The following is a 128879-nucleotide window of genomic DNA, read 5'->3' on the forward strand; positions in this document are numbered from 1 at the left end:
TCTCTCTACTGCCCTCCCCACTATGTGGGACATGACTCCCAGGGGAATAAATCTCCCTGGCAACATGGGAAGTGACTCCCAAGAATGAGCCTGGACCTGCCTTGTGTGATTGAGAAAGACTTCTGGACCAAAAGGGGGAAGAGAAATGAAACAAAATAAAGTTTCAGTGGCTGAGAGATCTCAAATGGAGTCGAGAGGCCCTTCTGGAGGTAACTCTTATGCATTATATAGATATCTTTTTCAGTTTTCAGTTTATTAGTATACTCAGAAGGAAATATCCGAAACTATTGAACTGCAATCCAGTATCTTTGATTCTTGAAGGTGAACGTATAACTAGATAGCTTATACTGTGTGACCATGTGATTCTGAAAACCTTATGGCTCACACTCCCTTTACCCAACAAATGAGTCAGAAAATGGGAACAAAAAGTAAATGAATAATATGGGGGAGAGGGGTATGTAATGTTTTTGGGTGTTCTTATTACTTTTATTTCTATTTTTTTGGAGTAATGAAAGTATTCAAAAATTGATTGTGGTGAGGAATGTACAACTATATGATGATACTGTGAACAATTGTTTTACACTTTGGATGATTGTATGGTTTGTGAATATATTTCAGTAAAAAAGGAAAAAAAAAGAATAGGACTTTCCTGGGTAAATCTAGGACTAATCCAGACCTTCCATGGCCACTTGCCATGGGCATGGCCTCCCAAAGGAGCTCTGAAATGGACTGGTATGAGACTACCTCCAGGGATCCAGTTAACTGGTCAGCCTTCAGGAGTAGGTTGTTGGCCTGATTGGAGTAGGCTCCCAACAGAACCCACTTAGCACCTCGTGGCTGAGAGAGAGAGAGAGAGAAATGGAGTGTGTATGTGAGTGAATGTGTATATGCAAGTGAGAGGATGGGAAGGAGGGCAGAGGCAGAATGAAACCATACTCCCAGCCCTATAAATGAGCAGCTGGTTTGCGGCTAAACTCAGTGAACGCACACAGTGTCTGTGGATCCCTCCTTCGGATCAGAGGTCAGCAGAGCCAATGCTCTCGCCAGCAAATGCCAAAGCCCTGGGAGAAGGTCAGTGAATGTGCTCTTTTCTCCGACAGTGGAAGCTGACGCTGCCTCTGTTGGCATCCATCAAACATGAAGGCTCCTGACTCCCTCAACAACCACCTGTGTTCGGATCATACCACAGCTCTGAACACAGTGGTCATGGAGGGGATGTCACAGATCTTGACTCTGTTAACCTCTCCCTTACTCCATGTATCAGACTCTCTAGACATCTAGTTGTGTCTCTGCTGTCCCAACTCTCTTCCTTCACCTCCCCCCTTTGTAACTCCCCTCCATGTTTCCGTCAGGCTCTCAGTCTGCCCACCTGCCCTCCTGGCTCTGGCTGAGGTGCAGAGGGCTTGGATGTGACTCAGAGAGCCAGTCTAGTTTGCAGAGCCTCCCTCCAAGATAGGGGAGGGACACACAACCCAGAAAGTCACCCCCTCATTCCTATAATTTGGGGGATCAGTTTCCAAGAGCCTGCACTTTAGGTATGATTCCCCATCACCAGGGAGGCACGCCCAACCTCCCTGGTCAGTCCCTAAGTCTCTTTCATGTTTGGCTTTTCTTGTCCTCATTTTCATTCTGCCTCTAGTTTTAGGGTTCTTGGTATTTGTCTCTTGATGTGCTTCTCTATATAAACATATCATAATCTCATATTCTATTCCTGTTTCCCTCTATTTCAGTCACTCTAATTCTTTGGATTTAACATTTTTCTTTCTTTTTGGGGAGAAGAACTCTCCTTTTTCTTATAATTACTTTCTTTGCTTGCTTTTTGAACCTTCCTGTTTATGTTTCTATAGGTCAGTATTTTCTATTTATCTGGCATTTTTCTTTCTTTTTCCCTGACCAAAGGATGGCTGAAAAGAGACTTGAGGATGGTCTTCTCTTCGAGATTGTAACACTAACATGAGGTCCATAGTTTTTAAATGTTTCTGGAAGCCAAATTAAGAGAACAGGGGACTTAAATATATCTGCCTGTGATGTAAAGAACTTCCTAACAGTGAGAATCAGGGAACATTAGAATTGTTACAAAGAGTGGGTAAGACCCTCCTCTCTTTCCGGGTTTTTGCAAGGGCAATTTGGCTTACAAATGGAAAGCTAGCCAAGATCTTACAATATTCCTTCCATATGTGAGGTTCAAATACAGGGAAACAAATATATAAGAAACAAAAGACTAGTCTAATGCCTATAACTGAGGGTTTAATATGTCCATCTGCTAATCATATATTATTTCAGTTAATCCTCATTTATTAGGGGCAAAAACGGAGAGTCAACTGGCTAACTTCACTTTCTAGTAAGTGGTATTGCTAAGGTTCAATTCAGATGAGCCTGACTCCAAAATCCCTATGCTTCACCCAGTGTATCACTTGCTTCCTTAGAAAGTGAGATTAGGTCACAGGTGTGGTTTTTAAATTTCATAAATGTGTAACTGTTCACTTCTTAAAAACACTTATATCTTAGTACAGGACTCTCTGTGTTTCAGATTTTTTCTATTCTCTCGTTTCCTTCAAACTCCTTTTCTCTCTCTCCCTCTCTCTTATTATCTTGACCTTTTCTCTCTTTTTCCTTTTTCTCTAAGCTATTTACAATCAGTCAGAATTGTCAGGCATTTCAAAGGCCTGAAACAACAAAATATCACAGATTAACCAGTGTCACAGAGCACCTGAAGTTTCATCCAGTTCACTGATGTCCAAGCAGCTTTCCTTGATTACTATTATTCTCCCCAATTCCTTATTCTGCCATTTCTGAACATACATTGAGGCCCTGAATATCCAGAGGCAGACCATTATGGATCCCTTTGCATTTCATCTTCTCTCTCTTTCCATTAGCTTTCTGGCTATTTTTCTCTCTGTTTAAATCCCCATATTGAAGGTGACTAAGATAAGGGAAAGAAGCATCAACTCTAGTTTGGTTTCCTCAAAGTTTCTCTTATGGAATAGTAAATTCACTTTAGGGCTCAGGTGGAGAAAAGAAAAGGACAAGGAAAGGAAATTAAATCCTATGAGATACAGAGAAGCACAATATGGAGTTAGAACCTCAATAATAGAATAAGATTGATTTTTTAGCATTTCCACTAATTATTCTCATTAATGAAGAGCTGGAGAAAGGTCTTCCAGGAGAATATGTGACCTACATTTATCATTTGCACACCACAGGGATCTGGCATGCTGAGCCATGGCACATTTATAACACCTGGCCCTGGCCAGGCCATCATCAGGGGCTACAGGTAGATCAGGCATCCTCACTTTTGGGAATCTGGAGAAATTGAAGTGGATCCAGTAGCAAAGAAGTGGATGAAATAAAGTGAAGGCAGAAAAGACTGAGAGGGAATTGATGAGAGAACTTAGACTACTTCTCCAATTTATCTCAGTTTGATAAATCACTGTTGGAAGACAATTATTATTGACAATGAACTGTGAGTGGCAATGAGTCTACCAAGTGTTGAGCTTGTGAAAGGAAAGGAAAATGGGAAAGAACTAAAAACAGAAAAGAAGGAGAATGAGTAGGCCTAAAGAACCACTTTTGAATTGTAGGGTGTGTAAGACATTGGAATGGGTTGTTATGTTGTAACAGAGTGGTCAACAGAGGTCCATGGGCACACACACTAAGGATTAATTATCCTCCCTTAATAGTATTTTATATCTATCCTCAGCATGTCTGACCAAGCATGGGACAACATGCTTTTGTCTCTACAACCTCATTAGGTAATACCTGGCAAAAGTTTTTTAACTGTTGCTTCCAATGTTATTCCTAAATTCCTTCTAAGTTCATGTAGATGTGTTAGTGGAAACTGGGGATTTCCAAACTTAATTCTCAAATGTTTTAATTTCCTTCTGAGTAATATGTAAACCAGAAGAGACAACCATTCCTAATTAACTGCAATGAATTTATATCATTTATTTTGTACATTTGATTTCAGAATTCTTGAGTATTGACAATTATGGAATTGGTGCCTCCCATCTGTCCTTTTGTAGCCAAATTTGGTAATAGGAATGCTTATTTATGTTTCTTCATGAAGACTGAAGGGAAAAAAATCATTCTTTTTATCAAAAACTGTTTTTCATCCTTGAGTCTGCCCTTTATGCCACAATAATGATATATCCACTGATAATTCATTGCTAAAAGAAAATCTACTTCGTCCCTCTTAAAATTTCCCCCAAAGTTAAGGTATAATTTCAACCTTACACCTAAATTGAAAGACTTTCTGATCTAAGCTCTTTTCCCTGGGAGTGACCTGTATTTTTTGTTTGTTTGCTTGTTTTTCTTTTAAGAAGATGTCTTATTCTAAAAACAATACCTGAATCTGTCTGTCATCAACAGATTTTTTTTACTCCACCTGACTTTTTTACTTTTTGTGCAGTTTTTTCCTATTTTATTTTATTACTCAGTAATTCCTGAGATCACCCTGCATTTAAGTGAAACCCTATCAGAGTGCTTAACCATGTTATATTATATGTTATTTGGTCAACATCACTGCCCTTAACTGTACCGTGCATCCTCTAGGACACAGAATCTATAGCACTTAATAAAGCTTAGGAAATGCATTTCTGATAATGAATTAAGTTTCTAAAAGAATTCAGGCATTCTGAGGATTAAGAAACATTTAAAAATGCAAATAACCTAATTAATGTTTTTCATTACTCCAGTGACCTAAAAAGGGAAGAGTAAATTAAAATGTATTGTGCACCTTCTCTATTGAAGATACTCTTCCATATGATTTACATGCATGGGCATATTTTTGGTTGATGAATAAATTTCATCTTAAACTTTACAACAACCTGATAGGGCAAATATGTATTTCTTCATTTTACAATGGAGAAACAGGATTATACAGGTTGACTTCTAAACTTTATAAAACTGGAAACAATAAATAATATAGAAAATTGAGATTCAGATGGTCATTTATTCCACTCTTCTTTCAACAAATATATCTTGAACAACTGCTTCATGCTAGACAGTGTGCCAGAAAACAGTGAGGTAAAATTACTATATGTAAGGAGCTCACAATCTTGTGGGAATGACATTATAGCACATAATAAGTGTTTTCTCTACTAAAGGCAGGAACAAATGTAACCTTCAGCTGGGGTGAAGTGGGCAGGAGTTACTGAAGGCTTCACTATGGATATGAGAGTTGAGGTTGATCTTGCAGAAGCTGGAATTTGTCAAATGGAGAACTCATGTGGGGGGTGAATTCTGGAAAAAGGAAATAGCATATGCAAAGACTGGAAGGCCTAGAAGACTATTGAGATATTCCAAAAAGGTAATTAGTAACTGGGGTATAGAGTGGCTGTGGAAAAGTAGGGGAAGATAAAGCATACTTACTAGCATTTAATGGCCATTTAATAAGAAAGTTAGAGAGGGGTAAGTGAAAGATGTCTTCCAGTTTTCTGACTTGGGGGAGAAAGAACCATGAGTCCTCCTAGAAATTCTAAACCAGATCTCACATACTGAAACTTTCATGGAAAATTCTCAAAAACCTACAGAGCAGGAAATTAAACAGCATGGTCTCTTATTTGATGTTTATAGGCCCTTGTGGGCAGGAAGTTGCTCCAGTTATCATTTCTTCTTGTCATGACCTTGGGAAATGGAAAATAGCTGGTGACCATGGAAGTTCTTCACAGGATGTACTTTTTTAAGTGCCCTGAGCTCCATTTTTAGTGCTCTTTTCTTCTGCCAACTCCACTCCCTTCTAAACACCAATAAAAAATATCATTATTCTCTCTAGGTAATATCTGGTTACTCTTACAGCCATAAGCACTGCCTCCAGGGTAAATCAGAACCTGTGCCATTTACTGAATTTAAAACCATACCTATGCTATTTAATTACTCTTACTATTGTACCTTTCTCCCCACCTCCACTCAGTTCTCTATGTTCTTAGGTCAATTGATTCTTTTAATTGTGGTGGCAAGAATGGAGTATAGGTCTGGGAGAAAAACAAAACATTGTAGCTCTTAGGCCACTAAATGGCCCAAGAAAAAGAGCCATCCATGTGGTCCACTCCACCCATGAGAGCCAAGGACCCTCCTACAGAACAGTTAGGAACCAAAGCCCCAGCTACTGATAAATACCCAGGACTTCATCTTTTAGTCCTCTGGGGGAAAGCTGTGGTCTCAAGAGCCATTGGCAGCTGAACTGGGTAACTATCCATAAGAGACACTTTTAGGAAATTTTAAGGAATAATGGTAAAACAATCAATTCAGTAAGATAAAAGGGAGCTTTGATTTTAGTATAAAGAAGAGCTGTCTAAAGAACCTTAGTGCTCAAATCTCTAAAACAGGTTTGAACCCTTAGTGGATTCCAGCTGCCTTTGAAATATGATTAAATTGTGGACTCACCAAGAAAAATGCTCTCACCAACGCAACATTGACTAAAACATTTCAGACATCCATGGATACCCTGAAAAATATCAGATCTCTGAGGTCCATGAACCCCAAGTTAAGCATTCCTACCCCCTAAAGTTTTTCCACCCAGAAAATGATGCTTTTCTGCTTTAAGGTCATGAAACAATGTATCAAATCTAAAAAAGTAAAGAATTGAAGTATACAGAAGAGAAACCAGGTTTTAAGTTGTGTAGGATTTGAAATCACTAGGGGCACTTTTTATTTAAAGCAGATCTGCAAGATGAAAGCCAAGCCTCAGAGTTTGAAACTTTTACAAGAAAAATCTACATGATATACACAAGCCTGGCAACTTCCTTTACAATGTAGGTGAACTAATTCCATTCCTTTAACAAACACTTTCTATAGATAAAATGAACAATATAGGGTTTTATAGCTAGAAGAGCAAGGGAAACACTGTGGCTACCTGTGGAATAAATCCAGTGGTATCTTGTTGCTCTTCCGTAAACATGACAACAAGCAGAGTCCTATATTTTCATGAGACATTTTCCCAGCACTCTAGCTTACGCTAGCACACTTTGTTTGCTGTGCTCCTGTGCTCATGGAACATAGACATCTCTACCTTAACTGACAAGCATGGTAATTGGAGTATTCAAAATATGTGTATTAGCAGGAGATTGTCCTCCCAGCATGTGCCAGATATTATTGAGACTCATAGATGCTTTTAAATATAACCAAAACTCTCTCATATTTCTTTTTTTTAATTTTATTTCCATATGGTATATGTAATAATATTCCTAGTAAGAAGTGGTTGGGGTCTTTGAGGAGTTCCACTAAATAACAACCACTCTTCCCAACTGGTTCTCAGCCAACTGAGAAAGAAGACAAGCATCTGCAGGTGCAGGGCAAAATATCAATTTTATCGCTAAGCAAGCAAACATTCAAGCAACTGAAAGTCCTAACATGAAGCACAGAGTTGGACAGACTTACTCCCCAGTCACTGGCAGCAAGGAACAACCAGAGTCTCTGCAAAGAAGGGCAGGGCCTTCCACTGAAGAAAGCCACTCACTCCCAAGAAGAAGGAGACAGGAAAGGGATAGACCTTCCACGTTCAATGTCTCCTTCTAAAATCACCAGTCAGGTAGGACACTCCCCTCCCCTGAGGTGAAGTGAATGAAGGAGAGAAGAGAGATCAGGAGCTCTACAATATTAGAATTTTAGAATTTTCTTCCCATGGAAGGAAACATCAGGAATAGAGAAGCATTCCCTACCCTACCCTATCCCAACAGCATCCAGCATTTTAAATATGCTTGTCCCTTCAGGGTTAAATATTAGCAGCAAATGAAGACAGTCCTGCTTCGCCTTAACGTGGCTGCACCTCAAACACAAATCACTGCTTTTTTGAGAGGTGCTTTCTCCTGCTGTTGGACAGTTTTGATTTTGCTTACAGATGGCTCTGAAATGGGCCAGAACAGTAGGCTAATTCAATCAATTCCGAGGCCACTTTGGCCCCAAGGGTGAAACCACATTCTTATTATTTTCAATTTGCCAAAATGTGTTCAGCCACATTGTCCAACAAAATTTACCTGAAGATGTCCAGTGAGATTAAATGACATCGTTAAGATACTTGAAGAATAAAATGCTTAAAGATATCATAATAAAAATAAAATGATCAAAATAATAAAATTGACAGTATCGTAGAGGTTCCCCAAGTCAAACAGAAATGCACTTCCCATTACCCAACTCCCAAGGTAAAATTCAACTCTAAGATTAAGTCCCCTTGCAAGTTAAAGGTCAAAGACATTAAGGCATTTACTCTCTTTACATAAGATAGTAAAGCCTAAAATGATTTCTTTGGTATTTCTCAATTTCTTTACTGCCCAGTATCTGACAGAGGGGTTCTCAGTGCCCAGGTTGGGTTGCAGTTCCTTCCATAGCTGCAGTCTCTCACTGGAATGGGAATAGTTTCTTCAGGGTCTCAGAATACACTTCAAAGCTCCAACTCTCACCAGCTTCACAATAAGGGCCCAAGGACACCCAAGATTACCACAGCCTTGGATCTACACCCACTGAAACCAGAAAAAAAAGACAATCCTAAAGGGGACAAAGGTTTCCTGGTTTTAGCCTCCCAGGAATGACATTTCAGTCTAGGCCAGTTGACTGGAATCACTGATCTGCAAGCTTAAAACTTAAGTAGGAGAAATATTCTAGCAAATCCTCTTAATTACCATTTTCCCCTTTGAGCTCCTTGTGTCTGCCATTGTATTGCCGAATTGAGTACTGGCTGCACACTCTCTTCTGGGTAGGCGAGTTCAGCTCTGTGTTATGGCAGCTGTTTCTATTGTTTCTTATTATATATTGTTTGAATCTAAGAAACAGGCCTCCTAAGGAAATTTTTCCTCTCATATGTTATTAGCCAACCCGAGACAACTTAAGACTGAGTGGTGGGTGGTGATTCTCAAACTTGCGGACCAGCAGTTAGAAAGGCTTCTAATTTTCAAGACAAGATGCTAGAGAATTCAATTAATTAGCACTAAGGTATGACACTCCAGAGAGCCTGAGACGCTCTACACATACAAAATGAAAAAAGAGAAGGCAGAATTAAAGATTAACAAATGAAATATGGGGTACATCAGGTTTCACACCTATATTATACCATGAAGTGTGATACACATGTAACTTAATAATATTATCTAAGTAGACAGACATCTGTAATGGTACAGCTTTCAAAGAAGTAATCAACCCAACTTCTCTTCCACAGTGGCCCACTGGGTCAGACCATGCTCCCTGCACCAGCTCATCCCCAAACACCATAGAATCTTCTCCTGGGTTTCCCACAGTGATTCAATGACAAACATCATTCCCATGCACAGCAACAGAATGAGGTAAGATGTGGTTTCCATGAGGTTGTCCCAATTAATTAGACAAATTCTCGACTGATTGACCCCTAATGTTAGCCACCAAGGAACTAGCTGTCAGGTATCACAGAATCTGTGTGACAATGAACAACAAGTAAAGACTCTCCTGTAGGTCCCAGTGTTTGCTTGGGTCAAACTTCAGTTTCTTCTTTGGAACTCCCAGGCTTATCTGTATTCTGGCTCAGTAACTTATTTTATCCAGACTCCGACTTCTATGCCCAGGCTTCCAGATGACCTGTTATATTAAGCTCTGCACTCTGCCCTTCTACGCTTTATCTGGGCCCCAGGAGGAGGAGTCCTATTTATAAATTCTATGGGGAGCATCCCAAAGTGGAGATGATAGGAATAGATGACTGCCTAGATGCTGCCCTGACTTTATCAAGAAACCAAACTGAAGAGAGAGTCCAGAGTTAAACAGGAAGGTCAGTAATAGGGTAAGTATTCCTAAGAGGAAGATGGAGAGTATGGGAGATTGGCAACATGAGGAAGAGAGTGTTCAACCAGAAACAGATTAATGGCAGAAGCCCATAACTAGAGATGAGAGAGGAAGGGGGTGATTAAAGAGTGAGCATCAGAATTAAGTGTAAGAGGAGTAAAAGACCAACAGATGAGATTGAATGAACAGAATGAACAGATGGGAGTGACAGAAGAGAAAATGAAAAGGACCTGGCAGGACCACAAGTTAAGAAGAAATGTACAACCATCTGTACGTCTCTGGAAGTGAGAGGGATCTGATACATTCTACCTTCAAAACAAGGAAAAACAGAAGAGAGATTTAACATGAACACAATGAAGAACTCCCTGAAAGCTAAGATAGCAAGATAAGAGCAGAAGGAAGATTCTGAATGCCTATTGTTGAAGATGGGAAAAGAGCAAGATTTAATCATGGAGGCAAAGAGACAGATTAAAGTTCTCTGAAGGGCCTGTTTTGGTTTGCTAAGGCTGCCAGAATGCAATATACCAGAAACGGGTTGGCTTTTTCAGTGGGCATTTATCAGGTTGCAAATTTCCAGTCCTAATGCCATGAAAATGTCCAAATTAAGGCATCACCTTCTCTGAGGAAAGGCCAATGACACGCAGGGTTCCTCAGTCACATGGGAAGGAACATGGCAAGTCTGCTGGTCTTTCTCATGGGTTCTGCTTTCAAAATGGCTTTCTCCTGGGGTGTTTTCTTTCTTAGCTTCTCTGGGTCCTTGCTTCTTTCTGCAGGGTGCTTCTGTCTAAGCTCTCTGTCTCCATGAGTGCTCCTAAAGGGCTCCAGTATAGGATTAAGACCCACCTTGAATTGGGTGGGTCACATCTCTATGGAAGCAATGTAATCAAAAGTTCCCACCTAAAATAACTCTGCATCCACAAGAATGGACTAAAAGAACATGGTGTTTTCTGGGGTACATAACAGCTACAAACCAGCACAGGTCCATTCCAGAAAGGTTGGCTCAGTGCCCTTTTCTCAGAGGAGTTGTTGGAGCCTTTCCATCCAATGGCACATAGGACTAAATTTCAACCCAAATAGGAAAGCAGACCCCTGTTAGAAAAGCAGGCAAGAGCCTACAGCCAGGCCCACCCCTAGAATGCAAGGGTGATTGATGCAGCTGCAGTCACAGCCAAGAGAGACTGGGAAGAGGTGGATGACAGGCTAGGCATGAGTGTCTCCAGAGATGTGCAAATCATTATCAACTGAGGGACAAACCTGAGAGTTAGAATGTTTTCATTTTTCCCAAAACTTCCACCCAGTCATCATTTTACATTAGGTACACAAAGACTGAGCATTTTTCCTTCTAAAAATTATACCTTCAAATATCTTTGAAGCACTTCCTGAATATGATCATCTATACACTGATAACACTATACCCTCTCCTCAAACTTTCCATTCCTCCATTCCTTAAACCATTCCTTAATTGGCATGGGTACGAGAACCTCAACGAAGTTAGATTTTTCACGTCTGAATGATTCACAGTTAGTACCTAATCCTTCAATATTAAAGGCTTGGGAGAAGAGGCAGTATTCAATTGAGGACTGATCAAATCAAAGGAAAGCAGAACCTTCACTTCCCTCATTTTTTTTTTCATTTTTATTGAGATTGTTCAGATACCATACAATTATCCAAAGATCCAAAGTGTACAATCACTTGCCCCTGGGTACCCTCATACAGCTGTGCATCCATCACACTTAATTTTTGTTCAATTTTTAGAAACTTTTCATTACTCCAGATAAGAAATAAAGTGAAAGATGAAAAAAGAAAAAAAGAAAAGGAAACTCTAAACCTCCCCTATCCCTAACCAACCCCCCTCAATTGTTGACTCCTAGTATTGATATAGTACGTTTGTTACTGTTTATGAAAAAATGTTGGAAAACTACTAACTGTAGTATATAGTTTGTAATAGATATATAGTTCTTCCCTATATGCCCCTCTATTATTAACTTCTAATTGTATTGTCATACATTTGTTCTGGTTCATGAAGTGATTTCTAGTATTTGTACAGTTGATCATGGACATTGCCCACCATAGGATTCAGTTTTATACAGTCCCATCTTTTGACCTCCAACTTTCCTTCTGGTGACATATATGACTCTGAGCTTCCCCTTTCCACCTCATTCACACACCATTCGGCGCTGTTAGTTATTCTCACATCTTGCTACCAACACCCCTGTTCATTTCCAAACATTTAAGTTCATCCTAATTGAACATTCTGCTCATACTAAGCAACAGCATCTACATTTCTTCCACAAGGCAGGAGGGAGAGTCAAAGAAGGTAGAGAGGCAAAAGAAAGAGGAAACAAAAAAAAAGACAGCTAGGAAGCAGCAAAAGGAAAAATAACCTCAAATCAAAGTAGAATAAAGAATCAGACAATACCACCAATGTCAAGTGTCTAACATGCCTCCCCTATACCCCCTCTTATCTACATTCACCTTGGTATATCACCTTTGTTACATTAAAGGAAGCATAATACAATGATTCTATTAGTTACAGTCTCGAGTTTATGCTAATTGCATCCCTCCCCCAATGCCTCCCCATTTTTAACACCTTGCAAGGTTGACATTTGCTTGTTCTCCCTCGTAAAAGAACATATTTGTACATTTTATCACATTTGCTGAATACTCTAGATTTCACCAAGTTACACAGTCCCAGTCTTTATCTTTCCTCCTTTCTTGTGGTGTCTCACATGCTCCCCATCTTTCTCTCTCAACCGTATTCATAGTTACCTTTGTTCAGTGTACTTACATTGTTGTGCTACCATCTCCCAAAACTGTGTTCCAAACCACACACTCCTGTCTTCTATCACCCTGTAGTGCTCCCTTTAGTATTTCCTGTAGGGCAGGTGTCTTGTTCACAAAGTCTCTCATTGTCTGTTTGTCAGAAAATATTTTGAGCTCTCCCTCATATTTGAAGGACAGCTTTGCTGGATATAGGATTCTTGGTTGATGGTTTTTCTCTTTCAGTATCTTAAATATATCACACCACTTCCTTCTTGCCTCCATGGTTTCTGCTGAGAGATCTGCACATAGTCTTATTAAGCTTCCTTTGTATGTAATGGATTGCTTTTCTCTTGCTGCTTTCAGGATTCTCTCTTTGTCTTTGACATTTGATAATCTGATTATTAAGTGTCTTGGCGTAGGCCTATTCATATCTCTTCTGTTTGGAGTACGCTGCACTTCTTGGATCTGTAATTTTATGTCTTTCATAAGAGATGGGAAATTTTCATTAATTATTTCCTCTATTATTGCTTCTGCTCCCTTTCCCTTCTCTTCTCCTTCTGGGACACCAATGATACGTACATTATTGTACTTTGTTTCATCCTTGAGTTCCTGGAGACGTTGCTCATATTTTTTCATTCTTTTCTCCATCTGCTCCTTTGCGTGTAGGCTTTCAGGTGTTTTGTTCTCCAGTTCCTAAGTGTTTTCTTCTGCCTCTTGAGATCTGCTGTTGTATGTTTCCATTGTGTCTTTCATTTCTTGTGTTGTGCCTTTCATTTCCATAGATTCTACTAGTAGGTTTTTTGAACTTTTGATTTCTGCCGTATACATGTCCAGTGCTTCCTTTACAGCCTCTATCTCTTTTGCAATATCTTCTCTAAACTTTTTGAATTGATTTAGCATTAGTTGTTTAAATTCCTGTATCTCAGTTGAAGTGTACGTTTGTTCCTTTGACTGGGCCATAACTTTGTTTTTCTTAGTGTAGGTTGTAATTTTCTGTTGTCTAAGCATGGTTTCCTTGGTTATCCAAATCAGGTTTTCCCAGACCAGAACAGGCTCAGGTCCCAGAGGGAAGAAATATTCAGTATCTGGTTTCCCTGCGGGTGTGTCTTAGAAAATTGCTCCACCCTTTGATGCCTCAGGTCACTGTGCTTTTCTGCCCAGTAGGTGATGCCTGTTAGCCTATAATTCTTGACTGGTGTGAGGAGGTGTGGCCGTGTTCCCCCAGGCTCTGGGGTCTGGTTCTGAATGGAAAGGGCCCCACCCCTTTCCTCCTAGAGAAGACAGACCCCTCAGGTGGAGGTCATTAGCATTTCAATGGTCTCGCTCTCTGCTTGTGCTGTCTCCACCCTTCCCAGAGTCACAGCCCTGGAAACTGAAAACGACTGGGGCTTTCTCCACTGAGCCAAAAAAGAAACAGATAGTCCCCTTCAGACCCAGTCCAAGGCAACCCTCCGGCTCTCCCAGGTCAGTCGTCACCCAAAGCCTCTGTCTGTTTTTTGGGGCTGTGTACCTGTAGTGAGCAGTTCACACTCGCTACTTAAAACCCCAGTTGGAGCTCAGCTGAGCTGTATTCGCTTGCTGGGAGAGAGCTTCTCTGTGGCACCACGAGGCTCCGCAGCTCGGGCTATGGGGGAGGGGGTCTCCCGACCTGGTTCCGCAGGTTTTACTTACAGATTTTATGCTGTGTTCTCAGGCATTCCTCCCAATTCAGGTTGGTGTATGATGAATGGATGGTCTCGTTTGTCCCCTGCAGTTATTCTGGATTATTTACTAGTTGTTTCTGGTTTTTTGTAGTTGTTCCAGGGGGACTACTTAGCTTCCACTCCTCTCTATACCGCCATCTTGCCCGAGTCCTCTCCCTCATTTTTGAAATTTGGAGTCTATATATACCTATGGTCTGTGGTATAAGAACTATTAAAGAAGGTATAAATAAAAGGAATAATATACCATTCTGGTGATTGGAAGACTCAATGTTGTCAACATCTTAATTTTCTTCAATTTGTTCTCTAATTTCAAAGGAATCTCAATAAAAATCCAGAAATTATTTTTAGGGAAGTTGATAAAGTTGATTCTAAAATTCCTACAGAAAAAGCAAACAGACCACCAAAAAAAAAAAAAAAAAAAAAAAAAAAAAAAAAAACCAGGTAGGACTTGTTAACTGAATATTACTTCCAGCCAAAAGCTTGTTTCCAAGATATGTTTCCAAGATGTACTTATTTTATGTTAAGCTTAGATTTATTATAAAGATGAAATATTTAAGACAGGGTGGTATCAGCACAAATACACAAAGGAAGAAAGCAGAGAGTCCAGATACTTACTCACACGTAAATGGACTCTTGATTTATAACTAAGGCAGAATTGTGCCAGTAAGGAAAGGATGACCTTTTCACCAAATGGTGTTGGACCCAGTGACCAGTCATATGGCGTACAGATGAAATTTGACTCCCTCCTGACACAATGAAGAGAAATTATTCCAGGTGTACTCCAATGTGAAAGGCAAAAATAACAAAGTTTTTTATTACTTTAGTGTAGGAAAAGCTTTCCTTAATAAAATAGACAAACACAACCACTAGTTTGGATGAACTGCACCAGATTAAAATTTTAAGCTTCTCTTAATCAAAAGACACCATTACAAGTGAAACCAAGATGGGAGAAGCTTTTTGCAATGTACGTCACCAACAAAGAGTTTATTTCCAAGATAGATTTATACTTATGTTTACATATATTTACACATTATTAAATATTTATAATAGTAAGTTGATAATATATTATAGTATTGTAACATAGCTATTAAGCATTTATATATAATGTATAAACATAATATATGTAAATATATATCAATTTGTACCAGTCGATGCCTTATGATTCTTCTATAGGGGCCTTCCAAATGCTCCAGACAGAATCTCTGTTTGCCACTAATACTTTCAGTACCATTGGATCTGACATATGATATGGCCCAAATGGCAAAGAAGCTTGCACAACAGCCTGGACTTTTTTCAGAGCCTCCTCTTGTTCCAGTGTCTACTCAAAACTAGCAGCTTTTCAGGTCACTTGATAAATTAAATGCACGTTTCTGCATGTGTGTTATTTCTTCTGCATGTGTGCTATTTTTAAATAAGAGAAGTACTGTGGTAGGCAGAATTCTAACATGACACCCCATGATCCCTGCTCCAGCATTTGAGTGCAGGTGAACCTGTGAATATGATGGCATATGGGCTCCCTTGATTAGGTTGCATTATTTGGCCAATGGAGATAGGACAGTCCCCTATATTCATAATTATTTTATGTAAGACTCCACTGCAGCAGACCAGAGAGAGATTGGAACTCAGAGAAAGGCATGCTCCTCCTGGCTTAGAAGAAAGCAAATGTGTGGACTGCCTATGGGGTCTACAGAGCAAGGAACTGCAGGCAGCCTCTAAGAGTTGAGAGCAGTCCCCTGCTGGTCTCTAGCAAGAAGATGGGAACCTCAGTTATACAGCCACAACAAAATGAATTCTGTGAACAAACAGTCTGCCTGGAGAAGGACCCCGAACCTCAGATAAGAATCACAGCTTGGGTAGACAACTTGATTTTAGTCTGGGGAGATCCTGAGCACAGGGCACAGCTAACTTATATCCAGACTCATGAACCACAGAAATTGTGAGATAATAAATTTGTGTTGTTTTCAGTCACTAAATTTGTGGTAATTTGTGATACACCTATAGAAAAATAATACAAGTTTAAAAAAATACTGAGTACTAGGGGAAAATGTATGCCATTGAATTTGATAACTTAAATGAGTGGGAAAAAACTAGAAAAATATAAATTTTCAAAAATTGGCTCAAGAAGAAACAGAAAACATGAACAGACCTATAAACATTATATTAAATCTTTCTATAAAGAAAGAGTCAGACTCATATGATTTTATACACAAATACTACCAAATAAACAAGGGAAAAATCCTAATTTTAGATATACTATAAAAAGAGGGAAACACCCCAACTTTTTTTATGATGATCTAGCATAATTCTGTTACAAAATCTGACAAAGACAAAATAAACCATCTCACTCATGAATATAGTTGCAAAAATCCTAAAGAAAACCCACAATGCCTTTCAAAGATAATACTCTATATCATAACCACATTGCATTTATTCCAGTAATTTAAGGCTGATTTTAGATTAGAAAACGAAACAATATAAATCACTAAATTAACAAACAAATAAGGAAAAATCACACAATCATCTAAGTTATAGGAAAGGCTTCCATTTTACTAAAAATTCACACCTGTTTATTCACACTTGAAAAAAAAAAAAGCCAAACAATTCTCAGTAGACCAGCAATAGAAAGGAACTTCCTCAAACTGTTAAAGTGATTATATACCAAAAACCCATAGCATACATCATCCTTTAGAGTGAAACATTCTAAGCATTATCTTTAAAGTCATAAACAAAGCCTAGGGTAACCATTATCCCTACTTCTATTCAAGAGTGTATTAAAAATCCTGCAGAGTACAATAAAGCAAGGGAAAGAGATAAGAGGTGGAAGAACTGGAAATGAAAGAACAAAACTGTCTTTATTTACAAATAATTATTCTTGCCTTTACAGAAAACTTGAATCACAGATAATTGATTTTAATTAATAAGAGAATTTAAAATCAATATGTAAAAATAAAATTGCATTTCTATCCACCAGAAGATAGATTACAAAATGAAATTGTCACGCAATCATTTTAAATAGTTCCCCAAATATAAACTACATAAGAATAAATCTAATGAAAATGGTCACTTCTTTGTGGAGAAAATTATATAATTTATTGAGTGTCAATAGAGAAAAATCTCAATAAGGGAAAGAAATATACACTCACCTTATATAACAACTGTAAAGTTAATGATTCTTTACCCTAATTGGCTCTTGAAGTTATACTACTTTTGGGGCAACTGTTTGTGTGTAGAATTATTTTTTTCACCCCAAACCACAGCAAATAAATATACTACAAAAAGTGAGTTTTGTCAGTATATATCCGGAAGATATGCAAGCAAGGACGTGAACAGACATTTGTACAATTTTCTTAACATCATTATTCACAATGCCCAAAGTTGGAAACAACCCAAGTGTCCACCAACAGATGAATGGATTAACAAAATGTGGTATATATATATATATATGATGGAATATTATTCAGCAGTGAGAAGGAATGAAGTCTTGAAGCATGCAACAACATAGATAAACCTTCAAATCTTATCTTAAGTGAAATAACTCAGACACAACAGGAAAAATATAGTATCATCTCACTAATATGAACTAATTATAATATATAGATCATAGACATAAAACCTAGAATTCAGGTTACCAGATAGAGAATAAAGCTAGAGAATGAGGAGCTGTTGCTTAATATGTGTAGACATTTTAACTAGGTCAAACTTACAGTTTTGGAAATGGATAGAGGTGATGGTAGCACATTACTCTGACTGTAATTAACAGTGCTGAATTGTGGGTGAATATGGTAGATAGGGGAAGTTTAGAGTCATGTATGTCAGCAGAAGGATAGCTGGAGGTTAAAACAGGAGATTATATAACACATGATTCTTGTGATGGATGATGACTGTGATTACCTGTGCAAACATAGAAAAGTTCTTTCATGAAAGAGAACAAATGTGTGATACTATCACAAGTAGTTAATAATACAGGGGTATATGGGGGAAAATGCACCTATTGCAAATCATGAACTATAGTTACTGTCTTAATATTCTTTCGTCAACAGTAACAAATGTACCACATCAATACTAGGGGTCAATAATGAGCAGGGAGGGATAAGGAGTATGGAATGTTTTGGGTTTTCTTTTTTATTTTTATTTCTTTTTCTGGAATAATGAAAATACTCTAAAATTGATCATTGTGATGAATGCACAACTATGTGATGATACTGTGAGCCACTGATTGGATGGATTCTATGGTGTTTCAGTTTACTAAAGCTGCTGAAATGCAATATACCAGAAATGGATTGGCTTTTAACAATGAGGATTTAATAAGTCACAAGTTACAATTCTAAGGCCATGGAAATGTCCAAATTAAGACATCAAGATGATATCTTCTCTGAAGAAAGGCTGCTGGCATTTGGGGTTCCTGTGTCAGATAGCATGGCACATGGCTGGTGTCTGCTGGTCCTTCATCCCCAGGTTTTGTTGCTTTCAGCTTCTGATTCCAGTGGCTTTCTCTCTAAGCATCTGTGGGTTCCCTCTTAGTATCTTTGGGTATCTGCATTTTATCCTCATAAAGAGCTCCGTAGGATTAAGACATAACTTGAATGGGCTGGGTCACATCTCAATTGAAGCAACCTAACCAAAAGGTCCCACCCATAAAAGTTCTGCACCCACAAGATTGTATTAAAAGAACATGGCCTTTTCTGGAGTACCTAACAGCTCCAAACTACCGCAGATGATGTGTGAATATATCTCAGTAAAATCGTATTCTAAAACGTGTATTTCAACATTACAATGCGGGATAAAAAAAACATAAAACATTACTGGATATATTAGCTTTTAGTAAAAGAATACCATTTGCATTTGTACATCATGTTTGGATTGCACATCATATTTGGGTTGGAATTGTCAATAAAATGCTTTGGAACAAAGATTATAGGGAAATGAGTAAACCCATAAGCTTCCTACTTAGCATGTCAGTTAATGGTATAGAAATAGTTGCTTTTAAAGTGCTTGAAGAGTTTGCTTTTTCAGGGACTTTTGATTGGATATCTGAAGGATCATCAGACACCTTGTGCTGCAAAAGTTAATTTCCAGAACCTTAGCTTTTGGGTCTTATTATTCTAAAAGAGTGCTGTCCCCTTTAATTATTATTCTTGTTATTTTTGTGTGTGTGCTAATGAAGGTGTCAGGGATTGATTTAGGTGATGAATGTACAACTATGTAATGGTACTGTGAACAATCGAATGTATGATTTGTTTTGTATGACTACGAGGTATGTGAATATATCTCAATAAATGAAGATTAAAAAATAATAATAATAATAATAAATAAATAAATAAAAGAGTGCTGTCCCTCCACCTGAGTTATGTTTCAAGAATGACCCAATCCATTATATTACATTTGGTAAGTCTGGACTTGTAGACGATGGTGGAAGTATATAGTTGAGTAGAGAGAAAAGTCATCCAGAAATACTTACAATAAGTCAACATGCAATGATGTGTTTCACAGTTCTACAGAGCCAAGCATTCCAGGAGTAGAAAGAAGAGCTGTAATGGACTGAGGAAGTGAGAGAATTACTGACATTTTTTGAGTTATGTAGAACCCTAGTGGCAGATAATTCCATACTGGGAAGGAGATAATATAAAGGAACAGTTGGTGGATTAGGAGAAAGGAGGGTATTCCAGATTGGTGGAATAAAATTCTAATACCTGAAAGATGGAGGAAAGGGATAAAGGGGGAGAATCTAATAAAAAATGTAGGTTCCATTGGAGAGCAGTTTGTTCACCATCCTATCTCCAGGACATATATGATACCTGGTAGAGAGTGAATGTTCAGCCATTATTTATTGTTGTGTTGAACATAGTATGATGATATTTTTTTAAAAAGGTATAAATTAGAGGTACAAGAAGTAGTAACTAAGTCAGAGAAACCCAGAAAGGAAAATTAATTCAAACAAGATTGGGATATAGGTGGACACAGGGCCCCGTTATCTAACAAGTCATCTAATAAAAGCAATAGAACTTTCCTGAGGAAACCTGGGACTAATGTAGATCTTCCAGGGCCACTTGCCAAGGACATGGCCTCCCCAAGGAATGGACTAGTATGAGACTACCTCCAGGGTAGGTTGTTGGCCTTATTACAATAGGCTCCCAACAGTACCCAGTTAGAACCCTGTGGCTGCACAAAGGGGGAAGGGGGACAGGAGAGGGAGAGTATATGCATAAGTGTGTGCATACAGGTGAGAAGATGGGAAAGAGGGCAGAGGCAAAACGAGACCATACTCCCAGCCCTATAAATGAGGAGCCTGTTTGCAGCAAAACTCAGCAAACCCATGCAGGGTCTGTGGATCCCTCCTTCTGATTAGAGGTCAGCGGAGCCAATGCCCTCACCAGCAAATGCCAAAGCCCTGGGAGAAGGTCAGTGAATGTGCTCTTTTCTCTGGAGGTAGAAGCTGACACTGCCTCTGTTGGTATCCTTCAAAGATGAACACTCTCTGCCTTCTTCAACAACTACTTGCATTCAGATCACACCAGAGCTCTGAACACAGTGGTCATGGAGGGGATGTCACAGATCTTGACTCTGTTAACCTCTCCCTTGCTCCATTTATCAGACTCTCTAGACATCTAGTTGTGTCTCTGCTGTCCCGACTCTCTTCCTTCACCTTCCTCCTCTATAACTCCCCTCCGTGTTTCCATCAGGCTCTCTATCTGCCCACCTGCCCTCCTGGCTCTGGCTGAGGTGCAGAGGGTTTGGTTGTGACCGAGAGGGCCAGGATGGTTTGCAGAGCCTCCCTCCAAGACTTGGGGAGGGACACACAAGGCAGAAAGTCACTCTCATTCCTATAGCTTGGAGGGGTCAGTTTCCAAGTGCCTGTGATTTAGGTATGATTCCCAACCTACCCAGTCAGCCCTTAAGACTCTTCCATGTTTGGCTTTTCTTGTCCTCATTTTCATTCTGTCTCAGGTTTGGGGTCTCTTGGTATTTGTGTCTTGATGTACTTCTCTATATAGACATATCATAGTTTCACACTCTATTCCTGCCGCCCTCTATTTTAGTCATTCTAATTAATTCCTTAGCTTTAACATTTTTCTTTCTTATTTGGGAAGTAGGTATTTCCTTTTTGTTATGATTACTTCCTTATCTTTGTCTTTTGAAACTTCATCTTTACGTTTCTATAGGTATTTCTATTTATCTGGCATTTTTCTTTCTTATTCCAAGGCTAAACTATAGACGAAAAGTTGAAAAGTGACTTCAGGATGTTCTTCTCTTAAAGATTGTGACACAGAAGATGAGGTCCTTCTTTTTTTTTTAAATGTTTCCAGGAGCCAAATTAAGAGAAAAGGGGACTTAAATATATCAGGAACCGTCATCCAAATTAGAAGTAAAGAACTTCCTGACGGTGAGAAGCAGGGAATATTAGAATGATTACAAAGGGTAGACGAGACCCTCCCCTCTCTCTGGGATTTTCAAGGGCAGTTTGGCTTACAAGTGGAAAGCAAGCCAAGTACTTAAAATATTCCTTCCACATGTGAGTGCGAGTACAGGCAGAGGGATAAGAAACAAGAGACCAGTCTAATGTTTATTTACTGAGTATCTAATCTCTCCTGCTGCTAAACATACATTATTTCAGTTAATACTCATTTTACAGGACAAAAAATAGAGGGTCAGCTGGTCAACTTCACTTTATAATAAGTGGCATTGCTAAGGTTGAATTCAGGTGAGCCTGACGCCAAAGTCTCTGTGCTCCACCTAGTACTGCACTTGCTTCCTTATATGGTGAGATAAGGTTACAGGTGTGGTTTTTGAATGTCACTATAACTGCTCACTTCGTAAAATCACCTATATCTTAGTACAGGACCCTCTGTGTTTCAAATATTTTCTCATCTGCCTCTTGTGCAAACTCCTTTCTCTCTCATTATCTGGACCATTCTTTTCTTTTTTTCTCTAAGCTATTTAGAATCAACCCCAATTTTTCAGTCACTTTGAACGACAATATATCTCAGATTAACCAGTGTCACAGACACCTAAAGTTTAATCCAGTCCATGTTATCCAAGCAGCTTTCCTTGATAACTAAGTTATTCTCCCCAATTTCTTATTCACCCATCTCTGAACATACTCTGAGGCCTCAAATATCCAGAGGCAGACCATTACAGATCTTTTGCATTTCACCTTCTCTCTTTCCCTTAGCTTTCTGGGAAATATGTGTTTAAATCTCCATATTAAAGGTAATTATGATAAGGGAAAGGAGAAGCAACTCTAACTGGTTTCCTTGTAGCTTCTCTTATGGAATAGTAAATTCACTTTAGGGCTCAGGTGGAGAAAAGAAAGGGACAAGGGAAGGAAATCAAGTCCTATAAGACAGATGGAGGCACAATATGGAGTTACAACCTAGCAATAAGATAGATGTTATTTTTTGGTATTTCAAATCATTGTCGTGTTTCTCATTAATGAAGATCACTGAGAAAGGTCTTCCAGGGCAATATGTGACCTACATTTATCATTTGCACACCACAGGGATCTGGCATGCTGAGCCATGGCACATTTATAACACCTGGCCCTGGCCAGGCCATCATCCGTGGCTACAGATAGATCAGGCATCCTCACTTTTGGGAATCTGGAGAAATTGAAGTGGATCCAGTAGCAAAGAAGTGGATGAAACAAAGTGAAGGCAGAAAAGACTGAGAGGGAAATGATGAGAGAACTTAGACTACTTTTCCATTTATCTCCATTTGATAAATCTCCGTTGCAAGACAATTATTTTTGACAACGAACCATAAGCGGCAAAGGATCTAACTAGTTTTGATCTTGTTGAAGGACAGGGAAATGAAAATGAACTGAAAATAGAACAGAAGGAGAATGGGTAGGCCTAAAGAACCACTTTTGAATTGTAGGGTGTATAAGACATTGGAATGGGTTGTTATGTTGTAACAGAGTTGTCAATAGAGGTCCATGGGCACACACACTAAGGATTAATTATCCTCCCTTAAAAGTATTTTATATCTATCCTCAGGATGTCTGACCAAGCATGGGACAACATGCTTTTGTCTCTACAACCTCATTAGGTAATACCTGGCAAAAGTTTTTTAACTGTTGTCTTCCAATGTTATTCCTAAATTCCTTCTAAGTTTTCATGAAACCTAATTCTCAAATGTTTTAATTTCCTTTAAAATGCCATAATTCCAGGGCCTTCTGCATAATATGTAAACCAGAAGAGAAAACAACTATTCCTAAATAACCTCAAAATTTCTATCAATTTTTTTTGTGTATATTTGATTTCAGAATTCTTGAGTATTGGCAATTATGGAATTTGGTGCCTCCAGTTTGTCACTTTGTAGACAAATTTGGGAACAGGAATGTTTATGTTTCTTCTTAAAGACTAAAGGGAAAAAAATCATTCTTTTTATAAAAAACTGTTTTTCATTCTTGAGTCTGCCCTTTATGCCACAATAATTATATATCCACTGATAATTCATTGCTAAAAGAAAATCTGTTCATGGCTACTTCATGCCACTTAAGATCTCCCCCAGGTTTAGGTGTAATTTCAAGTTTGAACCAGACTGCACAGCTTTGTTTTGGTTTTTCTTTTAGGAAGATGCCTCACTCAAAAAACAATTTCTGAATCTGTCAACCATCAACAGATTTTTTTATTCCACCTGATTTTTTACTTTTGCACATTTTTTTCCTAAGTATTTTATTACTCCATTCCTCCTGAGATGTCCCTGCATCTTACTGACACCCTATCAGAGTGCTTAACCATATTGCATTATATTTTCTTTGGTAAACATCACTGCCCTCAACTTTACTGTGCACTCTGCTGGGATACAGAATCTACAACACTTAACAATGCTTGGGAAATGCATTTTTAATTGATGAATTCAGTTTTTAAAAGAACTCAGGCATTTTCAGGATTAAGAGATATTTAAAAATGAAAATATCTTAATAAATGTTCTCATTTATCCAGTGACCTAGAAAAAAGGAAGAGTAAGTTAAAATGTATTGAGTACCTTCTCTATTGCAGATATTCTTCCATATGATTTAAATGCATGGGCCTATTTTTGGTTGATGAATACATCTTAATCTTTACAATAACACTATGGGGCAAATATGTACTTCTTAATTTTACAAAGGAGTAACAGGATATAGAGGTTCACTTCTAAACTTGATGTAACTAGAAACATTCAATAATATAGAAAATTGAGATTCAGATGGTCATTTATTCCACTATTCTTTCACAAATATATCTTGAACAACTGCTACATGCTAGACAGTGTTCCAGGTAATAGGGATGTAAAATCTCTATACATAAGGAGCTCACAACCTTGCGGGAAAGACATTATAGCACATAGTAAGTGTTTTCTCTACTAAATGCAGGAACAAGCTCAACCTTCAGCTGGGGTGAAGTGGGCAGGAGTTACTTAAGGCTTCACTATGGATGTAAGAGTTGAGGGTGATCTCGAAGAAGCAGAAATTTGTCAGATGGAGAACTTATGTGGGGGGTGAATTCCAGAAAAAGAAAATAGCATATGCAAAGACTGGAAAGCCTAGAAGACTGTGAGGTGATCCAGAAAGGTAACTAGTAACTGGAGTATAGAGTGGCTGTGGAAAAGTAGGGGAAGATACAGCACACTGACTAGCACTTAATGGCCTTATAAAAAGGAAGTTAGAAAGAGGGGAGTGGAAGACGTCTTCCAGTTTTCTGACTTGGATGACTAAGGTTTGTTAATACCATTACCTAAGGAAGGAGGTTAGGAGAAAGAACCTTGAGTCCTCCTGGGGCACTGATAACTAGAGAAATTCTAAACCGGATCTCACATACTGAAACTTTCACCGGAATACACTCAAAAACCTACAGAGCAGGAAATTATACTCCACAGTTTGTTATTTTGATGTTCATAAGACTTCTAAGCAGGAAGTTCCTCCAGTTATCATTTCTTCTTGTGGTGACCTTGAAAAAAATGGAAAATAGCTGGTGACCATGGAAATTCTTCCCAGGATGTACTTCAAGTACCTTGAGCTCCATTTTTAGTGCTCTTTTCTTCTGCCAACTCCACTCCCTTCTAAACACCAATAAAAAATATCATTATTCTCTCTATGTAAGATCTAGGTACTCTTATGGCCAAAAGCACTGCCTCCAGGGTGAATCAAAACCTACGTCATTTTCTGAATTTAAAACTGTATCTTTACTATTTACTGTTGTACCCTCCTCCCCACCCCCACTCAGTTCTCTATGTTTTAGGTCAATTGATTCTTTTAATTGTAGTGGCAAGAATGGCGTATAGGTCTGGGAGAAAAGCGGAGCATTGTAGCTCTTAGGCCACTAAATGGCCCAAGGAAAAAAGCCATCCATGTGGTCCACTCCACCCATGAGAGCCAAGGACCCTCCTACAGAAGTTAGGAACCAAAGCCCCAGCTACTGATAAATACCGGGTACCACCTTTTAGTCCTCTGGGGGAAAGCTGTGGTCTCAAGAGGCTACTGCCAAAAAAAAAAAAAAAAAAAAAGAAAGAAAGATGGAAAGAAAAGGCTACTGGCAGCTGAATTGGGTCATCAAACTTCTCTCGCTCTCCATGTGACACACCTTGTGGAAATTTTAAGGTGTAATGATAAAACAAACAATTCAGTAAGTTGAAAGGGAGCTTTGATTTTAGTATAAAGAAGAGCTGTGGAAAGGACCTTAGTGCCATAAAATCTCTAAGGCAGATTTTAACCCTTTATGGAATTCAGCTGCCTTTGAAATATGATTAAATTGTGGGCTCACCAAGACAAATGGTTTCATCAACACATTACCTAGAGCATTTCAGACATCCATGGTCACTCTGCAAATATCAGATCTCTGAGGTCCATGAACCTGAAGTTAAACATTCCTTCCCCCTAAAGGTTTGCCACCCAGAAAATGATGCTTTTCTGCTTTAAGTTCATGAAACAATGTATTGAATCCAAAAAGTAAAGAATTGAAGTATACAGAAGAGAAACCAGGTTTTAATTTGTGTAGGATTTGAAATTACCAGGGGCACTTTTTACTTAAAGCAGATCTGCAAGATGAAAGCCAAGCCTCAGAGTCTGAAACTTTTACGAGAAAAATCTATATGATATACACAAGCCTGGCGACTTCCTTTACAATGTAGGTGAACTAATTCCATTCCTTTAACAAACACTTTCTATAGATAAAGTGAACAATATAGGGTTTTATAGCTAGGAGAGCAAGAGAAACACTGTGGCTACCTGTGGAATAAATCCAGTGGTATCTTGTTCCTCTTCTTTAAATATGACAAGCAGAATCCTATATTTTCATGAGACATTTTCCCAGCACTCTAGCTTACACTAGCACACTTTGTTCGCTGTGCTCCTGTGCTCATGGAACATAGACATCTCTACCTTAACTGACAAGCATGGTAATTGGAGTATTCAAAATATGTGTATTAGCAGGAGATTCTTCCCAGGATGTGCCAGATACTACTGAGACTTACAGATCCTTTTAAATATAACCAAAACTCTCTCCTATTTCTTTTTAAATTTTATTTCCATATAATATATGTAATAATATTCTTAGTAAGAAGTGGTTGGGGTCTTTGAGGAGTTCCACTAAATAACAACCACCCTTCCCAACTGGTTCTCAGCCAACTGAGAAAGAAGACAAGCATCTGCAGGTGCAGGGCAAAATATCAATTTTATTACTAAGAAAGCAGACAATCAAGCAACTGAATGTCCTAATGAAGCACAAAATTAGACAAGACTTATTCCCCAGTCACTGGCAACAAGGAACAACCAGAGTCTCTGCAAAGAAGGGCAGGGCCTTCCACTGAAGAAAGCCACTCACTCCCAAGAGGAAGGAGACAGGAAAAGGATAGACCTTCCAAGTTCAATGTCTCCTTCTAAAATCACCAGTCAGGTAGGACACTCCCCTCCCCTGAGGTGAAGTGAATGAAGGAGAGAAGAGAGGTCAGGAGCATTACAATATCAGAATTTTATAATTTCCTTCCCATGGAAGGAAACATCAGGAATAGAGAAGTGTTCCCTACCCTACCCCATTCCAACAGTATCCAGAATTTTATTCTCTTTACCCATTAAATCTGTGACTAACTAGGGGTTACTTATCCCCTTGGGGTTAAATATTGGCAATAAATCAGGAGATTCTTGCTTCACCCTTATGTGGCTTCTCCCCCAATACAAATCACAGTTTTTTTGAGAGGCTCTTTGACCTGTTGGACAGTTTTGATCGTGCTTGAAATGGCTCTGAAAAGGGTGAGAACAGTAGGCTAATTCAGTCAATTCTGAGGTCACTCAGGCCCCAAGGTCGAAGCCACATTCCCTATTCTTTCCTCTTTGCCAATATTGTCCAACAAAACTTACCTGAGGTTCTCCAGTGAGATTAAATGACATTGTTAAGATAGTCAAGTAATAAAATGCATAAAGATATTCTCATATTAAAAATAAAATGATCAAAGTAATAAAATTGACAGTATCATAGAGGTTCCCCAAGTCTGAACAGAAATGCCCATCCCATTACCAAATCCCCAAGGTGAAATTCAACTCTATGATTAAGACCTCTTGCAAGGTAAAGGTCAAAAACATTAAGGCATTTATTTTCTTTACTTAAGAAAGTAAAGCCTAAAAGGATTTCTTTGGTCTTTCGCAATTTCTTTACTGCCCAGTATCTGACAGAGGGGTTCTCAGTGCCCAGGTTGGGTTGCAGTTCCTTCCGCAGCTGCAGTCTCTCACTGGAATGGGAGTAGTTCCTTCAGGGCCTCAGAATACACTTCAAAGCTCCAACTCTCAGGAGCTTCACAAGGGCCCAAAAACACCCAAGATTATCACAGCCTTGGATCTACACCCACTGAAACCAAAAAACAAAGACAATCCTAAACCAGACAAAGGTTTCCTAGTTTTAGCCTCCCAGGAATGCTAGTTCAGCCTAGGCCAGTGGACTGGAATCACTGACCTATGCGCTTAAAACTTCAGTAGGAGAGATCTTCCAGCAAATCCTCTTAATTACCATTACCTATTTTAGCTCCCTGTGTCTGCCCCTGCATTGCCGACTTGTGTCTTCTAGGTTGGAGTATTCAACCCTGTGTCAAAGCAGCTGTTTCTATTGTTTCTTATTATAGATTGTTTGAACCTAAGAAACAGGCCTCCTAAGGAAATTTTTCCTCTCTTATGTAATAAGCCAATCCAAGACAATCTGAGACTGAGTGATGGGTGGTGATTCTCAAACCTGTGGGCCAACAGTTAGAAAAGCTTCTAATTTCCAAGACAAAATGCTAGAGAATTCAATTAATTAGCACTAAGACATGACACTCCAGAGAGCCTGAGAAGCTCAATACATATGAAAAATGAGAAGGCAGAATTAAAGGTTAACAAATCAAATATGGGATCATCAGGTTTCACACCTATATTACACTACAAAGTGTGATAGACATGTAACTTAATAACATTATCTAAGTAGACAGACATCTGTAATGGCAAAGCTTTCAGAAAAGGTAATCAACACAACTTCTCTTCCAGAGTGGCCCACTGGGTCAGACCATGCTCCCTGGACCAGCTCATCCTCAAACACCATTATCTTCTCTTGGGTTTCCCACAGTGATTCAATGACAAAAACCATACCTAGCCATGGCAACAGAATGAGGTAAGATGTGGTTTCCATGAGATTTTCCCACCTTAATTAGACAGATGCTTGCCTGGTTTACCTGTAATTGTATCCAACAAGACACTAGCTACAAGGTGTCATAGAATCTCTAGTACAATGAACAAGTAAAGGTTCTCTAGGTCCCAGTAATTGGTTGGATCAAACTTCATTTTCTTCTTGGGCTAGTCCTAGGCTTATCTGTTTTCTGGCTCACTGACTTATTTTATCCAGACTCTGACCTCTGGGCCCAGGCTTTGAGATGACCTCTTATATTAAGCACTGTGCTCTGCCCTTCTATGCTTTTCCTGCATCCCAAGAAGAGGACTCCTGGTTACAAATTGTAGGGGAGGCATTCAAACTGCAGATGATGGGAAAGGCTGGCTGACTGCCCAGACAGTGCCCCGACTTTATCAGGAAATCAAACCCAAGAGAGAACCCAGAGTTACACAGGAGTGGCATTAGCAGGGTAAGTATTCCTAAGAGGAAGTTGGAGAACATGAGAGATTGGAGATGTGAAGAATAGAGAGGTGGTCAACCAGAAGTAAAAGAATGGCAGAAGCCAATCACTAGAGATGAGACAGGAAGAATGTGAGAGAGTGAGCATTGGAAGAAAGTGGAGGAGGAGTAAAAGGACTTAGAATGGGGTTGAATACATGTATATATACAAAAGGGGGTGAGAGAAAGATGAAAAGTAGTCCACAGAACCACAAATTAAGAAAGTATGTACAGGAGCAAGATGGTGGCATAGAGAGGTATGGAATTTAGTTAGTCCTCTAGAGCAAATAGTAAATAACCAGGAACAACTAGTAAATAATCTGAACAACTGTTGGGAGACATCCGTGAATGGACACACATCGTACATCAGCCTGGAATGGGCTGAGGCAGTAGCACAGAATCATAAATAAAGCTCCGCAAACCTGAAGCTGGTGCCCCTCCCACCTCAGGCACGTCAGGCCAAGCTGAAACACTGCTGTGTGGAAAAAAGCAACAGGTTGGACACAGCTTTACAGAATGGCAGCGTTGGCATCATGGCAAGATCCGAAAGAGAGCTGGTTCTAACAAAGGAGGAAACTAGGAAGAAAATGGATGAGCTGCTGAAGGCAACATCACTCCGGAAGCCCAATGCAAATGGATTATCAGGTTTAAATCTACTTGAGGAGGCAACAGACACTGTGGATCCATCTGTAAGAAATGGATTGGTGACTGCTGTGCCCCCTTTGTGGGAAAAGCCTCTTTCGGGAAGCAGTGATTGTATGCCCAGCCCTTCTCTAGGAAGACCAACAAAGAGCACCTTGCAGGTTTCCCTTCAGAGTATCCCTTTGAACACACCTGATGATAAACAGCCTGAGATCCTGTACACCGAGCCCTCCCAACAGTCTGTCAGCAAGAAGCTCAGAACCAACAGCCAGAAAGCAGAACCCGTTCGCATGGGCCATTTCCAAAATCGCCACATCTTCCAGCAACAGCTTATTGAGAAGCAAAAGAAGAAACTTCAGGAACAGCAGTAAACAATTCTCAAGCTGAAGGAAAATCAGCAGCTGGCAGAGGCTTGCTGGGCAGCGGAGCATGCTGCAACAGTTACAGATGCCCAGAGACACCTGCTGTCAAATCCCAGAGAGGAGGAAGAACCAAAAATAACATGCCAGGTGCTTCTAAATTCACCTGCTGCTTCCCCTGGTACTGAAGGCAGTAGAAGTGACTCTGAAATTCTCTTCCTGGATCCAAAAGGAACCCAAAGCAGCTGATGGCACCCCATCCCATAGTGAAAGCCATGGAAGAGAGAGCAATTCAGTGAGCTGAATGTAGGCAGATCTTGGCAGAGAAGAAGAAAAAACAAGAAGAGGAGAAACTGGCCCAATTAAAGGCCCAAAAAGAGGAGCATCAGAAGAGGGAGTCAGAAGAAAAGGAGGCTCAGCTTGAAAGACAATGAGAAGAGAAGAGACTGAAGAAAATGAAAGAAGTAGAGAAGCAGAAGAGATAGAGAGGAACCAGCAGCTGGAAGCAGTAGCCAAAGAACATTATGAAAAGGTCTTGCTAAGAAAAAAAGGTCTAGAGCCTTGGAAGAGATTGAGAATGCAAAGCAAGCAAAACATCCAGGTGGCAGAGGAACACTACTCTTTGGCATTACAGAGGAAATGCTTGCTGACCTGGTTCCAGTATAGTCAGGAAAACCCAGCTAGAAAGATGGCCCAGGCTGATCAATTTTATTCCCAAATATTGCTTAGGAGAGTCTTCCGGAGCTGGCTACAGTACCTGACTGATCTAGAGGAAGAGGTAAGAAAATTTCACATACATTTTCTTCAGAAGAAGATTTTCAAGGCCTGGTTTAACATGGTCAGGGAGGCCAAGATTGATTCTCAGAGCAAGTCTGAGATTGCAGTGGAGCATAGTGACAGGAGGATTTGCTGGATCATGTTTAAGATGTGGAAGAAGTTTGCAAGAAAAAAAAAGAAAGAAAGAAAGAGGAAAGATTAAAAGAAGAAAGGAGTGAGCAACTCTGTAGGAAGGTAGCTGAAATTCTTCCAGACTTCCAGATGCTGGCACCACTGTGACTATTGTTTGTACCAGCCATTTGATACTCAGCCCACGTGTGAAACAAGCCTTTGGTATGCCAGTGGATACAAACTAGTGCAACATTGAAGAGGGGGCTCATGATTGGTGCACTGTGTATATATCCACCCACTCACATCCATACCTATATATATATATATACCTGATTTGCTTCCTATCAGATATTTCTAGGATCAAAGGAATTATTTTAGAAATTTCCTTCTTTTAAAGCCCCCTGGATTGCTACTCAGCAACTCACTAAAGCATTTATCACAATGGGATCATTCCAAAGAAACAGTCTAAACAGTCTAGAGCCCCACTGTTCAAATGCATCCTAGATTTAGTAGAATAAACTTTATGAAGGATGAGTGTTTGCCAGCTTGAGCATGGGAAGGAAACATGTTTTTTTTAATTCAATGAGTTGTTTTAAAAGTAGTAAATACTTAGAAAAGGAAGCAGAGGTCATCAGTCTCCTAAAACCTTAGTATCAGAGCCCGGCATCGTAACAGACCCTGTCCTCTCTGACCAGCCCTGTGTAGCAAGTTGGCGATGAATAGCAGCTTATCCTGATTTCAGAGAAACGGAGACATCAAAGATATTTTTCTTCAGTGGACCTTGATAAGCATGAAGCAATATTCCAAAAACCAATGACTCAGTCAAGGACAATCTAGCAACTCATTAAAATGTCTGCTGATGCTCCTGACTGCAATATCTAAATAACACACTGTCTTCTAATCCTCAGCTCAGTTTGATCTAGATATCAAAATATTTATCTTTAGTTCAAAATGTCTTAATCTTCACAGTGCTAAGACTATAAAAGACTGATAAAATGGTCCCTTCTGTGAATTGTCATAGAGAACCAGAAAAAAAATTCCCATTACAAAATACATGTCTATTACAACAAATTCAAGCAGTCCATAAATGCACAGAGTAAAATGAAAAAGTCCCTTCCAGCCCTGAGGTAATTATTATTTGTTGTGTTGAAATTTTGAGTTGGTAAAATAAATTTCTGTGATTGTTCAAGTGAGAAAAAAAAGGAACAGGTTACAGGGAAAGTAACTCAACCAAGGTCCAATTGTGGTTTTAATTAACAAATTTGGACTACTGAATACAAACTACAGGCATGTACAGAGCAGGAAGGGAAGCAGGTTCCTTCCAGCAGGGGGAGGCAGGGCTGATGGGGAAAAAAATACATAAAGAAATAAAAACAGAACTTTTGGAGATGGTTGAGCTCAGAATACTGGAAGACTGCTGTGTCCCAAGAAAAGGGGCACAGAGAATTGAATACCAACTCCAGTAGACCAACGAAACTGAGGGGCTGGGGGCTGGCTCTGAAAAGGGGCTTTTGATATTTTTCCATCTTTTTCTCTCATTCTAAGCAGCCCATTAGAGAAAGCCTCAGGCATTTTCAGTTGAGTGCTGACCCAGGCAAGGGCGGAGTTAACAGCGCCAGAAAGACGAAGGAGGAATTCAAGTGGAGAAGATAACTCCCTAGGGGGTGTATCTTCCCTAAGAAAAGGGGGGTGGGACCAGCTCAAGTGGCTGCCCTCTCTCAGAGAATTCAGACCCGAGGGCATGGGGGAAAACAAACAAACAAACCAGAAACAACTTAAGCTTGGCTTCTGACACCCTTGCCCCAGTCCCCAGGTCAGGGTCCACTGTGAATTAAGGGGACCACACCTCTTTACACCAGTGGGGAGCTGTGGGCTGACAAGTAACACCTGCTAGAGGAAAAGCACAGAGTCTAGAGGCTCAAGGGAAAGTCTGTCAATCTTCTAGGACTCACCCTCAGGGAAACCTAATACTGAATACAGCCTCCTCCTGAGACCTGAGCCCCTCTGGTTTGGGAAAAACTGATTGGGGAAATCAAGGAAACCAGATTCCTAGACAACAGAAAATGAAAGATCACACTAGGAAAAACAAAGATATGGCCCAGTCAAAGCAACAAACTCACACTTCAACTGAGATACAGGAATTGAAACAACTAATTATTAATTAAACAAATTTCCTAAATCAATTCAAAAATCAAATCAACAAGTTGAGGGAAGATATAGCAAAAAAGATGAAGGATATAATGAAGACATTGGGCAAACATAAGGAAGAAATTGGAAATTTGCAAAAAAAACTGGCAGAACTTATGGGAATGAAAGGCACAACACAAGAGATGAAGGACACAATGGAGACATACAGCAGCAAATTTGACGAGGCAGAAGAAAAGATTCATGAACTGGAGAACAGGACATCTGAAACCCTACACACAAAAGAACAGAGGGGGAAAACAATGGAAAAATATGAGTGATGTTTCAGGGAACTGAGTGACAACATGAAGCAAATGAATGTATACGTCATGGGTGTCCTGGAACAGGAAGAGATGGGAAAAGGAGCAGAGGCAATAATGGAGGAAATCGTCACTGAAAATTTCCCATCTCTTATGAAAGACATAAAATTACAGATCCAAGAAGTGCAGCAAACTCCAAACAGAATAGATCCAAATAGACTTACACCAAGACACTTAAGAATCAGATTATCAAATGTCAATGACAAAGAGAGAATTCTGGAAGCAGCAAGAGAAAAGCAATCCATCCCATACAAGGGAAGATCGATAAGACTATGTGCAGATTTCTCAGTAGAAACCATGGAGGCTAGAAGGCAGTGGTATTATATATTTAAGATACTGAAAGAGAAAAATCACCAGCCAAGAATTTTATATCAGGCAAAACTGTCCTTCAAATATGAGGGAGAGTTTAAAATATTCTCAGACAGACAGGCATTGAGAGAGTTTGTGAACAAGATACCTGTTCTACAGGAAATACTAGAGGGAGCACCACAGACAGATAGAAAAAGACAGGAAAGAGAGGTTGGGAGCACAATTTTGGAAGATGGTAGCAAAATAATGTAAGTACACTGAACAAAGATGACTGTATGGTTGAAAGAGAACAGTTAGGGACATGTAGGACACCAGAAAGAAAGAAAGAAGATAAAGACTGGGACTGTGTGACTTAGTGAAACCTAGAGCAATCAATTATTGTAATACAATGCACAAATATGTTTTTGCACGAGAGAGAACAAATGAATGTCAACTTTGCAAGGTGTTAAAAAGGGGGTGGTGTTGGGGGAAAATACAATCAATGCAAACTACAGTCTATAGTTAACAGTAACATTACAATATGCTTTCTTTAATTGTGACAAAGGCAATACACCAAATCTAAATGCCTATAAATGGGGACATAAGAGAGGGGTATGGGACTCTTGGCATTAGTGTTGTTGTCTGACCTTTTTATTGTATTTTCTTTTAATTTTACCTTTCCTTTTGTGGTTTTTCAGTTGCCATTTTTTTCTTTTTATTTTTCTTTTGTCTTTTTATCTTTTTTGTCTCTTCCTCTTTCTTTGTGGCTGTATTTTATCTAATTTTGACTTTTCCTTTTATCCTTTACATTATTCTTTTGTTTCAATTCTTTTTTTGAGTAATGAATATATGTAAGTGCTACTTGTGATGAATGTAAAACTATATGATACTGTAAACAATTGATTGTACAGTATAGATGATTGTATAGTATTTGCATATATCCCTATAAAATTGCAGGGAAAAAAATAAACAGAGGGACACAAGTGCTGGAGAGAATTTGAAGAGATTGATGTGTGTATTCATTGTTGGTGGGGAAGTAGAATGGTGTAGCCTATCTGGAGGACAGTGTGGTGAAATGGAGACAAAAATGAGATGAAGAATAGGGTGGAATGGAGGGCTGGAAAGATCTAAGTGTTCTCTTTTCCTTTTATTTTTATTTTGGAGTAAGGAAAAAGTTAAAAAATTTATTCTGGTGATGAACGCACAAATTTATGATGGTGCTGTGAATAATTGATTGCACACTGCGGGTGACTGCAGGGTGAGTGAATATATCTCAATAAAACAGTATTTTAAAACAAGTAAATGAACAATGGGAGAGAAGGGGTATGGGATGTTTTGGATATTCTTTTTATTTTAATTTTTATTTTATTTTTGGAGTAATGAAAATGTTCAGAGATTGATTGTGGCAATGAAAGCACAACTATATTACGATACTGTAAGCAACTGATTGAACACTTTGAATGATAGTATATTATGTGACTATATATCAATAAAATTCCATTTAAAAAAAAGAAGTAATGTACAACCTTTCCTAAGTTTCTGGAGGTGAGAGGGATCTGATACATTCTACCTCCAAAAAAAGGGTGAAAAGTACAAAAAGACTTAACATGAACATAACTCCTGAAAAGTTAAGATAGTGAGACAAGGGCAGAAGGAGGATTCTGAAAACTCATTGTCTGAAGATGGAAAAAGAACATGATTTAATCATGGAGACAAAGAGATTAAAGTTCTCTGAAGGTCCATTCCAGAAAGATTGACTTTGTGCCCTTTTCTCAGAGGGGTTGTTGGAGCCTACCCATCCCATGGCATGTAGCATTAAATTTCAACCTCAGGAGGAAAGCAGTCCCATGACAGAAAAGCAAGCAAGAACCTACAGCCAGGCCCACCTCTAGAATGCAAGGGTGATTGATGCAGCTGCAGCCACAGCCAAGAGAGACTGGGAAGAGGTGGATGACAGGCTAGGCATGAGTGTCTCCAGAGATGTGCAAATCATTCTCAACTGAGGGACAAACCTGAGAGTTAGAATGTTTTCATTTTTCCCAAAACTTCCACCCAGTCATATCATTTTACATTAGGTACACAAAGACTGAGCACTTTTTTTCTTCTAAAAAATATGCCTTCAAATATCTGTTAAGTGCTTCCTGAACATGATCATCTGTACACTGATACCACTATACCCCTCTCAAACCTTCCATTCCTACATTCCTTAAACCACTCCTTTTTTGGCATGGGTATGAGAACTCCAATGAAGTTAGATTTTTCACCTCTGAATGATTCACAGTTAGTGGCTAATCCTTCAATATTGAGGACCTGGGAGCATACTCAGTATTCACTTGAGTCCTAAGCAAATCTGAGTAAAGTAGAACCATCACTCCCCTCATTTTTGATATTTGGATACCATACATACATATGGTCTCTGATGACGCTGGCTTTTTCAATTCATCATAACAGAGCGAACTTTCATAGAGTACACTAACATTCCAAATCTTTTACAACTCATCCTTCCTGCTTAATTATTGCTGGGTTTCTGGAAATAAGTGAGTGCCTTACATTCTCCTAGAGCTATCTCACCTATGCTTCTCTTCCCCTCCCTCCTCCAGCAGGCCCCACAGGATGGGCCCACGGAATGGCAGCACAGTGACAGAGTTCATCCTCGTGGGCTTTGAACAGAGCTCCCCTTCCACTCAGGCACTGCTCTTTGCCCTCTTCCTATTCTTCTACAGCCTTGCCATGGCCATGAATGGCCTCATCATCTTCATCACCTGGACAGACCCCAGGCTCAACAGCCCCATGTACTTTTTCCTTGGCAACCTGTCCTTCCTGGATGTCTGCTTCATCACCACCACCATTCCCCAGATGCTCATCCACCTGGTGGTCAAGAACCACACCGTCTCCTTTGCCTCATGCGTGACCCAGACATATCTTGTCTTTGGTGTGGGTGTGGCCGAGTGCATCCTCTTGGCTTTTATGGCCTATGACCGTTATGTTGCTATCTGCCACCCACTTAACTATGCCCAGATCATGAGCCGCCAGATATGCATGAGGCTGGTGTGTACTGCCTGGTCTTTTGGGATGATTAATGGCATCTTTCTTGAATATATGTCATTCCGGAATCCCTTCTGCAAAGACAACCACATAGAAAACTTCTTCTGTGAGGCTCCCATAGTCATCGCCCTCTCCTGTGGGGACCCCTATTTCAGCATGAAGGCAATCTTTGCTGATGCCATTGTAGTGCTGCTCAGCCCCATGGTGCTCATTGTGGTCTCCTATGCCCGCATCCTGGCCTCCATCCTTGGTAGGGCCTCCTCCTCAGGCCGGGGGAAGACCTTCTCAACTTGCGCCTCCCACCTGACTGTGGTCATCTTTTTCTACACCTCAGCTATGTTCTCTTACATGAACCCCCGTAGCACACATGGGCCAGACAAGGACAAGCCTTTCTCCCTCCTCTACACCATCATCACCCCCATGTGCAACCCCATCATCTACAGTTTCCGCAACAAGGAAATGAAGGGAGCCATGGCGAGGGCCCTTGGGAGGACAGGCCTGGCCCAGGCAGAGGCTGTATAGCAGGAAAGCTCCTGAAGGGGCAGCTCCCTCCCCTGCGATGGTGACCATTCCCCTGGCCCCGACACATGGGTAACTCTCCAGTGCCTAAGGCTCCTGTAAATAGTATTCATGGATTCCTTTGTGCTAGCATCAGACCTGGGAGTTCCTTCTGATGTCTATGCTCATCTGTCTGAACTCCATTTCAGGAACTGTTGTTGTTGTTTTTGTTTTTGGACTTTCCTCAGGATAATTTTAGACTTTCCTGAGTTATTTTTCTCCAACTTCTCACAATATGTTCTTTTAAATAATTAGTGCACTTAACTCTATTTCATTTTATTTGTATAGTACTTTCACATGCTATTCCCCAGCCTGAGTTTTGCATCTATACTTCGAAATAAAACTTTTTTTCTCTTTGATCTTGCCATTTTAGTCTTTTTCTTTCTCTAATTCCACTCTCATTTCCTGCATCTGTCCTCTTCCATTCCATTCCTATATGAGAAAAAGCAGGTGAAGAAATGAGAAAAAGGAAATTAGGAGGAGGGTTAACATTAAGAACAGCCAGTCAGGGAAAAGAAGAAAAAGAAAAACTAAGGTTCAGCAGCCTGAATTCTATCTTCTTAGCCTCCACCAGCCTGTTCAGGAAAATTTACGGTGGCACTAACTTGCCAAAACTGCATTCAATAGGTTGTGGACCTTATTGTCTGTGCTTGTAGGTTGCCAGCAAGGGCAGCTAGAAGAAGCCAGTGTGTCACACCCTTCTCCCAACTCCTCCAGTTTCCTTAGAACCAATAGCATTGCCATGGCCATGAATGGCCTCATCATCTTTTGCCTATTATTTCCCTGGCAAGGCAAGTAGTAAGTGCTTCTCCCAAGCTTCTTGGACTACCAGTTTCCTTCCTTGTTATCCATACCCCAAATTAAGTTTCCTCTCCCCCACTGCCTTCCTTTCTCTCACCCACCTTTCATTTCATTCCATTCAATCCTATTCCACCTTACCACTCCTCTTAAATGGATCCATTCTAATCCTGTACTTTAAGAAACACTTCCTACTACCACCTCCACCACTGCAGAGGCCTTTATATTTGCAACTCTGTCCTCTCCGTCTTCCTCCGGCTTCTCTCCAGCTTCTCTCCTTAACCAAATGTAACATTCTTTGAGAGGGCATAACATTCTCAGCCGTTCTTTGTTTGAAAGTCTCCTCTTTCTCATGCCCCTTTTATAATAAGGAAAGGAAAGAAGATAGGCCTGTTCTTTATTCTCCAGTGCCCCTCGCACAGGATGAATACACCTTATTTGGAATCCCCTGAGAGAGATGCATTGCCCTTTCCAAATCCTGCACATTGCATACTACCTTTTGCAATAATGACATAAAGCAGTAACTTCACAAAGTTCTAATCTTGTGAGTAATATTTGGTAAATCTCTAGAAATCAGAAGACGTGAGAAGAGCTTTTTAGTTAACGGAGGAAGAAATGAGACACAACTAAAATGGGAAAGAAAAAACAAGTTCGGCTTTATTGGTAGAACCTAAAGGTTTCCATGGAGAACAAAAGAAATGCTTATCCTTCAGTCTAGGATCTCAGCTTCTTCTTTGGATTTGAAAATTCCTGTCTCAAAGAGCCTTTAAAAATAAAAAGAATTAGTACCACCAAATTGTACATTTTGAAAATGGTAAAAATGAGAAATTTTGACTTGCCTATATGTTACCAAAATTAAAAGGTTAAAAAGGAAAAAAACAGGAAGAAAAAAAAACAAGGAAGAAAGGAAAAGGAAAGGGCATTTCCTAAGTTTTCTGAAAAATAATTTCTTAGTAAGGCAAATGCTAAATCTCAAAGGAAAAAAATGCTGAAGTCATACAAGATCCCTTAAAATAACTGCCATGCCCTGCAGTTATAACTGTCTTCCCACAAATGAAGCTTGGTAAGAATTCCCATGGTGGGGGAGGAGGGCGGCAGGGAGCTGCTGCTTTCTACAGCCTGGTACTCATGTGCCATCCCAGTTGGGATGCTGTTAATTTTTTTCATATTCTTTGGTGTCCAGGACTATTATCTGAGATGATTTCAACTCTTCGTATTCTGCCTCATTCCCTCACTGCCTCTTGCCTCTCCAGCTTTAAAGTATTAAAAAGTTCTTCCAGTCCCCCATCTTCCAAACTCCACATCTAAAAGCTTGGCCTATGAGTCACACACCCCCTAACCTACCAAAATTGATGCAGCAGAAGGCCTGTGGATAGAATGTTTCCACATATTTCCTTTTTCACACCATTAAAAACAGACTGTAATTGATTAAGCAAATGTTTATCAAGGGCTTGATGTTTGCTTAGCACTGTAGAAAATAAAATTATAAACAAGACCCAGTCCTAGTTTTCAAGAAGCTCAAAGTCTAGTAGGGCAGATGTTGGGGATTGAATCATGTACCCCACAAAAGAAAAGTTTAAATCCTAATCTGTGCTCCTGTGGGTGTGAACCCATCTGTAAACAGGACCTCTGTAAGACATTAGTTAATGGGTGGACTCATTTGAAAATAGCATCTTCCAAGATCCTGTTTAGTACAAGCCAAATTGAATCAGGTAGGCCTTAGTCCGTATGACTGGAGGCCTTATAAAGAAAGGAAATTTAGATGCAGTCAGTAGAAAACAGAAATACTAGAAGCCAGAAGCAACTAGAGAGATGCCATGTGATGAAGGACTGCCATCACCAATCCCTACAACTCTCAGAGAAAGCCTGGCCTCGCAGACATCTTGATTTTGGACTACTAGCTTCAAACTGTGAACTAATAAATTCTTGTTTAAGGCACAATTGTGTGGTATCAGTCATAGCAGCACAGATAAACTAAGACAGTAGAAAAGAATTAGTAGTGGTAATACGAAGGGCAAGCATTAACTAAGAGGCCTAAACAAAGTACTTTAGGAGCACATGTAATAATAATAGTAATAATTATGATAGCTCTCATTTATTAAGCTTACTAAGAGGCTTACTTTAATCCCTCACAAAATACTTTGAGGTACTAGAATTACCCCCATTTTGAAATGCAAAGATTGAGGCTCAGAGAGATTAAGTAGTTTGCTCAAAAGCACGCAGTATTTACAGTGGTAACAGCCATGATTCTAACTCTAGCACACCAGCAACAAAGCCTCCAGACATATCCAATAAACGTCCGTAAGAACTGGGCAGGCTTTACACCTAGAAGGTGATATGAGAACTGAAGTTTGAAGAATAAGCAGGAAGTGTAAGGAAGAAAGATGTGGAGGTGGGCTGGAAGCGAGGGACAAGAAATACCAGAGAAGAGCGCCCCGTTACGTCGTTGGAATGGCGCGTTCAGCGCGGATGGCGGAGCGCTGAGTAAGGGCCGAGGAGGCTGGAAAAGCAGGCTGGGACCGCCGGCTGAGTGACCTGGGACCGCCGGCTGAGTGACCTGGAACTCCCTTCTCAAGGGCACGCACTTTCTCGATCTAGGCCAAGCTCTCAGGAGCCCCGGCAGCTAAGCTGGAACTGATGCCGGGGGCGCTCGCACGAGAGCCGCCACCACCGCAGCGTCTCCCTGTCGCAGCCTCTACGCTGATCCCTGTCCCCGGAAGGTATACGAGGAACCCTCAGGGTCCGGGAAAACCCACCAAAATACACAGACCAGAAGTCACCCTGAAAGTGCGCCTCCCTTCCCACTCCCCTCTCATTTCCTGGTCCAAAACCACCTGTCGCCGGAGGGCATGCAACCAGGCTCCAGTGTTACCAGGGACCGAAAATCCGGCAAGGGAACCCAGGATTTCTACCCCTGTTCCCAGCTCAACTCATCCACAAGCAGTGGCCCGGCTCGCACCTCCCACACCACTAAACCCAACGCCGACACCTCTCTTCCCGTCCGGCTTGGATCTGCACCCTCAAAGTACCCCTGAGGCTTTGGGGCCCCTGACGCAACAGGACTGAGAGGAATGAACGCGATCTGCGCGAAGTGCTCGCGGCCAATCAGCTTTTCCTCAGCCTCTCGGATCACCGCGAGAGCAACCAACCGAGCTCCTTCCTCGGTGCAGCTTGGGCCGGATTGCGGTAACACGGTGACGTCTGAGAAACAGTCTATTTTAGGAAACCAATGTGCCGGTAGCCACCGGCCCCCGCTGGAGATGCGAAGCTTGGGGCTGGGGATCTCCTCCCAACGGAGTGGAACTGTTGCATTGCCGCGCTCCATTGACGGGGGATGGAATGGGCGGAGCAAAGTCGGAGGCAGGCCTGAGTGGCGGTCTCTGCCAATGATCGACTCCCCAAACCGCCCAGCTGGTTCGCGGATCTATATCCTAGTTCTTTCCCTTTTAGCGAACTGCATAATTGTTGGGCTCCTTTCCCTCCTCTGAACAGCCGCAGCGTCCTTTGTGTTGCTGTACATCCCCTTTCCAGTTACCCACTCCAGAAGCCTTCCTTGAGCCCTCCCCCTTTCTGGGTTCACAGGACTTCCGAGTTCTCCTAACCTGTGATTCTCCTCTCCCTGTACTTTCTTGTTTTAGAATTACTTTTTTGTCTTCCTCATTAATCTGTGATTTATCTTTGTATCCTTAGCACAGTACCTGGCACATTTAGGAGGTGTTAAATAAATGTGTTGCATGAAGCTACTAAAGTCTTCTCTCACCTTGGCATAGACGGTTTAATATCCTCTTCTTTCTCCATTTTTCTCCATCTCCCTCCCGGCCCCAATCCGGGAAGTAGCTTCTCAGGGAAGTTAAATTAAAATTCCACCTCTCCATTCTGCTCTAGGCGCCTCATCACAGTATCTTGATCACCTCCACATATTACAGGTCCGTCTATTCAAATCTCTTCTGTTTGTTTTCACTGTCTCAGGGTCTTTTGGAAAGCATCTAGCAGGAGAGAAAGCCTGGAAGCAGAATGACCAGGGAGTCTCTCAGCATTTCCCAGAGACTATTGCTGCTGGGACTCTTTCCCTTGCTCTTATACCAGGTACTAGTTACCGACCTTGTCCCGGGACTAACTGAACTTAAAAAGCATCTTTAGAACACTTACTGTGTATCAGGCACTGCGCCATTATACTGGCGAGTCCTTCCGTAGGGGTGGACCACCACTGTTCCGGGTCTTCTACCCCTCTGCAGGACACTGATGGACCCTCCTCCAGATGAGAGGGGCAGCTGCTATGGCAAGAGTTAAGGAGGCTCGCAGTGCCCTCTCCAATTGAAGTCTTTATTTCTGCATTTGCATCTCTAATTCTGTTCCTGTTGGTATAACCTTGACAACAGGAGGACTTGCTGAGTGTTTGCATTTTCAAAAATAAATAAATAAAAATAAAAGCCAGACCTTATGTTCTAGAAGGATATTTTGTTTGGGTTTGTTTAGACAGGGCTTTCAGTGGGAGGAAAGGGAAAGGTAGGTAGGAGGGAAAGGCACTCCTCCCTTCTCTGGCCTATTGGGGGTTTCTAGTACTGGCTATAGTTCTTCTCCCTGTGAGTCCTGAACCAACTGAGAGACACAGGACTTAGAGGGGAACAAAATATCAGCTTTTTAGTTATAATGTATTGGTAAATGTGGCTTGGAGGTAAAGCCAGAGTGAACTTCTTAATTCTTCCCCTCAAGTTGAAGGCTTTGGGATGCATTGAGAGAGAACTGGATCTGAGATCGGATATATATCATCCAGTCACATGAAGCAAAGCAGCCCATCTAATACCCCTCTGGAGCACCAAGGCAATAAAATAAGGCCACATGTGTATGTTAAATATACTCAGTAGAAAAATTAGAATCACTGGATATCAAACTGTCATAACTCACCAATCACGTGGGCAGGAAACAATGAGAGATGGAAGGAAGGGCATGTGCTTTCTTCCCAAAACTTTGTATGTTATTTTCCTCATCTGTAAAGAGCAAGGCTGATAGTAGCAGTCCTCATCCTTCATTGAGCAACTGGGGCACATGCCCTGGGGACCTTAATCCTCTTTTCTTTTCTCTTAAAATTGTTTTCTAATTTCTATCTTTAGTGCTATCCCAAGGGGCCAATGAAAAATGCCAACATCTTGGGTAGTATCCTCACGGGTTGCCCTGGGTCCTGAACCTTCCTAAGGAAGGCCTGAATAGAAGGACCCACCTCTAAGGCTTGTTGAGGGAACTGAATTAATGCAAGCATAGTGCCCACTACAGTACAGAGTAAGCACTCAATAAATGTTGATCTTTTTTCTTTCTGAAAAGGCATACAATCCTATACCATGGGATGTGGCAGAAAAGTGGGGAAAGAGAGAAAGCCGTTCTCCACAAACTGACACCTTCCACTGCCTCCTACACATGCACCCAGTGCAAGGAAAGCATGTAGTATCAGCAGGAGAGTTAATCTATAGTTACATGGCAACCAGAATAATATTTCTAAAACCCAATATAATAATAATTACTTCCAGGCTTACCACCCTCCAAAGCCTCCTCATCACCTTACAGATGAAATACAACCAACTTTGTTTGGCATTCTGGTTTCTGGTCATTCACCCCAACAGCAAAACCCTAATTCAGTGCTGCAGCCATGCTTAACTTTTTAAATTCCCAAAATGCACAATACACTATCATTCCTGTGAGTCTTTGCACATACTGGCCTACCTCTCTGGTGGGATGCCCTTCTCCTCCTTCCCCTGCCTTTGCTACTCAGCTGAAAATGAAGCAGATGATAGTGGAACACTGATTATGTGCCAGTCACTGCGCTAAATACTCTTCATGGATTATACTAGTTCACATGGCATCTCTAGGAGTCTTCCCTTGACACCCTCCCTACTCTCCAAGTAGAATGAGCTACCATCTTATTTGTTCACTTAGCATCTAGTACTTTCTTCCACCATAGCACTTAATCCCTTGATCCATCATATTATAATTTTCTTATTTTTCTCCCTGTAAACGCGATATTCCATATTTGATTTGCCTTGGTGTAATAAGGAATGATGTGTTCCACTATTAACCCAGCTCACTGGAAGGTTTCACACTGATTCCGTCTGGTCCCATAGTCAGGGGCAGGGCTGTTCCTTACGCTCTCCTGAATGCATTGTCCCTCCTCCCTACTTCCTTCTGCAGCCCGTGGAGAATTTTAATCTAGTCCCTGGAAGCAGAGAAATTCATTCTGCAAACTTGCATCTTAATCCTCCTGCCTCTCACTTCATCCTGTCAAGTTGCTTCTGCCTATGGCCTTGGTCCCAGTGAGCGACTCATGTATAGATGGGATGGTGGGGCTTGGGGAAACACCAAGTACATGTGAAGGACTTCCAGGTGAGCAGAAGGGAAAAGCACATGGTTAATACTTCAAAATATTGTTTCACTACATTCTATTTTCTAGCAAAGTACATTTATACCTAGCACAGGGCTGACTCAATGAATAAAATATTCAATATTTGTTTCAAATTATAAGCATTTCCCCATGTTTCTGTGTAGTATTAAATAGTATTTAGTAGCTATATAATATTCTGTATAATGTTTGATCCATTCTGCAAGACATTTATGTTATTTCCAAGTTTTCATTTTTATAGTACTGCAGTGAATATCTTTGTGCATAAAGCTTTTCCTAACTTAGAGAGTGGAATTACTGGGCAATGTGTATAAATATTTACATAACCCATAACATTTCTATGGGGAAATGCTTTATAAGGTTTTTTTTTAAGTTAAAATGAATTTTTGGCATACAACCCATTTATAAGTTGGGAGCTTCCTGTCTTGTAGTAACCCAAGTAATATAGGTTGGACTTTGTTGCCAGGTGGGGAAATAGAAAGGGACACATAAAAGACATTATACCTGAGTAATTATTAAAATTACTGGTTATTAAAATAGTGACTAGAAATCTCACAGTTCAAGCCTAGGTGATTGAAAGGAATAGGGAGGGCAAGAGAGAGCAAAAAAGTACCATTAATAATAGGAATTTGGTTTTCACCAACCACTGCACACTTCTGGAACTGATTGTATTTTTGCATCTTACTTTTGTGCTGTTGTTGTTATTGCTGTAACATGTATTTATTAGTATTGTGTACAGACCCTGAACTATGTTGTTGTCTTTTCAGCCTCCATTTCCTGCCTTTTCAGTTCCATTTCAGGTACTCTTAGGTTTACATAGAGAAGGAAAGAGGGAAAGAGACCCATGAATCCAAAAGACTGAGACAGACTGTTTGGAAGGGACACTTTTGTGTTTGTTTCTGCTGCCTTACTGAACTTTTCCCTTGCTTTTTCCCTCCATTGTTTCCAGTTTCCTCTTCTAACCCATTCTTCTAGCTTGTTATTCTATGGACATAAGTCTGTTATCTCTTGCACTTTTTCTGTCCTCCCTCCGTGGTCTCTGGGGATGGTCCTAGGCCTTTCTGCTGGTGAAAGCGTGTGAGTACAGTACCACCCACTTGACACTTTCTGGGAATTAATCTTTCCATTTACATGAATTTTTCTAATATCTAAAATGGGATCCTTTAAACCTCAAATAACCAAAAAAAAAACACTTAATAAATAGATCTCTTACTAAAATATGTGACCCAGATCTAACCAAATGAGCTATTTTTAAGTAACTGACATGTGACAATGCAAATTCTTATCTTGTTGGTCAGGGTCAGAGAAGTTAAAGTTAGCTACTAGGGCTCTTCATTATGGAAGGTGGCCAAGAGGGCTTTGCAAGTTCCTACTCTTAGAGGAAAATATTTATTTAAGATGCATAAATAAACACTTTCTGCTTGAAGGTAGAAGTAAAACTAAGAAGACATCTCAAATTACCAATCTTTTATTCCTATCTTTTCCTTGGCCCAATCCCCAAAGCTGTCCCACTCTATCTACATCTCTATGACTTCCAAAACATGATGGGGAGAAAGCCCTCCAAAGAAAATGCACCATAAGCTCCCTTTGGTTTTTCTATGTGACTTCATTACACATAGCTACAATGTCACTGTGTTTCCAAACCACTGGGAGCTACAGAAACTACCCATCCAAGGACAGGGACACTATTTCCCACATGGGACAAGTACAGAGTATCCTTGAATGGTAACTGTGTTATTGCATCTCCCTTTATCTTATTATGCATAAAGATGATCTCTCTACATGAGTATTTTACATTCATCTTTTCAACACACACTTGAATCAGATTTGAACAGCTGTTGACCATCTACCTTAAGGAGAAAATAAAATACTCAAATTATCCTAATTTGAGTATTCCATTTGTTTCTTGGGGATATACTGATATAAGACCATTCTTCTTTATTGATGTAATGGAAACAGCATAACATTTGGAAAACTATATGATTTGGTGGAAAAAACATGAGCTTGGAGTTAAACAAAACTGGGTTTCATGTCATTCAGTGACTCATTAGCTGTGGTAGACATTTTGGAGAGTGCCTGCTAATGCCACACAGCCCATTCTCTAGAGAACCTTCTATTCTCCCACAGAAATGAATTGTAGATTTATATTCATGAAATATTTAAGTGAACAATTACATTCTTGGAATCTTTGAAAATGTCATTGCTGAAAAAAAGCCTTATTGATGATCATGTAGCCATTTGATATGTAAATCAGATGTCTTAAGGGACCTCCCATGTCTCTTAAAGATCTGATTAAAGTTAGCTCAAATTCCAATTCCCAAACCTGGAAATAAACAGCATTCCATCATTTAAAAATTTCAGATCCAATTAAAAATTGATCTTCTGTCTATTATGGTAAAAGTCACTATCAATTCCATTGATTCCAGATACACTTTTTGTTTTTCACATGTTAATGTCTCTGAAACAGGATGTGTTTTATAATCCATGGCAGTTTACAATTACTGTTGGCCTGCGAGCAGTTATGAAGTGGTTGTCATTGCCTACACATGCCTGAATATAGTAGTTATTCTAGGTTGACATGAGTGGAAATCTATAATACCTGATGTTTAAGTCAATCAACCATTTAAGGACCATTGAAGGAATGTTAGTCCTGGTTGTTGTCTGAACACCTTCCGTGAATATCTTCTGTTAAGATCAAAAAAGTGCCAGCATTTACTTGCAGAAGAGGTGTTGTAGTCTAGAAGAAATTTCCAAAGACAATAAGGGGGCACTCTTTTTAAGCAATATTGCTTTACAAACATTTTAAATGGCCCAGAGAGTAATACTGCACGGAAACATAGGGGATGGAGTCAAAAAGGGATTTAGAAGTGTCAGACTCAATGTGAAGAAATTATAAGACACTGTAATGACTTCCAATTATATTTGTATGCACAAATGTGATATAAAATAATTCTATTTCTAAATAAGAATAAAATTTTAAAATTTAGGTGATAACAAAGCATAGTGATAGTTTAATGGACGGTACTTTTTATTTCTTAAGGATACTTAAAAAAAATACCACACAATTGATGGTGCCCTTGAAGTCAAAAATTAAGGTAGATACTTCAGAAATTATAAAAATGAGAAAGCAGTTCCAGCTCTCAAGATACTTGTAATCTGGAAGGGAGAATAACACAAGCACAAAAAGATTAATAGAAGTAAGGCAAAATAGAGCAATTGTTCCAAAAAAGAGAAGCAAACCAAAAAATTTGGACATTTAAAAAAGGAAGAGATCTCATCATGAAAGGCTCCATAAAGGAGGTAGTATTTGAGAAGGGTCTTGAAGAACTAGTAGGATTGCAACCAGCAGAGACAGGATGGAGTAGGAAGAGTAAACAGAATGAACAATGAATCAGATGCAGGAAGATATGGGACATTTCTCGGGAAAGGTGAGAATCATATTTTGACTGTAGGGTTTGTTAATCTTTTTGGCTTTGCAGACCTCTAAGAACTTCACAAAAGTTATGAACCCTCTTCCTAGAAATAAAGGCACAAATTCATAATCACAAAAACTTTTGCATACTAATTTTAAGGATTGCCCATTCATAGGTAGCATAAGAAAGGGAAAAGTAATAATGAAGGAAGGGCAGCCTTACTGGACACCTCATAAGAAGCTGGTAAAGGTGACTAAGATGGCAGAAGTTCCTTTTCTGGAGGAAAAATATGTATCTCACTACATTTGGGGAAAAGACTAGGAGAAATGGAATCAAGGGCCAAGGGGCGACTCATCCAGAATGTTCATCAAGGGATTAACAAGCTAGGATAGCTTTGGGAATCATTTCCAGCTCTGACCTGGAGGATATGGCTTCAAACTGGTGAGATGCTGGCTAGAGAATGTAATAGGAAAATTAAGCACATGGGGAAAAAGTATGTCAGGGCCATTCTTGGGAGGACCTTGACTCCCCTCTCCCCTACCCACCAGATTCTATACTTAATTCAGGAAGTATTGGTGACATGATGCAGGTTTCTGAAGAGAACGAATGTTCCAAGCTCTGTTTTAGGGAGAGTAATCTTCCTAAACCAGGATTATAGATGTGGGAGAGCCTGAGGAGACCAGTTAGGAGTTTATTGCCATCGTTTTCGTATTCTTCACAAATGCATTCTATTTATTCAGTTTTTCCTCTCTCCCCATCATCTCACCATTTGGCAGTGAGCCAGGCCTTTGGTAGGCATTTGGTGGTGCTTGCTGAATTTAAAGCTGTAAATTCACATTGAAAGTCCTCTTGTAATGTTCCCATTGTTCACCAGGTGGCACCATTACAGCATTATTTACAGAGCACAAGTCCTACAAAGCACAATGTTTTCAAGCAGAAAGGCTGTTTTTCTGGGGAAATTCACCTTCTGGGAATAATACTCCTTTTGTCCTTCCACATCATTTCTTACTGTAGCAGAGTATCCTGGCCAAATGTCTATTCCTAAGAACACAGATGGGGAAAGATGCTTATGAAAACCTGCCTTTCCAAGGACTCAGGCAGTTTTCTATCTAGCGAGAAGTATAGACTTAAATATATTGAGGAAAGAATTGCTCTCAATGCTGGTAAAAGTTCCGGGTGATCTATTTCATTATACATATCAAGTAGACACCATTATTGGTGGCGGTATTACGATCATTTATACAACTGCTTGTTTAAATTGGAGGCCAATTTGCACTCACTTGGAAAAACAACTTTTTTACTAAGAGCAGATTTTAGTTGTATCAGACTCAAGTTGTAGCTTATTCTATGAATTTGCATGTGTTTTCATTTTGAGATTAAGAGCTAAACCGTTAGGCCGGTGAGAGATGGAAGGGCCAGAACCTGAAAGGGTGGCTCTGAGTAACTCTGAGATGCTAGGCACACAGAGTGTTGTGTTGGGCCCAGATGTAAAGTGCAGCAGGAAGCCATGAAAGGGGTCATCTTCTCACTTCCATATATCCACACTGCTCTGGCAAATTCCCAAAAGCTAGCAGACTTGGAAATAGTAGTAGACAGGGTTCTTAGCATAGAGTAGGCATCAATATTATTTGAATTGGTTGAATTGGTAGTTAGTAATCAGATTTATGTGAAGATTTCAATTTGATGTAGAAAATACTCAGGAGGCCCCACGAACCAAAAGTGCCAGGAGTACCAGATTCAGGCAGTGTCATTTCTTCTTTGGTATTTTTTTCAAGATAAAAATACCCATTACCTATAACCCGTATGGTCAGTTTATTTCAACAACATGGTTACATGGAACCTAGAATGGGGAATGAGTTATTATTCTGTACAGGTTAATATGATACCGCAATGCACCTCTGAGTACTTGGAGCAGAAAATAAAAAAGTATTTGCAAAGTCTCCTTGAGGGACTGGAAAAAATGTGGAAATACTAAATTTCCTCACCTTGGGGGAATTCCTGATACTCCTGCAAGCATTAGGGAATCCCAATTTAATAAGTCAAGCCCTTGATCTTGAGGTTTGCCCTTATGAAACTTATTCTTGTAACAAAGAAGCTAAGCCTACTTATAATTATACCTGAGTCACCCCCAGAGAACCTCTTTTGTTGCTCAGATGCGGCTTCTTTCTCTCAGCCAACTCTGCAAATAAACTCACTATACTCTCCCCTACATGGAACATGACTCCTAGGGGTGTAAGTCTCCCTGGCAACAAGGGAGAGGACTCCCAGGGATCATAGGATTGAGAATGCAGACTTGACCAAAAGGGGGAAAAGAAATGAAACAAAATAAAGTTTCAGTGACTGAGAGATCTTACTTGAGAGGTCAATCTGGAGGTTCTTCTTATGCTTTATGTAGATATTCCTTTTTAGTTTCTAGTGTATTAGTATAGCTAGAAGGAAATACCTGAATTTGCTGAATAGTAATCCAGTAGACTTGATTCTTGATGATAATTGTATAACTATATAGCTTTTATCATGTGACCATGTGATAGTGAAAACCTGGTGACTGACACTCCCTTTAACCAGAGTATGCGCAGATGAGCCATAAAATAATGACACACACATACATATATACTAATATATATAGTAGGGGGGAAGGGTTTGGGATGGTTTGGGGTGTTCTTTTTTTTATTTTTATATATTTTTTTTATTTTGGAGTAATGAAAAGTCTCAAAAATTGATTGTGGAGATGAATGCACAACTGTGTGATGATACTGTGTGCCACTGATTGTATACTTTGGATGCATTATATGGTATGTGAGTATATCTCAATAAAATTGCATTTAAAAAATGCCCATTACCCTTTAGCTCAGAGTCTTACTTTTTTGGGGGTTATATACCCTTTTAAGAATTAAATTAAAACAATGGAACTTCTCTAGAGAAATGTGCATACTTACAAGACTTTTGCATTCAATTTCAAGGAAGTGTGATTTCCTGATGTGCCAGGTTAGGAATTCCACTAACTCATCAGGAGCATTCCAGAGGATAAACATAAAACGAGTAGGGAACAGGGAAGAAGAAAGAGGTGGGAGACCAACCTGTGTTGGAGACCTGTGAGATGCTGTTGCAGTTCACTGAAGAAGGCCGAAAATTGCTTTCTCTGGGGAGATTTTTATCTATGTAAACTTGGAGAGAATAGCTAGAGAACTTTTAGGAAGCCCCTGGCTAAAGGTCTCATGCCACATAGGGCACAGGAAGGTGAACTGAAATGGAGTCAAGGGTTAAAGGGCTCATCTAGACCTTTCTGCAGAGATTAAAGGGCTAAGCTGCCCTTGGGATTCATGTGAGACTCCAAGAATCTCAGCTAGAGGGAATAGGGAAGAGGCACAAGGATGGAGCTCTGTCAAGAAATACTCCAGAAGCAGTTCTGAAAGGCCACCTTCTTGGTGCCATTATTGCATTATCCCTCACTAGACTCTGAAAAGCTTCACTAACAAAAACCCGAACCGCATTTTCTTATTCTAACCAAGATTAAAAGCCACTAAAGCAAAGGTTATTTCTTTTTCAGGACTTTTATACTCCAGTTTGGGGAAGTAATTTCCAAATAATAGAAGCAATGAGCAGTCGATCCAGGGCCCTTTAAGTCAGGCAAACCAGGGTTTAATTCCTACATCTGTCAAGTACTAGCTGTGTGACCTTGAACAAGAAACAGACTGCAAGACTTGGAAATAATAATACTGCCTACATTATAGGGTTGTTGGGAAATAAAATTGGCTCACAGTCAGTGCTGAATAAATGATCTCTTTCATTGTCATTATTAGCACTGAATGCTGGAACTATAACAGGGGCCTATCTCCCAGTACTCAAGGACACTTCCCCACTTATAGACACTTTAGCTGCCCTCTCTAGGGCTCCCAGAACACATTCCCCAACCACTGCGTAATTCAAGGCTTCCTCTGTTAATCCAGTGCGTACAGGGCTGGCCCCCCAAGACCTTTTTGGTCCATAGCTGCTTGAACATTTATGACCCAAAGGCCCGTGTTAATTGGGAATCTCACCATCTCTCTTTCCTTAAATCTATTCTGAAGAACAAGTGTACTTCAGATAAGGAACAATTATATAAAACGAGAACTTCAGGGTAGTTTTGTTTTCCCAGAGGAGCTGGTCACCATCCTACCCTGCCCAAAAGAACTGTAAGAAAACTAACATTCGCACAAGACTTCCTAGAGGTCTTACATATTTACCTCCCCAACAACTTTTTATTCCCATTTTATACATATAGAAACTAAGTCTTAAGTGATTGATTCAGTACTGGAACTAAGATTCAAGCCTAGATCTGACTCCAGTGCTTTTTCCACCTCCCCCAGCAACCAGCAAAACAAGTGCACACACAGGTATGCAGCCTCAGGAATTTCATTCCAGGACAGCCTCCAGAAATTTCCATTGCTCAAGGGAGCTGGCTAGAGCTGGTGTCAGTCTAAGCTCCCTGGGGAACCCCTTCGTGGCATTCTCCACTAGAGGCCTGTGGCAATTACTGTGGTTTCTCCTTTATATGTGTCACTACCTCCCAGCAATCCCAGGCAAACCCTCCCAAACAAAATCCCCTCCCTAGCCCTTCCATGAAACAGGTGTCACACCTGCCATTCCAGGACCCAGACTTGGAAATCATCTCCCAGGGACCAGTTACTTCACTGAAAAGACGTCTCTAACACATATGGAGTTCTGGTTACTAAAAACCCTGGTTAGTTTGGGAGTCGCAACAAATACGCCCTCTTCCCTTAGTCAAACTTGAGGTTAGGGTCCAGGACAGAAGGGAAAGCAGGCAAAGCTGTAGGTGTCGGTCCTGACCAGGGTGGGTCAATTCCTCAGAACTGGAGGTGAGGAGAGAAGAGGGAAGGCAGAGTCCCTGGCAGGACCCAGAAGCTTCATCCTGACATCCCCCTAGTACCAGTCAGCAAGAAGGGAGATGACACCTCTTTATTAAGGTTAACACCAAGGAAAGCATTGCTGAGGGAATACACAAAGGAGGGGGAAGGGCACAGAAATCACCACTTGAGGAGGGGGAGGGAGGAACATCAGTTAAGGATCCTCAGGACAGCCACATGCTCCATGCCCTGGCTGGGGTGGGAATAGGGAGCAGGAGAGGAAAGAAGGAAGCGCCATGATAACTTGAGACTCACAGTAGGTTCTGCAGTCCCCTGAACCTAATACCAAGCCACAAGCCCTGCCCTTCAGGGCTCACACACTACTACACAAGTGGACACACATAGCACACAAGACATCATGGAGGCAACAGCGAGAGGCAGCGGACATGGATATATTGGCTGGAAAAGGAACTAAAGTTAAGCAGGAGTAGCCAGAAGAGAGACCAGTGTTTGACTGCAGCCCCCAAGAGTCCCTCAAACGTCCCCTAAATCTGGGCTGTTGCTGAGCATCCTGAGTCTCTGCCTGTGAGCTGGGCTCTTTGTTCTCTAAGCCCCAGTGAGTGGAAAAGCAATCCCAGATGAAGTCAGTGACAAAGCAGGATCCGCTCGGCATGCAAAAATCCTAGAGCTTGAGCTATTATGTCTTCATGCACATTCATAGCCAGCTCCTCCCAGCCCAGGGGCCCTTGGAACCCCATTCACCCAGATTCCTAGGGCTGCAGCTCCCTCCTCAAGCTTCCTTTACCAATCAGCAGGCGCAGAGATCTGTGAGGGGGAGAGGCTTCTGAAGAGCACTGATTATCTTGGGTTTCAGTAGAAGGGTAAATTTCCTGTTTCCAGAACAGAATACCCCAATTCCTTAATTTCTAGGTAAATCTTTAGAGATTATTTGCCACAGTCCTAGATAAGTCCTTTTTCAGAATAGAAAAAGCAGAATTTTATTTACACAATTCAGGAGTTCTCCAGCTGGCTGGGGAGGGGGCAAGGGTAGGGTAGGGGATGGTTGGGAGTCCAGAGATGGGGGGCGCTTCTTCTCCCGGAACCTCACCTTTCCGCGGTTTGCAAAGTCTCGCTTGGTTTGGCAGAAAGAATTACTGATGCTCCCAAAGTCTTCACCCTACAAATCCTTCCTCAGGGGAGTCTCTCTCAGTCTGACCAACAAGAGCAGCCGTCGGAGTGAAGTATGCTGCACCGCGCCGTTCAATCCCCTCGCGTCATGCACCGGGAAACCCAAAGCCAGCCCGGGAAGGTAGTGCCACGCGGAGTCCCCTCACAGGGTGGCCTCGCCCTCCAACTGCAGCAGGGCAATGTCGGGCAGATCAAGGGGCTCCACAAGTGGCCCGTCCCCCACAAGGAGACCAGCACAGGGGCTCTTGGGGCGCTCACAGTGACTGGTGGGTGCGGCGGGACTGGGCACCTCCTTCTCCTCTTCGTCGTCGTCGCCCTCCTCGTCTTCGGGATCGCGACCCAGCAAGCTGCTGTCTCCAGTCCCAAGCGAAGGGATCCCCGGCTCTTGGGGGGCGCCCTGGAAGCTCCCCTTGCCGCCGACCACACCCAGGCCGCCCTGGCGAGGCGCGGTGGTCATAATCCGGCACATGGAGACGATGGCCCGTTGGTTGGCGCACACGTCGTCCGAGAGCACCTGGATATGCGAGGCCTGCTCGTCCAGGGCCCCCCGCATGGCCCTCACGTCCTCAAACAGGGCCTGCAGCTGGGCCTTCAGGTGTTCCATCAGTTCCTTCATGCCGCTGTTGTACTCCGCGGAGATCACGTCCCCCACGGCCGGCACGGTGGACACCTCCAGAGGCGCCGGCATGTCGCCGCCGTCCTTGGTCATGATCTCCAGCAGACCGTCCTCCATTGAGTGGCAGAAGCGGGCGGTCTCCGCCCGGCCTCCGAGTTGGGGAAGGCGTGGGGAGGGGGGAGGGGTCCCCGGAGGGGGCGGGAGGAGCCCAGGGAAGAGTAGGCTCCCGAGAAGGGCAAGGAGCCGACGTGAGGAGACAAGTCCCGGGCGGAGGGCGCGGGCAGGACTGGGAGAGGCAGGCAGAGGCGGCGGGACAAGGACCCGGAGAGGGTCCCAGGGCTCGCGTCTCTCGGGCTCTCCTCGGGGCGGAAGCTCCCTGCCCTACTTCGCCTCCTGGATTGCGCCCGTGTCGGCGCCACGAGCAGCGAGCGCCCGCCGGTTCCCTGGGTCACAGAGGCACTCGCCAGGGGCCCCGGGGCGAGGAAGAGGCCAGCAGCCGATCCAGCTCGGGACTCCCTCGCGCCATTAACGGGCAGCGCCCGCGAGTGCGGTTGGAGCGGCAGGGGCGGGTCTCCCAGAGGCAACGCGGATGCTCCCGTTTCCTAGGCGACGCACGACACGTAAATGACGTGTGTCGCCATGGCAACCAGGAAGTGGAGAAGAAAAAGGAGAGGATGGTTGGGAAGCTGCGGTGGGGCTCCCGAGTCTGAGCTAGCTGGTGGGACTGGAGGGGTGGAGACGCTGCAGTGGCCTCAGCTGAGTGTAGAAAGAGCATGTGGCTGCAATGTTCAGTAAGGAAGCAGGAGGGAGCAGTTTGCTGCATACACCCCAAGCCCCGGAGAGATTATCCCTCCCCCAGGTTGGGTATTAAGACACTGAACGCGACCGCCGCAGAAAGCTTCTCACTAGTCTGTATTCCTTGCTTAGAGGAATGGCGCTAGAGCCGAGTTCTACTTTTCTGTCCTCCAGCCGTCCGCAGGAAACCAGAGAGGGTAGAAAGACCTACGCTAATAATCTCAGACTTGAGTAGGTGCGCAGCAGCGCCCTGAGATAGACCCCGCCAGGTCTTAGCTGTGCAGGGGCGGGGGAGGGCACTACGAAGTTTTTGAAGGCAATCAGCCCACTTCTCTGTAGAAAGCACAAAGATGAGAGAGGGTGGGATTCCCTCTGTATGGGGACCCAATCGTTCCTATCTAGGTCACTGTGGGGTTTTCCAGGATGGTAAGGCAAAATACTTACGTTTTGAGAATGAAAGCTCCACAAGAGCGGAGGTTTTTGTTTTGTTTTGTTTTTCTTTTTGACCTCTCTTAATCCCCAGCACCTAAAGTAGTACCTGACACACAGTAAATCCGTGCTCAATAGATTCGTTGAATGAATACTTGGCAATAATCACCATGCCCCCCATTCCCTTGCTCAGAACTCTCACAAGTAGATTTTTGGCGACCTAAATTCAAGGTTTGGTTCTGCCAATATTAATTCAGAGACCTTGGCTAAATCAGTTTCCTGAATCTGTGGATTCCTGATCTATATTTTCCTGATCTGTGGATAATCTATAATATTATTTCTAACTCTGAATAGCACTGTATCGGCTCATAGGTGAAGGGTTATGTAAAGTGTGGAGGGATGATTGAGGGGATTGTGTGTGAAGGTAACTCCCCCTGCCCCCAGTGCCCATGACGGACATACACTGTGTCCCAACCTTTGTGACACTACTTGAAGGGGAGAGTGGGAGGAGAGGTGGAGGAAGAAAAATTGAATTTAATATGTTTACAGAAGACACCAGATTAGGAAGCAGTGAGCACCTGAGCAGAGCACACTAGTAAATAATGAATCTAGTAAGTCAGAGAACCAAAAATGAAGTTCATGAGAACAAATAAATGTGGGGAGGAGAAACAAACTGTATCAGTTCAAGATGGAGAAGCACTAACTATGGGTGAGTGTTTTGTGTACCCGTTGTTCAATGAGAGCAAATGTGTGGCCTTGGGGTTTCCCTGGTTGGGTACTCTAATGATGAAGAGGGGGGCTGGTGCAGAGAAACATATAGCACTAAGGAACTGTTTGGCCTTTGCCTGTCTTACTGGTATTAAATAAGTTGGAAATATCCTAAATGTCAAACAACACAATGTTTAAATAATCTAAAGCATTGCTATTATAGTAAAATAGTATGTAGTCATTAGAAATTTGATCCCCCCCAATATATGAACAAAAACCCACAGTATTTTCTTTTCTCAAACTAATGAATCAATCCTATTTGCTTTCTCCTCCCTCCCTCCCTCCTTTCCTCCTTTCCTCCCTCCCCTCCTTCCTTCCTTCCTTCCTTCCTGCCTGCCTGCCTGCCTGCCTGCCTTCTTTTCAGAAAGTTGAAGCACTCTCACCTTGGTTATCCCTGCTACCTCTCCCCACATGCTATTCCAAAAGCACTGGCTGAGGAGAGACCAGAAATGCTTTTCCTTGGATTCCCTAAGCACAGCTAAAGTGGGCTGGTATTTACAAAAAGATTTCACAAAAAAATTGTGGAATTAGAACGGAGACAACACAAAAAAACAACTGAACTCACACAGCATACGTTTCTGGTCATATTACAGCAAGCTTGTTTTCAGGGCTTATGGAATCAGCCTCCTGTTCATCCTTCCTAGGAGAGCTCTACTGTAGCCAGAAAAGGCTGGCATGACTTCCAGGATTTTTGCTTGCATCTGTTACTTCACATCTCTTGGCCTGCACTGCACATGGAGGATTTCATCTTGCCAGACCCCTCACCCTTCAGGTGGGTCCATGCCTTTTCCCTACAAGCAATGACCCTGTCCTCATTATAGGACCTCCTGTTTTAGCAGTCCCCTAACCCTGCATTAAATATAGCCTCCACAGATTAAGAGCTGGGTTATGTCATCATACAAGGCCTTTTGCCACTATTGTTGAGGATAGCATATATGTCAAGGCTTTCAGCATAAGATTACATCATGCTGTCCAGAGACACTGGCCATGAAGCCTGCTGAGAGTACAGAGGGGCCTGAGCCTAGAGGGAGGAAAAATTATTGGAGAAGCAAGAAAGGACATGGGAAACAGGTGTAGAGATCAAGGGGTGTGGCTGATCCAGTCAAGTTCCAGGTCAGACATTTGAGAGCCAAGGGTAGGTGGGAACTGGGAATGGACCAGTAGCAAGACTTGTAAATAAAGAGTGGAGATGATTGATGTGTCAGATATAAAACCAGATCTTTCAGGAATTTTGTGTGAAATGAGATGGGAAAATAAGAGCAAGGTCTAGTCTCCAAAAAAAGCAGAATGCAGCGTAGAGCCTCAGTCAGTTGGCTGGGTTACAGGACTGGGTTCTCTGGATGCCAGTGACCTAGGTTTGTTGAGTGGGTCCATTCCCAAACAAAAGGAAGCTGGATGGGCATCCTGGCCATCACACTAAAGTACTCAGAAGAATGTCACGTAGCGAGAGACAATAATCCCATTATGTTCCACTTCTGCTTCCTGCCTTTCTCCTATCTTTTGGGAGCCCCCTTAGCCTTTCCATCCCCTCATCCTAGTCTCATCAGCTCATGGTGGGAAGACACCCCCTACTGTATACATGTAGCTCTCCATCGAGTACACCCAGATCCAGCATCACATTCTCCCTGAAATTTTGCTTCTGAATAGTCTCTGCTGTTTATTCTGTCTGGCATCTAGTTTTTCTCAGTCTCTATTTTATATAGCCGGTGTATCTTTTGCACTATAAATACAACAGTCATGATGAAGATGCTTGCTTGACTAAGGTTAGAACAATGATCTAAAGCAAGATACAGTAGACTGCTGCACTTTAGGTCCCAGATCCCCAACAATAACTTCCCGAATGAAACTTTTAAGAAGCTGAAGTGTCTTGTGGCCCATCTCAGCATGGTATTGCATTTAAAAAAATACATCCAATAGCCAAAAATAATTAAGAAGCAATTTAGATTTTTATTAAAGTCTCTGGGAAAATTCTAAAGGGATTTATTTATATTCTCAGCACAGAGCAAGCCATCTTAAACTTTTCTTCCTTCCTTCTCTCTTTATTGCACACATGATAGCATAACTGTTACCACCAGTCTCTCTCCTTTCTCCCCAAACACCCCCAAGCTTTCTTACAAGCCTGGCCCTCCCTCTCTCACTCCTCTGCTTCTCTCGCTTCTTGGGTGTATTCTTTTTCTTTTCTGCAAGAAGAGACTCCTTGCCCTTCTAATGTAGATCAGTCCAAGTTTGTTTCAGTTCCTTTAATTCTATCCCACATTTCCCTGATCTGCACAAGTTCAAGGTGCCCCAGCTTTCAATGACAGTTGCCTCTTTAGAGGGACAGAGATATTGAGAGGCTGAGAATATTCGTATTATGGGTTTTTTTCTGTTACTTAGACTAGGTTTTCTCAGCACCAGAAGACAGTTTGCCTGGTGTTATGGCTAACCTGCTTTGTTCATCTCCTCCCCACTTGTACAGAGTAATTAACAGACATGGCATTTTTCAAGGACCCTGGGCCCTTGTGAGCCTCTGACTGGGGAGGGGCTCAACTATCCATATCCTCAAGAGATTTTAGTGACAGACATGGCCATGAGGTGAGCCACACATTCGCTCCTCGCTTATAGCCTGAGTTGGACTTCCATTTGCTTATTCGTGACCTTAAGCCATTTTCTGGGAATCTTTAAGTGCCCCCACCTTCTTTATCTTCCACTTTAACTTTACTCAGATCAAGAATTCCAAGGGCCATCCAATTTTTCATGCAGGCTGAATTTCCACTGAAAGTGATCCCTTATTCCAATTGAACCTGCTTTGCTGGTGTCCTTTCTCTTCTCTCTCCACTGCCCACTGCAACAGCTTCTCTTGTAGGAACACTTGCACAGACATTTTTTCCTCTTTTGGCACATGTTCAATCATTTATCTCATGCCACTCTCACATAACCAATTTCAGTCTAGGTGTTGCTGAGTAGTTGGCCATAGCCACAAAGCTGCTGATGATCTCCTGTGCACAGCCTCACCCTCTTTCTGTTCTCTCCGTATATCTTCTGTACCCAGGAAGCTGCCATTCTGGAAACAGCTCAGGGCATGGTTTGACCACAAGTTAGAATCCTTCTCAGGCACTGATAATGCTGCACCATCAGCAAACATTCACAGTTTCTCGTGCCATGGGTAATTTTGCTTGGCAAATTGCTTCTCCCTGAGTATCACTGCAGTTTAGAGGAAATTATGCCCACATATCTAGAGCAAGGTAGGGGCTGTGGCATTCACACAGACTTCCCTTCCATGGAAAGAAATTTTAGAAATTTCATGTCCCTCAATGCTGACTTATGCAAACCTCCAGGGCCACTTCTCACCTGTCATATCTTGAAGAAGCCTGTGGTAATCTACCATCATGGACAATACATAAAAAATTTTGTAGGTATTACTTTGTCCAATGTATCTAGTTATGTTCTGCCCACCCCTCTCCAAGGTCCTAAAATACTATCAAAGAGGTTTCTAGCACTTCTCTTTTGCTATGGGGTAGTATCCTACGGGCCAGAAAGGCACTGTCAGCAGCAGTTTAGCAGCTCTTCCAGGGTGCAGTCCGATTCTATCTCACAGAAGCATGTGGAGACTACACCAGTGCTCATGGTGGTATCATAGACAGGGTCCCCAAAATGTCATCCATGTCTTCCAAGTGCTGCAACAGTTCTGGGTCTTAAACAGAAGTGAGGAGAAGGATCATTTCCCTAACTTTTCACCCAGACCTTGAAGCACCTATTTTAAGAAGTCTTTCATGAAACCAGCGCCATCTTCTGTGCTCAACCACATGTTCACAGTTTATTGGCACAGTGCCTGTTTGTTTGTTTGTTTGTTTGTTCTCAAGACACCAGGATCCTGCGAGAAATCTTCCAATTGCCTCTCCTCTCGAAGGAAGCCCTACCTGATCTGCCTGGTCTGGTTCTTTCCACACTATTCCTAGCCACCTCTCTGACTCCAAGCCTTTCTTTCTGACTCCAGTCACACTGTGACCTCCTTGTGGTCCCTGCCTCTTCAGTCTGTGCACATGCTGCAACACTCCCTCCCGGAATGTGCACAACTCTCTTCCTCACTTCAGATCAAATATGGCCTTGTCGGAGAAGCCTTCTCTGACCGCCATCCTATATAAAATAGCAACTCCCACTCCCTTCACCCCAGAACTCTATAATCCCTTTTCTTGCTTTATTCTTTTCCACAGTAGTTATCAATATATGTTACACTATATTTTTACTTGTTCGTTTATTGTCTTTTGCTCTCAACTAGAAAGTAAGGTCTGGTAGGACTGGAGTTTCTTTTGTTCACTGCTATATCTCCACCACCTAGAATAGTGCCTGACACATGGTAGGTGCTCAATAAATATTTGCTGAATAGACAAATGAATGAAGGAATGAGTGAATGACTTCCAAATCCATGCCTAGAAAAGTAACATGTCCTTCCCTAAGGACATGTAGTCTGCAGAGACCCACTTCTGCCTTAACTTAAAGAGCGGTTTAGCTTCTTTGTTTTCAACTGTGTACTGTGGTGATCTATGGCTTGTATTCACACAATAAAATGGCCCATTTAGTGGTTTTTCTTGAACAAAGGAATACTTAATTTAAAGACACATGGAAGACTCTACCTCTTGCAGAACAGAAAAGTGCTTGCAACCTTGAAATGAGAGCTGCCCGTCATGTCCTCATTCTCCCCTCACCTAACTCTCCCCGTAACCACATATCCCACCACTCTCCCCATCAAGGTCTCAAAGATATTAGGGCCAAGGTTATTCAGAACTCAAGGTCAGCAGACTACATGTTCCTCCCTCCCCTTGGCCTTGTTTGAGGATGGGATGATGCCAACTGTATCCCCATACTGTGGGTCAAGGAAAACTCCTGATTTATGCTCTTGTTCTGCTGGAGACAGCCTCAAAGAAAGAACCCTGTTACTCTGTAAGATTGTCAGCTAACTGAGAGGGGTGATATGAATAGAGAGGATACTATTCTTTAAAGCTCCTGAACTTTTGCATACCTGAACTGGTAGACTGTAATAATTTAGGGTAATGTTAGCCCAGGATCCTTTTTACTATTAAAAAATTGAGGTCTGTCTGTTCTTTGCTTTTGCCCTTGCCTGCTTCTGTTATAAAAATCAAAAACAAACAACAGCAAAAAAACAAAAGCAAAAAAACTCTTGGAATTTATCAAATATCTAACAAATGATATAAGAGGTCAGTCTTTCCTGGGTAGTAAAACTAACTTAAATCTAAACATTACACGTGAGTCAGAAAAACAATGTTTATTCCAGGGATTGAGGTTAGTCTCTCAACAACCTAAGGAAGACCCTTTCAATAAGGCCTTGGTATTGTCCTCAGTGTTGTCTGGGTCTCTAAGAAGCAGAGGGCAACTTAATCTGAAGTTCAGTGTTGGTTGCCCAGATTGAAAGCATTAAACTGGGACTTGATCCTCCCCCAGAGGGTGATCCCGAGTCACTTAACCAATCTTCTATTCATCCTAGCCCATCCATCACCATATCACATACAAGCTTCCAGTTATTTCTTATATTATTAAAAACCAATTCCCTCTTACCATTAGAGACTTTTTGCTGCACAGCAGAATAATGAATACCATCTAAAACACCTCTGGGCATGATAGATAGTAAGCTACCCACAATTTCACATTATTAGAACATTGAAATTGCTGATATTTAAATTGTTAGGTGGACTGTGGGACATAAGGCCTCTCTGCTTTGTATTTGTGGATTTTTATTAGTGTTTGGGGGGAAATTGTTTTCATAGAAAAGAGTTATTATGGAGAGAGGTTCAAGGGAGAAATATAGAGATGATTCCAGGCTATAACTCGAGATCTCAGGTCTATTGAAAGAAAGGAGATCAACACCATTGTGAAAGAGAAGGAAAAACTAGAAAGTTCTCGGTGGATTTTTGACTTTAGGACAAACTCTAGCATAGAGGATAGTGAACAGGGCAAGAGGGCACCAAGGGTGAGAGGCAAAATGAGGCATTTAGGTAGGATTTCTAGACAGACTTCTCGGGAGTGATTGGATATGTGAGCAGGAGGAATCTGGACTCTCCTTCCCAGGAGACCTTGAAAACTGAAGGGAGTTTTACTTGTCTGAGCTTAGCTTAGGAAGAAATGGTTCTGTTACCCCTGGGGCCATCTCTGTGATATTCTGACAATCCTTTTAATCACAGATTAAAAGCTGAAAGAGTTCTGGAGTGTATGTTTTTCAAAATAGGAAGAATACTTCCCTATTCCATCTGCTCCTCCCCATTTCTGCAAATATGCATTCTCTCCTGCCTGGGAGATTGTAATAATGTCAATTATTCCTCTTCCAATCTTTCCTTTGCACCTTGCCTCCCTCTCTCCCCAACATCCACACCCCTCTCAGCAGCCAGAGAAAGCAACCTAAATTTCAGATTTGAACCTTTCCACACCCCAGCTTAAAATGCTCCCCTGGCTTTCCTGAGCCTCCAGCTCATTTTTTTCACCACTTTTCTGTCTCTAGTTACACAAAGGTGCTGTAGTTCCCATACACCCCATTCGCCGTTCCATGCCTCCATGCCTTTATTCTTGATGTTCTCTCTACATGGAATGCCTTTCCTGCCTTCTTTTTTTCTCTCCTTTTCTTTGGACATTTATTAATTGTGAAACAAAACACAAATACATAAAAATAAATGAACATATGTGCAGTTTGATACATTTATAAACATTAACCAGGTCAAGAAACAGAATATTGTAATCATCTTCCCCCCAACCACAAGTCTCATGCTTGATTTTCAGAGTAATAATTTCCTTGCTTTTCTTGATGGTTTATCACATATTCATACATCCTTAAATAATAGTGTGATTTTGCCTGTTTTTGAACTTTCTATGTATGGAATCACACCAAATTTAGTTTTTGTGTGTCTTGCCTGTTTTGCACATTATATTCATTAAAGCTGTCAATGTAGTTGACATACTTGTCGTTTGTTCATTTTTACAGCATTCCATTGCATGAATGTACTGCAGTGTATTTATCTGCATTCTACTGTAGCATTCAGTTGTTTTCATATTTTGGCTATTACTGGCAATGCGGCTATGGAACATTCTAGTACATGTCTCAGGGTGCATGTATGCATAAGTTTTACTAACATATATAGTAATTTTATAATTTTACTAAAATTATATATAAATTTTACTAACATGTATACCCTTGCTAAATCATAGCTTTCCTAGGGAATATCAAATTGTTTTCAAAAGTGGTTGTAATAATTTACATCCCACCAGCAGATTAGGAGTTCTCATTACTCCACATCATCTCCAATACTTGGTATTGTCACACATTTAAATTATTGATTTTAAATTGTTGATTTAATTATTCTCTGATGTATTCCCCAGTGTCTAGAATAGTGCCTGGCACATTAAATATTTGTAGAATAGATGAATGTTTCTTTTTTTCTTTTTTCTTTTTTTTGGATGAATGTTTCTTAATTTCCAAACACGGGAATTTGCTAGTTATCTTTTTGTTATTGAATAATAACTTAATTCCATTGTGGTAAAAAAAAAAAATACTTCCTGATAAATTTCAGCCTTTTGAAATTTGTTGAGACCTGCTTAATAGGCAAGTGTTTGGTTATAATAGTTATATTTATAATGAATGAAAATGTATTTTGTATTTGTTGGGGCAAAACTTAGATATATCTATTAGGGAAAATTTATAAAGTGTTGTTCAAATCTTCTAAGTGATTTTGCCTACTTGTTTTACAAATTACTAAGAAGGGATTACTATAATCTTCCACTGCTTATGAATCTGTTTATTTATCCTTGCAGTTCTTTATACATTATGAGACTAGGTTGTTCAATATAATTTAAAAATTTTAATTTTCGTATCTTCCTGGTGAATTGAAACTTTCTCATTAGGAGGTAATTCTCTTTATCACCAATAATGCTTCTTGCCTTAAAGTCAATTTTGTCTGATAATAATATAATTGCATCAGCTTTCTTTGTTGCATTCATTCCCTTACATTCAACCTCTGTATCCTTATGTTTTAGATGTATGTCTGATAGACAACATATAGTCAGATTTTGTTTTGTTTTGCTTTTTATCCATTTTGACAGTCTTGTTCTTTAACTAGAGCATTTATTTAGTCCATTTATAATTTAATAGTAATACAATTAATATTTGTATTTAAATATATGATGTTATTGTGTGGTTTTCTATTTGTTGTCTTGTTCTTAGCTTCTCTTTCTCTCTTTCTTGCCTTCTTTTAGAGTATATTTTATCTGGCTTCCCCTACCCCAGTAGTTTAAAGTTATAAATCCACTTTCAATTCTTTTAGTGGTTTACTTAGAAATTACAGCCTGGGAAATAAACTTATTGTAGTCTAAAATTAACATTTTTAACCCCACTCCTGGGAAATACAAGGACCTAAGAATACCCCTCCTGACTTCTATGTTATTGTTGTTGTCTATTTAAATTCTATCTTGTTTTTTCTAATCCCACAAGATGGTATTATCCTTATTCATGTAGATTTACTGGCATTTTTTCTTTCTCATTCCTCCTATGGTCTTAGTCTTTCATCTGGGTTCAGTTTCTCCCTTAAGCAAACTCCTTAGAAATGGCCTCCATCAGAGACTGCTAACGGCAAGCGCTCACAGTTATTCCCTGAAAGTGTCTTTATCTCCTCTCATATTTGAAAAATATTTTTGGCTGAAAATAAAATTCTAGTTTGGCAGTTATTTTTCTCCAAAACATTGACAATAACATTTCACTGTCTTTTAGCTTCTACTTTTCTTGTTGAGAAGCCAGCTCACAATCTAATTCATGCTCTTTGTTTTATTTCCCTCCATCTGCTATTGTTACTGTTAGAAAACATGGTCCTAAATAGTCAGGCCTGCCTAATCTCACATCAAACAGAGAAACAAGTCTCTTTGTTTTGGTGAGAAGGTAAGTTTATTGAAGATGCATCAACAAGGAACTGGAGGAGGAAAAAAAACTTTACAAGATCAATTCAGAGTGAGAAGAGTGGTTTGGGCTTTTATAATCCCAGACAGACAAAGAAATGGCCAGAATCCAGAAGAAAGCATAAGGGGAAAGAAATAGAAGAGAGAAAGCTGTTTTGTCACTCTCCTGTTATCTTGAAGTCCTCCCCTCATTCGGGCTCGTTTTTCAAGAAGGTACTGCTTATCAGACCATATGGTGATATCCTTCATATCCTCCTGCAGGCAGTGCTGAGAAAGTTCCTGGGAACAGAGAATAAGTTTCTGTTGCTGAGGTTAGAGCAACAGCAAGTTATTTTAACAAGGGCTTTTTATGCTTGAAATAACTCAAGGCTGCCTGAGTGAAGTGATCATAATAAACTTTTTTTAATTTTTATTTTTTGGCTACTGAAGATATACTAAGAATTTTCTAGCTAAAGAATTATATTGACTATTTTCCTACTTATCCATCTATCACTTTCAAGATTTTTCTCTTTGTTTTCTGAAGTTTCACTGTAATGTGTCTGGATATATAATTTCTTTTCATTTATCCTCCTTAGGTTTTAATGGACTTTGGAACCTGTAAACTGATTTCTTTCGTAAGTCCCAGCCCCATATTTAAATATTCAAATATTGAGTCTCACCATTTCTTTCACTTACCATGTTGGAACTCTGATCAAACATATAGTAAAAACTTGCTTACTCTATAGTCTGTATATCTCTATATTAAGAGACTATCCCACATCCCACTCCCATTCTTTCCTTCTTTTTCTTGTCTTTTTTTTTTTTTTTTTTTTTTAATTCCTTTTTGGTCACTCATGCCACATTCCGGATATTTTCTCTATTATTAAGACCTATCTTATAACTCATTAATTCTCATTTCAGCTGTGTCTATTATGCTATTAAACCTATCTGTTAAGTTTTAAATGTCAATTCTTGTTTTAGAAGTTCTAGTTATTTTTCAAACCTGAAAGTTACTCTTTATGATTTTCTGTTCACAGCAAGTATTTTATTTCTTTAGACGTGATAAGCATTGTTGTTTTTAGATGTGTTGTTTAATTTACAAATATTTGGAGGATTTTCCATATTTCTTTCTGTTATGATTTCATTAAGTCCATTGAAGTCAGAGAATACACTCTGTATTATTTCAGTCTTTTTAAGTTTATTGAGACTTGTCTTATGGCCAGGATATACTCTATTCTCATGAAAGTTCTGTGTTCATTTGAAAAGAATGTGTATTCTTCTGTTGTTGGGTGGAGTGTCCTATAAATGGCATTCAGGTCCAAGTTGGTTGATGATGTTATGTAAGTTTTCTATACACTTAATGCTCTTCCCTCTTCTTGTTCCATCAATTATTGAGACAGGAGTATTGAAATGTCCAACTCTATTTGTGAATATGTCTGTTTCTCCTTCTTATTAAGTTTTGCTTCCTGTATTTTGAAGCTTTTTTATTAGGTTCAGGATTGTTATATACTTTAATTGAGTTAATCCCTTTATCATTATGAAATGGCCCCTCTGTATCCTTGGAAATATATGTTGCTTGGAATTTACTTAGTCTGATATTAGTGTAGCCATTCAGCTTATTTTGGATTAGTGCTTGCATGGATATATCTTCTCCATCCTTTTACTTTTATTGTATCTGTGCCTTTAAACTTAAAGTGGTTTTCCTAAAGACAGCATATATTTGGATCTTAATTTTTTATCCAATTTGACAACCTCTCCCCTTTAATTGGGATGTTAGACCATTTACATTATTAGAATTAGTGATAAGATTACATTTCAATTTTTCATCTTTCTATTTTTTCTATTTGTCCCATCTTCTCTTTGTTTCTTTTTTCTTCTGTCCATTCCAATTTTTGGATTAATTAAGTTTTGTTAATGATTCCTTTTTACCTCCACTATTTGCTTATTAGCTCTACTTCCTTGCTTTGTTTTATTCTGTTTTTAATGATTGCTCTAGAACAGTGCTGTTCAATGGTGTTCTCTATGACTGTGGAAATGTTCTAAATCTGCATTGTCCAGTGTAGTAGTCACTAGCCATATATGGCTATTAGCATTTTTAATGTGGCTAGCACTTTTAATGACTGTGAAACTGAATTTTTAATTTTCTCGAATTTTAACTAACTTTTAATCATAATTTTTAATAGCCACATGTGGCTAGTAGCTACCAATTGGACATTGCTGTTTTCGAGTTTACAGTATACATTTCTAACTTATTACAGTCTTACAACCGTTTATTTCCATTTCCTCTCTTGTGTCCTTTGTGCTTTTCTTGTCACACATTTTACTTTGGCATATGCTAAAATCCAAGTGCATTTTTATTATCTGTGCTTTAAGTACTCATTTATCTTTTCAAGAGGTTAAAACATAAGAGAAATTTTTTTTTAATTTATCCACATATTTATCACCTCTCACACTGTTTATTCCCTTGTGTTTATCCAAATTTCTATCTGTTATCATTTTTCTTCTGTCTATGAACTTTCTGAACATGTCTTGTAGTGCAGGTCTGTGGTGATGTAGTTCATCAACATTTTTTTTCTTAATAGTCTTTATTTCACCTTTATTTATTTTTAATATATTTTTTTCTAGGAAAAGAATTCTGAGTTGACCTTACCTTCTTCTGGCTTGCATAGCTTTTACAAGAAGTCTGCTGTCATTATTCTCTGTGTTTCTATCAATCAGCGTTCGACAAACTTTTTCTGTAAAAGTCCAGATAGTAAATATATAGGGCTTTGCAAGCCATATGGTCCCTGTTGCAACTTTTGCAACTATTCAACCCTGTCATTGTGTCGCAGAGGCAGCCATAGGCAATACATAAATGGATGGACATAGATGTGTTCCAATAAAACTTTATTTACAAAAACAAGTGGTGTGCCAAATTTGAATCCCTGCCTTATATGTAATGTGTGTCTTTTTTGATCTGGTTGCTTTTAGAATTTGTCTTTATCCCTGGTTTTTTAGCATTTTGATTATGATATGTCTTGGTATAGTTTTCTTTATGTTTAATCAGCCCAGATTTCATTGCGCTTTCAAATTTGGAATCTTTTTGGTAATTATTTCTTTAAATATCCTTTCTGCCCACATGCTTCCAAAATTTTAATTACATTTATGTTAAACAGCTTGCACTGACACTCTGGTCTTTTTATCAGTCTTTTTTCTCTCTGTGCTTCATTTTGAACAATTTATATTTCTATGTCTCTAATATTTTCTTCTGCAGTCTCTAATCTGCTATCAATCCCTCCTGTTAACTTTTTGGGTTTTTATTTTTAAATTTTATAATTCTGATTTGATTTAAAATTAAAGTTTAATATTTGTATCCTATTATCAATGCATCACTTTTACACGCAGTGTTATTTAAACTAGATGCAGTTACAAAAAAAAAAAAAACCTGTTTTCTTAAAACAATATAATTCACTTCTTATAAAAGTGGCTTTCTATAAAAGATTTGGTTTAAGATAGTCATTGCTTTTATGCCACTGGATGAAATGCCTCTCTTCAGCCTTCATTGTCCACAAGCAATGAAGTTCAACAAGTTTTTAAAAGAATATTTTGCAACAAGTTCCTGAAGTTTCCCAAATCTTTCATACTTGTAAAATTCCTTCCAAATGCATTAAACAATGATACTATTTCTTGTCTTGTTAAAAGGAATCCATAACAGGGCCCATTTTCTGGCATAATAATTTCTCAGAAAATAAAGATCTTCAGAGCAGACACCAAACCCTAAATCTGAAGCTTTCTCCACAATTGGTGTTTAAAACAATCAACCTATTGCATAATTTTTGAAGTATTTCTAATTTGCAGCCTAAAGTATCCCTTTGGTTTGCTTGCTTTTTTTTTGTACTCAGCCCCCCCCCCCAAATAATTTTTATCAAAATGCAAAGGAAATTATTTGACTTTCTGAACTATTTCCAGAAGTAACTTCTTGTTTTCTCTATCTTGAACTTTATTTCCAGTGAATAGTTGAAAATTTGAGTGCTCAAAGAATGGTAGCACTTTAGATAAAGCCCTTAATTCTGTTAAGAAGAAAAAAATATAAGTTCTTAAGCCTTCTTGGACCTTCCCCTTCAGTCAAAATTCAATCAAACCACTGCTGAAGTTCTCTAATGTGTGCTTCCATTTCCCTTCCAACCAGGTTTCTTCTAGAGGTACTCAAATACACTCAAAACTACATTCATGCTTGCACGGAGTCCAGATTTAAGTCTGTAGCATGCTCTTTTTTTCTATGCAGAGACCTTCTAGCCAACATGGAAAGTGTTCTTTTCATTTTTCCCTTGACTAGAAGTGAAAGTATTTAAAAGTTTTTAAATTGTCTGTGATTTGAAACAGTTTTCTTCATAGATGACATTTGGTTATATTCCAAGCATCTGCCCCCTTGTAACCCATGTAACACTCAGGGTTGAGGAGCCACCTACGTAGTCAGCGGCAGGGGGAATCATGTCATCAGCTTCATGGAAGCTGTCTGAGGAACATCATGTCTGGTCCACAGAAGAACAGCTTTCTGGATTTCCTCCCTCAGGTTCATCCACAGCTCTAAATTGTTCAGATTGCGATTACAATCAGTGAGATTACTGGCTTCTTCAGAATGCTCATAGCTTGTAGATTTAATATAAATTTAACATTTTTAATTTATTTGATTTTACATTTTTATCAGTTCTTACACTGAAATCATTTGCTTTATCCTGCAATGTACATGAAATAGTTTCACAATACAGGTATTAGTACTAACAAAAAAACTACAGAATGAAGTTTTAGAGTTCTTTGCACTTTGTTTTGTCATTGGAACATATCCCACTAAGAAAGGACAAAATCCTGTGTTCAAAGTCCCTTAAAATTTTTCTTTGCAGTCATGTTACCTATATGATATACACTTAGGATTATTTGTTTCATTTATTTTTAATTTTAGGGGTTTGTTTTTTTCCTTTTGGATTTAACTTACTTTTTGAATATGTAGAATAATTACATGAGGTACACTCAGAAGAGCCTCCCTTCTATTCCTATCCCCTGATTCTAGTTCTGCCTCCTCATGCCCTATGGTAACCATTTTTATTAGTTTCTGGATTATCCTTCCAGTGCTTCCTTTTGCACAGAAGTGTACCACCTTACTTCACATAATATATCATTAAGAGCATTCCATAGTAACACATAGAAATCTTCCTCATTATGTTTATGTCTTCATAGTACTCCATTATGAAAATGTACACGGTTTATTCAACTGTTCCTCTGTTGATGGATATTTGAGGTGTTTCTAGTCTTTTGCCATTAAAAATAATGAATTATTAATGAATAGCCTTATGCATATATCATTTCAAATTTGTGCAGGTTTACTTTTAGGACTGTGAGTTAAAGGATAAATGCATCTATTTGTAATTTTTCTAGGTATTATCAAATTCCCCTCCTTAGAGCCTGTATCATTCTACACTTCGACCAGCAATATATCAGTATGTCTCTTTACCCAGGAATTTGACAACAACGTGAGCAGTCAATCTTTTGAAGTTTTGCCAACACCATTAGAAGTGTTATCTCAATGTAATGCAATGTGCTTTTATTTTTCAGTGAGTTGAGTTATGTTTTACTATTTTTAAGGACCACCTGCATGCATTTTTAAAAACTATTCATTTCTTGTGCCCATTTTTTTTACTGAGTTTGGGTCTTTTTGTTTTAAGAGATCTTTATATATTATGGACATAAACTTTTTTCCTGTAGTGTAAGTTGCACATATTTTGTCCAGTGAATCATTTGCTTTTGACTTTGCTTATGGTGTTTGGACCATGAAATTTTTAAAACTATACATGTAGCAGAATTTATCAGCCTTTCATTGATTCTGGATTTTGAGTCATAGTAATGCCACTACCCCCATGAGTAGATTACACAGAACTTGTTTTCTTCTAGAACTTATAAGATTTCAACTTTTGTTACATTTAGTTACCTGATTCACATGGAGCTTATCTTGGTGGCAGTATAAGCTATGGGTCCACTTTATTTTTTTTCCAAATGGTACCCAGTTGTCCCAACAGCATTTATTTAAAAGCCCGTTTTCTTCCGTTTCCTGCAAATTTTATCATATATTAAATTTCCTTATGTATTTGAATTTATGCATCGTGATCTTTCTCAAATGCTTTTTCCAGCATCTATAGAGACAATCAAATGAGTTTCTTAGACATAATAATATTATAAATTATATTAATGAATTTCCTAACATTGAGCCATCTTTGCATTCCTCAGATAATTTCCATTTGGTCATGATATTTCATGGTGTTTGATTCTGTTTGCTAATATTTTATTTAGTATTTTTGCATTGATATTCACAAATGAGCTTTTGGTCTGTAGTTTTCTCTTTTACATAATCTTCACCAGATTTTGGTTTCAATGTTATATTTATTTCATTTAAATTTTGAAATTGTCCTTTTTCTGTGCTTTGGAATAGAATTTGGATTATAATTTTTTAAAAATTCCCATGTGAAACCATCTTGGATACTTTTAGGGAGATTTTTTTAAAATATTCTACCCAGTATTTTTAGTTGCTTTCAGCAGGATGGCTGATCTCAGTAAGCTAGTCCATCATCTTTCTGGGGAAAGAATCTTTCACCTTTCTTTACTTGGTTTACTCCTACTAATCCTTCATGTCTTCGTTCACTGACCATTTCCTCTAACAAATCTTCTCTGAATCCCTCAAGTTGTGGTAATTGCCCCTCTTCTGGGCTCCCACTAGACACTTTTCATTCTCGCATAGCTACATTATATTGAAATAATCCATTAATGGGCTCATTATCCTCTATCAGCCAAAAGTTTCTTGAAGACAGGGATCATTTTTGAATTTACAGTGTCTAGTGCCAAACATAGTAACAGACAAATAAGAGAAGGCTTAATAAATATTTAATGAATTGATCTTTTATCAGACACCCACCCCCTAACACACACTCATACATGTTTCTTTTCCAGTTTCTACCTTTGTAAGTGGTTCCTCAATTCATCCAGGTTCTCACAGCAAAATCTAGGAGTCATTCATAACAACTGCACCCCCAATCTCCCGCTTATAATCAGTCACCAAGTCCTATCAATTCTAACATTAAATATTTCAAGTCTGCCCACTTCTCTCCCTTTCTATAGCCTCCACCCTAGTCCAAGCCCCATCATTTCTTGACTAGATTACTTACACTGCTGTTTTCCCAATTTAATCCTCACTTTTCCCCCTCTGTAATCCATTCTTCACCTGCAAGTCAAAGTAATCCTTTAAAAACACAGATGAGATCATGTTGCTTGCATAAAACCTGTCAATAACTTATGTTCTTTTGAGATAAAGCTCAAAGCCTTAGCATGTCCCCTAAGACCATGCCTGCTCTGTAGGCCCCCTACCTTTCCAATCTCAGCTTGTGCCCCTCTTCTTATTATACTGGCCTCTTTCTCTTCTTCCAACTTCCTAAGTTCTTTCCCTCTCAGGGTCTTTGAATACTTTGTTCCATTTTCCTGGAAGGCCTGCTCCCTCACATCTCCTCCCCGACTTTAATCTAGTTATTTCACTTATCTTTTATGCTCAGGGAAACTTCTTAACCTCTCACCCTGGATGAGGTCCTCTGCTGAGTGGTCATATCACCCTTTACTTAATATTTTAGTTTCCCAGCTGTTAAAACAAAGGCCATACAATGGGTTGGCTTAAAAAACAGGAATTTTTTGACTCATGGTTTTGAGACTAGGAGAAGCCCCATACTGAGGCATCAGCAAGGTGATGCTTTCTTCCCAAACACAGTGGCACTCCAGGGCTGGCTGCTGGCTATCCTTGGTCCTTGGCTTTTCTGTCACATGGCAATGCACATGGCAGCAGTGTCTCCTTCCTCTTCCAGGCTCCATTGACTTCCAGCTTTTGGCTATTCTCCATTAGCATCTTCCTTTCATTTACAATTTCCTTTATTATAAGAACTTCAGCCACATTGGATTAAGGCCCACCCTCGTTCAGTTTGGGCTCATCTTAACTAATAACATCTTCAAAGTTCCTGTTTACAAATGGGTTCACACCCACAGGACCAGGGGTAGGGACCTGAACATGCCTTTTGTGGAAGACATGATTCAGTCCCCAACACTTATCCTTTATAGAGACTTATCATTATTGTGATTATTTGTCTAATAATTGTCCTCCACACTAAACTATAATTTTCCTGGAGGCAGGAACTGTGTCAATTTTGTACTCAGCTGAATCTTCAACATATAATGCACAGCATGTAACAGGATTTAACAAGTATTTCTTGAATGAATGAATCAATCAATCAATCAAAAAATCAACTAATTGTTGAATTCTTGGGCAAGAAACCCAAAGGAGCAAATGCTCTATTTGCCCTCCAGAGGGAGACACACTCCTACTAGAAATAGCACAGATCTCCAGAAAGCAGAAAATTCTGAGATAAACCCTGATTTGCTTCTCAAGTCCCTGAAATTGATTCCAAGAAACTGATCATTTCTAATGGTAGGACTCTTTAAATCATCCTGGATCACCCAACAGTACCAGGCAGGTGGGCATTTCCTCGGTTCGTTTCCCTCCCTTGCACAGTGTTCAGATTTCTCCTGCTAGAGTTTGTATGTTTTATCGTTGTTTGCTAGGTAATTTAGTTGTAATTGCCTACATTTTCTGAAAAATTTTATCATTTGTGTGTAATTTAAATATTATCATTCACCTTATTTGAATTTTTACTGTAATTTGTTTTTATTTTTCAAAATCTCTCAGGCAGTCTTTCCCTATGAACACTCGAAACGTTTATTCTAATAGGGGAAAACATTGGTAGCCTGTAGGGCCAACAAATAATAAAATATTGATGAAAAGCTAATTTAAAACAAAACAGTAATTCATAAATTTCTCCAAGCCTTGGAGGAAGTTAAAAGGAGAAAGAAAAAGAGTCGAGTCTGAATACTGAGAGCATGTCTGTCCCTGAGCAGTTTCTGAAAGATGTCTTTGTTTAAATTTGATGACATGTCTTGGGAGATTATTCCCGCTACACATAAATGCTGCCCGCTCCCCTGTGGAACTCCTCTCTCTAGGACAAGGCTTAAGAATGTAAAAAGTTTCATGAAGCTTACATTATATATCCTCTGAACTGTCTTTTCCTTTTCCTTTGCTTCATTTCCAAAGCTTCCCCTTCATTTTTCCGTTTAAATTTGCCTCTGACCTCTTTTTCAGGATCGGGGACATTTCACTATTCCTGTGGTTGTTTGGTTCACTTTAATTCAATTCAGTTTGCATTTATCAGATACCTACTGTGAGTTTGGAACTGTGCTGTGGATTAGGAGGTGAGTGCAGTAAGTCTAAATCTCTGCTGTAGAGGTGCTTACAATGTAGCCGGGAGGACTAGACATTTGGTAACTTCCTCGAACAAACATAAAATGATGCAAAGATAACATAGGTAAAAACTAACATTTATACAGTTTACAAAACCAGTTTTCACAAATGTGATTTGAATTTTGTGAAAGCAATCCATTGTACACATCAGTAAGCAGAGACTTAGGTGATACAACTTGCTTAGACAGGTAAGTAACTAGAGCTGCTGTCAAACCTGGACCCCTGGTCTCTATGGTGTTTGCATGATATTATATTGTCTGTAAATATGAGGAGTATGCTAAGGTTATAACCTAAAAACTGAAGAAAGTCAAAGTAAAGCCAAATACACTATTAGATTAATAAAGGAAAGCTATTTTTGCCAAGTAGTCTGACACCTGGATCTTATATTTTGCATTCTATTCTGCTGATTTTCGTCTGATCCTGTTGCCTTCCTTTGCCCTTAGGGTACATCAAACTTTCCTGTGGTTTTTTTCTTTTTATTTGGTGATTAGAAATGAGCTTATTTGGAGGAGTGCCTTCTTCTTCCTAAAATCATCTTTCTCTAGGAAGGATATCTTTGCCATCAGCATTAGTCAGAAGACCCCAGAAAGAGAAGGATGAAATCTTTGAGAAGGAAATTAATTGAAGGTTTGTTCATTGGCAAGAAAACTCTTCCTGTTACCACTTAGAGAGGTTCCAAGACTGAATTCCTCTCCTCCAAGCACCCTGTAGCTCTAGAGGGTCACATTCGAAATCAGGAAAGCATTTAGAGCCAGCAAGTGAAGAAAGGAGTTTTTCACTTCAAAAAGGAGTTGCCCAAAAGCCTGTAGTTATTGGGTACTCACAAGACTCAAAAGGCAATACACCGGGAATGTAGAATGGTGCAACCACTCTGGAAGACAGTGTGGAGGTTCCTCAGGAAGCTAAACATAGATTTGCCATATGACCCAGCTATTCCATTGCTAGGTATATACTCAGAGGAACTGAAACTTAAGACACAAACAGACATTTGTAAACTGATGTTTATTGCAGCATTATTCACGATTGCCAAGAGATGGAAACAGCCCAAATGTCCATCAAAGGACGAGTGGATAAACAAACTGTGGTATATACACATGATGGAATATTATGCAGCTGTAAGAGAACAAAGACATGGATCACGTAATAATGTGGATGAACCTTGAGGACATTATGTTGAGTGAAGTTAGCCAGAAACAAAAGGACAGATTCTGTATGGTCTCACTAATATGAACAGACATTAATGAACAAACTTTGGGAGTTAAAAGCTGACAACACAGGCGACCAGGAGATAGAAAGAGGGCAGAGATCAGCCATTTGATGCTGAAGGACTACAGAATGTTTAGGATTGATTGCATAGATCCAGAAATAGATAGCATAATATTGTGTGATGGTGGCACAGTATTGTAAGTACACGGAACAAAGATGTCTGTGAGTAAAGCTGAAAGAGGTGGGATAGGAGAATGTATGGCACCAGAGGTAAAGATAGATGATAAAGACTGGGACTGTATAACGTGGCAAAAACTGGAGTGGCCAATGACTGTTACTAAATATACAAATATAAAAATGTTTTTGCATATGGGAAAGCAAATGAATGTCAACCATGTAGAGAGTTGAAAAAGGGATGGTATTCAGGAAAAAACATAATTAAAACAAACTGGAGTCTATGGTCAACAGTAACATTGTAATATACCTCCATTAAATGTAACAAAGGCAATACGCCAATGCTAAATGTATATGAGAGGGGGATATAGGGGAGGAATATGGGGTTCTTGGTAGTGGTGTTATTTCCTGTCCTTACTAGTATATTGTATTGTATGAAGTGTTATTTTTCTTTTTATCATTTTTTTCTTATTGCTAAAAAAAAAAACTTTTTTTCTTGTAGTAATCAATATGTTCAAGTGCTGATTGTGGTGATAAATGTACAATTTTATGATGATACCATGAACAACTGATTGTACAGTGTGGATAAATGTATGGTATGTGAATATAACTCTATAAAATTGTAGGAAAATATATATAGGAGGAAAAGTGTTGGAGAAAACATGGTGAGAGGGATGTACCTATCTACTGTTGATGAGCAGGTGGAATGGTGTAGCCTTTCTGAAGGTCAGTGTGGTTGTTCCACAAAAAGTTAAGTATGTGGGGACCAAAAGGTCCTGCAACCTCATTATGGTGTATGTCATTTGAAGATCTGAGAGCAGAGACATGAATGAACATTTGCAAACTGGTGTTCATGGAGGCAGTAATCATGATTTGCAAAGGGTGCAGATGACCTAAGGGTACATTGACTGAAGAATGGAATGGTGTACTGTGGTGTACGCATACAGTGGAACATTGAGCAACTACAAGAAGGAGTGAAGGTGTGAGACACACAACGAGGTGAATGGATCCTGTACACAGTATTTGAGTGACATACACCAGAAATAAAGGCAAACACTTTAATGCCTCACCAATATGGACTAACTACAATGTGTAAACTCAGAATTGAATCTTAGAACATAGCCTAACATGGACATAATAATTGTAATAGTCCCTAGATTGTAAGCTCTTACAGCAGTTAACTCTATCCCTGAATTGTAATGCCTATCTCTAAACTCTGAGATGCTGATCCCCTAGCATATAACCTGATTGGTCTCTGGAACAATGCATATCTCTGAGACACCTAAAACTCAGAGCTAGAGCTCGGCAGATATGAATTTCAGTATTAGTGCATACAGCCACTGTTAAAAAAAAAAAAAAAAAAAAAAAAAAAAAGCTGAAAAGGCAATACGCCCAGATCTGTGACCTGGGACACCTCCACAGCATCTATGCACAGAGACTGGGTACAACTATGTGTTGAATGGTGAGAGGAGCCGTCATTACAAGCAAACTACCATTATCAAATTCCCAGTTCAACTTTATGCCAAGGTCTGAAAATAGGAACACTAGTTGTACTGTCAATCAAGACAAGCTAATGAACACTTTTTGAGTGTAGAACTGGAAGCAGCAGAGGAAAGATGAGAAAATGATGATCTGAAAGTCTTATGGGGAAAACGGCAAATTAAAAAAAATAACTCATAGAATCACTTGAACGCAAGCAACAGAAATAGCCAACTAAAATACAGAGATGAAGTAGGAATGTTGATTGCATGATTCATGGGATGTGATCAACACACAACGTTAAGTTTTGGCTTTTAGTGTCTTTTAAAAATGTATTAGAAGGATGTAATCTTCCGCTGTCCCTACATGAAAAATTCGGCAGATTCCTGTCTTTTCTGTTGATTCTACATAATTGACAATTCTTTAAGGGACAGTCACTTTAAGTTTAAAAAAAATCAGTCTCCTTTTAGTAACCAGAATGTTTCCAGTCCCAGATGGTGATCAAATACTTCAGTCTTCATTCTAAGGTGCTTGTCTAAGACTTCTCCTCCTCCTCCCTCATGTAGGGCTGATAGCTGCAGGCCTTCAGTTTCCCCCTCAGCTTACCTCCTCCCCTACCAGCTAACTGCTTTTGATGCACTTGTGTCAAAGTAAGGAAACAGGACAGCTAAGGGAACAGGAGCTCTACACAACTGGTTCTGGCAGATGGCTAAAACTGATTCTTTTTCTTGTAAGGTGCTTTTAAAGGTTCTTTAGAGATTCCCGTCATCAGAGACCTTTCACTTGAGTCCCTTTGACCTAGGCAGATGCAGGTGGTCACATGCAACAACCTCTACAGGTTCTAGGATTTCTGCATTCATATCTGGCCACTGGATCCCTCCCACCTCTAAGCAGCCCTTTTGAATAAACCCAAGGCAACCCCATGCTGGCTGTCTTCCATGGGGTCCCCATCTGGTCCAGGAAAACATTCACATTCTTCATCCCTACTGAATCTGGGAGTGCAGCCAGATCCCAAGGCAGCCACCTCTACTACATGGCTCCAAGCCCTCTTAATTTATAAGGCAAGAGTCCGTGCAGTTCTCTGTGTTTTACAACTACAGTGAATGCATTACAAGGTCTTTGATAGCACTTAAGTCATTCTTTAGGATTGAGGAGAAGGAAGCAGAAGCAATTCTTCCTCTCCCCTCTGAGTAGGAGTGGCACAGACAAATTTTTTCCCAAAGAAACCTCTTTATGGAGCCTCCCTCTCTCCACTTTCTTGATTTCACTGTGAAGTAGAATTGTTCTTCACCATTGGCTTTGTACATAAAGACTTTGTTGCAGTCATCATCTTAATTGCAATTGACTATTGGTCAACCAATCCTGATGATAAGGGACTATGTCTCTCCATCTCTCTTTTCCCTGCACTGCTGACCATAGGGCTTGGATCAAGTAGATGATCAATAAATATTGAATAAATGAATTAATTAATGGATCTAAAACCCTGGTCCCACTCATGTCATAAAATAACTTGTATGGACAGCCTATTATATTATTTCCTGGCAGATTAATCATTCTGGCATTTAAAAGAAGCTTGTTTTCCAGAACTTACATGCCTTGACATTTAACAACCAAGAAATTTTGAGTGCTCCAAGACAACACAGGAAAAAAAATTCATCTTTTTTCAAAGAAGAAATGGATAAATGAACATGAAATGAAGAAATGAATAAATGAACATGGTATTTCAGATTTTTAGGAATCTCATATCAAGCCCTCTCAGAGAAGTTTCTCCCAAAGCTGTGGAAACTGGGTATTGTTTGAATGGTTTATTTCAAAAACCCAAAGCTGGACAAAACAAAAAAAAAAAAAACAAAAAATTATCTTTACAAAATTTGGCAAAATGTTAATGTATTAAATTAAGATACTGGATGTAAAGGAGTTCACCACACTAGTCTCTCTAGTTTCCTGTATGTTTGAACATTTTTATAATAAAAATAACATTAAGAAATCAAAGCTGGGAATCAGCACTGTCTGTACCCTGCTTTTAGGAAGGGTGCCAGAGGAAGCAAAAATGGAACAGAAACTATGTAGATCTTGCCAACTTATGATTAAACCTTTACAGGCCCCATTAATATAAAAGTATTATGGTTGTCAAAAGCTGTTCTTATTTAGACTCAAGAGGAAAATTATTGGAAGTAGGAATTTTTGTCTAGGAAATAGGTGGAATCAGAATTCATAGATCTAGAAGGATAGTTAAAGATCATCTCAGCCAATAACCTTGTTTTATATCTGAAAAAGCTGATGTCCAGAGAAATGAAATAACTAATCAATTTCAGAGTCAGGCCAAAACCCAGGTATTCTGCACTCTGGGCTCATGCTCTTTCCACCACCCCAGCTGGCATGTGATATTGGACAAGAGCTGCCAAGGCACGGAGCCTCAGAGGAAGGACGGATGCCACCCTTCAGGTGCAGTAGTTTCATTTGCTGGATCCTTTCATTCTGTGCTCTCTGCTGTGTGCAGGAGAGAACCTCATTTTGTTATGCAGTGGATTTCCAGAGAACAGTGGGCCCACTAAAGGTAGACTTAATAAAATGAAGGCCAGAGAGGCAGCCCCCAGCCCCTCAATAAGTCAGTTTTGTTAAGTTTGTACTCTACTTTGAGGGACCTGGGGGGTGGCGCCAAGCAAAGCATCACTTTACTGGATCTAGAGAGGAGACTAAGCAGGCTTGGCCCCATGGTATTACAGAATGGAATTTATTACACCTCTGTCTCTCACTCATAAATTCCCCAGCCAGGTAGAATCCAAGGAGGGTCAGGAGAGAATATGCCATTGGGCCATTGATGTGAGTCACCTAGTTCTAAATACAGGTACTACGGAAGTTTGAGAGGGAATGACTAAAATGGGGTTAGGTCTGGATGAGGCATATTTGTGACTTGATTTTCCCTGTGTTCTTCTCGTGGACAGCGAGGACTTGGGTTCTTGGAATGCACCATTTTGGATCATGTACTCAGGTACATGTAGTCGCTACGTTTGGGGATTTAATGTTCTTTAGCACCCTGACATAGATTTCTGGTTTAGAAGCAGTGGGTGCAGAATCAAACTATTTCCATTCACTGAACACAATTAGATGTCATAGAGTAGCTTGAGGGATGCAGAAGGGGGTCTCTAACCTCTACATAATCTTATTCAGGCACCTTCAAGCTGCCTTGAGGGAACCTGTAATTAAGTAAAAAACAATGCAGTTAATATGTAACTACAGCTTCAAGTCAACTCCCCAGGCCCCCTTCCAATCAGAGGACTGCCCCTATGCCTCTCTTACATAGAAATTCTGGGGCTGCCAATGACAAAAGCAGCTTTTAATCCAGAGTCTGAAAGAGATGGTTTGCAGGTTGAATGTTGCCTGCTTTAAAAAAAAAAATGATTTTAAAAAAATTGTACCCAGATTTGCAATTTGGGAGAATTCACATCTTTTAAAAAATTAGATCTCAGCTTCTTTTTAAAATTAGACAAGCTTACCATGGTGGGGTGGTGGGGGCTGAGGATGTAGGAGGAACACATTCTTGCATGGCAAAAATCCTTTCAGTTTAGAACTCAGAGGAAGCTTACTCCTCAAACAGGGCATGAGAGTCCCAGTTCATCACCCCCTGACTTATGTACATAAATCGTCTGGCCCTGTTTTAATCTCCAACTGGTTAAATTTTGTTGCTTAGAGCAAGCTTTGGGGAAAAGGTCTTGGGGCACTTTTGGTTAAACAGGCTGTTGGGTAGTTCACACATTGACAGTCTGCCTGTGTGGGCTGCTTTACTCTACATTCATTACCTTGTGCTGCTGGCTTTGAAATGTCTATGGTTTGCATATAAAGTACATCTTTCAGAGATGCCAGCATCTTTGTGGGTGGAAAAGATTATCGTCAGCATTTACATCTTTTTTCGCCCTCATACTTCGGATGGTTGGCTTTGTCTTTGGTTTAGCTCACTTTGAGGGAGGACAGACAATATTCAGGAGGGGGTTCCTAGGTGCATAGATTCATTCCAACATTATGAATAAATGCTGGAAGTCTTTTATATTTGCCAAAGACGACTACTTAATAACAGTTTAGTCCAGGAATCTCATACCCTGTTTGAAGAGTAAGCCTCCTCTGAGTTCCCAACTCAGTGCTATATTTGTCTTTGTCAGTGTGGGATGGGACGTGGAATAATCTGGGAATGAGGTTTCCGGGCCCGATTTCACGTGAAGACAGTGGGGAGGCAAAGGAGGGCATGGATGCTCCCACTGACGGCCTGGTCCATGCAGATGCCACCAGGGTCTGGGAGCTTTTTTCCCACCACAGGACACTGACCCGAGCCTCAAGAGCGTGGCAGAAAGCACCACATTGCGCCTGCGCGCAAAGCCCCAGCACCGGGCGAAAAAGTAACCCGTTAAATAGGCCTTGGTGGCACGAAGGATGCTTCGCGAATCTACGCAGGCGCGTACGACTTACAGCCACTGGTCCTTGCGCAGGCGCCCATCCTAGCCGGTCTTCAGTCCTGTAAACAGAAGGGACCCGCTGGCGATAACTTCTGCTTCCGGGTCACGCCTTGACAGCGGCTTTCACGACCCATCTCAGCCCCCGCGGTTCGGTGAGTCCATTCCTCGATGCGGGAAGGTCTGCAGCTAAATCCCCCGTCCTGGGGCACGACGGCCAGTAACGCTCCCTCCACCGCCCGCTCCAGCTCCTTGCGCCCTCGGGCTGTGAGCCTTCGTTCCGAGCCTTGGGGGATGGGCGGGGAAAGAGATTGAGCAGGGGTTGGTCGCCTCTGGGGTTCCTTGGCTTAGATTGCGCCACCCCTTTAAAGTACCGTCACCGGGAGACCTGCTGGAATTGCTGCGACCTTTTGGGAGCCTGTGCAGAAAATGACTCAACACGTCCTTCCTTTCGTGCCCTTGCCCTTCGTCCCTTAGCCTCGGGGAAGGGAAGGTGCCGCGAGCCTTTCCCTCAGCAGGTGTGGTGGGGCTAGGGGCACTTCTGGCTCAGCCGAGGGTCTCTCACACCCCCACCTCCCTTTCTCAACCCCGGGGAGGAAGCCGAGGCTTCCCTAGCACCAGTTGCCTCTCTTTGGCTTTGCTTTTCGCTTCGCAACAAAAACCCTTTGGAGTTTTCTCTCGATCTGTAGTAAAAGAAAATGAGGGGAAGAGAGAGCTTTCAGCCTCAGCCTAGGAGGGGCCTACTGGGGGTCAAACCGTGCATGGGCTGTGGGCGTGAGAGGTCGAGTTTAGTTTTCATCAATCCTTCCTAACAGTGAACGTTGTCAATCTGCCCCGGGGTTTCACTCTTCTATCTGGAGCTTCGAAGCAGCAACAGAGGACCATTGGTCATACTCTGAGTTAGCGGTCTCACCCAGGGATCCAAGAGCACCCTGAAAATGAATGCAAGGTTTAGTTTCATCCGTAACTGTTAAGAACCATCTCAATCCAAACATCCCCTTTAACTTCCTTGCCTTCTGCCTGTTGGAATCGCCGACTCAAACGCGCCTCGGCCCCCCACCCCACCCGCGCCCTCCACCTTTTCCTTGCTTCAAAGGAGTATAAAACACAGACCTTTGACTGAGGAATTTGCTGGTTGTTGAAGAGATGAAAACATATGCCAAATCTAAAATATCTAGACAATTACAGAGTTATATAAACAAGTATGTAAGCATACTCTTCATAAAGGGGGAAGAATGCCCATTTTGAATCGTTGATATAATGAATTGTTTATTTTTGACTTGCTTTCTATTAATTAGTACTGTGTATATTTTAAGCACATATAACTAGCTACTGATCAACAAAATAGAACCTATTACAATTTATAGTATATCATATAATGTATAAAAGAATGCTCCATCATAAAAAGCAAAAAATTACCTACTATGAAATAACCAAAATAATATTAAGATTTTTCTCTTAGTGATCATCATATGCATAATGTGTTTAATTATTGCATGCATTAATTTATTAGGATTCAGAGTAATAAGCTTTATATTGTTCAACAAATATTTATTGAGGACCTGCCAGGTGCTAGGTACTATTGGAAAAACAGTATCTTTACCCCAAAGGAGCTTGTAGTTTAATAAGTACAAGGATTCCTAAATAGTTACTTCTAGAGAACTGATATTGCACACAGTTTTCTCCACAGTTTTTGATATGTACTTTTTAATGGTAATGCTCTACCTTGTTTGCTGTAATATTAAATGTTCACCAATTAGCACCTCTTCTATGGCTAAAACTTTTATTATACTTGAATTGCATTATTTTCTTCTTCCATCCTAGAAGTCTGTCACATTGTGGTTTCAGTATATTTCTATTTCTCAGTTGTCATGAATGGCCAATTATTAAATATTTTTATTCAGTTTTCACTCAAATCTGTTTGCTTTCCTAAAATTTGAAAGTGTACACCATTGGTGTGAAGTTTGAATTAAAAAAAAAAAATTTATATAGAGGACTCCAGAGTAGTTGTCCTTTTTTTTGTTTTCTTCTTTAGAATATTTCTTCAAATGTTTTCTATTTTTTTCTTTGCTGAAGACATCTGAAGATATTTTGTAACTGCCTTGTCATTAGTAACATAGATGCATTTGTCCCCTACCTTTCTCTCTCTCTTCTCACATAGTCAACCAACCAATTTTTTATTAAACACCTACTTTTTGTGAGACTCTGTGCCTGGCCTCATATGGGAGAAAAGTATAAGACAAGGTCTTTGCCTTCCAATTGATTACAATTTAGACAGAGAATCAGTATGTACATAATAACTGTACTATAAGGTTAAATGTGTAATAAGTAGCCTAATGATGATATCGATAAATAAAGACCATAAAAGTTCAGAAGAGGAAAGGAATGTTTCATGGATAATTGGAAAAAAATGTTTCATGGAACCTTTGCCAGTCTGTTTGTAAACCATACAGAGCTCCATAGGAGTCTTAGGGCCTCTTGGGGAAATCTTGTGCTAGACTGCTAGGTTACAGGAGAAAACAGGTTCTGAGAGGGGAGAGCATTTGTGTCCAGATTTACCCAGCTCCCTAAGCAACTATTATAATCCATGTCTTTTTCCATATGATTATGAAAAAAATATTTATCACTGATCTTGAAATCTACTTTTAGTATTGGGAAGGCCTCAGAGAATTCCTAGCCATTAGGACAGGCATGCCCAGCCATATTGTGTGTGCCTAAAACTTCTTTGTTTCAGGCAGTTTGGAGCATGTGAACACACTCTGAGTCTTGATGAGTTCCAGCATGTGGTATATTATGCAGAGCATTCAGAGCAAATACTCTCTCTCAGAGCGCTTAATCCGAACAATCGCTGCCATTCGTTCCTTCCCACATGATAATGTAGAGGACCTCATCAGAGGGGTGAGTGTGCTGTTATTGTTATGAGAGTCCTTTGGGAGGTGAAGTGGGAAGATTTCTGGGGGATCCTAATAGATTATGGATTTGCAACTTTGACTCACCATAAGATCACAAGGAGTTATTATAATCTTTTTAAATGTGTTAATTAACTTGTTCATTAAAATACATCTTACCCTATGTTTTGCTTCCCCTCTCCCCTTCACTTTGTATATCTAACATTTTTCTTCATGAAACATTTTAGATGACCACTAGTTTAATTTTCTTTATAAAAACTCTGAATATGGTACATATGGGATCTTGTGAGCTAAGGGAGGAAGAAGGCAAGCAAAGCAGAGGTGATTTTCAATTCCTTATGAGCCTTTCTCCATACTAAGGTTATAATAATTACATTCAGAGATTTCATTTGCCTTCTCTCTTAACAGCTACTACTGCCAGTTCATCCCTAAAAGAAAAATCCATGGTAATTTGTGACTTAAGAAAACACTTTAACTATCCATTATCTATCCATTGTTATTCAGTAATTCTGTTATAACTAGTATCCTAGAAGGTCTTTGATACCCTATTCTGTATATTATTCCTGTTGAAGAGAAATTAGAGTAATTTTTTGATCACCTAATGTTCTTTTTAACATTAGGATCCTTATTTACAGCCTGGAGCTCTGCAACCGCTTCAGAGTTATGTAGTCTAACTAATAGTGTTAGCTGATTCTCACAAAAGTGGTTTCAGAAGACTCAGCAGGAGAAACTTTGTCACATTCTAATTCTAGCTTTACTGCTGAGTCATTCAGTGACTTGGGTCTGACTGTTATCTCCATCTCCTTGATCAGTTTTGGAATAGAAACAGCAGAGGGGCTAAGTGGCAGAGAGTGCTGATTACTAAAGGCTACTTTGAAAATGCTTATTTATAAACAGAAAGATAACATTAGTGATGGTCATCTGTTGAAGGGCAAAAAGAGCACACCCTCCTAATTCTCCTGGCCTCAAGCAGACAGACTAATTTAACTGATGTTTTCAGAGCCTGGTGGCCATAAAAAGTAGATTGCTGTTCCACCTTTCCTGCCTGATAAGGTTCCCACTGCTTTTATACATAGTAGGTCCTCAGTGATGTCCAGAATACCATTTGGCAGACTTCCTCATGGAGAAACCTAATAACATGATTTAAGAAATGGACATATGCTTTCATTCATCTTCAGTGTATTCCCTAGGTTTGGACATTGGCATTATACTTTTGTGTAATTTATAAAAATGGAAACTGGGAACCAGTGGTATGCTTTTGATATAGCCAGGGCTAGAACTCTCTTTCCCCCCAGGCACGGTTCTGAGTCCCATCCCGCTTGGTGAGGCAGAGCTGAGCACACTGATGGACATTTCCTTCCACCTGTAGGGAGCAGATGTGAACTGTACCCATGGCACACTGAAGCCCCTGCACTGTGCCTGTATGGTGTCAGATGCTGACTGTGTGGAGTTACTCCTGGAAAAAGGAGCTGAGGTAATGTTTTTAACACCTTCACATTAATGATTCACTCAGTCTTGAGCTTTACAGTTTCCTAGACTTACTCCCAGTCTCACCTTCTAGTTCATGGTAACACTGGGCATAACCAATATTAAAGCAAAACATAATGATAAATATATAAAATGATCTTAAGGATTTCATCCCTTGGCCTTTCTTCTCTTTAATTTAAGCTGGCAGTGGCTCCAGGAAGGAGTGTTTATCTCCCTTTTCCCTCCCAGCTCACCTTCTCAGGTTTGTTCATTCCCATTTAATCCTCTCATTGCCTGTGGACTGTGCAGACATTTTAAGTGCAGTGACTTCTCAACTCTGACTAAATTTAAACTGTTTGAGATGTACTAGCAGATGTGTACTTCTAATACCCCTGTCACCAGGAGATGAATATCATTAGGCAATCCTTCCTCAGGATTGGGCCACTGGTGCTATTTCTGCCCACTGTTTTCTGTTTTATTATATTTTGTTCCCATATTCTTTCTAATGTGAAAATCTCAAGATAAAAACATAGGTTAATTTTTGAGTGGATCCTTCTGGCATTAGCAATAAGTAGCATAGTAAAAGAAATAGCTAAAGAATAGATTTCATAGATTCAAATTCTAGCTCTGCCACTTATGTCTCGGTGACCTTAAACAAGTTACTTTAAAGAAAAAAAAATTTTTTTGCCTCAGTTTCCCCATCTGAAAAAATTGGGATGATACTAGTACTTTCAAAAGGTAATAAAAAGTGTTTTGAACACTGGCATGCAATTGCTAAGTAAGTGCTTGTTAAATAAATAAATTAGCAGTTTTGACTATTTGTGAGCAATCTTGAAAGTTCATTTTCTGAGAGACAGATTTGATTCATTCATGCCATGAAGCTGGTGTGCAGGCGCCAAACACAGTGGGCCATCAGCCTAAGGGAGCAGCCACCCAGCATCCTTATCTCCACACAGCTATGTTCTCTACTTGTCATTACCTATCCCATAACTTTTGTGATAAAAACTGGTACTTTGCTAGTGACGCTGAAATCAAAGCAATGATTAATGCCAATGATGAAAGTGAAAATATCCAGCAAAAAGACAGACTGTAGCCAAATAGAAGACCGCACTCATGTCTCAGTTTTGTTTTATTATACTTTATGGAGAAAGATTTATAAAGGTGGGGTTTGAAGTCTTTGATTTATAAAGGTAGGGTGTGAAGTCTTTGTAGCCTTCAAATATTGCAGGTAATACTGACTCTCAGCAAGCCAGCTGCTTCTCCAGCATTGGCAGATATCTCCAGGTTCTCTTGTGAACCCACAGCATATTCTTGAAAGGGACCGACTTAGCTTACAATTTGTTCTGTGTGGTTAAAGCACGCAGCAAAGCTATAAGGGCAGAGCTTTGGCATCATTATTTTTCAATCTGGTTGCCATTAGCCTCAAAATAAGTAAAACAGTCCCAAACCTCTACTTTGGCTCATATGTTCAAGCTGTTCTCCAATAAATGTCTTTCAGAGCAGCTACAAGGACTTAGATTTCATCTTTTCATTGTTTACCCCTTACTCCATGGTAGAGATTCTAATGAACGGTAAATAAGAAAAGAAGTGAATTTAGCAGTAAAAACCTAAATAATGCAGGTCAGCAAATCACAGGTAATGGAGTGTTTTGGTTGTTTGGGGACAGTTCTTTTCTGATTTGCTCCTAAGCTCCTGTCCTATCTCCACCTGGGAATTGTTTGTTGACACTCTTGGTTCAAAACATTACCTAGCAAAGGCGGTGAGTAAATACACACAAGCTTCTTTGCTGCCCCCGCATCTTCCTCTCAGTAGTCTGCTACTGTAATATAGTTCCTCCCTCTTTACAGGTGAATGCCCTGGATGGTTATAACCGAACAGCTCTCCACTATGCAGCTGAGAAAGATGAGGCTTGTGTGGAAGTCCTGCTGGAGTATGGTGCAAATCCCAATGCACTGGATGGCAACAGAGATACCCCACTTCATTGGGCAGCCTTTAAGAACAATGCTGAGTGTGTGCGGGCTCTCCTAGAGAGTGGGGCCTCTGTCAATGCCCTGGATTACAACAATGATACTCCACTCAGCTGGGCTGCCATGAAGGGAAATCTCGAAAGCGTCAGCATCCTTCTTGATTATGGTGCAGAGGTCAGGGTCATCAACCTAAAAGGCCAGACACCCATCTCCCGCCTGGTGGCTCTACTAGTCAGGGGACTTGGAACAGAGAAAGAGGACTCTTGCTTTGAGCTCCTCCACAGAGCTGTTGGACACTTTGAATTAAGGAAAAATGGCACCATGCCACGAGAGGTGGCCAGAGACCAGCAGCTGTGTGAAAAACTGACTGTTCTGTGCTCAGCCCCAGGAACTCTAAAAACACTGTCTCGCTATGCTGTTCGCCGTAGCCTGGGACTCCAGTATCTTCCAGATGCAGTGAAGGGCCTTCCACTGCCAGCTTCTTTGAAGGAATACCTGTTACTTGTAGAATAACATGGAGGAAATGTTTGCACCATCATACTGGCAACTCTGGGTGAGGTTTTTCCCTGCGGTACTGTCTCTTTGCCATGGAAAACAGGAAAAGCAGTTGTTTCTGTTGTGTGGTTTATAAATTTTGAGGCAACATGTCACAACTGTAACCTCCGTGGCACCTCCCCTCTCCAAACCAAAAAAAACAAACAAAAAGAATCCCTCACTTTTGTTTTCTGTGTAGTGCTTACTTAGCTTTATATACTGCACCCTACAAATGAGATTTCCCTCACCCTCCCCTTTAGGAAAGAGTCAACAGTGCAATTGAATTTCTATAGGAAGATGAAATGTATCTGAAGAATGTGTGTTTGGTTTTCCTTTTGGGACATGATGTATAACCCTCCAAAAGAAACCCCGTAGAGCACTTTAATTAGTCTGAAGAAATTTAAGAAAATCACAAATCCAGCTAACAATTGAGGCAGACGAAGATACTACAATCTTAAATGGTGTGCAGATTCAGAACTAGGCTGAGTGTCATGTCACAGGGCATTCAAAAGGGACTGACCCCCGTTCCCCATCAAAAGAGAAAGGCGTCTGCCTCTTCCATGGCTGTGCCTAACGGTTACAATAGTTCAGCAGTGTTGTTTCAGAAAGATTGTCTTGGCTGCTTTCCACAACGGTAGACGAGAGAGCAGGTTTTAAGCAGTCCTAAGAATTCCAGTTTTCTTCTAATGCAGTTCTCTTTTGCTTCCCAAAAGCTAGTTTGCTCTAATGGGTTTAGCAGGCATCTCCTACACCTTAGACTAAAGTATTTGCTCTAACAGAGGAGAAGTATGTATAAACTGGGCTGCCCTTTATCTCCTTCTCTATGGAATGCCCACTTTGTTAAGAGTTTATTTTTCTTTCAGTTGTTTTAAAAAATTTTGTTTTTTATTGATCTATACAGGACATTGTGTGTGTGGGGGGGGGGGACAAAGTTGGGGAGTAAGTAGGGGAAGAGGTAGATTAAAAGAGCTGCATTTGAGACAACCTACCTACCCAGAAAAGATGTTTTCATCACCAATGCTTAAGTCAACAATACTCTTCCTTTTCATGTTCCCAAACTAGATCAAGTTGTTATTGATCTTAGTGACCTATGTGCACATTTGAAGGACCTTTTTTTTTTAAAGCTGATGGGTAACTCCAAACAATATGGAATCTGCTGACACAGCTCATTTGAAAAAGGATGTCTGGTTTTGCCCTTTTGCTGTTGGTGTTTTTTGCCCACTTAAAAAGAAGAAATAAATAGTTCTAAAAACAAGGTTGGCAGTTTCTACTGTTCATCTTTTCCCCACTTTTTTCTAGGGTTTTTCCCCTGCTTCCTAGAAAAAAATTCTTCCTTTCCTACCTGGGTCTTCAATGTAACTTTCCATCCCAACCTCTCCTACTAGCAACAGTGATTCTGGGCATTGGTGGAGTGAATGGGAAAGTATGGGTAGGGTAATTTGAAAATGTTCCCCTTCCCTTATCTCCCCAATCCCACTTGTAATTACTGCTTTTATGTTCTCAACCCCAGCTACACATTAAATCACCAAAGGAGCATTTTAAAACTATTGATGCCAAGACTTCACCCCATACCAGTTGTTTCAGAATCTTTTGTGGTGGGCTGGAGGGAGGCTGGATGGGGGGATCAGTGGGTTTTTAAAGTTCTCCAGGTGCTTCTTATGCATAGCTGGGAATGAGAACCACTGCTTTAGTTCTCATTTATTAGAATAACCTATGGCACTTAGAAATACTAAGGCCTGGGCCCCACCTCCAGAGACTGACTTAATTGGTGTGAGTGGGCCTGGGCATCAGTAGTTTTTAAAACACCCCAGGAGATTCTAATATTCAGGCTAGGTTTGAGAACTGCTTTAGGTGCTATTTCATTTATCATCAGAGACACTTACTGTTCTGATGAGGAGAAGTATTTTGTCCATGTGGAAAAAGATGTTACCTGTTTTCTCAGTCACTTAATAATCATACATGTAGTTAGTGACTGAAAATTTCTACTTTATCCCCACTTAAGAGTTTAAACACAATTTCACGTGTTCCTTTTTTGTTTTGTTTTCTTTTTTTTTTATTGTCCTGCTCTGGGGAAATGGCATTTTCCATTCCAGGTTTTGCTTTTTTATGTATGTGATGTCTTTGCTATACACCCCCCACCCCCATCATATTATGATCATAAATTTCTTACTCTTTGCAAAGTGATATTTTTTTCTTTTGTGATTAGCTTTCTGTGCCAACAACCCTCCCCCCTTCATCATTTTCTCAAAGAAACGGCTCTAGGATTAAAGACAGGAAAGAGGACCTATAAATTAAAGCAGATAGCATTTAAAACGTTTTCTCCCAGATCCGAAGGAATGCCTGAATTTAATCCCTTTCACTCATTTTTATGGTCCTTACGATTTTTTTTGGATTTGATGTAGTATGGTAAAGAGGAAGAGTCCTGGGGAATAAGGATGGGTTTTAAAGTCAGAACTGAGTTTCAGTCCTAGCTTTGTAAAGACTAAGAACTAGGATACATTATTTAATCACACTGAACCTATGTCCTCTTCTCTGAAGTGGGCTGTTACCACCCTCCTCATAAGCTGTTGTGAGGATTCAATGATAACATGTATTATTAGTTTCTCTTTCCCTTAAAGAACCGTACAGAGGTATTAGCTGCTTTAATTCCAAACTCTTGACAGGAAGCCTTTCCGTACCTGATTTTAGGGATGGCAGTAATATTCTGGCCAGCCAGCAAAAATGGTATACCAGAGGTATTCCTCCATCCTTATAAAACCTTGAACCTCCTTCCTGCTTCATCAGGTAGGTGAGGAACCTGTGTAGGTTGGGACAAATACGTGTGTCTGTGCAGAGAGCCAGGATCTGGGTACTGAAGACTAATTTTAAACCTGGCTTTAAAACAGGACACCTGTCAATTTGGGGTAGAGTCTAGTCCCAGTCCCTAGGATCAAATGCATTACATGGGCACTTGGATAATGAGGAGGAAGAACAAATTGTTGTTAATAAAACAGAAGCTGCAGCTGATAAGAACTGGCATTTTCCCAAAGCAAGATGCCAACCAACCAACTAAACCACATCTGGGGCTGGGTGTCTATTTTCTAGGCTTTCAGAATGTATATTTCTACTCACAAAGGTTCTGTCAAATGGAGTCTGGCTTTCTTTCAGGAAGGAGTACAAGGCAGAAGTTGAGAAGGAAGAACTCTGGGTTGTCAGAGGACCTAAACCTGGGTAATGGGTATATGATCAAGAGGTGAAATATTGCTTTATGTTTAGGGGAGTCTGGAGAGTCCCCTTGGTTGCAGACAAGTGTTGTATGTTCTGGGACCCTGTGCAGACAGCCAAGAGATGCTGCAGAAAAATAATCCCAGAGGCAGAGAGAAACACAAAGAATGATCACATGGGCTGCATTAGCCCACATGTGCTGTCAGGGCATAGTCTGGTGCATGAGGCTGACAGCATCATATCCCACTTGTGAAAATGACAACCTAGGAGAACTAAACTTGTGCACAGTGACTAGTTGGCATTTATTAGTGTAGTTATAGCTTATCACTGTAGTAAACATAATAGAGGAACCAAGACTCTGTTATCACAAATAAAGAAATAAATAAAGCTATTTTCAGGAATATTCTAACCGAGTAACTGAAATCTACTAGTGGCACTAGAAGAGCTCAGTCTTGTGTGACTGATGAAGCTTGAGTAGAAGTCATGATAAATTCTACTTAAAAGGAGCTTCCACTCACTGGCCCCTTTCCCAATTCCCTGGCCAGAACTCATCATGGCTGTAGTTACAGAATGAAAGAAAACCTAATGAAAAATGAGCTAAAACACTGAGAATATGTGGATTTGACCAGGTAATCTGTTCCTCTCACTCCCAAGAGGTTTAAGCGGGAGCATCCCCAGACCGCTTTCGACTGATGTGCTCCAGGTGGGCATGATCTGAGGTGTCCAAGTCAATCTCATACTTGGCCAGGATTTTGAGGATGGGCCTCAGCTTCAGCCACCACTGTTCCTTGGGGATGCGGTGCCTACAGAAGAATGAGGTAACTGATGATATAATCTTTTATATCACCCCAATCAACAGTGAACAGGTTGGGAAGAGTACATCTTGACACTACAGTGAAGGAACCACACCAGTTAGGAGATGTACTCACTCAAAGTCCGTCTGATCCTTCAGCTCAGTCACTGGTTGAAAGACCAGAGCCCTCTTACGCATCCCCAGAACACAGGCTGAGTCCGGACTATTGGCAAAGATACGCCCTGCAATAGAGGGTGGTCAGTCACCTTCTATACTGGGGAACCAGCCTTTATGGAGGGGGCTCAGCCTCTCACCCCACCTACCATTACGGTAACTCTCTTTGATTTTCCCAGACATCCAGTTCATAGCCTTGGCTCCCATCTTAGTGGCAAAATTCCTGTCAAATGGAGTTGGGCTCCCACCCTGGAAAAAGAATCAAAAATTATAGAGGAAAGAGCTCTAATGAAGTGACAGAGATATCCAAATACACAGAAAAAAAAAACAGAAAGAACTGGTCCCAGATTTACAGCCAGAAACAGGAATCCAGAACTCTAACCATGAAAGGGTGAATTGACATGGTGCCAGAAAGCAAGGGGAGCTGGCCCAGCAGATGTGACCATTTGCCTGGTAGTAAGAGTAACTAATAGTTGAAGTAAAGGGATAATCAGTCCCACAATTCCCTCTCTTAGCTCTAGAGCTGCCAGATCCTGTTCATTCATTTTTAGTTTTACTGGTCACACAGACAGTTCCTGACTCTTTTCAGCCTCGCAGCATCTATCAGCAGAAGTATTCCTTGTGGCCCAATCTGGCTGCTCTTGGTAACACCTCAGAATAATATAAAACATCATCCAGATGTTCTCTGAACTAAGAGAACATAGTGGGGAAGTGGGAAGGAAGGAAAAGCAGAAAATAGTTAACACTTTATCCAATAATACTTCATTCCTGCAAGGGCTGCTAAGCTCATTTAAACTGAGATATTGGGAATTCATTTGCAAGTAGGGAAAAGTCAATGCTTAAGAGGCATCAGCTGGGGACATTTGGGATGGAGGAGGGCCTCATACCACTAGTACCATCTGTGACTGATGTCTACCTTGGGTGGAAGTTGAGTGTGAAACAGTAGAAAGAGATTCCTTTCTCCTTGAAACCCCAGTTTGTGGAGATGGAGCCCAATACCAGCAAGGTGCCTGTATTCATTCGACAGGTTTCTTATGAAAGGCAGCATGGTGCAGGGGAAAGAGCACTGGACTAGGCTCATTCTGGCTCAGACCCAAGCTTGATGAGTGGCCCTGAAAAATTTATTTCTTCTCTCTGGGCCTCATTTTCTTCATCTAAATCAGTGGTTCTCAACTGGAGATGACATTTTTAGTTGTCACACTGGAGAGGTCCTACTAGCATCTAGTGAGCAAAGTCCAAGAATGCTGCTAAACCATCCTACAATGCACGGAACAACTCTCCACAAGAATTATCCAGCCCAAAAATGTCAGTAGTGCTGAGACTGAGAAACTCTGCTTTAACTGAAGAGGATAGACCAGGATGAAGATGTTTTGATTCTACAGCTATAAGAGATTGCAGGCCCATTCTCCACGGCATTGATAGCCACCAGCAGACTGGAAAAGACCAGTGGGAACCTCAATGGCTATTCAGGGTTATGGCCATCTGATAAAGGGCCTGATTGGGGTATGTCTTCCCTACCTGTTGCATGTGGCCAAGCACATTCTTCCTGCTATCGAAGATGCCCTTACCCTCCTCAGAGTACAGGTTGAAAATGAAGTCAGTGGTATAGTTCTCATTGCACTTCTCATTCCTGCCAGGAGGAAACCAAAAGCCTGTGACTTCAGTCATCTCGCCATCTCTCCACCTCCCTCCTGCCTTTGTGAGCTCTGTTCTTCCATTTCTATCTCCTCTGGGGTCCAAGGGATAGGCCTCCCCACTCCCTTTGTATCTACAGAGTCCTGGGGTGTCCCAATCATAGATCCATTCTGTGGATTAGGGCCAAAGTCTGACTATCTTTTTTCTTCACTTAGGAACAAACAGTGGATAAGGTACCTTAATACCAAGCCCCTTTTCACAGTTGTTTTCATCTTTTGCACCAGATGGTCAACATTCGCCTGAAAATGAAACAGTAAACCCTAAGCCTAGCTGGGAGTAGATAAAGATGAACAAGTGCATAACTCTCTCTCCTTCCACACCAGGCCTTTCCAGGAGGGGAGAGGGATGTGGAAGAGAATTGTTTATAATCCTGGCCTCAACAGTGCCTAATCCCTTTCAGAAGTTCAGGGCAGACTGAAATTCGAACCAAGAGGTCACATGAGACAGGCACAACCTGAAGAGGGAGAGTCAGCAACAGCTGTAGAAACTGTTGGTTGTCAGTTTTCTCCCCCTAACCACTCCCCTCCAATCTCCCTTTCCAGGGGTTTCCATTTCCCTCAGAGGTCAGCCTGTTCACAGTGCCATCTTTAAATGGGTTGCTTGTATGTACAGCAGACGTTCATCTGGAAGGAACATGTTCCTTCTTTTGGACTTTGAATTGAGGGTGAAGGAGGAAGACTCCTACCCTCCATTCTGGGTGGCTGGATTCTTAAATAGGGATTTCCCTTGCAGCCTGCTGCCCCACTACTTTCTGGCTCCTTTTCTCCTCCAGTGAACTGGAATTTTAAAAAATAAGGCTTGGATGGTCTTTCTGTGAAATAGGAGTCAGAACCCCACCCCTGAGCCCCACTCCCTCAAAAATGGAATGAAGAGAGTCCAGCTTTGGAAGCAAGGGAAATCTGGTGGGGTGGCATGATGGTAGTGAAGATCACCAACTTTCTCAATTAGCTAACCCAACTACTGACTTAGGTATATAGAAAAGCTTTTTAGTTTTTCTAAACCTTTCTCGTCTGTAATACAAAAGATGACATAACATCTCTCTTGCATGTCTGTTGTGGAGATACAATGCAAAAATGCATGCAAAAGGATTAGCAGTATGCCATCTAGCTTGAAATGAATGCTCAAACAAGAGGTGCTGTGGTTGTTACGTAAGGTAACACAGGAGAATGCCTGACTGCTCTTTTTGTAGACTCCTAGTAGGACTCCATAGACCAATCAACTCAGCCCTCCTCTTGAGCTATGACATAGCTCAGGCCAGTGTGGGGAGAGTGTGGACAGACAGGGGCAGGGGCGAGCTAACCAACAAGCTCTGGGTAGTTTCTACCTGTAGGTCTCGGATGGTGAAGGGCTCTTCAAAAATGTAGGCAGCATCGGCCCCAGCTGCCAGTCCTGCCATGGTGGCCAGGTAACCACAGTAGCCGCCCATAGTCTCAATGATAAACACCCGACGCTTGGTGCCTGCTGCTGACTGCTTGATGCGATCACAGGTCTGCAAAGACGGTTGGTCATGGTTAGAAAGACAGGTCAAGGTTGGATTCTTATCATTTCGCTGGTCCTTGTCATTAACTCAACTCAGGAACTATATTCCCCCCAGGCTGGCTGGGCCCTAGACATCTTGCATTCAGAGCCAACAGGCATATTTTCCAACCACACTGTGGAACTTGTCCCTGGGAAGAAAGTTGTGTTTACCTTTTCTGTTGCTCAGAACAGGGAAATTAGGCTGTATGACCTCAGAAAGGTTAAAAAACAAACAAACAAAAATCTTTAAAGAATACTGATGTATTCCTAGGTTAAAGGACTCACAAGTTGAAGAGACTAAACACCATAGGTATGGTTAAGTAAAATCTGTATAAATGCCTGGGATTGAAGCATTACACATTTGCCACTTGGTTAGTACAAAAGAGTAGCTCTCTTTCCTTCTTGCTCCCAGGACCACACTCTGTCCTGGGATTATAATCCTGGTCAAAGGGGATGAAAAGTGGTGGTGGTGGGGAGAGGGGTGCTCTCACCGTGCAGATGGTATTGAGTGCTGTGTCAGCCCCAATGCTGAAGTCTGAGCCAGGGACGTTGTTGGAGACCGTAGCAGGAATGACCACAAATGGGATACAGAGTTCATCAAACTGCTTCCTGCCCTCCATCAGTTCTAGGCCCCCTGTGTAAGCCTGCGAAGAAAGCAGCAGGGACACTGAATGGAGAGAGAGGGAAGGTGGCGGGGAGAGGAAGAAATGGTGGGGAGCACTCACCTCAAAGCCCCCAATGATGACAAGGCCCTGAATGTTAAACTTAGTTATGTTGGCACTGATCTGCTCGAAGCTCTTCCTGGGTAGAGTCCTAGTTTGGGGGGACAGAAGCCAGATTTGGGGAAGAGACAGCAAAACTGAGGAAGAGAAAAGCTCAAGTCGGAAGGCACTTTGTTCATAATTTCTTGACTTGTGCCCACTTTCCTACCCCACCCTCTCACCCCCGTCCACAGGACAGACACACACACATAGGCGGCTTTAAATGGCCTGAGATGCTAAAAGATGTTTGGATGAGTATGTCTGCCCTCTCTGGGGCATCTGTGAGCTTGGGGGTGGAGGACACAGATGACAGTGGGTGGCAGAAACAAACCCTGATCTAATGAGTTGATGCCCATATTTCAAGAAACACTTTTATAGGGTGATGGGGAAGAGGCACTCCTGTAATGCCACTTACCTTTTAGTTCCAAGTTTAGAACCACCTTGCCCAGTCCAGCCCCCAACATAGCTCCAGCCAGCTTCCTCAACCTGCAGGGAAAGGTCACACCGGTCTGCCTCAGGGCTAAAGCACCAGGAGGTCTCTGTGGGACTGATGTCACTTCTTGAATTCTGCCCCCACCTCTTGATGCCCCTTGGTTGGAACACTGAACCTCAGGCATCTGCTTTTCTCCATCTCCTTCCATCCTTGTTGCTCATTCACAAATAATAAGCACATACTTAGGCCAGTGACTGTGCTAAGCATTGGAATAGAGCACTGAAGAAGATGCATTGTTTGCATTCAAAAGCTTCATCCCAGTGGCTTCTGCCTATTCCTACTGCCCTAAAATTAAATATCTACTATGCCCGGGCCCTGAGGAGAGGGAGGTAGTGAGGAACTGGGGAAGAAAAGAGAATGGACAGGTCACCCTGCTACACTTAACCTCCCCATGACTGCTCCTTGGTCCCAGAATATGTGCCCTCCTTCCTTTTTATTCCCCATACCTGACCCTTGGCTAGGCCCTCGAAGCCATCATGCACAACCAGCATTCGGTTGCCCTGGATGACGCCAATCCTCACAGTGGAGCGGACAGCAGCATTCATGCCTGCAGCTGGGGCACCCACATTCATCACAGCCACTGTACGTGAACCAGTCTGTAGGGAGGAAGCAGAGAGGGACAGGAGACCAGTAAGGAAAGCAGAATGCAGAGTCCCTTACTGTCCTGGGTCAAGGACATCTGCCTCTGACGATACACACCCTCTCCCAGGGGATGCCTGCACAGTTTGCTACCTCATAGTAGAAGCAACATTCTTTACTACAGATCAATAAATATTGCTGCTGTCCCTGATCCCAGAAATCATCATTATATAATGTAGAGACCTTCCAGAGAAATCGTTTCCAAAGTGTTATCCTTGGACTGCCTGTATCAGAATTCACCTGGGGGGCTTGTTAAACTTATTATTCCTGGCCCCTACCCCAGAGCTGAATCAGAATCTGCATGTTCAATAAGCAACTCAGATGACTCTGATATATACTAAATATTGAGAACCATACTCTAATGGAAGAGGTGGCTTAAATACACTTAGATGTGATTATTCCCAGAGGAAAAAAATGTATAAGCCCTCTTTCCCATTCTTTCCATGCTATTTTGCCTCACCAGCCCTGAAATGGACACAGGTCTTGGGTTAGAAACATCCATGAGAGACTAAGAACATGAGGCTGGTATCTAGGGTGGTTAAGAAAAAATTATCTTAGTAGGGTTAGGGACCCAGCATTGAAGATTGTAGTGGGGGCAAAGGATAGTTATATGGATTGGGGGTAGTACTTCATAAAGGAGATTGAGGGAGGGAGGGAGGGAACCAAAGGGAGAGGACAAGTTGCCATACCTTAGCCACTGGGGGTCGGACATGAGCTAGAAGCTTATATACTTCCCAGTTGTTCATGAAGCTCCTATAAAAAGTACAGAGAAAGGAGTCTTCAGGCCAGACCCCATGGCCAGGAGACATGGGGATACTGGTCTGAAGTTTTCCTCTCAGTGTCAATATCCATAGGTCAAACTTCTGAAGGCATAGCCGGGGCATAGCAGGGATTTGGGCAGGGACTACAAAAGGACACTAATTCATCAAACAAGCCCTAAGAACCCATCCACCATACACTGTGCTCAGCATCACAGGGGAATGACCCTTGCCTAGACAAACATAATCTAGCTAGGGTTCCCATAAAGCTGTAACAGAGAATAAAAGGCTGATGATCCCAGGGAAATCATTCCTAGGATGAACTGAGCTTTCTGGTCACTTTATAACTAACTTTAGGGGACAGAAACTGTTGCAGAAACAATCTGGAGAGGAAGAGGTAAAGGTTATATTTTGGGTCTGTAGCTGTATAGACTTTGGGCTTCATTCTGGCATCTGCTTTCTGTAGCAGGCGAGCTTTTCAGTCATCTCCTTACCGGCCTCTTAGCTTCAGGGCTTCATCAAATTTCTTCTCACTCATGGCCTTGGTCACATCTTTGGTCTGAGGAAGGAGCAGAGCAACAGTCACAACTCCAGAGCAGGAGATGCAGCTGGCTTTCCATCCCAAGGTCAGAATCTGCCTCTCTTTGGACTTGTGACTGGATCCCGCCCATCCTGCCCCCAGATTTCTATGTCCTCCAAACTTCCACAGAAGCATCTTTGTGTTTCCTTAATTTTCTGAATAACGAGCAGTGAAAGAAAACTGCTGACAATGCTATATTTGAATAATGGGCAGATTGGAGGAAGGCTCACAGTATTTTTCTTCATTCCACACCCAGGTTCCTAACTGCAAAGTAGTCTCTAAACTACTCAGAAAATGAAGAATATTCTACAGATAACCCAGTTAGGAAGAAAGACTGATTTCTAAAATGTGCTTCCAACCACTGATTTCTGCTCTGAGAGTCAATGCGGTAGCTTCTGGGCTCTTAGAAATACAGTTCCCACCAGGGCTGGAGCTTGCCTTGGATGTTGGATTTTGGGACTCCTGAGTCTCAGAGAAAAGCAGGGCAGGAGACGGCGAGCACTCACACCAGCCCTGAGAATCAGGCCAGACGCCCTGGCTCCCTGCCACAAGGTTTGCTCTGTCATATCAAAGGACTGATTCCTCTATAAAATAGCCACCATTTCCTGAGCACTCAAAATTTTCCAGGAACTGCATCAGACCCTTTATATATAGTCTCTCCAATCTTTATAATAGCCCTCAAGGTGACTGTTAGTAATCATTTTGGTTCAGAAAAACATGTTCAATGTAGGAATCATGGAGACACAAGCTACCTAACCAGACCTTAGTAATATTCCCCCACTTTTAATAAAGTTAGGAAGGCTATTGTATTTATCTTCCAAGTAAGACATGATAAGGGGGTTAAAACTGAGGGTTTGAGGTTGGATATTATGAGATATTGGGTCTCATTACTAGGAGGATGTAGAGTCTCCCATCTCCTTAAGGAACATTTTACGGACAAGAGAACTGAGATTTAGTTAGAGGTTACAGATCCTATGCAAAGCCCACTGTGTTCTTTCTCTATATATCTCTCACTATTCCATATTGCCTTTTCATCTGCTCCTGTCCCAGTGGCCTTAGAAGTTGGTCTCATGTCCCATGAGCTCCAGCTCAGAGGCTAGGGCTTGGGGCTTTAAGGAAGGGGGTTTGGGATCAGTACTTACCACTTGGACACACTCCATGAGGGGCAGTCGCACTGCCTGGTTACCCGAGAGGCTCACCACACAGGCTGGGGTGTCTGGGGTCCCTTCTAAAAGTGCCATCACTGCTTCCACACCCATCCTGCTGCCCTACAGAAGCCCAAGGAACAAATACAGCCTGGCTCAGACCTTCCCAACTTCACATGGCCTAGAAAGCCAGGGCATTTAAGGCCCTTTCCAAATCACAGGGTTGAGTTCCACATTTAAGGACAGCAGCCAAGAACTTACTGGGCTTTCTTCCCCACCCACATTTCATCTAAAGCTTGATGACACCTCCTCAGAACCCCAAGGATTCTGCTTGGTTCCAGAAAAACATATTCACTATAATTTAGGGGATTACTGTGACTTAGTAATATTCTCTTCTTATTGATAAAACAAGAAAAGATATTGCTTCTTTCTTCCAATGAAAACAGGATAAAAGAGTTCAAACTGAGTGTCTGAGGTTAGGTCTTAACAACGTCACTGATGCTCAGAGCTCTAAGATATTGGACCTCATTATTAAGGAATAGTATAGTTTCCATCATTTTACCAAAAGAAAAAAACTCTTGAATATAGGAATGGGTCAAGGATCAAAGCAGGGCAGAGGCTGGTGGAGGGGCAGCATAACCAGTTGACCTGTTAAAGTGCAGTCCTGCAGGGGGCAGACAGCAAGATGGAGAGTTCTAGGGCATGAGGGCCACAGAGGCCTATGACTTACCAGGATTCGGTCAAAAGCTGACGGCGTCCCACCCCGCTGCACATGCCCCAAGACAGTGACCCGGGTGTCATATCCCAGACGCTTTACCACCAGCTAAAGGGATCACGAGAGACAGAGAGAAGACAAACGCAGAGTCAAGGGGAGAAAAGACAAGCAGGGACTTAGATTAACCATGGATGGCTTAGCCTCTTTGCTTGTAATGATTCCTGGGTGGAAGAAAACCAGGAGGAGAGGATGTGCAGAAGAACTGTGGAGAAATACGATATTAGGAGGCTTAGAAATCACAGGGAATGGGGCTGGGGTAGGCTTGGGGTCTAAGGCCTCTGTGGTTTCATTCATACTAACATTCTTGATGTCTTCCGAGGTGATTGGTTTCCCATTCCTATCGATTGCACCCTCAGCCACAATGATGATGTTGAGACGAGAACCACGGGTCCTTGTCTGGTCAAGAACAAGGGAAAAATGGTCAGTAGAATGAAACTGATAAATGGGAAATGAATGATAAGGGGCACATGGTGAAAGGTTTTCTTAAGGGCAGAAAAAAGTGCCAGTACCTCAGTGAGCCGACGGCAAAGGTGTTCCTCCCAGTCATCATCTGGTGGACATTCAGGAATAAAAACCCAGTCGGCCCCACAGGAGAGAGAGGTAACAAGGGCCAGGTATCTGAGATGAGAGCCAGAAGCATCATGCTAGGAGCTAACCCTCCACAAAGAGCCTCACCCATATCTAACAAGTTCCTCTAGTCCCCATGGTTGGTGAAAGGTCTAGGGATCCACCATTTTGTTCTTGGGGTAGGATAAGAACACCAGGGCTTCGCCATGAGATTCTGGCCCTGAAAAGCACCTTCTATTCATCCTGCCTCAGTGGCTCCCAATCTCAGAGCACTGTCTGTTCTTTTACATCATGTGAGTGCCTGTGCATGTATATACCAGCACATGGACATATGAGAGGGAGGTGGAGTGGAAACAGGGAAAAGGGACAGCACCAAAAGGAGCATGGACACTGTCAGATCTGCTACCACCAAAAGATCTCTTTGGACTCTGGAAAGAGGAGAGGACTATTGCTGGGTCCGTGGAATAAATGAGTCAGGATAGGGTTCTTACCCACAGTGCCGGCCCATCACTTCTAACACAAATGTCCTCTGGTGGCTGCAAGAGATTGACAAAGGACTTACACAGTTCAAGTGTCCTTATGGTCAAGACCAAGCATCTAGGTCAATTAAGCTAGCCTGGGAAAACATAGCAGTAAAAGGTGTCCAGGGAGGGATGTAATCAAGCAGAGTAAGGAGAGAAAGGAAAAAAGGGAAGAGGAGAGGATTGGACTAAACTGGAATCCTCTAGGATTACCCTAGAATAAGCTGCTACCTTTCCATCCTTCCATCCTCCGACATTCCACACACCTTAAGCCCCCTTACCTCTGAGCAGTGGTTGTGATGGCATCTACAATCTCTATGATCCGGTGCAGGGCAGAGTCAGTGCCAATGGTCATATCGGTGCCACAGAAGTCATTGTCAATAGAGCCAACCAGGCCCACAATGTTCAGGTAGCTGGAATTCTTAACTTCCTCAGCTGTGATCTTACCTAATGATGGGAAGCAAACCAGAAGCCACTGAGTGAGGTACCTGGCATGCCTACAGAGCAGATTACTGAAGAGAGAAGAAACTGTAGCCCAGGTAAAAAGGAGGTCACAAGGGAGGGCAAAGAATGCCTATTTGTGTCTGGGTAGTATCTTTCTCCAAGGGGAGGTAAGGATTGTCTGTGTGTGTGTGTGTGTGTGTGTGTGCACTATGAATGCACACATGCATGCACCAATGAGCAATACTGATATGAACAATGCCTCACCCGCTTTCTGGAGTTCACTCAACAAGTCACTCCACTCAGAACGGAAGGTGTCAGCCCCAGTGAGGCTGCCATCACCCCCAATGACACACAGGTTGGTGATCCCGCGCTTCACCAGGTTGAGGGCAGCTTGGAGTCGTCCCTCTCGCTCGCGAAAGTCCTTGCACCGGGCACTTCCAATCACTGTGCCTCCCTTTGGGGAAGAGGTAGAAGTCAGTCCCAGATGACACAGCCAAATTTGAGCTCAACATGCTATGCCCCTATTCCAACACTGTAATGGGCTGACCTAACCATGTGGCTCCCTAGGAGCTTCCCCAACATCCTTAAGAGACATTTCTTCCTTCCAAAGGAAAGGGACATGATGCCAGCAGACACATCATGGGATCATTCCCACCTTCTGCTACACCGCTTAAAAGACTGCTAAGATCCAAACCATTTCACTGAAGGCTCTGTCATCAAAGTGATTATCCTTAAAGAGAACAAGGAAATATATACATATCTGTTGGCTTCCAGAATAATCTTCATCTTTCATATCTTCTTAGAAGTGTCAGAAAAAGTAGCAGTGACTTCAGTCTTTGGAAATTCTCCCCAGTGGCCTAGTATTATTGGACTGTGTCCAAATTATTACTAGGATTTCTTCCCAGTGTGCTTGGTAGTATTTTTTCCTTCTCAAACACACTGTGGTTTCTAATGATAACCAGGCACCACCAATTCTTTCCCCCTTTGCTCCTTGGGATCTATGGTCTTGTGAAAGGAGCCACAATATCCAGATATTCACAGAAAAACAGTTCTGGGAACAGAAAGCCTTAAATTCCAAGGGGCTTATAGAAACCCTTAAGAGAGGTAAGTATACTTGGGGTTTGCATAAGTCATCTAAGTTTCATCCATGAATTTGGGATATCCTGGCTCATTCTCGGAATATTTATGCCAGACACCATTGCCTATGCAGAGCCTTTACTAGGCATAAAAAAGCTGTGCACATTTCCTTCCATAGATTTTGGGGGGATTGAGGTGAAGAATGTGGATACAAATGCAGTTTGTAGATTTTTAAGTAAATCAGCAAGTGGGTATGTTTCTACTGGGCTGGCCCACAATGGACATATATTAGAAGGAGCCTAGAATGACTTGAAAGAAGTAGCAAAAAGGGCTGTTGGTATGGTCAGGATATTTTTAGGATTTTTGAAATGCTAAAAGGCTGCCTTCATTCATTCCTCCCCTAAATGGTCTGGTTTCAGGTCACCTCATCCCCATCACATGAAGGCTGGCTCTGATTCCAGTCTTCTGGTATGGTTATTTTCAGGGCTAGACCTTCCCCGTGACCCCAGAGTAGGACCTGCTTACATGCCAGTTCCTGAAGTCTTGTCTATGACCTTTCTATAAAGAGCAAACCGTCTTGGGCACCATCCTGTGATCACTCCTTCCAACTGCCCTCCCTACCCTGAAACCAGGGCTATGCTTTCAAATGCAAAAAGTAAAGGGCAAACATAGTTCCTTTCTTGTCACTGAATCCTTCACCGCAAACCACACGGTAGGGAATTTGGGAGATCATGAGTCTAAACCAGAATGGGGCAAAATAAGGACAGGATATAGGATAGGAGTTCTCTGGGACATACCAGCTGAAGCATCATCGAAACACTCTCCCAGGTGGCTTCCCTGATGTTATCTCCACCATCCACCAGGCCTTGATAACCCTGTGGGAACATTATACCCATTCAGCTTCTGCTAGGCTTCCCACCTTAACACCCATGATTAAGATGGGATCCTTGGAACCTTGTATTGGGCAATGGATTCTTAGATTTTATAGCAAAAGCATGAGCAACAAAATAAAAATTAAAAGACTTTTGTGCATCCAAGGACGTTATCAAGAAAGTGAAAAGACAACCCTACAGAATGGGAGAAAATATTTAGAACCCATAAATCTGATAAGGGTTTAATATCCAGAAATATAAAGAACTCCTACAAATCAACAACAACAAAAAAAAACAACTCAATTAAAAAATGAGTCAAACCCAGGGGAGTGAATATCCCTGGCAACGTGGAATATGACTCCTGGGGAGGAATGCAGACCCAGCATCGTGGGATGGAGAACATCTTCTTGACCAAAAGGAGGAAATGAAAGGAAATGAAATAAGCTTCAGTGGCAGAGAGATTCCAAAAGGAGCCAAGAGGTCACTCTGGTGGGCACTCTTACTCACAATATAGACAACCCTTTTTAGGTTCTAATGAATTGGGGGTAGCTGGCGGTAGATACCTGAAACTATCAAACTACAACGCAGAACCCATGAATCTTGAAGACGATTGTATAAAAATGTAGCTTATGAGGGGTGACAATGGGATTGGGAAAGCCATAAGGACCACACTCCCCTTTGTCTAGTTTACGGATGGATGAGTAGAAAAATGGGGGAAGGAAACAAACAAACAGACAAAGGCACCCAGTGTTCTTTTTTACTTTAATTGCTCTTTTTCACTTTAATTATTATTCTTGTTACTTTTGTGCGTGTGGTAATGAAGGTGTCAGGGATTGATTTTGGTGATGAATGTACAACTATGTAATGGTACTGTGAACAATCAAATGTACAATTTGTTTTGTATGACTGCATGGTATGTGAATATATCTCAATAAAATGAATATAAAAAAAAAATGAGTCAAGGACTTGAACAGACGTTTCTCCAAAGAAGATATATAAATGACCAGTAAGCATATGAAAATAAGCCCATGAAAAGATTTGATGCCCAACATGATTAGCAAATGCAAATCAAAACCACAATGACATACTACTTTATACCCACTAGAATGTCTATTATTTTAAAAAATGGAAAATACATGTTGGCAAGGATATAGAGGAACAGGAACCCTAACACATTGTTGGTGGTAATATAAAACGGTGGAGCCACTGTGGAAAACACTTCAGCGGTTCCTCAATAAGTTAAATATAGAATTATCATATGACCCAGCAATATACTTCTAGGTATATGCCCAAAAGAATTGAAAGCAGGGACTCATACAGAAATCTGTACACCAGTGTTCATAGCAGCATTACTTACAATAGCAAAAAGGTGGATGCATCTCAAGTGTCTATCAACAGATTAATGCATAAACAAAATGTGGTATATACCTACAGTGGAGTATTATTCACCTATAAAAAGGAACGAAGTTCTGATACATGCTACAACCTTAAAAACATCATGTGAGTGAAATAAGCCAGACACAATAGGACAAATATTGTATTAAATCACTTATGTGAAATAACTAGAATATGTAAATTCATAGAGACAGGGTAGAGGGGGTGGAGAGGGAGGGGGATGGGGACTTAATGCTTAATGGGTCCCAAGTTTCTTTTTGGGGTGATGGAAAAATTTTGGTAATGGATGCTGGTGTTAGTAGCACAACACTGTGAATGTAATTAATGCCAATGAACTGTATACCTGAAATGGTTAATATAGGAAATGGTATCTATATCTTACCACAATAAAAATTTTTTAAAAAAAAGATAGGATCTCTGGCAAGAGGTTCTCTGAGAATCAAGTCACGTTCTCCCATTATTGATTCCTGGATGTTTATGAGACCATCACTTTTTTTTTTTTCACTTAATATATCCTGTATGTATTTTCATTTCACCAAACATAAATCAAAATCCTCATTTTTAATGGTTGGAGAGTTATATTTATTTTTAAATTTAAAAAAAATTTTTTTTTTCTTTACAAACACTCCCCCTTCCCTTCTTCTTCCATTCTCCCCCTTGTCTGGTAACCTCTTACCTGCTATCTCTGCAAATTTGCTATTTTTAGTTATCTCCTGTAAGTGATAGCATACAATGTTTATCATTATGTGGCTTGTTTATTTCACTGAGCATAACGTTTTCAAGATTCTTCCATGTTGCAGCATGACTCCGAACTTCATTTTTTCTAAATATTGCCAAATAATATTCCAATGTGTGTATGTACCACATTTTGGTTATCCATTCATTTGCCGATGGACACTTGGGTTGTTTCCAGCTTTTTAGCTATTGTGAATGATGTTGCTATAAACATGTATGTACAAGTGTTTACAATCTGTTTTCATTTTCTTTGGGTTTAAACCTAGAAGTAGGATTGCCAGGTCAAATGGTATTTCTATATTTAAGTTTTTGATGCACTGTCATATTGCTTTCCACAGTGGCTGAACCATTTTATGTTCTTACCAACAATGTACTCGAGTTCTAATTTCTCTGCATTCTCCCCAACACTTATTCTGTTTTTTTTAATAATAGCCATCCTTATGGGTTTGATGTGGTATCTCATCGTGGTTGTGATTTGCATTTCCCTAATGGCTAATGAGATCATCACATTTAACACAGTCCAAGGAAGGAGATACTGATTCTTTTTCAATACCCTGTTACTAGTTTCTTCCGATCTTGATATTTAATCTCCCTTCTTAAATATTTAATTTTAATTCCTCTTATTTTTGGCTCATCCTATTTCTTCTAATAGATTTCCCAGGGGAACAAGATAACAGATGGTCCTGAGAACAACAGAGGAAAGAGAGAACAGGATATTAGAGGCACTAAAGAAGGGAGGGAGAGAAATGTGATGATAATATAAGAGAATAAAATTTGAGAAGAGAAACAGAGAGACTTTACAGAAAGAAGAGTGGGGAAAGCAAGAGAGGAAACTGAGAAAAAGGAGGCCAAAGAGGAGTTAGAAATTCAGAAAGTTAGACAAACTACAGAAATATAGTGACATTCTTTCTTTCTAGGGCTGTATTCCTGGATATACTAAATTTGCTGTCAAATACTAATCCATTTCACTTCCTCTGTTTTTGAGGAGATGGAGGGAAGACAGAGACTTATTTCTTCCTTTAAACTGAACAGGCAGCGTGAATACTGAGTTTGCAGGTCCCTAGGTCCCAGCATCATTATTGGAGCTCAGAGTGAGGAGGAATGACTCATGGAGATAAGAAGCCAAGGCAAATCACACAGTGAACTGGGAAGTAAGTAAGGGAAGAAAAAGTGTGTGTGGTTGGGGGTCGGGGGGGTGGTGGTGAGACTAGGCAGACAACAGAAAAAGAATGAAGAGGAGCAAAGTATAGAACCAACCTCATGGACAAAGAAGACACGGGCACCGGTAAAGATACCAACTCGAACCACAGCCCTGACAGCAGCATTCATTCCTGTAAAGAGGAGGGAAGAAGCCAGGGAGAAGTTACTCCTAAAAAAAGCAACCCTGGAATCTACAGAGGCCACATCCAGCTAAAGATACATGGCAGTACTTTGCTTAGGCTTTTCTCTGAATCTAGAATACTCCTCTTGTCCAAGTCTTCTGGCCTCCCCACCCTTAATTACTGTCCTTAACATTAAGGGAGCTCAAATCCAGCTGGATGCCCTGTCCAGCCCCCACCCCCAAACCCTGCTTTTCCTAAAACCTTTCCTTGCCAGGGGAATCTGGGGAATAATAATAACAAGAGCAATAAGCAAGCACTTTCTGGAATACTTATTGTGAGGTCAGATTCTGTGCTAAGTGCTTATTAAATATCATTTCCTTGAATCTTATCCATAACCCTGGAGTTTGCTTCCATTTTACAATTTTGGAAACTGAAGTTCAAAGAGGTCAAGGTCACAGAGCTAATACTCTTAGAAAGCTCACATTTGAATCCAAGTCTTAAAACGCCAAAGTCAACACTTCTTAACCTCCATGCTATACCCTCCTAATCCCAATGACTGCACTAAGTTTTTCCCTGCCTTTTGCATTGAATCTAGGCATCCAGTTTTGACACACTTTTCAAAACAATGACATGACTCTCTGCAGCTCAGTGCCTTGACCAGTCAGAAAGTCAGAATCTGTTCACAAGTATGTCCATTACTGGCTGGCAGATTCTCTCAGTATTCACGTGCGCGTGCACACACACACACACACAACTTTTTAGTGCATTTGAGTTGGTATAGGTTCCATTATGTGCCACATAGTTGAGTTTCTCTGACCCCCAGAAGAGGTTGTGACCAAGTGTCTAAGCAGAATCGGTAAGGACTCTCTTTTCCCACTGCCTTCTCCAGGCATTCACTCTATTAGTCAATAAATACGTGCTGATCTCCTCCTGTGGCCCTGTATATAAAATATGTATAAGGCACTTAAAAACTCACCTCCAAATTGAGGCACAATAAATTATGGCTGTAAATTGTTCTCCTTCTGCTTCCACTGGGAGAAAAAAATAGGACTAAAATAGAGAGGAGAGACTTTTCCCTTTTTCGCCCTGTCCTAGTTGCTGCTCAATGATAAGAAATTTGTGGAGAAGCTAACCTGTCACAACACACAGTAGGAGCTGTAAACAAAACATCTTAGTAGTAGAAGTAATGCTACGTATAATGTGCTAAGAATGCCTTCATTGGTAAAAAATGGGAGTTGTTCCTGAATGTCCTACTTTGTAATGTACAGAGGGGCTCATGGTGATGCTCAAGGAATCTTACAGCCATGATGGGTCAACTTCTTGTTTTAGCACCCACCCTCAAATATCCCAGTATATATTTTTGCTTAAATACATAATCTATTTGCACAGTCCTTGTGATGGTTAATTCCATGCGTAAACTTGGCTAGGTTATGGTGTCCAGTTGTTTGGTCAAGCACTGGCCTGCTTGTTATTGTGAAGGTATTTCCTAGAAGTGATTTGCATCTACAATCAGTTGATTGCATCTACAATCAACAAAGGAGCTTGTCCTCAGCAATGTAGATAATCTCCTCATCCAATCAGTTGGAAGCTTTAAAAGCCAGAACTAAGGGTATCAGAGATCAGAATTCCCCTGGGGAATTCAGATTAAGGACTTCAACACTACTTTTATCAGTTTCCAGTTTACAGCCTACTCTATGGAGTTGGGACCTGCCAGCCCCCGCTGTCATGTGAGCCAGTTTCCTCATCTTAAATCTCTTAATACATATATCCTGTTGATTGTTTCTCTGGAGAACTGTAATATAGTCCTTGACCTGCCTGAAGAAATACTACATACCAGCAAGCACTAGACTAAAGAAACCATCACAAAATATTGCATAATCCAAAGCTACCTGGAATGGGATGGAATCAACAAGACCAGATGTCTTTTTTTTTCTTGCAGGCTAACAAAGGTTGCTATCACTTGGCTGTAAGCTCCAAATTAAAATGAAGATCTACTCACTCACTGTACACATACTTACTGAACACCTGACATGTTCCTGGCACTATGCTAGGCATCAGGGATATTAAAATAAAGGGCTTGGTAATGGTCCTCAAGACGTGAGGAATTACAATATAATATACTGACCCCCATAAAGGAGATATGTACAAAGGGCAATGGGAACAAGGAGAAGGAACATCTAAGCCTGCCAGGAGGAAGTCAGGGAAGGTTATAGAGAAAAGACAGCATTTGTCCTGGGACTTACAGGACAATTTCCTTTTAAACATTTTTGCCAGGTAGACAATTTTGGGGAGAGAGTTCTAGGCAGTGGGAGTAGCACAGATACAGGCAAGGGTCAAGGAATAACCACAGGTGTATGCATACAATAAGGTGTATGTAAGAAGGAATGAAGCTGTGAGACACACAACTAGGTGAATAGATCTTGAGGACAGCATTTTGAGTGAAGTACGCCAGAAATGAAAAGACAAACATTGTAACACCTCACTAATATGGACTAACTATAAAGCATAAACTCTGAGAATTGAATTTAGAGCACAGCTTATCAGGGGAACACTTGTTTTAACGGTCCCTAGATTGTAAGCTCTTAAAGAGGTCACATCTATTCCTGAGTTGTAATGGTTATCTCTAAATTCTGAGATGCTGAGCTCTTTGAGTATAACCAGGTCGGTCTCTGGAACTTTGGGTATCTGTGCTGACACCTGAAACTCAGAGCTGGAGCTTGGCAGCTATTAATGTCAGTATTATCTCATATAGCAACTAACTAAAAAAGCTGAAAAAGAGTTCAAACTTCAATTAGAGATATGAATGAAGCAGATCTGGTTAAGACTAAAGCAAATCAGGCCAAAGGGTAAAGGATGATATCGACTTTGTTATAAAACTTCCACTTCTGTATGAGACCAAGGGAAGAGATGTTTTTTGAATGCAGGATTATATTTTCTGTAGCACACTAAATAATTTAACTTATATGGTCAGTTTATTCAAACACCATAATTACATTGAACTTCGAATAGGAAGTGAGATCTGGTAGGTTTGTACATGTTAGTGTGAAATCCCGATACATCCCAAAGTAATTTGGGTAGAGACTAAAAATGTATTTTCAGGGACCCCCTGAGGAACTGGGGAAAAATGCGGAAATGTTGGACTTCCCCACCTGGATTATTACTGATATTCTCATAAACACTGAGGGCTACCAATTTAGTTGGCCAAGCCCTCGATCTTGGGGCTTGCCCTTATGAAGCTTGTTACTGCAAAGGAGAGACTAAGCCTACCTAAATTGTGCCTAAGAGTCTTCCCAGAGAACTTCTTTGTTGTTCAGATGTGGGCTCTCTCTCTAAGCCCACTTGGCAAGTGAACTCACTATTGCTCCCCCCGCCCCCCACGTGGAACATGACACCCGGGGGTGTGAATCTCCCTGGAAATGTGAGACACGAATCCCAGGGATGAGCCTTGACCTGGCATCGTGAGATTGAGAAAGTCTTCTTGACCAAAAGGAGGAAGAGAAATGAAACAAAATACAGTTTCAATGACTGAGAGATTTCAAATGGAGTCGAGAGGTCACTCTGGAGGTTATTCTTATGCACTATTACAGATATTTCTTTTTTGTTTTTAGTGTATTGGAATAGCTACAAGGAAAAACCTGCAACTATTGAACTGCAACTCAGTAGCCTTGATTCTTGAAGATGATTGTATAACTATGTAGCTTACATAGTGTGACTGTGTAATTGTGAAAACCTTGTGGCTCATACTCCCTTTATCCAGTGTATGGAAAGATGAGTAGAAAAATGGGACAAAAATTAAATGAAAAATAGGGTGGGATGGGGGGGATGGAGTGCTTTGTGTATTCTTTTTTCCTCTTATTTTTATTCTTATTTTTTATTTTTTTTGGACTAAGGAAAACGCTGAAAAATTGATTGTGGTGATGAATGCACAACTATATGACAGTACTGTAAACAGGTGATTGTACGCTGTGGATGACTATATGGTATGCAAATGTATCTCGGTAAAACAGAATTTTTATGTGTGTGTGTGCGTGTGTGTGTATACACACAGAGAAAAAATTGCAGTGGATTTCACCCAAATTCTTTAGAAAAAGAACAGTGTCAGAACAAAAAGTTTCTCATATACATAAGGAAATAAATATGGTTTTTTTTGTACATAAAAAAAAAAAAACACAGGTAATTCAATATTATAAAGAATAAAATGTAAGACAGGACATGGTGAGCAATGAGGCTAGACAGGTAGCACATGATAAAGGGCCTAGTATGCCAAGTGAAGAAGGTTGGCTTTTATTCTGTAGGCCAGGGTTTGATTGGGATCTGAGATGACTGGTTTCAGGGAATGTGTGAACCTCGTGAAACCATATAAAAATTTCATGGGCATGCGCATTTCCCTTGGGAAAAGGTCTACGGCTTTCACTTGATCATAAAGGGGTCTGTGACCCAGGAAAAAAAATGCTGTAGACAATGGAGAATCTTTAAGAATTTTCAGAGTAGAAGAATGTGATGAATCTGCATATCAGAAAGATCACTATGGCAGAGGACAGATTGAAAGAAGTGACTTTAGGACCAGGAGGCTATCTGGAAGCCTAGACAAGAAAACACGAGGGCCTGGACCGGGAGAGTGGCATTTGGGATAAAACAGATATGAGACAGGAGACACTTGGGGGACAGAAGCAAAAAGACTTACATCTAACTGGCAAGATGATGATTAGATTTCAAGTTTTGGAAAGGAAGAAGGAAATCCCCCATGACTGACTTAGGCAAAGGGTAAAAATGTGGTGCCATTAACCAATCAAAGGCAGGTTTCAATTTAGGAAGGTAGGGGTGGGGCTGATATGTTCATATATGGACATGTTGAGTTTGAAGTTCTCATGAGACATTAGGAAGAGACTGTCTTGAGAGAATCTGTAGAATAGAAGGGAAAAGGGCAAGGACTAGAACCTTAAGGAAAACCAACATTGAAAGGACAGACAGGCAGAGGAAAAGGGGTTCCATGAAGGAAACTAATAGGGAGTAGCAAGAAAAGACATGAGGAGAACCAGAGCTTAACAGTATCTTGGAAGCCAAAAGGCGACAGTTTCAAAAAGTGGGAACAAAAATCTGAAAATCAGTGAAGGGAGGAGGCTTCTCAGAAGCTTCAGGAAAAGCCGACGTTTATGAAAATAACAAAGTCAGAGTCAGTGCAAAGCCACCAATGCTTCAGGAAAGATATGAATAAAGTCAACTCAATAAGATCAGAAGATATGAAACTATTGTTTGTTTGCTGGTTTTCCATCCTGACTCAAGGCCCATGGGATTCTCTAATGGATACCTGGAGTTCTGGAGAATGAATTTATAATCTTAGGAAATAAAGAAAAAACCTTCTTCTGAAATGTATAAGTTGGAACTTTGTTTCCTGCTCCCAAGCTGAGTAAATATGGGGGAAAAATAAAGTTAAGAAAAACAAGCTGCTCAAAAAGTTTTTTTAATATAAAACATAACAATAATAGAGTATATCCAAATCTGTTGGACATAAGAAAATCCCACCAGAAAAGATCCTTTCTCTTCCCTCCTCCCTTTGCTTTCTTCTTACCTCAACCCCACCAACCTCTAGAGATAAATTGGATTCTAAGAGTTTTACTAGAAACTCTTTACTAGAAATCAAGTTTCAGAACCCTTTAGTCTCCCACTAGCTATGTCTCGAACCCTCGGTTCCCTAGAAATCACAAGCTGGGATATGCTGATAGCTTATGCTAGGGAGTCCCAGTAATTCTTTGGGCTTTCCTGTCCAACCTCACTGGCTTAGTCTGGCCCCAAGCCAGTCCTGGCCAGGGTCTCCTTAGCTGTTTCATGTTGCCCTAAATAAACTGGTATGAGCAGCTGCTTGGCTTAATAGAGGCAAGACGAGGGATAAGATTACAGACATCATCCAGGGGGGTATTCTGGTACAGCCAGGATGGACTCTGGAGAACATCACAAGCACATAGTTTGGGGTGTCCAATTACACCTTGTCAGGAAGAGGCTTTGGGAAGAAGAACTATGGACGATGGGCCTCTATATGATTAGACAGAAAAAACTAATACATGACTTAGTCACTATTTTTTTTAAAGACAATGTTTGTAAGTTTCTTTCCATCTTAACTGAATTGTGAATAAGATTTTTAAAAATTAATGTGATTCCAAAGTGAGGAATAAATGTTTGTTAGAATAGCACTTTTTGATGGATATGCAATTGAAAATTATAAACCCTAGGAGAGGCAATCCAGACAGGTAATAGAATCTCTGTCTCTGCAAACCTTTAAAAATAGGACAAACATGCATTGGAATGAACTGCCTGTCTGGAGACAGGGGGCAAGACCAGATGACGAAGTCCTTTTCAACGGTAGAACATTTTAATTTCATAAGGCTAAATGTGGCATGTTTAGGGGGTTGAGGCGATTCCTGGGCTGAAAAGAGAATTAGGATTTGATATCTAATTAGTCCATCATCCCCGAGTCCTTGGCTTCTGAGCTCAGGATGTCTGGGATAAGTAGCTTTGTTGAGCCCAGGGAATGACTGAGCCCAATCTCATTAGCCCAGGTGATCCAGAGCCTCTAGGGAAAAAACATCTCTGTGTTCTCTCCCTGGGAGAACTAGGGCCCATCAAACTTCTCTCTAGTCAGGTCACTTCTGTGTTTGAGCTGCTCCTTCAGGTGGGCATTTTGAGTTCCCATTTTATCTCTTTGCCTCCTTGAATTTCATTCTCTACCACTCCTGGTCACCACTGACATGCTCCTATGATTTTATATGAATTCAAAAGTGGGATATTTCCCTGGGTATGCTCTGCCTCTCATAGAATCCCATAGGCTTGGCTCAACTGAGCCTCCAGAAATCAACATATCCATAATCTCTGCCTCCATGAAAGACAATCCTTCTCTTAAAGAAGGCAGAGGATAGACATCCTTAGGATAAGAGGGTCTCGTTACTCAGGATCAGAAGCTGGAAGGGCTTTGCTGCTCTTAGACCCAAGTTAAATCCTCTGCTTTTTTTCCTTCTTCTTCTTTTTTCCCTTTCTAAAGAGCTCTTCTCCCTTATCATTTCATAACCATGTTCCTCACTTGGATTTTTAGCAGGCTCTTCCTTCCCCTAATCTGACAGTCTAATTCCTAGGCAATCCCACAAGGTTTTAGGACCAATACTCATAGTGTTTATGCTGAGGAACTCAGTATTGGCATGGGATCCTTTCCAGGAGAGAAGAGAGAAGCTATAGGAGCTGGGTCAGCAATCTGTCTCACCTCAACGAGGGGTCAGCACTCCTGTTCTGGTCACTGTTCCTAATCTCAGCCCTCTGTGCCTAAGTTTCTTCATTCTAGCATTCTCCTATTCTGACACTTATCACAATTATAATTAAACAAGCATTAGTTTAAAAATATATTTACAATAAGAATTATCATAAGAACACGGACAGTATCTGACCTTTCCAATGATGAATCCGTAGTGCTCATCATCCTGCTTGGCACACAGTAGATGTTCAATAATTCACTTTTTAATTAACTAATAATACATTTATAGATTGATTACTATATACCAGACATTGATTTAAGCACTTTTCATGAATGAAGTGTTCAGTTTCTTGAAATCTATCTTCTCCATAAAGCATGACGTTTTCTCTGAGTAATCCAATAGGACCTCTCATTTTATTACATAAGTGGTTTCTACTAGGTTAATGCACACTTGATGAATTTATTTATGTGCCTTATAAAAGAATTCTAGTAACATATAGTATTTTTCCTCATTAAACCGAGAGTTCCCAAAGGAACAACAATTTCTTCAAAACATACATGACAGGGCTCTATACAATGTAGGTGCTGAGCACAATGTCTAGGAAAGCCAGGGGAGGGGACAGACTAGTGGAAATCTCTGTCTCTATTTTTCTCATTACTCTCTCCATGTTCTGGTATTCCTTTCACAGAAATCCTGCCCCTTTTCATCATATACATTAGAATATACAAGAAGAACAAAGGAGGAAAAAGGGGGAGAAAATCACACTTCAACTTTCCTATACACCTGATTATTCTGAACCCCAGGTTTCTTAGACTCAGTGGAGGGAAGGGCTCTCTCTGGTTTGCTTTCTGACCCCCTTCCTCCAATAGATCTGTACTGATGAACTGCTGCTGCTCCTGTTTGTTCAAGGGCTAAAGGAATGGAAAGGGAGGGAAGGCCACTGAAAACAGGGAACAAAGCAGAACTGTAGCTGGTAGAAGGAAAAGTGCTACACGACAGAGGTGCCAGACCCTGGTCACTGCAGGAACACTACAGATATCAGAGTTAATACCTGAAGATCTGGCTGGGGCCCATCAAATACCAATTCTGGATCCCCTCCCTTTCCCATCATTTGCAAAGTACTTGAAGTGAATCCACCTTCTGCCTTCTCAATGATTTTAGCTCTTTTGTCTCTTTCTTTCCAATGTTGCTCAAAACAAACAAACAAACACACACACACACACTCACACAAAACCACCACTCGTTTAGGTACCAGAGGACCAAAATGGCCCCAAATCTTCAGAGAAAACTGTTAAGTAGTTCTATGAAGAGTTGATTTGTTCTAAAAGTAGAACAAATATCCACATGCACTTAGAGTCTCAGACCTGACAGACTTTTAGGAAAGCCCGGGATTCTAGGTTGAACCTACTGGAAGAGAGTTCTGTCCTATAGGCTACAGGAGTCAAGAAATTTCCAGGAGACCTTCCAGCCTCTCCCAGCAGGCTTTCCTCCTTACCTTGGGCATCTCCACCAGAGGTTAACACGGCGATGGCTTTGCCGATCCCCAGGGTTTTGGCTGCATGGTGCTCTTCATGGGTCATGATCCACTCAAGAATTCAAGAGAATGGTCAGTGTCAGTTAAGAAACAACTAGATCAGGGTGCTACTAGCTTTTGAAATGGCTCTGTTAGACTGGCTACAGCCACCTGAGTCAGGCTCTCCCACTACACTGAGTCTGGGCTTTGCAGCCTGGGAGCTTTGTACTTCAGCCAGAGGCAAGGCACACCCCTGCAGAACGACAAGCTGAAATGTCACAGTAATCAAGCCCAAGACTGCGCAAGTCCTCACTAATCCCTCCCTGATTTCTCTCACCCCAACTGGAGTCTACCTAGAGAATAAGCTAAGGTCAGGAAGAAAGGTGGTTGAACAGAAACGAGAACGGAAGGAGGAAAGTTGTTAGCCTCAAGGATTCTTCTCTTTTAATGAAGGGAACTATTGTTGCAGAAGGTAGGAATCAGATGAGGTTTGGGACACTGACTGAAAACCAGCAAATGGAAGCAGAAAAGCAAGGGTAGCATGGGTTGTGGTTAAGATTAGGGTTGGGTGCTATGGAATTGAACTGCGGTTGGAACTTGGAGTTTGAGGTTATAAAGGTACATTAGAGCTTGGCCACATTAATGTAGTCAGACTCAGGAATAGTTAGGGTCTTTCTATGGCTCTTCCCAGCCCTCTTAGGCTCTCAGCCTCCAAAGCACGTCTTGATCCTCTGTCTTTAGGCCTTGCCCCTCATACTACATATTATCAAATGGAGAGAATAACACAAAATCACTGCCTTATATATACAGATATGTACAAATGACATGGGAACATAATATTTTTGCCATTAGGGCTTATTTCTCTCAAAAGAACACACAATACATGCTTTTGTATCCATAAATTACCAATGGAAACATCACTTTCCCAGTGGGCTAAAACCTGTTATTTTTAAATTTATCTGCTCCCTTACCCTCAGAACCAAAACAATCACCAAACACTATTATTCTCCCTTCTTTTTATCTTCTCCTATCCTTCTTTCCCACCCTCACTGCTTCTTTCCACCTGAATTACTTATCCAATAGCTATTGTAGTCTCTCTCCACTGTATTTCCCTTCTCCACTCTATCAGAGATACAAAATAACATGCCATGGGAGGGTCATAGACCTCTGAGACTTCAGTGGAAAGAGAATTCATATGAACAGGGGGTGATGACTTTAAGGACAGCTCCTGCTTTTGTCATACATGAGGTGAAATCAGAGTAGCTGCTTACAGGAACATAGGTCATATAAAATACAAATTCACATACATGCCAATAAAATACATGCAATGAGACACACATGAAGACATACACACGCAAACACACAAGGGGTTACAAAGAGACACAGATTCACAGACATAGTACATATAAACAGTGCTTGACATATAAAATCTAAGCTCCTTGGTTTGGCATACAAAACTTCCTCAATCTACCTCTTACCTATAGCTATAACCCTTGCTCCATTAATTATCTTCTCCATTGTTACCTGAACATTACTTTGCTCCTTCCCACTCTGTGCCTGGGCATACTGCATCCTTTGTCCAGAAGGCCACTCTGGCCCTTTCCACAGATCCAAATCCCATTCCATCATTCAAGACCAGTACTAGTGCACCCCTATTAAGCCTTCATTGCTTACCATGGGTCCAGGAGGGCTTCTTTTTGGAACCTCCCCAAACCATGTATACTCTGGAACTTTTCCGTGGCATTTTAATTGCTTCTTATGCATTGAAAAGAGGGTTGGACTAGATCAGAACTCAGCAAACTACACACATTTTTTTTGCAGGGTAGCAAGCTAAGAAATGTTTTTATGTTTTTAAAAGGTTGAAAAAATATTTTAAAAGCAATTATTTTGTGACGTATAGAGACTATATGAAATTTAAATTACAGTGTCCAAAAACTTTTAATGGAACACAACCACTCACATTCATTCATGAATTGTTTATGGCCGCTTTTGTGCTACCACAGCAGAGCAGAGTAATGCAACAGAGACTGTCTAGCCTGCAAAGACTAAGATATTTGCTATCTAGCCTTTTACAAAAAAAGTTTGCCAACCCCTGGACTAGGTGACTGCCAAATTCATATTCTCTAACTAGACTGAAAACTCCTTTAAGGGCAGGGACCATGTTCATTTTTTAAAACTCTCCCACAGCATATCAAAACCAATTGGCATCTATGTACACAACTGGAGCTCAATAAATACTTACTGAAAACATTAATGAACTGACCAACAACACAAAGTATACACAAACATAAGAATAAAATTTAAGTGTGCTTAGATACAGATACACCTCCATATTCTCTGTATTTTTAGTAAGTCATACAGATACTAACGGGACTTAAGAAATCATATGGTAACAAATGGCGGAAGGAATATAAGCACAGACAAACACACATGGTATGGACATTATCCTATTTAATTATAATATTATATAATGTCATCCAAATTTCTGCCTTTATTAAGAAATAAAGACTAAGTGGCTGGGGCAAATACAAAGGTAAAAATTTGGAAAGGAAAAATATAAGATATCTGAATATGCTCATCCCCTCTCCGCTGAGGTTTTTCTTCTCATTCACTCTCGGAGCTCATCAGGGGGTAGAAGCCCACAATGAGATCCTCCATCCCTGGAGGCTTTAGTGAGGAAAAGAATTTACAATAATAAAGGGAAGGTTAGGAAAGTGCAGACCTGTAGAAAACAGCTCGTGTTCTTTTCCTGCATCTCTAAGACAGTGCCAGAGGCACAGGGCACAAAAATACATGCAGATTCACATACAGGCATCCTTTATAGACTCCCAACGACAAACGTAGAAATAAACAGACACACATGTCAAAACTGATAGATAAAATCCCACACGTGTACGTAAACTGGGGGAGGGATAAACAGAGAGGCAGCATCACTGGTACACTGATTTGAATTGGGTGGGTGCCAGGGTAGGGGTCAGGGAGCCAAGGGCAATGGTGTCCAAGCACCACCCCATCCTAGATCCCCAGGAAATGGAGATGGGTGTAGCAAGCAGAGGGAGATTAGTCGAGGGGCTAGGATTCTTCACGACTGCCCTACCCATCCCCCTTCTCGGCTCTTGCTTTGAATGCCACAACACCTCTTTTTTCCTTCTGCTCCTTTCAATTCTCCCCACTGCCTCCTCTCGGCACTTTAAATTGCACCTCCCTCTCAGATATCCCCCTCGGTCTTTTACCCAAGGGCCCCACTTGCCTTTTAGTCTTGAGCTCTCCTCCGCAGCTCCCTTCTTGCAGACTGTCCTTGAGGGAAGGGGGAGGGAGCTTGGAGAACACGGGGAGGAGCCAGGTGGAGGCGACAGGGAGGGGGAAGGAGGACAGGCTTCCTAACCTCCACTAGCAGATGCTGACAAGTAGACTCCGCCTCCTCCCATTCTCCTTTCTCCTCCTCTTCCTCCTCCCCCTAAGAACACAGTTCGGATATGGCAGCAGCTCAGTGGGAGCCATCAGCTCCCTGGGAATCAGAAGTTATTTTAGTTGCTTCCCTTTGTTTCCAGCAGAGACAACTTTCTCCTAGCCCAGGGCTCCCTGAGACTCTCGGCATTCAAACATCTTCAACAACTGATACTAAAACCTCCTCCTCTGATCCTATCTATCGTCTCCCAACTCTATCACTCACGGAACATTTACTGGGAGTTTGTGTGTCAGGGTATTGTATTAGGTGCTGAGAGAGGAAAAGATAAATGAGATCGAATCTCTGCCTTTGAGGAGCATTGAACACTGGTATTTTCAAAGTAGTGACAACAAAAACTCCTTTTATATTTTTATCACCTTCCTCAGAGAAGATACAGAAAAGCTAGGGATAGGAGTACCAGGAGGCAAGACTACTGAAGTGAGAGCTCCTTTTCAAACCCACAGGAGGAAAGGCTACAAGATTCTGGTAGGGAACCGTATCTGTTGGGCTACACAACGAAGAAGATCCATGCTGAGGATATGGGTCAAGTGCTCTCAGAGCAAAAAGGTGCATCCTTTCCTCTGGTCTTCTCTTTTTCCCCGACTCCACCCATGCCTTTGCTTCAATGCCTCTTCACAGTTAACTCTGTTCTTGCTCTTTCCACAGCCCTTCCTCCTGCTTACTTTTGTTTCTGCCCCTGTACCTTCTGGCTGCAAACAGTAAAAACACAAGTGACTAGGAGATATATTTGGCTACACAAAATATTTGTGCTGTGAACAAGAGCATCAAGAAAGTGAAAAGGCAACTCACAGAACAGAATAGTTTGCAAATCATATATATGATAAGGGATTGGTATCCAGAATATATACAGACCTCTTGCAACTCAATAATGAAATGACAAATCACCCAATTTAAAAATGGGCAAATGATTTGTATGGACATTTCTCCAAAGAAGATATACAAATGTTCAAAGAGTTCAAAAAAATATGCTCAACATCATTAGCATTAGAGAAACGCAAATCAAAACCACAATAAGATACTACTTCACATCCACTAGGATAGCTATAATTTAGAAAGACAACAACAACAACAAAAGATAAGCATTGGCAATGATATAAACAAATCAGAACAGTCATACATTGCTGATGGGGATGTAAAATGGTGCAGCCACTTTGGAAAACAATTTGGGAATTCCTCAAAATTAAACATAGAGTTACCATATAACCTGGCAATTCATTCCTAGATATATCCCCAAGAAAAATGAAAACTTATGTCTACACAAAAACTTTGTACACAAACACTCATAGCAGCATTATTCATAATAGCTAAAACATAGAAACCACTCAAATGTCCATCAACCAATGAACAAACAAACAAAATGTTTTATATCCACACAACAGAATATTATGCAGCAATAAAAAGGAGTGAAGTACTGACACATGCTACAATGGATGAACTCTTATGCTAGGTGGAAGCGGCCATTCACAAAAGACCACATATTATATGATTCTCTTTATATGAAATGTCCAGAATAGGCAAATCTATAGAGACAGAAAGTAGATTAGTGGTTGCCTAGGGCTGGGGAAGAAAATGGATAGTAACTGCTGAAGGGTACAGGGTTTCTTTTTGGGCTGACAGAAATGTCCTAAACTTAGATTGGTCATACAACTCTATGAATATATTAAAACCCATTGAATTGTACCTTTTAAATGAGTGAATTTCATATGTAACATATCTCAGTGAAGATGTTAAAAAATTTGGAAAGGGAACAGTTGGAAAAGCTACCATATTTTGTGGGGTTTCTAATTCTAACACCAAAGCTGAAGGTTTAATTTTGAGAGGCAATCCACTCCTTCCCCCCACACCCACTGCCAACCCCTATTGTCTCCATTAAAAGCAGTGTTAATAAATAACTAAATTAATGAGTCTACCTTAATCAAAAGGCAAATAGATGTCACTCATTTACCCACACATATCCTTATCCCTGATCCCTTAGATCCTTTTGAGTCCATGGTTCAATCATCCCCAGGGGTTCTGGAAAATGGAATGGGCAGAAATAAAGGAAATATCACCACAAAGGGCATCTAGAGAATGTTCAGATCAGATGGAGAAGAGCCCGAGAAAAGGAAAATTTTCTCACAGGTAGTTAGGCCTTGCCTACAGTCATCTTACTGCAATCCTCCAAATTAAAGGTGTCATTTTCTAATAGTTAAACTAGTAAAAACCAATACAAAACAGAAATTAGCTAACTGAAGAAATAATTCATATCAAGATATGGCTGCGAAGGTCTTCCTGACAAGAATCTTGAGAAATGCTGATTTGTTTTTCATTCATTCATATTTTCATTGCCAGCTACTGTGCCAGGTATTGGGCTATATTAAGTTCTCATGGAGTTTATAATTTAGTGGGACTATCAAAAGTTTTTAGGAAGTTTACGTTTCATTGGGCCTGGAATATAACTGAACATAACAATAGCTCATTAATAACTGTAAGGTATCAAATTCTTATCACATGACAGTTAGTTGAGGGAAAATGTAGTAAAAAGAATTTGGTAGTGTTTATTCAGTACTCTTTAAAGGAAAGACACTATGGGACACAAATATTACAGCATTAGAGAGATGAATGTGATGGTGACATGGGTAGCTCCTTAAAAATGTATTGTCCTTCATTTTAATCCTAAACTCCGAGACCATACATTTCCCCTTTTCCTAATTTTCTGTTCAGCAAGCAAGTTTTTTTAATTTCAAAAATAATTTTCCAGGAATCTTAACACTAGGAAAGGGCACTCTAGCTAGCTATGTATCCTCTATCTTAGGACTCAAAATTTGGATGCATAATTTGTGGATGGACTAACGATGGAAGAAAATCTTTGAGATCTGGGCAGTTCTAGAATATATGGTAGATGTCCAATCTCCATCCTTCTAATGGGGAGGCTAAGAAGCATCCCTCAAGGCAGAGCCTTGGTAACATGAGGCCTTCAGGTGAACTCAGTAGGGAGACCGAGGAAGAGGTGATTAAAGGAGTCTAAACTTTGTCATTCAAGCTAGGATGCCTAAGGCAAGTGTCAGGAGTGAGGCGCATAGCTTGGCAGAGTTTGAGAACCAGGGATCAGAAGAGCAAAGCATCATGCTAGATAATCATGGTGCCAGCAAATTCTTGAGGCAGCCAGCCTAAGCCAGTAGCTGGATATGTACTCATTCCAAGATTATTTTCATAGCTGATCTGGTTTAATAGGGCTGGAAAAGGACATGTTGGACCCTTCCTCCAGAGAGGAGAAAGCTGAACAGTCCAGAGTTTGCACTGGAAAAGAACCTGGGGCTCTTTTTGATACTTCAAGAGGGAAGTAAGCTATGACTTATGGCCCTTCCAATGACTCAGATTTAGGAATCTGCCATGGTACTGCTGGAAATCTAGAACTTTGTGCAAAGCATACTCAGCTTTCTTAAGTCGGTGAGGTTGTTAGCTAGAATTAAGAATTTAGGATAGCTGAATTTGGCAGAGTAAGGAAAAAGGAATTGAACTTGTAAGAAGAGGGTCAGTTGGAGCCAGAATGCCATGGGGTTAAAGACCACCATTCCCCCTAGCTTCTATTACCTGTTGGTGGTCTTCCTATTTTCAGTGTATCAGGTAAACCTAATTAATATACACAGAGGAGAGCCACATGACACCTCCCCTTTATATATCATACTCCGATACCCAGTTTAAACGCATAATCTTTATACACTCAGTGCACAGGAAGGCATTTAGAAAGTTCTCTTAGGCTTCCTAGAGCTTACCAGGTATCAACCAGCTGAAGTTCAGATGAACTTTAAGAGCAGAAATTATAATTATTGTGAAAAAAAGGCATTCTGGGGAGAGAAGTACAGGGAGATATTTAAAGAGAATTCTGAAGTAGCTAGATAGGTGGTCCAATCAATTACAGCAGCTGAGTTATTCTAACATACCTGTCTGACCATTAGTCATGTAAGGAGTGGATAGGTAAATGAAGATGGGAAAGCTCTGAACAATGCCCTCGAAGCCAGGGTAAGACTAGATATTACTATCAGGTACTTGACCAAGGATCACCAGAGGCTGACTTAGATAGGGGAGCATTAAAGAAGATGATGTATGCCATATACAAGTCCATTCACTGGAAAGGTATCATGACTATGGGATGTGTACAGATCTACATTACGACCATTGCGAAGAGAAGATGAAGACGATGTTGATGATGCTAGTAGTTATGGTGTACCAGAACACTTAGGAATAAGAACCAGGTACAGCAGTCACCCAGGCATGACTCTAGCCCAGGAGAACAGAAATTGCATACTACAGGTGTCTTGTATTCATTCAACAAATATTGAGCACCTATTATGTGTTAGGCATTGTTCCAAGCGCAAGGGGATCCAGGACTGAAAAGAAAAACCTTGCCTGTCCTCATGGGGCTTACAACCTAGTAAGAAAATCAGATAAACAAATTAGTCAAGTAGCTTTAATTGTTATGAAGGAAAATAAATCAAGGCAAAGAAACAGAGTGACAGGGATATGGTCTTATGTAGGATGGACCAGAAAAGCCTCACCGAGGAAATAACATGTAAAAAGAGGGGAAAACATGCTAGGATCTGGAGGGATAGCATTTACAGGGGAAACAGCAAATGCAAAAACAAGAACAAATTGAGTGTGTCATATCAGAGGGCCACCAAGATTCTCTTTGGACTAGAATCAGAATTGTAAATGGGGCTGCAATGACTTGTTGATGTTGAAATTGTGAAACATTTGCAGCACTTGGATATGGCCTTCTCTCTGGGTTGAAACCAATTACCTATCTGGAACTCTAACTTCTATACAACTCTTGAATCTCATCAAGTCATTACTTGGTTAACATATTATTATCTGCTTTCCCCATGGTACATAAGCTCCATTAGGACAGACCCTGGGCCTAGGCATAAAACCATGTCTGCACTGGAGAGTCATCTTTAGCTCAAGCTGGGATAGGATGACCCCTGGAGACAGAGAATGTCCCATAGTGAAGCAGCCTCCACTAGCTACTAATATTCAAGTTTCTGACACAGGGGACCTGTCTGGCTATTCTAACTCACTTGAGTTTCTTGGTATGCCCAAATTGGTTTAAGCCAATGGTTCTCAGCTCCAGTCCAGCAGAATCAGCATAACATGGAAACTTGTTGGAAATGCAAATTCTAGGGCCCCACCCCAGACCTACTGAATCAAAACTCTGGAGGTGGGACCCAGCACACTGTTTTTTTACAAGCCCTCCAGGAGATTCTGATGCAAGCTGAAGGTTGAAAACCATTGTTCTAAGCTATGATCTAAGCTATGGAGGTCCACTGTTCTACGCTATGGAGGTCCAAGCACACCAAAGCTGAAGAATGACCTTCATGCCTGGAAGGCTTGCATGGTTCCCATGGGATCATTTATGTCATCAAGGATCAGTTTCTTGAGAAAGGGAGTTCAAGGAAGGGGTCACAGGTGATGGTATGACCTCCACTTCAGGCCAAAGGCACCACTTTCAAATCTTGAATAGGGCAGTGGTAAACAAAACTTTTTAGCTGAGATATGCAGTGCCAGGTTGGAACAGAGAAACTTTTTCTTTCCATAAAAAGGTAGTTTTGTGGCTATTAGAGCAGAAAAGACAAATAGCCGTGTTATAAGACACAATTCCATCTTCCACTTCAGATGTGCTAACACAAGCATAATGTGAAAGCATTAGCTGTTTAGTAATTATATAATCCAAGCCTTATACCTCTAGGCTATAAAATACATTCCCCTTGGTTAGCTGAGAGAGAGTTTGATATGGGACCACTCAGAGTAGGGTGGTTCAAGAGGATATATAAGATTATCTCTATTCAGTGGAAGATAATAGAAGTGGTCCATAGGTCTACAGCTATCCTTGCAGAATGACGTCTGTCTACTCAATGTCTTTCGCAATTCAATTGAAGTTATTAGAGCCCGAAGAGTTCTAGCTTCATGAAGACTCAAGCTGCGTGGAGCTGGTCCTGGGAGTCTAGGATTAGGAGGTCAACTGAATGGTTACTATGTTGAAGTTAAGGCAATCTTGATAGAGGCAGAATTCCCACTGATTTTCCTTCCGCAAGAGTACAAATTCTTGGAAGCTACAATGTAATGTCTATATATGGAGAATCTTGTGGCTGATGCAAAAAGCAAGAATACCTGCTTGGAAGGAAATTGGGCCATGGGCAGCAGACATAATCTCTACATATCAGCTGCACTCACAATGTTGGGGTTAACTTTGCATGCGGGTCTATGTGAAACACGTGGGTGTGAGTGTACTCATCAAAAGAACAGAAAGGTGGCAGGAGACATGGGCAATGCTGATAATGGCCTAGATGAGACAATGAATACTATAGTAAAGTCTTATGCTTCTGGGGAAAAGATGTGGACATAGAGGCAGATGGGGGTGGCACTAATCTCTGGCATGCTCCCTCATTTGCAGCTCAGTAAGTGGTCTCCAGAGTCACTGGTTGCCTAGGCAGGCTGCCCATCAGTAAAATCCATATGCAAAGGAAAGGCTAGTGGATAAATGGGCCTGCAGGACCAGAGCCTGGCCCACAAAGCTGCCTATTGCTCCTGTACCTTTGTCCTGAGCTATCTAGGAATGCTAACTACATATCTTTACAAAGGCTGGGGGCCAGGGCATAGGGGTAAAGGGTGAGGAGGCCTAGATGCCTCACTCCCTCGCTGTGCTCCACTGCAGGACTAAATGGCTTCCTTATGCTGGGTGTAGACCTTTTATGGGTCAGAAACACACACACACACAGCCTGCCTAACCATAATATGGGCAGCGCTTTTAACTGTGAAACACAGGGAGTTGAAGAAAATTGCAGTTGCAGCTGCTTCCCAGTCAGGTATGAGACAAGAAACAAAATGTATTCCATTTTCCTTGAGGGCTACAGCTTAGCATCTCCATATACAGTTATAGCAAGGGGCAGATCATCCTGGAAGGAGTCCCTATGAATTTTTCATGCTGGCAGCACCACCAGAGGGTCATCAGGCAAGGGTTTTTGCATGTATGGAATCAGTAGCTCTGTGTTCACCTCTGCCAACCCTGCAATTTGATAACATGAGTTCCTCACTGGTGTCCTACAGGACTGCAATGTTTGGATGCAGGGAATGGAGTAAGGGAGTGGCATTTTCCATCCCACCAGAGCAAGTAATCACTCTTGTTCTCCTCCAGTTCATCCTTCACTGGGTAAACAGAATAATCTTTTTAAAACACAAATATGATCCTGTCATTCTATTTAAAACTCTTCAGTGATTTCCCATAGCATGAAATTGTGAAGACCTAGAAGGCATTGCATGATCTGACTCTTACACCACCTTTAGAGTTCCAGCTGTCTATTCTTCCCCTCCCTCAAGTCATACTGGCCCATTCTACTCTTTTTTTTTTTTTTTTCCTGTGGGATACATGCCTTTAAACAACCACTTTTGGTCACTCTACTCTTTGATGAGATAAACTCCTTACTATTTTAGAGCCCTTTTCCTTTTCCTGGAAAGCTCTTCTTCCCCCTTTGCCTGTTTAAAACACATGCATCCCTCATGCCTTCCAAAAAGGCTTTTCTGACTTTTCCAGACAGATCCTAATCCCGTTTTAGACTCTGATTACATGATAGTATTTTCTGTCATTATACTAGCACCAATCTAATTATATAACCAGTGTATGATTATGTGATTACTGCCTTCACTCCCACAAAACTGTAAACTTCACAAAACAGGCAATGTACCTCTTTTACTACTTTATTCCTAGTGCCAAGTACAGTGGCTGACATAATTATGTGCCCAACAGATTTTGGAGGGAAGGAAGGAAAAGAAGGAAGAAGGGGAGGGAGGAGAGGGAGAAAGGAGGCTGAGGCAAATTAAGATATTTCATTCCCCTTCTCTAGTGACAAAGTTGGGAGGGTTAAGAGTGGCTCTTAC

The 128879-nt window shown here is 40.9% G+C and overlaps 4 protein-coding genes and 2 pseudogenes across 6 annotated transcripts; 3 read left to right on the plus strand and 3 right to left on the minus strand.

Annotated features, from left to right (window-relative positions):
• Positions 1 to 950: 950 nt before the first annotated feature.
• On the plus strand, positions 951 to 31368 carry LOC119542827 (annotated as a pseudogene).
• A 5237-nt stretch (positions 31369 to 36605) lies between these two features.
• LOC119542828 (olfactory receptor 10AD1) lies at positions 36606 to 37559 on the plus strand. Its single transcript, XM_037847468.1, has one exon. The coding sequence runs from the start codon at positions 36606 to 36608 to the stop codon at positions 37557 to 37559; it is 954 nt and encodes a 317-aa protein (XP_037703396.1).
• Positions 37560 to 54010: 16451 nt separating this feature from the next.
• CCDC184 (coiled-coil domain containing 184) lies at positions 54011 to 55459 on the minus strand. The gene has a single exon (XM_037845077.1). The coding sequence runs from the start codon at positions 54957 to 54959 to the stop codon at positions 54369 to 54371; it is 591 nt and encodes a 196-aa protein (XP_037701005.1). The 5' UTR covers positions 54960 to 55459; the 3' UTR covers positions 54011 to 54368.
• Positions 55460 to 69302: 13843 nt separating this feature from the next.
• On the minus strand, positions 69303 to 83202 carry LOC119542829 (annotated as a pseudogene).
• On the plus strand, positions 82369 to 90657 carry ASB8 (ankyrin repeat and SOCS box containing 8). Of its 3 annotated transcripts, none has more exons than XM_037845074.1 (4): positions 82369 to 82558; positions 85142 to 85301; positions 86682 to 86786; positions 88627 to 90657. In XM_037845074.1, the coding sequence occupies exons 2-4, from the start codon at positions 85173 to 85175 to the stop codon at positions 89257 to 89259; spliced, it is 867 nt and encodes a 288-aa protein (XP_037701002.1). In that variant the 5' UTR covers positions 82369 to 82558; positions 85142 to 85172; the 3' UTR covers positions 89260 to 90657. The 3 variants fall into 3 exon arrangements, with proteins under 3 accessions (XP_037701002.1, XP_037701003.1, XP_037701004.1); XM_037845075.1 differs by having other exon boundaries at positions 82413 to 82558; positions 85138 to 85301; XM_037845076.1 differs by lacking the exon at positions 85142 to 85301 and having other exon boundaries at positions 82504 to 82558; positions 88627 to 90656.
• Positions 90658 to 92762: 2105 nt separating this feature from the next.
• Positions 92763 to 120815, minus strand: PFKM (phosphofructokinase, muscle). Its single transcript, XM_037845073.1, has 23 exons — positions 120750 to 120815; positions 117482 to 117572; positions 108684 to 108757; positions 105222 to 105299; positions 103612 to 103801; positions 103185 to 103350; positions 102874 to 102918; positions 102325 to 102433; positions 102116 to 102211; positions 101771 to 101863; positions 101038 to 101163; positions 99810 to 99874; positions 99247 to 99310; positions 98365 to 98514; positions 97841 to 97911; positions 97390 to 97477; positions 97156 to 97308; positions 96471 to 96635; positions 95324 to 95385; positions 94970 to 95081; positions 93601 to 93700; positions 93414 to 93519; positions 92763 to 93287 (listed from the first exon to the last, which is right to left on the minus strand). The coding sequence occupies exons 2-23, from the start codon at positions 117564 to 117566 to the stop codon at positions 93143 to 93145; spliced, it is 2343 nt and encodes a 780-aa protein (XP_037701001.1). The 5' UTR covers positions 117567 to 117572; positions 120750 to 120815; the 3' UTR covers positions 92763 to 93142.
• Between the last annotated feature and the right edge of the window lie 8064 nt (positions 120816 to 128879).

The sequence above is a fragment of the Choloepus didactylus genome, chromosome 8 (genome assembly GCF_015220235.1).
Source record: "Choloepus didactylus isolate mChoDid1 chromosome 8, mChoDid1.pri, whole genome shotgun sequence".
Classification (NCBI taxonomy): Eukaryota; Metazoa; Chordata; class Mammalia; order Pilosa; family Megalonychidae; genus Choloepus; species Choloepus didactylus.

Excerpts from the sequence above, each read along its gene's own strand:
- PFKM (XM_037845073.1), bottom strand. The coding sequence starts at position 117,566 with ATGACCCATGAAGAGCACCATGCAGCCAAAACCCTGGGGATCGGCAAA. Across the intron at positions 102,434-102,873 it reads GTGATGGGCCGGCACTGTGG|ATACCTGGCCCTTGTTACCT; the intron begins GTAAGAACCCTA and ends CTCTCATCTCAG. Across the intron at positions 99,875-101,037 it reads TCATGGAGTGTGTCCAAGTG|ACCAAAGATGTGACCAAGGC; the intron begins GTAAGTACTGAT and ends CTCCTTCCTCAG.
- LOC119542828 (XM_037847468.1), top strand. The coding sequence starts at position 36,606 with ATGGGCCCACGGAATGGCAGCACAGTGACAGAGTTCATCCTCGTGGGC.
- CCDC184 (XM_037845077.1), bottom strand. The coding sequence starts at position 54,959 with ATGGAGGACGGTCTGCTGGAGATCATGACCAAGGACGGCGGCGACATG.
- ASB8 (XM_037845074.1), top strand. The coding sequence starts at position 85,173 with ATGAGTTCCAGCATGTGGTATATTATGCAGAGCATTCAGAGCAAATAC. Across the intron at positions 85,302-86,681 it reads TAGAGGACCTCATCAGAGGG|GGAGCAGATGTGAACTGTAC; the intron begins GTGAGTGTGCTG and ends TTCCACCTGTAG. Across the intron at positions 86,787-88,626 it reads TCCTGGAAAAAGGAGCTGAG|GTGAATGCCCTGGATGGTTA; the intron begins GTAATGTTTTTA and ends CCCTCTTTACAG.